The 144,179-nt window shown below is 36.1% G+C and overlaps 7 protein-coding genes across 23 annotated transcripts in view; 5 read left to right on the top strand and 2 right to left on the bottom strand.

Moving 5' to 3' along the window:
- Positions 1-13,165, top strand: part of LOC125651597 (monocarboxylate transporter 6-like) — a 17,403-nt gene extending 4,238 nt beyond the window's left edge. Inside the window, exons 2-8 of one of the 11 annotated variants that reach the window (XM_048880254.2) lie at positions 3,940-4,067; positions 5,027-5,126; positions 6,683-6,918; positions 9,615-9,758; positions 10,691-11,458; positions 11,847-11,897; positions 12,209-13,165. In XM_048880254.2, the coding sequence (XP_048736211.2) occupies positions 6,750-6,918; positions 9,615-9,758; positions 10,691-11,458; positions 11,847-11,897; positions 12,209-12,432 (1,356 nt within the window). In that variant the 5' untranslated portion in view covers positions 3,940-4,067; positions 5,027-5,126; positions 6,683-6,749 and the 3' untranslated portion in view covers positions 12,433-13,165. Of the gene's footprint in view, positions 1-2,120; positions 2,404-3,939; positions 4,068-5,026; positions 5,127-6,682; positions 6,919-9,614; positions 9,759-10,690; positions 11,459-11,846; positions 11,898-12,208 lie in introns of those variants that run through there. The other 10 variants (XM_056165493.1, XM_056165490.1, XM_048880255.2 and 7 more) reach the window with 10 other exon arrangements.
- A 3,670-nt stretch (positions 13,166-16,835) lies between these two features.
- Positions 16,836-24,282, bottom strand: LOC125652306 (uncharacterized). The gene is made up of 2 exons (XM_048881380.2): positions 23,851-24,282; positions 16,836-18,596 (listed from the first exon to the last, which is right to left on the bottom strand). Exons 1-2 carry the CDS (start codon positions 23,852-23,854, stop codon positions 17,113-17,115), a joined length of 1,488 nt encoding a protein of 495 aa, XP_048737337.2. The 5' UTR covers positions 23,855-24,282; the 3' UTR covers positions 16,836-17,112.
- Positions 24,283-29,714: 5,432 nt separating this feature from the next.
- LOC125651521 (obscurin-like) lies at positions 29,715-94,784 on the top strand. 6 transcript variants are annotated; one of them, XM_048880151.2, is made up of 8 exons: positions 29,715-30,135; positions 58,531-59,030; positions 90,321-90,442; positions 91,772-91,988; positions 92,700-92,741; positions 93,342-93,629; positions 94,220-94,258; positions 94,608-94,784. In XM_048880151.2, exons 2-8 carry the CDS (start codon positions 58,922-58,924, stop codon positions 94,712-94,714), a joined length of 924 nt encoding a protein of 307 aa, XP_048736108.1. In that variant the 5' UTR covers positions 29,715-30,135; positions 58,531-58,921; the 3' UTR covers positions 94,715-94,784. The 6 variants fall into 6 exon arrangements, with proteins under 6 accessions (XP_048736108.1, XP_048736107.1, XP_048736109.1 ...); XM_048880150.2 differs by having other exon boundaries at positions 29,944-30,153; XM_048880152.2 differs by lacking the exon at positions 58,531-59,030 and having other exon boundaries at positions 29,944-30,153.
- Positions 94,785-111,093: 16,309 nt separating this feature from the next.
- LOC125650762 (programmed cell death protein 7-like) lies at positions 111,094-123,084 on the top strand. The gene is made up of 9 exons (XM_048879285.2): positions 111,094-111,927; positions 114,942-115,085; positions 115,185-115,274; positions 116,048-116,179; positions 118,055-118,193; positions 118,981-119,093; positions 119,188-119,311; positions 122,302-122,389; positions 122,881-123,084. The coding sequence occupies exons 1-9, from the start codon at positions 111,118-111,120 to the stop codon at positions 123,002-123,004; spliced, it is 1,764 nt and encodes a 587-aa protein (XP_048735242.2). The 5' UTR covers positions 111,094-111,117; the 3' UTR covers positions 123,005-123,084.
- Positions 122,220-130,066, bottom strand: LOC125650763 (uncharacterized). The gene is made up of 6 exons (XM_048879286.2): positions 129,541-130,066; positions 128,596-128,776; positions 127,455-127,637; positions 126,833-127,093; positions 124,602-124,858; positions 122,220-123,980 (listed from the first exon to the last, which is right to left on the bottom strand). The coding sequence occupies exons 1-6, from the start codon at positions 129,689-129,691 to the stop codon at positions 123,295-123,297; spliced, it is 1,719 nt and encodes a 572-aa protein (XP_048735243.2). The 5' UTR covers positions 129,692-130,066; the 3' UTR covers positions 122,220-123,294.
- Positions 130,067-136,720: 6,654 nt separating this feature from the next.
- Positions 136,721-141,384, top strand: LOC125651027 (sporozoite surface protein 2-like). The gene is made up of 3 exons (XM_056166158.1): positions 136,721-136,737; positions 136,920-136,998; positions 140,473-141,384. Exons 1-3 carry the CDS (start codon positions 136,721-136,723, stop codon positions 141,382-141,384), a joined length of 1,008 nt encoding a protein of 335 aa, XP_056022133.1.
- Positions 141,385-143,755: 2,371 nt separating this feature from the next.
- Positions 143,756-144,179, top strand: part of LOC125651531 (gliomedin-like) — a 19,671-nt gene continuing 19,247 nt past the window's right edge. The window contains exon 1 of one of the 2 annotated variants that reach the window (XM_048880171.2): positions 143,756-144,101. In XM_048880171.2, coding sequence (XP_048736128.2) covers positions 143,820-144,101 — 282 coding nt within the window. In that variant the 5' untranslated portion in view covers positions 143,756-143,819. The remainder of the gene's footprint in view (positions 144,102-144,179) is intronic. The other variant, XM_048880172.2, reaches the window with a different exon arrangement.

Genomic DNA, 144,179 nt, shown 5'->3' with positions numbered 1-144,179 from the left:
TAACAGGCGACCGCTACTTCATTTAAAGGTAAATATGCTCTAATTATATACATGTATTAGATTCTAGTAAGTAAGTAAATTTTATTTAAAGTCGGCACTGTGTACAATACAGAATAAATAACATGATCTCTACAGAGCTCTTAAACTGACTATCACATACAAAATAAAAATGCTAAATATCACAGAACATATACTCATACTATATAAATAGATATTTTCAAAAGTTAAGAATTAAATACAAATCTAACAAAAGCATTTGCCTATAAAATCTAAGCACTAAATTTAAACCACAGCAATTGTTAAGAAGCACTATTAACTGTTATAACTGAAAAGACAAAGAAGATGATAATAATAATATAAAATAAAAATAAATAGCAGTTTACATTCCCTATAACCACAATGATAATAATAAAAATAATTGCTAAAAGCAAAACAATGATTAAGTTACGAACTATGCAAAAAAGGTTACGAAAAAAGAAGAAGAAGAAACAATAAAAAGAAAATAGAACTTTCCAACAAAATTTGCAGATGAAAGCAAGGTTTGACATTTACTTTTTTGAGCACTAGACCAGTCGGGCTACTTCAAATGATTTTTGCTAGACCTGACCTTAAATCCACTAGCCCCGACCAACTTTCCAGAGACTGATAGTTCTCCATATCTAAATGTACTTAATTCAAATGACAAACATTAAGTTTGCATGAACTAAAACGTACTTAATTGTCTAAAAAAAAAAAACGCTTTAGTCTCGTCATTCAATTCAATGCTTTCATTTTCAAACACATTTTCTGTTTCTTTAAATTCTACCCGGCACGGAAATTCTCTAGTCCGTTTAAAATGAAATGACCTCAACCGTTTTTAAAATTTCTATTTCATAAGCCCTGCTTTGTTTCTTCCCAACCTTTTACTTTTTTTTCTCTTGGGACATCTTTTCTTGAGGACGAGAAGTCGTATTTGAATATAGAGACATTCCCGCACGTATGTCAACACCGAAAAATGGTTGTTTCAATTGACCATGATCTTTTCAAACACTTTCTTCCCGAAACGAATCGAGAGCTGACCATGTGACAGTTTTATTACATTGTAGCATACAACGTATTATTTTCAAGCAATTATATCTAACTACCCTTTAGCGCTTTAGATATGACCTGTCATAATTAATTTAGTTTAATACTATAGGTCTTTATTCCTATATCCACAGTCGATGTCAAAACTTGCAGACGCCATCGTCTTCTTTCCGAGCACGTGTGAAGAAGGCACGCACAATGCATACACCATACAAATAAGACCAACGGAAGATGTCCGAGAAATGGTGTTTATATCTTTCAGCTGATTCGAGTTCTGTTTATGGCCAGTTTTCAAATCGAGGCAGACAACTGACAAACAAGTGGATGGTACAGGGGTCTTAACAGTCTTGTTTAAAGTCAGCATTTCGCATATTCTATGGTCGTTATAACGATCTAGTTCGTCAATACAACCTATCATTGGGTCAAATGCTGTCTGATGTGTTTCACACCGATTGTTAGACCGTTCTTGGCACACTGATTATGACTACGGATAACTCCGTTTACCTGATCAGGATATAGGGTTCACGGCGGGTGTGACCGGTCGACAGGGGATGTTTACTCCTCCTAGCCACCTGATCCCACATCTGGTATAGCCAGGGGTCTGTGTTTGTCCAGCTCTCTGTTTTGTGTTGCTTGTAGCTATAGGAGTTATGAGATTGATTTTGTTCGTTATCTTCGCCTTTCATTAATCAAGAATGAACCATGGCACGAGGGGGACTCGAACTCACGACCTCCCGGTTACAAAGCGAACGCTGAGCGAACCACTGAGTTACCACGACAATGATTATGCGTGCTTTACACATTAAGAACATTATCGTTTTTCGAGTTTGCTGTTATAAAGTCGCACAAATGTTCAGGATATAAAATTATAATGCTTGTGTATTATTAGTATAAATATGGCGACAGAGATGTATGCACGGGAAAATGTTGATATGTAATGTACTAACCTAACATTTATATAAAAAAAAATACACGGTAATAACTCAACAGTACAATTATTCTAAAAATTGGCGGTCGCCAGTTTCAAATATGAATTATTCAACCTGACATTGATCGACTTCCGTAGTTTTCGGATTATGGAGTGTAGCAAATTCATTAATAAAATATGTTCAAACCAACAATGCACCGATTAGAAAATAGATTAAAATCATAATGGAATTCCATCCATTTATGAATGTGGTGTACCAATCTTAGTGATGCGATAGTATTCCAATGGGCCGTTTCCACATGTGGATATAAACATTAATCAATATGTCGACAAAAATCTGCTTTAGAAATGGAAGGCCATGTTGAAAAGGATGTTACGTATGTGACGCGGTTGTAGGAGGTGATAATCAGGTGTGATTTCAATTCTGTTTTTCTCAGGAACTAAGTACTGTGCATGTTGTGATCTGTTCGGTCCTATGACGCGGTTGTAGGAGGTGATTACCCGGTGTGATTATATTTCTGTTTTTCTCAGGTGGTAGTATCAAGAATTCACCTGTATTGTCATTATAAATGACCTTCACTTTTTCTGTCATAATGCAATACGGATACCTGTAAAACAAAGTCTTCACAAAAATTACTATTGATAAAAAAATCTGATTCATTTGATGGATAAATTGAGAATGTAAATAAGTGGTGGGGCTTATGTTTATCTTAATTCGTTGAAATATGCTCGTTTTTATTCAATTTAAACCTACTTTTAAGGTTGCAAATAAAATGAACAAAAATTATATACAATGCAGACCTGGTTACGTACATTCAAGCTTTACATGAAGACATATCTCTCGATACTACTTAATAATATATGCAGAATGAGTATTTTCTGTCTGTCATCACACTTACACTGGAGATGAATGGGTATTTTTGTCTATCATGACAATTACACTGGTGATGAATGGGTATTTTCTGTCATCACACTTACACTGGAGAATGGGTATTTTTTGTCTGTCATCACACTTACACTGGAGATGAATGGGCATTTCAAATGTAAACGAAAAATCCCCAAATCATACTCTTAACTTGTCTTTATATTTTCCCTTCGCGTTCTCTGTCACCAAGCATCTTCAACATTTTCATCTTACGGGCATCCTGTTGGGTTTGGGATTCATACAATGTAGACATTTCTCAAACGCAGTACTTTACGGTTCCTGTGGGGATCCGGGCTAGAATAGGTCCTCAGTACCCCTTACATGTTGTAAGATGCGACTAAATGCCTCGGTCCTTCGGATGAGACCGCAGATACCGAGGCTTCGTGTCATAGCAGGTGTGTCACGATAAAGATCCCTCCCTGCTCAAAGGTCGTAAGCGCCGAGCATGGGTGTAAATTTTGCAGCCCTTCATCGGCAATAGTGACGTCTCCATATGAGTGAAATATTCTCGAGAGGGATGTTTGACAATATACAATCACACAGTACTTTGATATTAATAATTTCATGAAACACAAACCTGCTTATATTATTTGTAAATTTAAACTAAAAATTAAGGTCATTATTAAAATGGATGACATCTTTCAGAGAGCCAGATGACATTTGATAGGCACTTTCGTCTACAAAGTACGGAATTCTACTTTATTCTGTATACATGTATGTTAAAAGTATATCTCTAGTTAAATCGATAGCATACAACTCTATACGTTTACGGACACTTGATACAAAAATGGATGCATGGGTCTATATATATATATCTGAATTTGGTTGTAAGAAGTACAAAAGTGATTTATATATTGAAAATTAGTGAAATATATAATGTTTACTACTATATTAACTACCTCATTTTGGTATGGGTCATTCATATCAGCATTTCGCAAATTCTATGGTAGTAGCTATCGAATTTATCAATACAACATGCAATGGGTCAATCGCTGTCTGACTTGTTTCATACCAATTTTAGGTTGCTCTTTACACACTGATTTTGGCTACGGATTACTCTGTTTACCTGATCAAGATATAGGGCTCACAGCGGATATGACGGGAAAACAGGGGATGCTTACTCCTCCTAGGCACCTGATCCCACCTCTGGTATGTTCAGGGGTCCATGTTTGCTCTACTCTTAATTTTGTGTTTTTATAGGAGTTATGAGATCGATCACTTTTCTTTTTTTATCTTTTCATCAAAGTGGGTACTAAATAAGCTTTTCCTTCAGGCGAGTTAAATTATCAGGTATTCCTTCCCCCGTTTTATTTTGAGTGTTTGTCTTTTTTTCGAGGTGATTACGGATTATCGTTTGTAAAGCATCAGGTTATGTTTGGTATTACATATTAAAAGTTTTTCTTTGAATTTCTATTTTTGAAATATTGATCAATGTTTTTTTTTTCCATTTGTTATAAATATGGAAAGGTCTATGTATCATGGTTATAAAAAGACATTCTAGAAAACACTGATTGATTGTTTTACGTCCCGTGGAGAATTTTTCACTCATACTGCGATGTCACCAGCTGTAGGCGAAGTACTACTTTAGACACGTGCTTAGCGCTCAGGGCCGTAGCAGTGAGGGTTCTTTTTCTTGCCAACGGCTATCGCGACGCGGGACATCCGTTTTAAAGTTCTTATCCGAAAGACCCGTGATTTTCACTTCTAAATGTCAAGCGTTTGGCGAGGGAGCAATCACTACCTATTTTAACGTCTTAGGTTTGACGCGGCCATGGCAAAAGTGGGGCTCGAATTCAAGACCTCCCGGTTACGAAGGGAGCGATCTACCACAACCGTATAACTAGAAAAGAAGCAAAAATGACGTCAAAATGCGATGTAGATGGAAGCTAAGTATAAATTTTCCTCACAGTCCCCGAAGAACGCTAGGATGTGAAGTGCGATTTTTCCGTATAAGTTAAACGAATCATATGCCGTTGGTCAGTCTGCGTTGTTGTCGTTGTTTTTATTGGAAGGACGCGGTATGGGTGACCTTAAAGTCGTGCGCTAACATATAACATATGTATAAAGTGTGAGTGTATTGCATATCCTCTCCTCATTATCTTAAACAGATTCCCGTGTACAGTGGAAGAACGTCTCTGAACGCTAATTGGAACTAGTTGAATGGCGAAGCGTGTCTGTTTCAAATGTTAACATTTTTCTCTCTTCTAGGTAAGTTTCATTGCATTGCCAGTATTCTTATTTTGTACATTAACAATGTTAGATATGGTTCAGGATATCACGTTATTGACAAGGTTGTTGGTTGTAAGCAATTAACCTGAGGTCAATCCAAATGAAAGACCCGAGAATAAAACCATTTGCTTTGTAACCGGGAGGTCGTGAGTTCGAGCCCCGCTTATGCCACAGGCGCATCAAACATAGGTAGTGATTGCACCTTTGCCAATCGTTCGGCATTTAGAAATGAGAATCATGGGTCTTTTGGGTATGACCTTAAAAACGGAGGTCTTATGTCGCGACAGGCCTTAACAGGTTAAAGATACCCTCATTGGTACGTACAGCCATGAGTCTTTAGTATAAATCTAAAGTGGAAATTCACCGTCTCAGTATGAGTGAAATATTCTCACCTTCTTGTTGATGACGTCTCAGTAGGAGTGAAATATTCTCACCTTCTTGTTGATGACGTCTCAGTAGGAGTGAAATATTCTCACCTTCTTGTTGATGACGTCTCAGTAGGAGTGAAATATTCTCACCTTCTTGTTGATGACGTCTCAGTAGGAGTGAAATATTCTCGAAGGGACGTAATACGAACATGTAATCGAGATAATTATTTTGAACAATTTGTGGTCTTGGAAAGTCCTTGATTGAAAATCATATCACATGTTTAGGTTACGACATTATGATATCAATCCAAGCAGAAGAAAGGTTTTATGCTCTGTGACCTTGATCTTTGTACTATGACCTTGATACCCGGTACTGTAGATTCCTTACTTCGCGAGTACTTAATTTGGCGAAATGACTCATATATGCCAAATCACTTGAATATGAATTTGCGTGTCGTCTGTTACTCAAGAGTTCTTGCATGCATTTTAGCGACAGAAAATTAAAAGCGAGTAATTTTATTTCGCGAGTGATGCTGTTCGCGAAATTAAGCGATTTTAAATTCCCCGCGTATATTTAGGAATCTACAGTAGTGAAAAATGTTGTCAGTGGCGTACTACATGTGTAAGAATACCAAATCATCCCAAGCAATGAAGGAAGCGGTATCACCGACACAGGGTGGAAGCAGTATCACCGACACAGGGTTTTGTGATAGACAGATGGACAAACATGCGCATATAATGACAAAACCACACTTCATTGATTAAACAAGAAAATTTTGATATAAGTATTCTAAGCTATTTCTAGGGAAACACACTGGAATTGTAATGTGACATCTTCTAATTTTATTTATATTCAAAATTTGAAACGGGTTTTCTCGTTATGTACAAACGTTGTTAGGGATGAGCCCTATTGGAGGTTTCTCGTTACATACAAACTTTGCTAGGAATGAGTCCCATTGGGGTAATTTTTTGTTATGTACAAACTTTGCTAGGAACGAGTCCCATTGGGGTAATTTCTCGTTTTGTACAAAGTTTGCTAGAAATGAGTTTCTTGTTATGTACAAACTTTGCTAGGGATTGGTCCCGTTGGGGTAATTTCTCGTTATGTACAAACTTTGAGAACATGCTACGGTAGTTATAAACCATTATACTTTCCATATTACACAGCACAGGTATGTGGAGCAAAACGACTGAATAAGGAGGACGCAGGACACCATTCCAAACTAAGCAGAAAATGCGCAGAACAACTGTACTGCTGGCGGCGTCCATGAACAGTTTTCTTGGAGGGAGTCTCGGCTATTCCGCAGGAATCATCCATCTTGGATTACTAGAAAAATACAAAGAGTCTCCTGTAGCTGTCTCTTGGGCAGGTGCTCTGTTTTCAAGTTTTCTTTGTTTAGCTGGTAAGAAAATTTGTTTTTCATATTTGATAAGTTTTACCCGTAATCAGAATAACAAATTGCAACCTATCCCCTTCAGGAGGGAAATTTTATTAGCTTTCTAATATTGTTTTTGAAAAAAGAAAAATGCAGTGGACTGTCCGTAAACTTTAACTTCTCATGAATCAAAGGCCTAGGGCCAAAGTTAATTTCAACCAAACTTGCTGTAAAGCATCCTTGGGTATGGGGCAAATAAAAGTATCATCCTTATCAGAGGAGATGATTAACAAGTAGTCAAAATATGGTGGTATCCTTTAAACATCTTCTCCAGAACCACATGACCAGAAAAAGTATATATGGAAATTCAATATTGTTCAAATCATGACCCCTAAGTAGGATGGGTCACAATAGGGGATAAGAATTTACACGGAGGTATATAGGAAATAATTTGAATATCTTCTTTCAAGAACAGAAGGGCCATGATTAGTTATATTAATATGCAAGCATCCTCAGGTAGTGTAGATTCAAGTTTGTTCACATCATGGCTCCGATAGGTAGGTTGGGACGACAATAGGGGGACGAAGTTATATATAGGAATTTATAGGGAACACTCTTTGAATCTTTCGGTCAATAGTAACAGTGGCATGATTAGTCATATTAGTATGAAAACATTCAGATTCAAGTTTGTTCTGATCATGGCCTCCGTGGTCTAGTGGTTAGAGCTTCGCGCTCAAAATCACACGGCCTCTCACCTCTGTCGGCGCGGGTTCGAATCCCGCTCCCGCCGGTAAGTGAGAAAGTTTCCCAGTTTACTTTCGGTAGGTCGGTGGTCTCTTCCCAGGTACAGTGTGTCAGTGTTCTCTCTTCCACCAATTAAAAACTGGGCGCCACCATATAACTGAAAAAATGCTGAGTATGGCGGAAAGCATCAATCAATCAATCTAATCATGGCCTTGACGTGTAGAAAGAGGCCTGAGTAGGGGTTTTACATGGTAATCAACGGGGGCAATGTTTAAGACCAGCAGGACCATAATTAGTCAAATCTTCATCAGATAGTAAGTGTAGTTTTCAGTTTATTCAAATCAAATCATGACCCCGGAGGGAAGGATGGGGACACAATAGGGGATCAAAATTTTAAGACAGTATATGAGGAAATTTGTTTAAATATTCTCCTGATTCAGTTTTATTTAATCAATATTTTACCAATAGTTGAGCATTAGCCTAATTAAGTAACAGGAACAGCGGACCAAAAATAGATTCATGAATCTTATTCTCACAATCCTTTATAAACTTTACATTATATGTTACTTACAAATTGAGTTTGTCCGCGATTGTGTCATACCTTTGCCTTTTGATACTTCCCCTAAACGACCCAAACAACGCAAACGTAGCCTCAATTTAACTTCTTGAACAATAAGAGCGACATCCTCTTCATAATGTCGCCGATTCTTTTCGTTGTTCAGGATAAATTGCCAAGTCGATGAACAATAACATAGCAGACAATAAAAATTTTATTTACCTGTTACCAAGCATATGTTTCTTACCCTTTGATTGTATATTGTTTAACGTCCCTCTCACAAAGGAGCTCCATTAGGCTTCTTCAAACATTGAAAAAAAATCCGCGAAAACGTTCTTGCGAGAGAAAATTCTCAATTCAACTCTTGAGAATTACTCAGCTAAGAATATTCTCAAATCGATTTATGACGGCCGATTTGAGAATATTCTTAGCTGAGTAATTCTTAAGAGTTGAGTTCAGAATTTGTTTGAGAATTCTCAAAGTTTTATGACGGCGGGGCCTAGTCAAATTTCAAGCATTCCCAGGTACTACAGATTGAAATATCTTCAAATCATGACCCGGGGAGGGGGACTCAATAGGGGATTGAAAATTGACATTGGAATGAAAAAAATCTTTGAAAATTTTCTTATCACAACCACTGGCCATGATTAGTCATATTCATATGCAAGCATTCCGATGTAGTCTTCAATAGGGATTCAAAGTTTTACAAGAAATAAAAAGAATTAAGAAAACCAGGACTACACTAAATCATGTTGTTATACACACATTCTTAACTTGGTTGAATTTAATATTTTCATGGACTCTGGGGTTAAGTTGGAGCTAAAATTAGGGATCAAATTTGAGAAAATCCATGAATATAAAAGACACTACTTTGGAATTAAAAAAAAATATCTTCCACTCCATAACCGCGAATCCATGTTAGTAATATTAATATAGAAGTATCCCCATATTGTGTGGATTCAAGTTTGGTAAACATAACCCCATAGGCTTAGGTTGGGATCATGATATGAGGTCAATGTCTACCATGGGATGAAAAAAGGGTAAAACTCCTCTGAAGAACAACAGGGTCAAGGTGACTCAAGTAAGCGTTGTGGCCTAATGGCCTCTTGTTTAAATGAAAATTGCAGTTTTGTATAACTTTCCGCATCCATAGATCGCATTGGTTGAAGAACATATTTTATACTGTTGTTTTAAATGTAGGTTTTGAATCAAATGAAATGACACGAAGCTAATCGAAAATGTTATCAATTTTGTTTGTCATACATGTACAAGGATTGAAGTTTGCAAAAATACATTTAAAGTATCGATTACCTCATATGAATATTCACGTATTTCATATCTACATATATGTCTTTTCAGTTTTACCATATCCTCAACCACATTACACCATAATCCATTAATTGTTTTTCACTCTACATTATAGGTCCCATTTCCAGTGCGGTTATAAATGCCACGTCCTGTCAGAAGGCCATCTTCCTTGGTTCTTTTCTTAGCTCTGTCGGATTTCTGATTTCAAGTTTCGTGTCCGACATAGAGCTTGTAATTTTAAGCTATGGGATTATTGCAGGTATTGTGATACATAATGGTAATGTGTCTTATGAAAACAGGATATAAACAGATAAATTGAAAAAGAAAGTTGATATGAACAAGTCAAGATAACGAATTGTGATCAATGAAAAGTGAAAATTACGAACAGGGATCAATCTAATAAATCCCATAAAGAATGCGAAATTAAGAGTAGAGAAAAATATGTACTCCTGGACACATCAAAGGAATTAGTATCCCCTGCCGACCAGTCACATCCGTCTTGAGCCCTATATCTTAATAAGGTTAACGGAGTAATCTATAGTCAGATCCGCTATGTAAATATCGGCCTAGCAACTGGCATGAAACACATCAGACAGCATTTGGCCTAACAAGAGGTGATATTTGCAAATAAAATTATAATGACCATTGAATTTACCAAATGCTGACTTCAAACGGGACTATTGGAAACCCAGTAACTCACATCAATTTATTTGACAGTAGGTTACCTCAATTTAAAAATCATACACAGAAAACGCTCTCTCATATCGATATATATATATATATATATATATATATATATATATATGCAGATGATAATGTGAATTGCTACATACATTTATATGCGAAGTTGACGATGGAGAAGCTGGGGTCATCTTATAATGCTGAGTAGTTAGATTGCCTTTAACATCTATGTTAGATAAAATATTTAAGTATGAAACAGATGTGGAAGACTCTGTTGGGTCTTTTTATTTTGAATTCACTAGAATATACTGAATTGATATATGAATGATAAATTATACTGTATGTAGGAAGTGAACTTATAATGATGTGATGGAGGTGATTAACCAAAACGTCACAAATATCGTAGCAAGTCATTCAAATCAATACATGTTGTGAATTAGTACATAAAAGTATTTCGCTTCTTACTTTTATATTTCTGCTTTTTTTCCAGCAATAATTTTATCGTTGTAGGTATTGGACAGTCTCTTATGTATGCGGGCAGTGTTGTGGTCACGGGTTTTTATTTCCACGACAATCCAAGTGTTGCTACGGGCGTAGTGGCGGCGGGGGCTGGAATCGGCGTGACGGTATATCCTATCTTCACAGAATTTCTGATGGCGACCTATGGGATTAATGGTACTTTTCTTCTCTTGTCGGCAGTGAGTCTGCAGACTTGTGTGTTTACTATGTGCATAAAAACACACACGCTAGAGAAGAAAAGAAGAGATGTGTCGAACACAATCTCAGACAGAGTGAAACTGATCCTACGAGAACTTCGAAAAATTACCTCAAACGGAGCCTACTGTTGTTTTTGTGTGAGCATTTTTTGTTGGAGCGCTAGTATCAACACATCCGTGTTATTTTTACCGCAGTATTATGTGAGCACAGGTTCAACACCACTGCAAGCCGCGCTTTTCATGTCTGTTTATGGAATCACAGGGTGTCTATCTCGAATTCTTACCGGTCTAGCTGCTTCAGACATTAATGTAGATGGTAAAATATTGTACATGGGATCTTACTTGATACTGGGGCTATTTACAATATTTCTACCACTGCTCGGAACTACCTTTTCCGGAAAGATGTTATATTCCGTTATACTTGGTATATATTCTAGCGGTGTGTGGTCACTTCTGACACCGATAACTATAGAAATCATTGATATAAAATCATTATCCACAGCTTTTGGTATTGAATTGCTCACGAGTGGAATAGGATTTTTATCTGGTCCAATTATTGGAGGTAATGCCATTTTATATCTACTCGTGGGTATGTTGTAAATTCCTAAATATACGCGAGGAATTTAATATCGCGTAATTTCGCGAGAAGCATCACTCGCGAATTAAAATTACTCGCTTTTGTTTTAACATTGCTAAAATACATGTAAAGACTCTTGATCAACAGAGCACTCGCGAATTTACGTTCTCGCGATTTGACGCACACGAGACATTTTGCTATATTAAGTACTTGCGTAAAATAAGGAAACTACGGTATGCGAGGATGTGAAATACATAATATAAATGTAACTGATATTTTGAATCAATGTATCATAGATACACTCCATGTAATTTAGTTGCATGTTATTCGTAAACGCGATAATCTTGATACTACATGTATTTTTGTGCTGTAGACGGTGTACAAAGAGGAAGTGGGAGCTTTTCACTTGTTTTCATCACATCCGGTACGTAAAATAATGGGTTTTTGTTTTGTTTTTTTGTTTTTTTTTAAAACGTGTTAAAGACTATGGTGAATATTCGATGTATACGACTGCTTTTTTTAACACTCTCATATAAATGGCATAATTCATTAATTGTATATATGATACATGCGCGTCTTTTCTTACACAAGGACTAATATTTCTGATACATGCGCGTTTTTTTCTCACACAAGGACCAATGTTTCTGATACATGTGCGTTTTTTCTTACACAAAGACTAATATTTCTAATACATGCGTGTCTTTCGCACATAAGGACTAATATTTCTGTTTTTAGGGGTTCTTTACATTATGGCCGGAGTATTTGAAGTTATGATGATATTGAAAATGAAAAAGTCGGATTTTCACAAGGAGAGACGGGATAAAATTAGGATTGTTAAAGTAGCCGATAAAGATACACATGAACAAGGAAGAAAAGAAAATCAAGCTCCGACACAAGATGATGATTCTGAAATGTGTACAAACATTGAGCGCAGGGGTCTTACAGAGGACCAAGATTGAAAAGAAGGAACTAGGATAAGGGATCTCATTCTGAGATATCTGCATGGACACAAATCTAGAGTATCATTCATAATGGAGCGACATATCTATATTAAGTTGCTTATTTTTCAAGCTTAATAGATCGGCATACTCCACGGCTTACTTTTTCCCTGGTTGACAAAACTTTCCTACAATTTGTTGACGAGTCGTAAAGGCTTTTGTTACATGTATATTGAAAGTCATCAGAGTAAAAAAAAATAATTGCGTTTACGGTTTTTCACTTTGATTGTCAATGACATTAGTATTACACAAGTTAATCTTTTATTTACGAACGTATGTTTTGTAGATGATAAGCTCATCATAGCAGTATGGATGTTAACACATACAATGCTGTATGGGGGGGGGGGATAAATCGCTGTGGAAATTTTCGCTATCTTTGCGTTCTAGACAAATCCACGAATCTAAGAATCCGTGAATATTTTTATCTTCATTATTCTTTAATACACAATGTGTTTAAAAAAGGGGAGGGGGCTTATAGTGATTCGAAACCGTGAATTTATGAAACCGCGAATGTGTCTAAAATGAAAAATATACGCGAAAATTACAACTTGTGAAATTATTTCCCTATACACTACATTTGGGAATCTAGCCAAATCTTATGTCATAAGGTTGAACGTCTGTTCTGGTTTTGTCAAAACTGTAATGGATGTGTTTAATCGTTATGTTCTGAAAATAAAATGAATGAACAAGTGCTTATGATGCAAACAAGGTACACCAAATCGTTGTTGGAAGAGCCATACTGAATGGAATAAAGTCCCGTGGGGATCCGGGTTAGAATAAATCCTCAGTTACAGTACTCCTTGCTTGTCCTAAGCGGTGACTAAATGGGGCGGTTCCTCGGATGAGATCGTAAATTCCGAGGCTTCGTGTCACAGCAGGTGTGGCACTATAAAAATCCCTCCCTGCTCAAAGGCCGTAAGTGCCGACACTGTCTACGTTGATGTTACCATATCCATTGTCATGATAATAATCCTCCTCATCATCGTTGTCACCACAATCATCATCACTGACATAATGCACGGTCAGATATCCGCTGTGACAATGTACCCTTCTGTCTTGCCTGACGGTTCTGTTGGGAATGCCCCAGCCGCTATTGTTCGAACCCTTTTGCAGAGAATTTTCGGTAAATCCTTGAGAGTGTATTCGATATGGCATACCTGTGGCAAACTTCCGCCAGAGTACGTTTGGTCACAAATATATACTGTAGATGATGTAAAGAGGCCTCGAGGAGACGACGGGGAGTTGGATACCCGTGGTTGTTACAGATGCCTCCTTCTCTGAGTTTCGTCTCTTTTGTGGGAAGTGTGAGACTGATCACCGTGTGTTAGCTTCACTTCTTCATCCTTTGATCCGGTCATGCTTCGTGTTGTTCATCAAACTGATATATGTATTTTGACCGCCCCTTTTAGTCGCCTCTTATTAAAAGCAAGCGGTATTGAGGACCTATTATAACCTGGATCTTTGGAGTTCTGGCAATTTGATGTCCTTCTAAAAAGACCGGTAAAACTATTATCCCATGTGACACAAGTGTTGCACGTACAAAACTACTATTAATCAAACGTCCTAAGAGTAGATCAAGTCATACGTGTGCATCGAAGTAACCTATGATTTAACCTGTAAGGATGACAAAACTACCGATTTTGTTTTTTGTTTTGGGGTTATTTTTGGATGATATTGGTAATTATGTATTGCAGTTGTAGTTTTTGTCATGAGTTTTTGATTGAATATTGGCCGATTTTGATCAAGGACAAATATTATCGATGAAAGGAAATTTAAAGACAAAAACTCATTCTTACAGACAGAAGGACAGTATTGTTGAAAACAATTCATTCCGTGTTTATTAAAACAAATTACCCACTTATTGAAAAATTGCATATTAAGATTTCACCTCGTAGATTTTATACATGTATATATATACGTGTATATAAGTTTGAATTGACAAAGGATCAATTCAGGATAGTTAACACGGGATAAACAATATTTTGGAAAAAAGTCAATGTTATATCAAGCTTTTTTTTTTTTTTTTGACTTATTTTCTGTAGTACATATATTTGAATTTTTCATTTCGAACCTATGATTTATTATCTACAATGTTGAAATTAACCCTCAAATGTGGCCTAAACGAAATTTTCCCCATTTAAGCAAATATTTTGACATGCATTAAGGCTTTGAAATCTTTCATGATAGGTCTTCTCATAGATATTTTTTAAAGAACAATTTACAGAGTATATTTAGGGGCCTTGGGGTCGAAATTCACAAAAAACCAACTGAAAAGTAGAGGAACTGTGTTTGAAAACATGGTTTATATTTACACGGGTATAACTTCATTATGCTTAGAATAGTTTATTCAGCTACACAGTGGTGACTGTATACAGAGGTTCCTTTTTGTCGTAGTTCAAATCCACCTCACACAATACTTATACGACCGCCGCGGTGGTCTAGAGGTAGAGCGTTCGCTCCGCAGGCGGAAGACAGGGGTTCGTATCCCGGCCGCGACAGACTCTTAAAAGTCGTTAAAACAGGTAGTGACAGTTCCATCGCCAAATGCTCGGAATCGGGTGTGAATGTCACGGGTCCTCGGAGATGACCTTCAGAACGGATGTCCCGTGTCACAGAAAGTGTGGCACGCTAAAAACCCCTCATTGCTCAAAGACCGTAAGCGCCGAGCATAGGCCTAAATTTGAAGCCCAAATCAATAACATTAAAACCTATGACTTTTCAACACTACACGACCATTCCTCATGATAAATTAAAGACTAGACTTGTTTGACATCATAAACAGTTGCTTCTTCAACAAAAACGGAAATATTCATATCTAGTGATCAGTCATTCAAAAACTTACTTTGTTAAACACCACTCTGATTCCACGTTCAAGTACTCTGAAGTTGAAATAAAAAATATGCTAGAGTTCCTCATTGACAATATCTTCGTGATCTTTGGTGATCAGGTCTTCCAACAGTCTGTTGGAGTTCCCATGAGCACGAATTGTGCTCCTTTTTTAGCTGACCTGTTTCTATATTCATATGAAGCAGAATTTATTCAAAAACTTCTACGCGAGAAGAAAAAATCTCTCGCTGTGGCCTTCAATTCGACATTTAGATATATCGATGACGTTTTGTCTATTAACAATAATAGCTCTCATTCATATGTCGATTTGATATATTCATGTGAGCTCGAAATAAAGGACACCACAGAGTCGTCTACTTTTGCTTCGTACTTTGATATTTTATTGAAAGTAAACGTTCACGGCAAACTGCCGACTCAACTGTATGACAAACGGGATGATTTCAGCTTCTCCATTGTCAACTTCCTATATTTATGTAGCAATATTCCATTATCACCTGCATATGGTGTTTATATTTCTCAACTGATTCGATACGCAAGAGCTTGTACTGCGTATGATCAGTTTTTAAATCGAGGCAAGCTATTGATTAACAAGTTGGTGGTGCAGGGGTTTCAACAGTCTCGATTAAAGTGAGCATTTTGCGAATTCTTTGGTCGTTATAACGATCTACATATAGTTTACCAGTACAACCTATTATTGGGTCAAATGCTGTCTGGCGTTTTTCATACCAATTGTTAGACTGTCTTTTACACATTGGTTTTGACTACGAATTACTCCGTTTACCTGATCAATATATAGGGTTCACGGCGGGTGTGACCGGTCAACAGGAGATGCTTACTCCTCCTAGACACCTGATCCCACCTCTGGTATGTACAGAGGTCCGTGTTTGCGCAACTCTTAATAGGAAATATGAGATTGATCACCGTTTTTTATCTGATTTCTTACGTTTGCGTTGGAAGCACGCCAGAAAATTATGATAAATTCTATCCTATTGAACATATACAACTGTCAATGACGTGTTTAACACAAATTTAGGAGAAACGGGATTATAATGTTTTTGCCTTTCAATTGATTCGATAGCAAGTTCTGCAAATGATACATTTTTAAATCGAGACGGGCAACTGACAAAGAAGTTGATGTTACGGGGATTTCAACAGTCTCGTTTACAGTCAGTATTTCGTGAACTGGTCGTTATTCTGATTTTGTAAATACAGACTATCATTGGGTCAAATGCTGTCTGATGTGTTTCATAACAATTGATATTTCTCTCTTGATTACGTATTACTCTGTTTACCAGATATAGGACTCACGGCTGGTGTAACCAGTCAACAGGGTATATACACCTCTCCTAGGGACTTGATTCCACCTCTGGTATATCCAGGGGTCCGTATGTTTTACATTGTAATTTTGTCTCTTATAGGATTTATGAGATTGATCACTGTTTGTTATCCTTACTACTTTTCATACTTCAGGGATAAAATACACGTTCGTCCATTAGACAATAAAAACAATGAAAGTGTTACCAGTAACCAATTTACTAAATAAAACAACAGGACAATAGCAATAGTTATTTCTTAATTATTTCAAAAATGATGCTTTTAATATTAGAAATCACATTTCGTCAAACAGCAATAATTGTGTGAAAGTAATCTTGCGCTTGTATGGTCTTTCATGCCAGTGTATCTCTGTGCGCAAATTACTGATATATAATGTACAGGTTCAAGATTTCATCAGGACTTTTGAAAGTTGGTCAAAATCTTGTTGCAAAATTGCAATGGAATTTAATTGTTAGTGTCTCATCGTTTTTGAAACAACAAAAATCTCAGTTTAATATTATGATATTCCTCCATTTTTTCGACGTATTCAACGAACAATTCATCGGAACATAGGGATAGATTTTTATCAGCAAGATCTGAACTTGAGAGAGTTCCCTGAAAAACCTCCCGAAGAGCACTAGATTTATACCGTTCAAGTATGTAGTATGTAGTCCTTTTCATGTATTCGCATTTATCAATGACTCCCATCCATTGATCCTGACCTAAATTAGACGTCTCAACGATAGTCGCCTTGATATATTTAATGATAGTATGCCACAGTTTTACCCAACATAGAGCAAATGTAAAAGTAAGCTCAGCATGTGTGGGGAATCTCGTTTTAAATTCCGGCCAGGCAAAGCACGGCACTTCCAAGATGTATCCCCAAGTGTTCTGGGACCTGGCGAAAAATGTTGGCATTTTCATGTTATATAGTGAAGAGGACAGATAGTCTAAAACATCATGGATACACGGGACATGGAGTTTGGAATCTAAGCATTTGTTTTTGCCGTAAACGTGAAACAGGAAAGCAGTTTTTAGCACATAGGAAGAAACATTCATGCACTTTCTTGATAAGTCATTTTCTCCTATCAGAAGAGATTTCAGAATTTTATATGTTTCCTTATGATGATCATCCATTTTTACCATCAGTTCAAGTTCCATGGCTGCAAATGATATGAACATACATGTTGGCGCAGGGAAATGATCGATATGGCACGATTTAGTAATAATATGACAACCACGCTGAAAAAGCAAGTCTTTAAATTCAGAGGGAAAATCAGAACAAGACACAACTTCATCTGGATTGGGATGCTCTATTGCCATCATTAAATCAACTCCAATGACTGTGTTTTCTATAGGAACAAGAGGGTTTTTTACTGTATAATTTGGGTCCACCTCTGGGATGTAAAAGTTTTTTTCGTAGTTGAAATACAACTTTTGCTTTAGATGCAAAGGGTTTAAATCTGCTGCTATTTTTCCTGACTGTTTCTCTACAATGTATGTCTTGGCCTTCAGGGTCTCTGCTATCTTCCTCCAAAAGTCCAAAACAAATAATTCACGGTTTCCAAAATAATTAGTATATAAATGACTAGTGGTATGACAGTGAAGCAAATACGTTTGAAAACTTTCATTTGAAGACTGTAGTTGAACTTTTTTATACCATTGACTGCATCCATTATGAAGTAATACTGCATCTGGTGAAGAAAGTGTTTTTAAAACTACCATGTAGTCAAACTCGTTCAAACAGCCTATCTTGGTTCCTTCATAAAAACTGCCGGATGGTAATATTTTGGAAAACTGAAATTCGGGGTTAGTTTGACCTACTGCGTGTAGAATTTCTTCGACAATGTCATGAACTCCTGATTCAATATCCCTTTTCTCGTCACTTTTCTCTTTCATTATACATCGTGTACGAAAGACATGTCGTAAAAAAGCACGCTGCATAGACGTACTGCCAGTGGACTCTGAAAGAAAAAAATGTATGCAGATCAAATAATAATTTGATAATTAATTAACATTGCTATGGTCGTTATAATGATTTAGTTTGCCAATTAAACCTATCATTGAGTCAGGTGCTATCTGATGTGTTTCATATCGATTGTTAGGCTGTTCTTGGCACACTATTTTGACCACGGATTTTTCCGTTTGCTTGATTGGGACATAAGGCCTAAGGCGGATGTGACAGGTCGACAGGGGATGCTTACTCCTCCTAGGCACCTGATCCCATCTCTGGTATGTCCAGGGATCCGTGTTTGTACAACTTTTTATTTTATATTCCTTATATGAGCTATGAGATTGATCACTGTTCGTTATTTTCACCTTTTAAATACAGCAATGATACGATGCTCCGTAATTGCCATACATTTTAATCCTAGTGTGTAGAAACAAAGGCCTAAAGGGCCTGAGAGTCGACTCGTACTTCATTGTCAACTGGAGTAGGTTATCTTCAAGGAGCAAGATAGTGGTAATTAAGTATGAAGAACATCGTGTGTGTACATTGTGTGTGTGTGTGTGTGTGCGTGTGTGGATGCTTCTTTTAGCAGGATTTACTGTACTGACTCTCGGTGTATATTTCTAGAGTTTATTCAGCAACTAGACGTAAAAAGCTACTATCAAAACAAAAAAGAAAACAAGAAATGTTTCTCAAACCTATATCCACCATGATGCGAAATTGAAAAGGGTTATACATATGAATCATTTAATTGATAATAGTGCCAGGGTTAGGGTTAGTGTTAGTCAATTCAAGATATTAAATGGACAATATCTTATGTCCAGAGTAGATTGAGCATGTGACTTAGGATGTACCAGTGTACCAAGATTGGTGTCAATCAAGCAACTGATTCTTGAAATATAGGAGACAATATATTACTATGTCCAGTTTGACCTTTGGCCAAGTGAACCTAAAATTAATACGGGTCATTTACTCCTTAGGATTTACCAGCATACCAATTTTGATGTCTATCAAGCAAAGGGTTCTCAAGATATTGAGCGGGCAGTATATTCCTATGTACAGTTTGACCCTTGACCTTGGACCGTGTGACCTCAAAATCAATAGGAATAATCCACTCCTTATGATGTACCAGGCAGTGTTCCAAGTTTGATGTCTGTCAAGCAAAGCATTCTCAAGATAATGAGTGGACAGTATATTCCTATGTCCAATTTGCCCCTTGACCTTTAACCACGTGACCTCAAAATCAATAGGAGTTTTCTACTCTTAAGGATGTGCCAGTGTTCCAAGTGTGATGTCTGTTGAGCAAAAGGTAATTAAGATATTGAATGAAGTATATTCTTATGTCCAGAGTGGATTCACCCTTGACCTTTTAACCTTAAAATCAATTGGGGTCCTCTTCTACTCATAACCAACCAACATATATGGAATATCATTACCATCAAGTGAATGATTCTCAAGATATTGAGCGAACATGTGGTCAACCGATCGATAAGTGCAAGTAATCCTTTCTTCTTTAAATGGGGGCATAAGTAATTGTTCACAGAATCTTAAATATAGTCTCACGAACTTAGAAATATGGCTAAATTGGTTTCCGTACTTCGCAAAACGTAGATATTGACATTCTCTCGCCAGAGGGCGCGTTATCGCAAGCTTCATAGTGCGAGTAGCACGTGGAACTTTGGGTAGAGAATGTATAGTGCGAGTAGCACACGGAACTCTGGATAGAGAATGTATAGTGCGAGTACCACACGGGACTCTGGGTAGGGGATGTATAGTGCGAGTACCACACGGGACTCTGGGTAGGGAATGTATAGTGCGAGTCGCGCACGGAACTCTGGGTAGGGAATGTATAGTGCGAGTAGCGCACGGAACTCTGGGTAGAGAATGAAATACTGACTGTTACAATGACAATAATGGGCTTCCATACGTTTACCCTTAAAAAATACAATCGAAATAATGCATGATTATATTCATTACACCCGTATTTAACTCAATATGATACGCATATTGCTTACATCCTGTAATCAATTATCATGAAACAGCGAATTAAAAATCATCATCGTGCATTTTTTTTTTAAAACTGCCATGATATTATGATACCGTGACAAGCATCTTTCTCTCTGTGGCTTTCTGCACGATTTCCATGGGTCTGGGAATATGCGATTACTTTTAACTTTCCATTTGCAGTAAACGACTGCTGTACTTTATCCATCTAAGTACGACAAAATTTCAGAGTGTATGGTTGAGTTCTTCATTTAGTACCGATCGATCAAATTATTGGCTTTGATAATTATGATGTTTATAATTACCAATGAGGCCGTTATATTGCACCTTTTGTATGGTATTTTTCGCAGCTAAATTACAATACATTGAACACTCGTTCGTTAAATTTTGAAGTTTAAACAAAGAAATTATCGAGTCTGTTAAAACTTTATTGTTACAAAATCTCATTATTCGGTGAAGTTTGCTGCTCCGTAGTATGTATGTGGACAAGAATGCCGCTTCGTCAGAATTGTACACACGAACTGTGCTATTTACAGACTGGACGTGTGTTAACTGTCTCACCTGTAGTAGTAGATTCCCGCAGAAATAGTCACATGAATCAGGCTTTTGCACACTGTCGATGAGGCCTCGACAGGGAGTATAAATCGGTCGTAACAGACCCATATCATTTTCAAATATTTACCATGTTTTTTCAACCGCAGAAAGCGAAATAATTACTTTCTTTACTATGAAATATTTGTTTCATGTTTACGGATTTATCTATTATTTGCAGTTGATATATTTATACACACGTTCAATAAACAAGTACAATTGCCTGTGACACTTAATTTGCTTACATGTACACCATGTATCCATGCGCACTATATATAGTTTCTTTATACGTTTTGAAGGGACTCATTTTAATTACATTGTTATAAAAATTCAACATATGGTATGTGTTCAAAACAATGAAGCTGTTCAAAAAAGGAAATCAAATTTTTGAAGATCTTTATGCGCGGGATTTATTTGCTCTCAGTGTAAGAATAAACAGAAAAGTTTGTGATCCGCTAAAGATCCGCATCGCCGTTGACATTTACTCAGGATAATTAGGAGAAGTATGAATAAATTGTCCAATTGTATGTCGATCATTTCTGTCCGTACATGTACAAGTATGTTAGGTCTTCGTGATTTAACCTACACACTACGTACGTCATCTTCGTCACAGTTGTACTCCCTGGAAAAGACCCCAATCATTAGGCAAGCCAGATTCAGCCCAATTCTAGCAACGTAGTTGACTTTTGAAGCTCCCTGGAAAGTTAGCATTGCCCCAATATTTGTGGCGGAACTGAGGAGTTGGTAATGGTATGTAATGACAGTTTCTGCTCCAAAACTTGGGTGTCTCCCCCACCTGCTTCTAAAGCAGGGAGCAGTTTACAGGACTAAAGTCTTAACAAGTTAAAACAAAGTTAATCTGCTATAATGGGGTCACCACCGGGGACGGTTGGGGCCACATCCACCTCGAGGGGATGCTGTAGGCTGGTGCATGTTATTGGCTTGTGTATATACCCCACATGATAATTTCCAAACCAGGTACATGTAGCAGTACAGGAGACAGGGTGAGAAGGGCGGGTATCCATACCTTCTTAGATTGTTGGCGTTCGTTCAGGTCTGGACATTGAATGTGTGTCCCTTAAAAGTTAAATTTAAACTTGCACACTGGGCCACTCTCAAGTTACCCCACAAAAATCATTATACGGTCGATATCTGTCCATTTATGTGTCTCCCCAATGTACCATATACGTGTGTATATCATATATGTATATAAATTGGTAAATGTATACTCGTGTCCTATTATGCAATTGCAATTAATTATTGACGTATCTAGTTATATCAAATATCCACTATTCAATAATTGATCGAAGACTATGAAAAATGTCATTGACATCATGAAACAAGAGGCCCATGGGCCACATCGCTCACCTGAGTCACCTTGGCCCATATCTGAAGACTTTCCATATATATTTGCATGTAAAACCTTAGTCCCTATTATGGCCCAAACTACCCTTTGCAAACTTGAATCTACACTATGTCAGAAAGCTTTCATGTAAATGTCAACTTCTTTGGCCCAATGGTTCTTGAGAAGAAGATTTTTAAAGCTTTTTCCTATATTTGTATGTAAAACTTTGACCCCCCCCCCCACTTGTGGCCCCATACTACCCCCCGGGGGCCATGATTTGAACAAACTTGAATCTGCACTATGTCAGAAAGTTTTCTTGTAAATATCAGCTTTTCTGACTCAGTGGTTATTGAGAAAAAGATTTTAACTAATTTATATATTTGTATGTAAAACTTGATGGCCCCATCCTATCCCCGTGGGCCATGATTTGAACAAACTTGAATCTGCATTATGTCAAGTTTTCATGTAAAAATCAGCTTTTCTGGCTCAGTTGTTCTTGAGAAGAAGATTTTTCCTATATATTTGTATGTAAAACTTTGATCCCCTATTGTGGCCCCATCCAACCCCAGGGGCCCATGATTTGAACAAACTTGAATCTGCATTATGTCAGGAAGCTTTCATGTAAATCTCAGCTTTTCTGGCTTAGTGGTTCTTGAGAAGAAGATTTTAAAAGTTTTTCCCTATATATTTGTATGTAAAACTTTGATCCCCCCTTGTGGCCCCATCCAACCCCCGGGGGCCATGATTTGAACAAACTTGAATCTGCACTATGTCAGAAAGTTTTCATGTAAAAATCAGCTTTTCTGACTCAGTGGTACTTGAGAAGAAGATTTTTAAATAACCCCACCCTATTTTTGCATTTTTGTGATTATCTCCCCTTTGAAAGGGACATGGCCCTTCATTTGAACAAACTTGAAAGCCCTTCACCCAAGGATGCTTTTGGCCATGTTTGGTTGAAATTGGCCCAGTGGTTCTGGAGAAGAAGTCGAAAATGTAAAAAGTTTAACAGACAGATGGACAGACAGACAGACGACGGACAAAAAGCGATCAGAAAAGCTCACTTGAACCTTCGGTTCAGGTGAGCTAAAAAAAACCAGTAATTGGATCACCTCCCATTCTTACTTCACATGCACCATGGTCAAGCGGTCCAGAATTTCGAAGTTACCATAATGAGTCATATAAAAAAAAATTGCGTTTCTATATTCAATATTATAAATCATGCAGTTTTGATTGACAAGTTTCATAACCTCTCTTACAGAAACACACGTATAAGGATATATATTGGTGTGATAAATCGTAACATGTTTTCTACCTTAAATGTACGTACCCATTTTCTAGTAATCTTCACGGTCGTCGGTATAGTTAAATATTACTTCCTCTTTCGTTTTATACATGCAAACAACAATGGAATAGTACAATTTTTGTCGTAAAATCTATAAGCTATACCGGTCATCAATTCTGGTCCTTCACAAGTTTACGCGTGCTTGTCTATGTAATGTCAGGAGCAAATTGACAGTATACTCACTTTTAAGCGAGTGAAATTATATTCCCCTTATCGCTCGGTTTTCTGATACAATATGAGAATAGCAGAGTCTTTGATATTGGAAGTTCCCACTCTCTCTCACACACACGTGTGCACACAGACAGTCCCTGTGTTCGGTCATGACCCTTAACCAGTGACATACAAGTCACAACAATATCCCGAGTTCCCTTTTTTGATACAGAATAGGGGGATAACAATAACTAAGTAAAATTTGCTGTCCTAAAAGTAATGGGAAGTAATTGTCGTAAATCGTCAGTCTCAGCTTGTCGGCAACTTGTTAATGCCGTATCACTATTTATATCTAATTTTCCCACTCCATTTATTAGCTACGAGTAATTACCTTCCTGTTGGGGCGGTGCGTTAATGTTCATACTGACTTATTTTCAAAGTATCGCTTTTATGTCTTTTCTCTAGTTTATTTTTAGCCACGTGAGTGTTTCATAGTGCAACGACTTCGATCGATATATCAATAAATGTACAATGTATGTTGCTTCTTATCCGATTATTGTACATTAAAAAAATTGTAACAGTTGAATTGTGAAGTTGAATTTGATTAGTCAGAAGATTAAACTATTCCATCAATGAGTGACATGAAAAGCTGAAGGTAACGAAGAGTGATCAATCTACCCATGGATATACCAGAGGTGGGATCAGGCGCCGAGGAGGAGTATACATGCCCTGTCGACCGGTTACACACGCCGCAAGCCATTTTTTATCGATCGGGTAAACGGAGTAATCTGAAGTCAAAATTGGTATGTAAAGAACGGCTTCAATCGGTATATAGTCAAAAAATTGGTTGTTGATTTACAATGTATCGTTGTGCTTGGTTTGTGCGAATAAAATAAACTTTAAGCTTTATAGTAATTGGATCACCCCCTCCCCTTACTCGTCCTTCACATGGCCGAACATCGGTGAGATTGGTTTGCCACAAAATATGATATAACTAGCAAAGTACTTTTGAAATATCATAAAAAGGTCTGAAAATTTAGCAACACATTCCATAATAATTTCTTGGTTTTGTATGGTTCTATCGTAGACAGCCAACTTAAGTAAGTATGGTTTTTGCAATCTGTTGAAACTCAAATGCCTGCTTCTTTTGCATACCGTCATGATGGTTCTTCAATATTTGATAAAGCAATTTAGCTTATTCAATTCCAATTGATACGCATGGGTGGATTTACGATTTCAATTTGGAGGGGTATGGAGAGAAATATGAGAGACAAGTGGTCTGTTGATCGCATTTAGGTCCCCAGTTTCCCCTAATGGGAGCCACTTTTAGACCCCCAGTTCCCCCTAATGGGGGCCACGTCCCGTATTTAACTGTATCTGAAATCGTTTCTGGAAAAAAAAAATTGGAATAATGTTTTTTCCATTGAAATAGAATTTTCATGTACACATTCTGCGATCTAATTTCAATATAAACAATGTTTTAAAAATTTTGTTTTTAAACTACAATCATGTTTGAAATCGCTTTTAACTGTCTGTGCCTAGCCTCTTTTTTCATAAAAAGACTTGGGTGACGTCCATATTTTTTTTAAAAAATATGTTTTCTCAGAACTTCCTCGATATACATGTTGTTGCACTTGTATCTTCTGAGAAACACCTGCTGATTTGAAAATAATTTATTTTAACCTCTTTTGCAATTTTAATTGAAAACATTCAATATTGAAACCTAAAAATGATTCATACATTTATGATTTATTTGGAAACTCTTAAATGATAGTATTGATGCTTTTCTTTCACGTGAGTATTCAAATTAATTGTTTCTTGATATTGTTTTCATTTTTAAATAAAATATTTTATATTACAATTTCCTTGTGTTTCTTTGGGAATAGATTAGAATATTTAAAATTTTCGCGGCCGATTTGATGCGTAGCATCAACATTATCTTGTGGATTATAGAAATTATTCTCCACAGATATGAGCATAAATTCTTCATTTGCCATGCATATTAAGATTGTCTTAGCTATGTAATTAAGAGGTTGATAAATGACCACATACATAAAGAGGGGTCGTTCGGACACAAATGTAATTACCATTTCTCATAGAGAGAAGAGATTGAATCAACAGGGTACATAAAAAGAGGACAATGGATTAACAAAACATGAGAGAACTAAAGAGGTTCTCAAGGAGTTTGACTTATTCACATATGATGAATATGTATATACAAGTGTCTTAAATATGGTAACGTCAATTGTGTTACCCTTCGTTATCAGCGAGTTCCATAGAAATGGTTTATCCATGGCTTTCTTCAAATCGAGTTTGTCTTTCGCCAGTAATTTCGCCGTATCGCCACGGATGACAGATGTTGATTCAAGAATTTACCAAAAGCACAGTGTTCACATAGCTTTCTAAGTTCAGCGACATACTTATAGGTTCCTGATTAGCCTGATGTCTTGGTAAAATCTTAATCTTTCATACGAAGCATGATCGGCCATCTTTATTTACATCTACAGTGCAAGACCTATCAAAAATATTTAAAGACACGAGTTTTCATTGAACAACCAAAAAATGGTATACATTTTGAAATTTCCAAATTATTTCGGCTCCAATGTTAGAAAAATCAAATGTTATAGTTTTCTGAAAGGTACGTGGAGGTTCTAGTTTGTTGGATCTATTTCAATCAGAAAGCTTGGGGTTACCCAATCAAATAATAACAGACATGATTCATAGACTGAACTCTCCTCTAATATATTTCTAAGACATTTCAATCCCCCACATTTAAAATCTTGAACACTGAAGATGACTTTTTGTGTTTGGAATGTAAAACAAATTTCACAAACTGTAAACTGCATAAACAATTTAAAAATCTTTTAAGATAAAGTAACAAACACCATTACATCCAAAGGCGAAGAAAACGAGCAATGATCAATCTCATAACACCTATAAAGGTGAAGATAACGAACAGTGATCAATCTCATAACTCCTATAAAGGTGAAGATAACGAGCAGTGATCAATCTCATAACTCCTATAAAGGTGAAGATAACGACCAGTGATCAATCTCATAACTCCTATAAAAGTGAAGATAACGAACAATGATCATTCTCATAACTCTTATAGAGGTGAAGATAACGAGCAGTGATCAATCTCATAACTCCTATAAAGGTGAAGATAACGAGCAGTGATCAATACCATAACTCCTATATGGAATACAAAATTAAGAGTTGGGTAAACACGGACCCCTTGACATACCAGAGGTGGACTCAATTGTCTAGGAGGAGTAAGCATCCCCTGTCGAGCGGTCACACCCGCCGTGAGCCATACATCTCGATCAGCGAAACGAAGTAATCCGCAATCAAAATAAGTGTGTAAAGAACGGCCTAACAATCGGTATGAAACACGTCAGACAGCATTTGACCCAATGACATATAATACAAGTACGCAATGTACATGTATAACCCACATATAATCATCTATTGTAAAGTTAATAACGCGGAGAAGCTGCACACTATTGCAGGAATTCTAGAAAGAAAAAAAACTATCGTGTCTGTGAGAAATTTCAAAATACATGGATACTTTTATAGTTGTGGTAGACAGAGCAATACGAATAACTAATAGTTTATATCAAATTCAGATAATGTTCAAAGTTGTAAACATTTTCTTTCATATTACGAACGTCTCCTGTACTTCCGGGATTCTTAAGAAATAAATTTCATTTATAAAATACATGAGGTATGAACTGCGAGGCTTCACCTTAACGCGCTTTATGAAGTATACCGGCGTGAAGACTGCAGTTCATACCTTCGTGCATTTTCAAAACTGATTTTTTTCCCCTTCAATTTACGTTCTACTTTCATTTCAGTCTGAATTTCCAGCTGTTAAAATAAACAAGTCACATTATATTAGCAAGATGCAAACGTACACTGTTTACAACTGCAGCGCATAATTATATGAGGAAATGGCTATTATTACAATTTGTAAATATATCAAAGGCAAAAAATAAAAATTGAAAATGCTTTCTTTGTTATTCTATCGGGTGATGAAGGTAGCAAGCATTGCAGAAAAAATCATAACCCTAGCGGGTTATACAATTTTCCCCTGCAATGACCCAATTTGTAAATATATCAAAGGCAAAAAAATTGAAAATGTAAAATTTAGTATTGACTATTCTTAATTCACCCGATAAAACAACAAAAGAAACACATCTTATTGCTTGTATTGATATTGTTATGCATTTTATAAAACTACAAACCAGATTTAAGTACTGAAATATTCTATAGTTGACCCATTCGTTACTTTAAACAGAACCAATACAACCTTTGACCTTGATGACGCCCCGTATTTGGTAATGATTACGGGGACAGGTGGTTTGAAACAAAGATGGATCGAACTAGTTCGCAACAAACATGTATTCATGATCGAGGATGAAAATATTCAGTAAATTTTCCAGCTGACTCTTTTCACGGTGTCCTTGTAGATTATAAAAGTATACCACAATCTTACCCAAAAGAAATTTATTTTGGCGAATTAAAGCTGAATCGGTTGAAAGAAGGTGCTTCTAAAATATGACCCCAAGTGTCCATATCTCTTGAAAAAATGCATGTTGATTTTATAGAATTTAGAAGATAAAAAACGTAGAATATTCGTGAGACCCTATGTGAGTTTCCGAGAATCTATGCATTTATCCTTTCCGTATAGACATGGAATAAAACAGACTGATTCTAATGAACATTGGAACTATTTAGAATTACCTCTTGGAAGCAGCAAGAACAGTTACTCATGGAGCTTATTTCCTAGGTAATTTGTAATCATTGCCCTACTAATTGCCCCCCAAAATAATGCATTTATATTGTGCAATATTGTTTTTATTGAAATTATTGAATCGCATGACAATGTAATTTACATTTAAGTGGAAAACACGCGTATAATTCACTGGTGTTTCAATCTATAGAGCTAGTTCAATCTGATGTGAGTTTGTGTTCAACCGAGCATATCTAAAAGAGTACTACCACGCTTTGCGTTAGTCGTTCTTATTCTGTATTGGATGCTGGAGTGAGAAATAGGTATATTAAGTGCTGTTCCTCGTACGAACCATGCAAAGGGTGGCACATCGACCGTCAGGGATTTAGTTGATACTTTCATATACTTTACCCCTATATATACCAACTTTATATGTGAATGAGGAATAGGTATATATGAAAATGGGGAAATTAAAAAAATATTTGGAAGGCATTCTTTCACCAGATGGCGCGTTACGCAAGCTTCACATACACCTGCCAACGCTTGGAATCACGTGACAATATAATCACATGATATAAACAATCACTCTTGTTTCCTTTCCCTTTAAAATCTCTGGCAACAGGCGATACATAAGGCTCTTTTCATAGACCACTGACACTTTAATAAGTACATATTTACCATTTAGTTGTTTGTCTCTTATTTTACAAGTTTTATCGTAATTTTACAGCCTTTCTTATTTTTGATTCCATGTTTACATTTAAATCTCCACCACGTGCATGTCCTACTTTCATACGCATATTACGAAGTAGTTCCAAATTTAGGATCAGAAAACAGAGATTTTAAACAATTTACAGTAAGTTAATTGCACCAAAAACATTTTATAATATGACTAAATATTTAGTCCAAAACTTAAATGTTGGATATTAGAAACTTTTACAAGATTTCTGTAAAAAGCCGTTGACAGAGGAACTCTGGGTAGAGAATGATTTGCAAGGAATAGTTATTTTGAGACTGTTGAAAGACTTTAAAACAAAGACCAAGACTCCATCATGGTAGAACGAGTATTACGTTAGATTTTATGTGCTGACGTTTACAGAAATGAGCAGAGTCGTCACGAAGGAATCTGACAACTACAGACACACAGACAAGTGGATTTCATACAATTAGTCAGTTATGTACAAATATACAGTAAACAGGCTGTACTCTGATCGAAAACAGCTGATCGGCACAAGCTATTATTGTGTCGCGCTGTTGTGTAATGGAATGACAGCGTGCTTACTGTAGGAGTATTAACGGAGTTTCTTTGTTTTGTGTGTGTGTACTGACTTTCTCAACAAACGGAATATATTCGACAAGTGCACATCTTCATTCCATTGCAGTTGGTCAAGGTAGACATATGTCCACGTGTAAGGCATTTTTTTTCGAGGAACATGGTCTGTGTCTTGTGTATGTTTATGCATCTACATTTGCATGTCTTTGATATACATTCCTGTAGCTAATAATTAGATGATTTCTCCGCATTTGTATCATACACTAGATATACTGAAATGCACGTGCAAGCATGTAAAAAGGCTTTTTTCTTCAAATGCCACTCATCTGTAAACCACGTGGTTTAAAATCACTTACAGCCACCGTACTGTCTGAGGTTCCCATAGGATGTTACATGTGGAATCACCACGGTTGTTGCAGAGATCACAGAAATGCCGCGTCCATTATTCTCCAATAAATACCGATTAATCAATAGATTATCAGAACAGTGGTAATTTTAAAATAAATATACTAGTTTGAAATGCAATACTTATTGAGATCATATCGGTGTCATGTACTGTATTTGACCTGAATAAACGTCTTGTGTTGCTTTAAAACAGCTATTGAGATCGGTAGAGCTATTTCATGGCTTTTCCTCAATCGTGTAAAGCTTTCTTTTTACATGTTCACTCCTTGTTTTGCTAATGCAACAATGAAATCAATAACTGATAATTTTATTTCACTATGATAAATATTAATCAATATTTACATTTCCGATATTTTTGCCTTTGATATCTTTACAAATTGTAACGGTAGCCATTTCAGTCAGCTGTAAACGGTGCGTGCACGAATCTTCCTGCAAAAAGCATCGCAGTTCATACAATGAAACATTTAAAACAAAAATATTTCATTCTTTAAATGTATGTTTCAAACAAATTTAAGAATGACTGAAGGATATTTGGTATTCGTCGTCTGCATTCCGAGATCGATACACGTGTAAACAAATATGTCGATGCTCGGACAAGTTGACCCTCTTCCACGTGCGTGTAGTTTTATTGGACTATGCATTCAGAGCAGAACAGATAATGCATTGATATGATCCGTCAACATCAAAAAGATCTTTTTCAAATAGAAGACCCAACAATGTCACCATTTTCATTAATAGCAAAAACATGTATTCTTGCATGACGTCACGAAATGACATAATTCCTAGCTGCGTAAGGAAAAGTTCTAAGCCGTAGTAAAATAGAAACGAGTTGCTATCCTTTCAAACAGGACAGCAATACGTGGACTTTAGGCATGAGTTTCTAACAGAAACTTAATATTCTACGTTGAAATAAAAATGTGCTTTGTAACAGATTTTTATTTTTAAAAAGTTTGAAACATGCAAACATTTTATTTTAAGTCTTATTGCAGAGCTGTAATCTGGTAGATTGAAGACCCCAAAATGGCAAAAATAACTAATTTTTGCTAATGATATTCAACTGAAGAGGGAAGGGGTTGCACCCCACCCCTTAACCTTCCCTCTAGATCCACCACTAAGATAATCTCGGTCTTGAAATGTTGTTTGAAATATGAAAGTTTCGGGTTTTATATTTCAAAACAACATTTCTCAACCTCGGAGGTTACTCCGCAACATTCACGAAATAAAACACGCTTACTTATATAAAGTGTCAATAACTTTAAACTTTAACCGGTTTAGGAAGTACAATTTCTTGCGACCCTCACCATTCCACCTTGTCATTTCTGTTCCCTCTAAACCGTAGGAGACACGAAACCCTCAGTAATGAATTAGTTTGCATATGTCACTCGAGGACTCATATAGCAGATATCGTCCCCGAAAGTCTTTGCATTCCTCGTTTAAGTTCATGACTTTTACATCGTTAGTTATAGAGGCATGAGCCACTTTCATTAAACCATACGATCTTTGATATTAAAATTAGGTCCACGATATCAAGAAATGAGATTTTGCACACGTTGTAAGGTATTTTAGTACCTTTTGAGATATGATAATTGTATTTTCACTCTGATGGATCGTTTAAACTGATATTCCTCGATTTGATGACTGAGTGATAAGTAAAACACTCACTTTCAGTATAACATCAGTACAGCTGAGTTGTAGAAATGAATTTTTTTTTATTGAAGTCATGCAATTCTTTTAAATGTGAAGATCAACGGCGAGGATCATACTATTTCTAGGTCGTATCCAAACAAAATAAAACTGAAATCACACACATTTATATCTGCCCTCAATTTGTAATTTCAGCAATTTTAGTGAAGCGTCATGTTTTATGAAATTAATGAATACTTATAATGACATTTATTTTTTCTCTCACAAGCCCACGCTTTGCAATAACTTTTGTAACTGTGAAGCGATAATGATTAAATTCGTCTTGTCGATATAATACCACTCAAAAATATATTCACATTTGAATATGTATGGTAACGTTTTTGATAATAGGGCTTGTAAGATTAAGTATCTCAACTCAATAAACATGAAAACGGTTAATCTGCTGTGTTAAAACGGAATATTTTGATTTACTATAGTTTAATTCTGATTGCGCTCAAGTGAAACCGGCCTGATTTTATCCCCGTTGCCAACTCTCTGTAACATGTCAGCCGTATGCGTTATACACGTGAATATATGTCTTGTTTTATGAATACATCTGTGAATGCAGCCGGCTCGACTCCATTATTGTAGCATTCAATTAATAGATATTAAGGAAGGTGGCTCCTTAGCTTTTGAGCACAACTGCGCAGGATGCTAAAACTGTTTCATTCATGAAACAATAACCCGGGGTTTGCGACGATGACTCAAAGCATAACTACCCAGTACTAAATGGTGCATCATCAGGTGCAGTGAGAGTAACCTTCTTAGTACTTTTTATTTTGGTTATCTTGTAATTGATGATATAGTGTTCGGGATGACACAGATACATATTTCACAGGGCCGTAAATTACATGGAGGCGGAGGAGGCAGCTGCCTCCTCCAACTTTTGAGCCAAAAAAAATTAAAATTTAAAGTTCATTAGAATTTATGTTGTTTTCAATAACTAAGAACATGATACCTCCCTTAAAAAGCATTCCAAATCTTTCTTTTAGAATGAGTTAGTCAAGTAACATCTTAGAAGGCCCTAGAATCAAGGATTTTGCACGAAACGTGTTCAGTGTGCACAAAATGTGCTCAGCGTCTGGGGGCCGCCCAGGCCCCCAGACCCCCGCCTAATTTCCTGCCTCCTCCAAATTGAAGGTTAATTTACGGCCCTGATTTCATTCATTCACTTATTATTATACATGTTGCATTAATTTCACTGTTAGCTGAAAGTTCAAGTGAGTTTTTCTGATCACTCGTTGTCCATCTGTCTGTAAACTTTTCACATTTTCGACTTCTTTTCCAGAACCACTGGACCAATTTTAACCAAACTTAGGGACCGGTCAATATTCATTGGGGGGGAGGGGGGGGGACCGGTGCAAAATGCAATAGGACACCTATTTATTTTGACTTACATACTGATGAGACTCCAACGTTTTTATTTTCAACACTGATAGGACAGCTGTACTTTTTTTTTGCAAAAGTATCAATTATCAATGAACAAGAAATATTATAAAGTATTTCAAACTATTAATTCAACAATCTTACAAGCAATGATACTGAACTGTATGCATGCTTTATTTCATGTCCAAGTTGAACATACTAGAGATAATTTTTTTTTTTTTTTTTTTTTTTTTTTTTTTTTTACACATTTTTAATAATTTGATAGTTTGCCATAACAAACTATCTTTGGGTCAAATGCTGTCTGAATCGTTCTTGGCAAACTGATTTTGACTACGGATTACTCCATTAACCTGATCAAGATATAGGGATCACGGAGGGTGTGACCGGTCGACAGGGGATGCGTACTCATCCTAGGCACCCGGTCCTACCTCTGGTATATCCAGGGGTCCGTGTTTGCCCAACTCTATATTTTGTATTGCTTATAGGAGTTATGAGATTGATCACTGTTCGTTATCTTCACCTTTGATAGAGAATACTGAGATGTGAAAGATACTTGTAAGTACACGAGACAACAATTCAGTAAGACAGTAATTAAGAAATATGCAAAATGTAGCACTTTAGATAACAATTTAACAAAAAGAAGGAAAAATAATAAGATGAAAATAATGAGATTTGTAACTTCACTAGACTAAATACCGAACAAACATGACAAAGTAAACAAAAGTTTCTCAAATTTTAAGTGATAACTCCAGAGATTTATAAGATGAGGTAAAAATGTTGTTTAACCATACATACATACACACACACACACACACACACATATATATATATAAAGCACGGAAATAGCAATGAACTCTTAAATGAACATAACTGCCCTAAGTGAAGATATATTTAATATAAAGGACAGAAAATTCCACTTCCGCCCCTACCCGGGGTTGAACTCACGACCTGCGGAACCAAATCTCCTAGCAGCATGTAACTGGTGCACTAGACCGCTCGACCATCTAGGCAAGTCTATAAAACTTGCTTTCGATGACGATAGAATTCTCGCCACGCTGTCACACGCTCATTGAGAATGGAAATGGGATACAGTTATTTAACGTACATTTAAGAGGATCAGCAGGGCCGTAAATTAACCTTCAATTTGGAGGAGGCAGGAAATTAGGCGGGGGTCTCGGGGGGCACATTTTGTGCACATTGAACACGTTTCGTGCAAAATCCTTGATTCTAGGGCCTTCTAAGATGTTACTTGACTAACTCATTCTAAAAGAAAGATTTGGAATGCTTTTTAAGGGAGGTATCATGTTCTTAGTTATTGAAAACAACATAAATTCTAATGAACTTTAAATTTTAATTTTTTTTGGCTCAAAAGTTGGAGGAGGCAGCTGCCTCCTCCGCCTCCATGTAATTTACGGCCCTGATCAGCAACTTTTTTTTCCGCATTTTTAGAAGATAGGACATAGGGAATATGGAATGCATCGGTCCCAACCCCCCAATAAATATTGACCGGTCCCTTAGCAAAAAGCATCCTTATGTGAATGGGATTTAAGATTCTGCAAATGAAGGACAATACCCTTCTCCAAGGGTAGATAAACACGAAAATGCAAAAATAGGGTGGGGTTATTTAAAAATCTTCCCAAGAACCACTGGACCAGGAAAGTTGAAATTTACATGTACATGAAAGCTTCCTGACAAAGGATATAGGAGTATAAAAATAGAAGGTATATTGGATGAAACAGAAACTGTAATATGCAAATTTAGAATTTTTGATTAATCAATCCTTCCGCCACAAAATATAGCCCCCGTCAAACCCTTTCAAAATTTGAATTGACAAAAATGTTCAACTGGATAGGGTTCAGTGATTTTTAATGTCTATTTATGTTTGCACCAATGGGGTCCGTATTGAACCACTACATGTAAATACTTAGTTGTAGCATCCTGCGCAGTTACTGTGCTCAAAAGCTCAGGAGCTAACTTCCTTAAAGGAACCACCAAGGTTCAACCACCTAGGCTATACATGTACATTTGTATGTATTACCTTATCTTAATTCTAATGGCTGAAAACCCGCTATAGAAAACGTTTAAACTTTCCACTTTCATGGATGTTGAACGAATGACTAATGCGTCACATGTACTTTCGCTTGGATATTAATCAATGGCTATATATCTTAATTAGTGCATTTTGAAAAAGTAGAATAAGAATTTAAACTGCAACAAATGAGCAATAACGAAAACAAAGAAAAATAACTCATGCACACTTTTATGGACGCTGAAAACGCTTTAAAACAATATATCCTTTTCACAGGTTTAGCATAAAATACGTTATGGCCAAAATCAAAGATGGTGACCCCCTGCACGGCACTCCAGGGGAGTATGTTGTAACTTAGTTTTATCAAGGTTCAACCACTTAGGCTATTTGTATGAACTATATGTATGAAGTAAATTAGAATTACCTTACCTTAATTCTAATGGCTGAAAACCCATTTGAGAAAACGTGCGCGTTTCTTTCCACTTTCAATGATGCCGAACGAATGACGAATGCGTCACATGTACGTTCGCTTGGATATTAACATATATAACACTATATGTATATTTAGTGCACTTTTTCACTACAATAAGAATTTAAACTGCAACAAATGGGCAATAACGAAAGCAAAGAAAGGTAACTCGTGGTTATCACGCACACTTTTATGGACGCTGAAAACGCTTTACATACTTTCATTTAAAACGATATCCTTTTTCACAATTTTAGCATAAAATCCGTAATGACCAACATGAAAGATTGTGACCCCCTGCACGGCACTCTAGGATGTCGTAACATAGTTGGAGTGACTCGTAAGCAAATGTTGCATTCTGTCAGTTGTTAAAATTACAAAGTTCTGTCTTTATTCTGTCTAGGTTTATAGATCCTCAAATACGCGACAAGCTCAGGAGTTTGATAGATATCCACACTCTTCAAAATTGAGCCTGTATAGGTTCCGCTTAACAGACACACACACAGTCTAGAAAAAAACTAAATAGACGGTAATAGAAGAATAGGAAGAAAACGGGGTGAAGCAAGTTGCTGTCTTCTAAAAAAGGACTGAATTACGTGGACCAGAGCTATGCAATAAAAATGTTTCAAAAATATTGAAACATGCAAATATTTCATCATAAGTCTAATGTAGAACTACATGATATAAGCCTACTGAATATGAACTATTTGTAGCTTTGACCTTTAACCTCTGAGGTATGAGTCATCCTTGTATCTGATCTGGACCTTAAAGTCAGATTCCACAGGGGATACACTCTAGTCTAGAAAGCAAAGTTCGACATTCATACCTTAATCCATTATTGAAAATCTGGTAGTAAAAAAAAACCTGAATCCAATGATATAAATCTGGCGACAAAATATCTCAATCTAATGATATAAATTTGGCAACAAAATACCTTAATCCAATGATATAAATCTGGCAACAAAATACCTTAATCCAATCATATAAATCTGGCGACAAAATACCCCAATCTAATGATATAAATTTGGCAACAAAATACCTTAATCCAATGATATAAATCTGGCAACAAAATATTGATGCTCATAAGCTTGGATGTAGTTTTCCATTTCAGTAACTCCGTGCAACTTTACAAATAATGTCCATTTTAAGATATAAATCCTTCGTTTGACCACAGGAACCAGTAATTTTGCCTGTAATCATTCTAAGAAATTCCTATCGAAATCTTCGGTTATAAATCAGTGACCGCAATTATGAGATAAGCGACTATTAATCGGCATGTAATATGGTTCTATTGAAGCCAAAGAGTTTGCACGTTATTAAGACTAGATGGGATTTCTTGGCATGGTCATGATCCCTGTGTATTCAGCTAAAACAATGTAATTAACATATTTTGACCTCAAACTTATTTGGTTATTTTTTTATTGCACACCATATCTTTCCACAGTCTTGACGTCAAAATGATTATATTGGCAAAAACAGAGACTGTGACCCCCTTGGCTTGATCCCCAAGGATGAATATAACATATTTGGAATGGATCGTAAGCGAAAGTTGTTTTTTTTCAATTACAGACAAACATACAATCCCTCACATACACACATGTACATCATGGCTGGAAGTTATGACAACAGAATATTGATTGATTATTACAAATATGTATTTTCAAATAAATATTTCCAGTTTGACCATCTTGTTTTGAATGCATCCGTTTCGTTGTTTTATACATTTTTTCTTCAAATTCAAATCTCGTTTTCAAGCAATTCTGAAATACGTGTATTAAATTTTCATTTGGAATATTACTGTAATTGCATCAGATTTGAGGCTTTTTCTAGATGTTTCGAATATCCATTTCTCTAAAAAGGACCATAATGGGCAAACTTTTGGGCAATAAAAGAAACTACACAGTTGTTTCAGCTTCCACTTGACATAGAGAACATAAATTATTATCTCTAATTTTTGACAGAAATAAATATTTATTTGTGCCTAGGATTCTATGAATAAGTTTAGAATTTAACCATATTAACTTTGTATCTTTTGTAATTAAAAAAATATTTTCATGAATCCAATCAAACTATTCCTTTAACTTGATTTCTTTAGTCCACTTGCATTCATATTTTGGTTTATTGTACATACTTGAAGACACAAATATGTCACATGAAAGGCAAAGATAACGAACTGTGATCAATCCCATAACTCCTATAAGCAATACAAAACAGAGAGTTGGGCAAACACGGACCCCTGGATATACCAGAGGTGGGATCAGGTGCATAGGAGGAGTAAGCATCCCCTGTCGACTGGTCACACTTGCCGTGAATCCTATATCTTGATCAAATAAACGGAATTATCCGTGGTCAAAATCAGTGTGCCAAGAACGGCCTAACAAACTGCATGAAACACGTCAGACAGCATTTGACCCAATGACATATACTGCCTTAGAACCTTTCTTATTCAATATTTTCTTAAAATCTGGCAGAAAACGTCTTGCAGTGGAGTTTGAAGGGGGGGGGGGAATAAGAGAGAATTTTTCAATAATATATTTAAAACACATAAAACTACCATTACCATCAAACAATCTACAATAGTAAACCCCTTTTCATCCAAAGATTTTGAAAAAAAATACCCATTTTGGATCATGATTTCATTGTTATACCATAAATGTTCCACTAAAATACCGCATAAGTTTGTCTTGCATGATATGATATTTAGAAAATCTGACAATATATTTAGAACTTCTTTCCAAAGCCTATTACATGTATTAGTATTCTTTGCTTTAACGTCAGAGTATTTTGGTCCAAAGTGAGATAGATGGACAATATTACAGTGTGTGATTTCAGTGAACAGTGGAATCCAACCAGAGTCTGTATGAAATACTCTTCTAAACCATGTTAGTTTTAAAAAATCGATAAAGAGCTCAATATTCGTCATTCTAAGACCGTCATCCTCTTTTGAAAGTTGCATTGCAATTGCTGTCAACATAAGCAACATTTGTCGTCATCAGAGAGTTCAGTCGCGTATCCCAACTTATTTCAAGTTCAGGTCTACACCTAGTATTTCCTACAAATAAACTTCTATTATTGCAGCAAAACTTTTTCATTATAAACAAACTTTGCAGTGCCTAGATATAGACCATCTTATACTTAATCCACCTACGTGTTCTTGTTCTCCATATCTTCTTTCAACTGTAGTCCAGCTGAACATGTCATTACTGGTGATGTTGATAGAGTCCAGCTGAACATGTCATTACTGGTAATGTTGATATAGTCCAGCTGAACATGTCATTACTGGTGATGTTGATAGAGTTGTAAATGAGGACTTAACATCACTTATTCCTGAAGGTTCTTAATACAGAGAACATCGGTCTTTCAATTGGCGAAAGAACTTCATCTCTATTATGAATTCTGTCAAAGATTATACCAGACAATGGGCTAAATACTTGGTACATTGTCAGAATAGATTAAAAGTATAAGAGGAATATCAAAATCCCGCATTTGAAATATTAAAACAAAAGTACGTACCATCTATCTTTCTGTATTTAGTAAACCAGAATTGATCAAAGAATACTGGTATTAGATATGTTACATGAGGATTATTTTTTAGTTCCAGCTGACAAAGCTAGTAACTACATTGTCTTTGGTTGTAAGGCTCACTATTACAACTGTATTTAGAACGAACTTGGCATTACTTCCACTTTTGATAATCGTACGGTACTTAAACTCCAACTGCCTTTTCAAAAGATGAAATTCTTCAAAACCATGTTTCAATTTTAGACACATTTAATACCCCAGTCAATGAGTCGAATGAATAGGAGTTACCGTACCTACATGATACTGGATTCCTAAACTATATAAAACTCTTACAAAGATACATTGTTGGATCCAATAAGTGTTCTATCAAGCCCCCATCTTTGTTTCTCACGAAAATATTAACAAATGTAAAGAAGAAACTTCAAACCTACGGTACGACTACATATGCCAGAAGTGGTGTTAATCAAATGTGCATTCTAAAGAACTCTAAAGAACTTCTAGTTAACTTAAAATTGCAAAACTTTTCTCAAATCAACAACATCAGAACGTATGACTTTACACGACCATTACGCACGATAAATAAAAGAATTGATTATTTGACATCATACACAGTTAAAGCAACTGTCTATGATGTCAAACAATAAAAATGGAAAATGGAAATATTCATATTTAGTGATCAGTCTTAAAAAAAATACTTTGTTAAACAACACTCTGATTCCATTTGCTAGGCCGTTCTTGGTACACTGATTTTGACTACGGATAACTCCGTTTACCCGATCAAGATATAGGGCTCATGGCGGGTGTGATCGGTCGACAGGGGATGCTTACTCCTCCTAGGCACCTGATCCCACCTCTAGTACATGTATGTCCAGTAGTCCGTGTTTGCCCAACTCTCTATTTTGTATTTCTTACAGGCGTTATGAGATTGATCACTGTTCGTTATCTTTGCCTTCCTGTATATACTCAGGTGCATGTTGTAAATTGTAGAACTATGGGAATAGTAAACGTGGAGTTCATTTAGCCGAAAATCTTGTCATCGCGTATTTAATAATCCCAACGCGTAATTTCATTTATTCTACACATTACGAGACGCTTTTACTTGTAAGAATAATTCAGCGATATGAGTCTTTGGTAATTAATTGAACTTGTGTTTGAATTTGTCACTAAGGATTTATAGGTGAGAATTATCAAATGGCGTAGAAATATACAAATGTAATTGGCTCCTTGGTTGATATCTTTATATAACATTTGAATACTAGTATAATGTTTGTAACCGAAATAGATTGTAACACAATCAGAAAATATTAGATACCAACACTGCCGAAACTGGCATCTTTGACGAGAGATGCTTGCGGAAAAAAGAGTTGATAAAAGCGTTTGATCAAAACGCTAAAATGACTGAAATATTTCTTATTTATGTAAGAAATGTTATGTTGGAAGATAATTCTGGTATTTTGTTTTAAATTTTTCAAACCTTACTTTAATTGTAATGATTAATCCAACTCGTAGATAGACTGAAACATAGTACACGTCACGTTTCGTATTGCAGTTAGATTCTGTACAGAATAGACAATGATGACTGTATTTTCACGAGGTGTGATTGACAGAAACAGCGTTAGAATTCATCCCAGAGCCAAAAACATAAAGATACATAGAGAAGAGATGTCTGGAGTTTTTCTTCTGACACATGTTAAAAAGTGTTATCGCTGCTTTATGTGGATAGACACCATCAGAGTTGGTTGCTACGTATACATCAACGTAACTATGACGTCACAGTCGTACGTTACACTATGAAACGTAAACTTTCAAATTCATCTAAGATAATGTACATCTAAGGTATTGTACCACTATCAATTTCCACTTACATGTTATGTATTAGAATGAATAAGACGTTAATGATACCAAAACTGAATCTGTGGTGAAAATACAAATAAAATATTATTCAGGGATTCGGTTCTGGTCTTTTAACACTCATCCACGGGCGCGCTCCCGGCGGAGAAATACATCGATTTGATGCAATTCTTGAGCCGATCCACGTCCGAGTCTTCTTACCGGTTGCGGAAAAGGACGAGCGCGTGATCCGATTGTGGACCGGAGGCCACTCTCACAACTTCAGGGGACTTGAGGCCAATCTCACAACGTCAGGGGACCTGGGGCCAATCTCACAACGTCAGTGGACCACATACCAATCTCACAACGTCAGGGGACCTGAGGCCAATCTCACAACGTCAGGGGGCTTGAGGCCAATCTCACAACGTCAGGGGACTTGAGGCCAATCTCACAACGTCAGGGGACCGGATTCCAATCTCACAACGTCAGGGGACCTGACCTCTCCCTTATACAAAATATATTACGTTATAAATCTGGAAACAAAAACCATATTCCAGTTATATAAATCTGGTAACAATCAAGCTTGACTGTCACTTCGAATTTCAAACCCTCATTGCAACTTCACAAATGATGTCCATTTTAAGTTTTGAACAACAATGTACTGCTTCCTTTTTTGAGGGTTGCTGGGGTTAATATGTTGTCGTGTAACTATAAGTAAGTAAATAAATTAGACCACATAACATTACTGAATAAAATACTCCATTAATCGGATTTATTCAGAATGCTAAAAACTGTTTTCGCAAACTGTATAGAACATTTCTTAAATTCTCTTGACAATTGTTTATTAAATAATGCTGAATCCAAGAACACGCGTGTACAGTCAAAATTCATAGATAACGGTCGTGTCATTTAGCTCCGGTGCAATCGGAACATCGATATGCCTTTTCCACCAAGTCGAGAAGAAACGGAAAAGACCGACCGATGTTCCGATTGGCTCCGGTGAAAACGCACAATTGTGCATGCTCAACCTGACTTTTCCCCATAGCATCTGGTTCAACGTGGCTTTATAATTTTTCTGAGTGGACCTCGGGGTCCACGCAATAATGTGCTTCCTAAAGAGTTGACAATAACCACAAAACTCAGATGTGATAGTCTTTAGAAACAACGAGTATAAAGAACAAACTTCCACCAGAGTTCGTTTGCTCACAAACCAAACTCTTCCACTTAGGCATTATGGGATAGCGATTTCTTAGGCCGCGTATACTGTGACGTCACTGTAGAATGACGAAAAAACATAACGTCAAACGTAAACAACTTTCAAAACAAGAACGTAAACATCAAGTTCATTACTTTACACAATAATCTGAACAGAGTCTCCCTACTTTTTAATGATCTTTTGATCATTTTATGTTTAAAATAAAAGCCATACTTTTATATTAATGCTCTTAATATCAATATCTTCAAACCGTTAACTGCGAACTACTTCTTTAGTGTTATTTGCCTGCGTGATAATCGCGGACTCACAATATACAAATCTGTATATTGTGGTGCGTCACATAGGAGAGGTCTATTCGTAGGTGACGTAATGAGGCCTCGGCGGGGAGTTTGGTATAAAGAATAATATGATTTTTAACGACGCGGAGTAACATTGTCTTCGCAACGAAATGGAAACGGAAGAATTAAATACATTGTGGCGTCAATCCTAAGACATCATATGGCGCTTATTTAAACACTGTACGATATAAAGAACGTTGATAAAGTCAAATGAATCAATCAAATTGCGTTTAACTATTGAAATTAATATATAGATACTAGTATTACATATTGTCATTGGTAAATCATTGCTTTACAATGTATTTTCTGCGCATGGCTTATACTATAAAAATTTGACGATGGAGAAGCTGAAATCATCCCGTTTGTCATACAGTTGAGTTGTCAGTTTGCCGTTAACATCTGTTCAATAAAATATGCAAGTATGAAGCAGATGTGGAAGACTCTGTGGGGTCTTTCGATATTTCCCGAATTGACATATCAATGAAAATGATTATTGTTTTAGATAAAACGTCGTCAGTATATCTAAATGTCGAGTTGAAAGCCACAACAAGGTATTTCTTCTTCTCATGTAGAAGTTTTTTTAAAAATAAATTATTCCTTGTAAGAATAAAATATGAGGTCAGCTAATAAACGAGGCTCGCACAAAAGACTGTAGGAAGTACTGATAATCAAATACTATGTAGATATTGTCAATGAGGAACTTCATCATCTTTTTATTATCAACTTCAGAGTATTTTTAAAATTCATTGTATATATACTAACATGGGATTTTAAAAGATATTAATGTGGATTTAGGCACAGTTATATGTTAATCTTTCTATGAAACCGTTAAATCAATGTAGTATCTATGCCCCCGTTATAAATTGTCAGGGTATGTAATGTTTTCGTTGCGCCATTCGGTTGGAATTGTTTCGATGTTTTCTTTGCTTTGTTGTCAGGTACTGTTAACATTTTCACCATGTAAGTTGTATACACTATTTATATAGAAATTGATGAAGTGTAGATACAAAGTCCCCTTTTGAGCTATCTTTAGTTAAGACCCCTGGGTTTTGCAGTATTCATCAATTACAATTTTTCGGACTTTTTAAGATGTCACCCATGTCACTATATCTTACCTGCGCACACAGAAGATGTATTGCTATCTCTTGTGCTTCTTCGTACATGTTAACCTTGTCAGATTTTGATGATAACATGGTGACCAATATTATACAGATATAGGGTTTGTTGCTGCAGCGATTTTACAAAAAGGTCCAAACTTCTACATAGGCCTATATATAATTATAATTTATCTTTTCAGTTCTTCCTTTCTCCTGTTTTGCATCCTTCAAACAGTCCGTATCAATATCCTCTGTGGTGAGAGATTCAGACTCCGTCGCGAGGCTATATACATGTGTATGTGTGTGTGTGTATACATATATATATATATATATATATATATATATATATATATATATATATGAAATTGTATTAAGTCTTTAATCGTTTAGCAGAGTGGATGCATATTTATGCTCAGGACAAACGGAATGATTTCAACTTCTCCATCGTCAGTTTCCCATATTTATGTAGTAATATTCCATTGTAACCTGCAAATGGTGTTTATATCACTTAGCTAATTCGATACGCAAGAGCTTGTTCTGCGTATGATCAGTTTTCAAATCGAGGCAAGCTACTGACAAACAAGTTGATGGTGCAAAGGTTTCAACAGTCTCGATTGAAGTCAGCATTTCGCAAATTATATGGTTGTTATAACAATATAATTCGTCATTACAACCTATCATTGGGTCAAATGCTGTGTGACATGTTTCATACCGATTGTTAGGCCGTTCTTGGCACACTGATTTTGACTACAGATAACTCCGTTTATACCTGATCAGGATATAGGGCTCACGGCCGGTGTGACAGGTTGACAGGGGATGCTTACTCCTCCTACGCACCTGATCTCACCTCTGGTGCGTCCAGGGTTCCGTGTTTGCCCAACTATCTATTTGTATTGTTTATAGGAGTTATGAGATTGATCACTGTTCGTTATATTTACCTTTAGGCCAGGCGTTAGTTTCCAGGGTAGAATCATGTTCAAATTAAAAGTAAGAAAGGGAAAGCTGAAATGAAGCTGGAATGTTCAAATGACCGATATATTTCTGTTTTATTTCGGAAGTAACATGCTTTACATATTTTGTGTCTTCGTGAAGGTTTTATTACCGGTCGCGGTAGCTCTGTGGTAAGCGTTCTCTTCGTAATCGGAGGTTGTGAGTTCGAGCCCCGCTCGTGCCACGGCCACGACATACTTAAAAAGTGATTGCTCCTTCGCCAAACGTTTGGCATTTAGAAGAATCATGGGTCTATGGGATATGGCCTTTAAAACGGGGGTCCCGTGTCGCGGCAGGCGTTGGCACGACAAAGAACCCTCACAGCTTATGACGTCTAAGTATGAGTGAAAAATTCTCGACGGGACGCAAAAACAAACAATAGTTAATCAATCAATCAGTAGTTGTATAGGTATTAATAAAGAATATATCGAGGAGAAAGCAGAAATTGACTTCTATCTCTGTAAAGTACTTAAGTAAAAGTGTCAACAAAATAGACAATGATGTATTACATTAATCAGATGTAGCTCAGCAGGTTTTCAGATTGTCTGATCGATAGACACCACGTCAGAATCTATCACAATGCCATAAGATGAAAATACAGAGAAGGGGTTCTTTTCCCCTTTTCATCGTAGAACAGATTCATACGAATTTATATATAGGTATGAGTTTGCAAAATCTATACTCGGTAATCCTACCATCAACTTTAAAAGCTTAGAAACGATTTTCTGAATTAAATTAAGAACTTTTTAGCATAGATTTTTGAAAATCCATGGGATAATTGATATGCGGAAAGAGATTCATATTATGTTAGCCTTTCAGAATATTACAGGCTTTTAACAGTAATGAGCCTGAACGTGTCATAATGCATTCCATTTTAACACATTAACAGCTTTAAAGGTAACGTAGAGGTCTTTATTGCCGAAAACATCCGGCTCACTTTGTGTGGATTGGATACGAAATCCAGAGATATTCAATTAATCATACCTTTGGGTGAACTTACTGTTTTCAATTTTCTTCTTATATAATAATGAAGACATGGTATTTAAAAAGGAAATACCGAGTAAGCAAAAAATCTTAATATTACCTACAGATAGTAGGATTTATTTCCATCCCAATACTGAAGAGTCCAAATGACTGTCGAATTTTAAATGAGAACTATTAAACTGATTTGAAAGAGAAAATTGAAATTAAAAGATCTATTTTTTCCCAATGAATCTTAGGGCGCGCTTGATTTATGTAAACCAACCACAAAATGTACATTTTTCCGTAATCAAGTGTAAAGGTGTACAAGTTTTGGTGTACACCGCCTACAGGGCATTTGTTGATAAATGCACTGAAAATTTTAATATATATTTCTCTGCATATTTTGTTAATTTTAAAGTATAAATAGAAGGATAATTCCAGTGTATTATTTTTTTTTATCATTTACAGGAGTTCAAAATGTGTTCAAAGAATAAATGAATACTATTGATATTTCATACAACCATAAAAATATAAGTCTGGCGCCAAAAAAATTATGGCGTATAACTTGTTATTTTTTAAAAATGCACATAAAAATACATTTAAAAAAAAGAATCTTCAGTTCTAAACAATGGAGGATATATATACTAGCAATTATTATTATTATTATTTTTTTTTGGTACTATATTTGCATCAGAATCGTTCACACAGAAACATAAAACAAGAGATCCATATTGAATATACTACACTACACCAAATAAGGTGTAAATCGACTACACCAAGTGTACACCGGTGTATATAAATCAACCGTTCCCTTACTTCCAATCCCTTTCCTTTGAATTTATTCTATTTACAATTTTGTAAACAATAATACGACTTTCCGGAATGAAGTTACCTTAAAATTCTGTGTAATAGTATTTTAAATGAGTTGTTGCATCTTTCTGTGCTTCTACAACCCCTACGTCCAACATTGTGGGCTATAATCACTCACCTGCTTCATATTTCGTTGTCAGTCATACAGGTTAATTGCAACGACTTTCAATAAATCTTTATCAATGCGTGATCTTATTTTTCTTTGCTATATCTAGTATTCTTTTTTTAAATCAATATAAGACAGCACTATGTTTTAAGTGACTAACTTAAAAGTAAACTAGCTTTGCTTGATCATTGGATACAACGATTTTCTTAACAGCAGTCAAATCCCTTGTCTATCATCTTTGTCAACACCACTTGAACCGGGGAAATGGTAAGATTCATATGTGTGTAATTTAATTAGTGATTCGGAAGGCAGGATAGAGTAAGACCTTAACACCTCATAAAATCAATTAACACATTTCCAGACTAGAAGAAAATGTTCAGACCAAAACCGTTTACACTACAGATAAGTCAAATGTCATGCTTTAGCACAAAAGCAAAGGTGTAGTACCAGTATTCCAACTTTTAGTCAAGGTTTGGCCGATTGGTATGCCTGAACTTCAACAGTCTGAAAAGTGGCACGTGACTGAAATTAACAGACGTTACATATGCACGTGTTGTACTTTGTTAAGGCGTACCGTTCGTTTCAATTATGCTCTGTCTTGTCCTTAAACTTAGTTACACTCTTCTGCTGTCGTAAAATAACCATTATTCACCTCTTTACGATAGTTTTCAATTCTGAACATCTGCTTCTTTGTCAATATTTTTAAAATTTTTATTAACTTTAGTTATATTATAGGGAAAGACCCAAACTCAGTATAGGTCTCTAAGACAATTGTTCAAATACATAACACTTTTGCTTTCAAGATAATCGCTGTTTTTCAAGTGATTGAAATGAAGTTAGATTTACGGTGTCTAATCTGAATACACACAAGCTTTAAAAACTGCACATTAATAATCTATGGGTATTTATGTGCCATCTGATAAAGAAAAAAATTATTAAACATCCAAAAAATCATATAAAATGATTTACGAAATGATGAAAAAGAAAAGGATTTTTTTCAAAATATACCACTCCACTCAAACCTGATAAACTCACAACTTCATATTAAAAGTTCTATATGACCAAACGACGGAAGTACAGAAATTCTCGAGAGAAAATGGAAATCGTTTCATTTAGAAATTGGCGTGAACAGAATTTCCATAGGTTCAGTGCACTTAGTGGTGACTTTTGACAGTATTGAATTCTACAATTCCGATTAATACAGCATTACAAAGTCTAACAATGACGACACCTTATTAATATATCTGGTGCCTGTTGCAGTGTTAGCATAATGAAATGTAGCCATCGGAATAGTTTTTTCTTTATTTGTGATTTCTATATAAGACATTGGTTGCCTGATTAGAACCAATTTATGCCACCTGCGCCTGTTCTTCGATATTGATAAGAATCCTTAATGTCGAAGACACAACACATAACTTCTCATTACTGGCTTCAAGGGACCCTAACAATTCGCTGGTTGTACGGGACCTAGTGCAGATTAAAAATCGGTGTTTCTTTGCCTTGTGTCCAATTCATTTTCATTACAGATGTATCTGTAATATTGATTAACATCCAGTTTGCAAGTCATGGAAATTTTAGAATAAAACGTCAAAGCTCTGTAAAAAGAAAAATACAAAAGAGAGAGTTCGGCTTTGAATTACATGTACTTGAGTCATTCTTTCCTCAACTACCACATCTATCTAGTTTTTATTTTTTAAACGTAATATTTTTGTTACATCCCTAGTGGGTCCTAAGTAGATTAGAATAGCCAGTCGGGATACCAATCCAATATGAACGTCGAGACCACGTCCAAAATTATCGTCGCTGATAATGACGAGATTCTTGATTAATGATTTCATTCCTTGATTTAGAACTTTACGAAGTTTTACGATTGATTGCCTCCCCTGCTAACCCAGAAATATCACGTGCAGCGATTGGGGTACGCCTACACTATACAAATTAATTCTTAGTAAATGCTATGCACGCCAAAAGTCAATTACTCGTTCTTTTAATTATTAATAAAAATTATTGAATAATGATGAATAAAAGGAATTAAAGGCCTATTCTATTTTGGGCTATTTTATAATTGTACATTAGGTCGGAAACTGTTCTGTATAGAGAAGTAGACAGGTATAGCCTATATCCACTTCTTTTCGTAAACTTTAGAAAACGAGGAAAACCGAACAGGTGACGCTTTACGCTTCGACCAACGTTTCTATTCATCTGCTTGGATTTACGTAATGGGCAAGTTATTTCCTAGCTTTAACATTAACGCATGCATCTGTCATGAGGAAATCAACACTTACTCGCTGTTAATTCATTTCACATGTTCTCATACAATGTTCCTTGGTATGGAGACAGTAAAGAGAGATCATCTTTTAATCAAAACCTTACAATGTTGGTGATATATTAGAATAAGAAAATGTTCATGTTCATCAGTTCATTCAGAAGACAAACAATCTACCAATAAATAAAGGTCAAACAGAGCTGTAGAGTCACATCCAACTTATTGTTATCGACAATTCTCATCTTTGAATTTTATTACTTTGCAAAGCTATCTAGCTACTTCTCTTTGTCTCATGGTTCTGACTGACATATACATGTACCGGTGGCGGTAGCTCAGTGGTAGAGCGTTCGCTTCGTAACCGGGAGCTAGGTCTTGAGTTCGAGTACCGCTCGTGCCATGGCCGCGTCAAACCTAAGACATACATGTAAACATACATATATGTAGGTATCTATTGTCCCTTCACCAAACGCTCGGCATTTAGAAGTGAGAATCACGGGTTTTTCGGATGTGACCTTAAAAACTGCTGTCCCTTGTTGCGACAGGCGTTGGTGAACCCTCACTGCTACGACCCTGAGTGCTAAGGAGTCTAAATGTGTGGTACTTCACCTGCAGCTGGTGACGTATCAATATGAGTGAAACATTCTCAACGAGACGTAAAACAAATAATCAATCAAGCTGTTTCTGTCATATATACTACTCAAAATTTGATAAGGATCATAGATATTTTTCTGTTTAAAAAATTAATAACTGCATAACTGGCAATATTGTGTCCAAGTGAAATCAAAAACGACTTCAACAAACTTGCACGTGCATTTCATGTCATGAGAAATGCGTTTCTCATCACAGTTTATGCTTTTGCTACCATTGCACGATTTTCACTCAGGCATCGGTGTCTGATTCTTTCTAAAATTTCAAACTCACTTGAGTGTTTACACTACGTTTATCAACACAATCCCCCCTCAACGTGTAAGGCGTCACCTGACGACAGAACAACTGGGCAGATGTATTGGAATGCTTGACGCTGGCTATTCACAACGTGACGTTGCAAATGCACCAAACGTCAGCCAGAGCGTTGTAAACAGGGCCTGGAACCGACAGCAAACTTTTGGTACAGCAGCACACCGACATGGGGGTGGTCGTCAGAGGTCGACAACCCAACGCCAAGACCATTTTGTGGCTCTTCAGGCACGACGTCATCCCTTCTGGACAGCAACAAGCCTACGTAACGACCTCCTGAACGCCTCGGGGGTGAATGTGTCCACTCAGACGATACGGAATTGGCTTCACAATGCAGGTCTCAACTCGAGAAGGGCATGTGTTCGAGTCCTTCTGACTGTTCGACACCGGCGGGAGCGATTGGACTGGGCTGAAGATCATGTCACTTGGACACAGAACGATTGGGTTCAAGTTCTGTTCACCGATGAGTCCAGGTATTGTTTGGACTTTACAGACAGGAGACACCAAGTGTGGCAACGACAACGTGAACGTTTCCACGATGCCAACATCAGTGAACATGACCGTTATGGTGGTGGTTCCATCATGGTCTGGGGTGGAATCAGCAGGGATGGAAAAACAGATCTTCATGTCCTGGAGAGAGGAACAATGACGGGGGTGCGGTACCGGGATGAGATCCTCGATGTTTATGTCAGATCCTACGCTGGTGCTGTTGGCCCTGAGTTCATCCTGATGGATCATAACGCCCGTCCTCATCGCGCCAGGATGGTGGAGCAGTACCTTCAGCAGGAGACAATTGTCCGTATGGACTGGCCAGCGCGCTCGCCGGACTTGAACCCGATTGAGCATGTATGGAACATGCTACAGGTTGCCCTTTCACGCCGTAGAGCACAACCCACGACTTTGGCAGAGCTCGGAAACGCCCTCGTGGAAGAGTGGAACAACCTTCCCATTGGAAACATCCGGGTGCTTATTGACAGCATGGCTCGACGTTGTTAAGCCGTCATTGATGCAAGGGGAGGCCATACCCGGTATTGACACTTCATCGACTAAGTGTAATGATGGACTATCCCCAAAAACTGTAATTCTTTCTCTGGTTTGCTGTTAACTTTTTGTAATGAAATGCCTTTTGGTGTTGTTATCAGATTTCAAGCATTCCGTATTGATAAAAGTTCATGCCGTTCATGAATTTTCATTCATAACCTGAGTAAACACGTTTCTGAGACAAATGTATGTCTTTTGTTATTTTAGTGGTAAATTACACACATATAACCTAGTGATCCTTATCAAATTTTGAGTAGTATATACATTAGAACCATTTAGATTTAGTATTCCTTGCGTGAGACATTACATACTTGTTCCGGGACAGCTGTTCGATGTAAAAATAGAACCGGATTTACTTAACATATGTTTAATATCTAGGCACTGTTCATTGACATCATAGACAATTGCTCCTTCAACAAAACTGAAGATAGACATATTCATATCTAGTGATCCATTATTCAAAAAATGAATTTGTTAAACAACACTCTGATCTGTTGGAATTCCCATGGGCACGAAATTTGCTCATTGGTTAGCTGACCTCTTTTCATATTCATATGAGGCAGAATTTATACATGAGAAGAAAATCTCTTGCTGTGATCTTCAACTCGACATTTAAATATATCGACGGTGTTAACTATTATCTATTCACAACATATGTCGATTCGATATATCCCAATGAACTAGAAATAAAAGACACCACAAAGTCTTCCACATATACTCCGTACTTAAATATTGTAGATGTTAACGGCAAACTAGCAACTCAACTTTATGACAAAACGGATGACTTCAACTTATCCGTAGCCAACTTCCCACATGTATGTAGCAACATTCCATTATCACCAGCATTTGGTGTTTATGCCCCTCAACTGATTTGATACGCAAGAGCTTGTTCTGCGTATGATCAGTTTTTAAATCGAGACTACTGACAAATGAGTTAATGTTACAGGAATTTCAACAGTCGTTTAAAGTCAACATTTCGCAAATTGTATGGTCGTTATAACGATCTAGTTTGCCAATACAACCTATCATTGGGTCAAATGCTAACTGACATGTTTCATACCAATTTTTCGGTCGTTTTTACACACTGATTTTTACTGTGGAATGCTCCGTTTACCTGATCAAGATATAGGGCTCACAGCGGATGCTTACTCCTCCTAGGCACCTGATCCCACTTCTGGTATATCCAGGAGTCCGTGTTTGCCCATCTTTTAATTTTGTATTCCTTGTAGGAGTTATGACATTGATCACTGTTCGTCATCTTCAATACTACAACTTTCCTTTTCAGTAGTGGTTCAGGAGTGTATGATAAAAGGTTGTAATTTGCAAGTTTATTTGTTGTGTTTTCCTCAAAGAAACGTGACAGTTACGGGTCTCAGGAGAAATGATTGCGGTAAAGTTGCCAATTTAGAAATATTTTTGTTTTTGGTTGAAAATTTAAATGTCATTACTGATATATATATAGCAATACATGTATTTACATTTTAAATATTTTAGCCTTTGATATCTCTACAAATTGTAGTATTAGCCATTCTATCATAAATGCGTTGCAGTAGTAAACAATGCGCGTATGAATACAGATAGATATAGTACATATATAAATAGATATAGTACATATATTTTAACAGCTGTGGATTTCAAGAGAAATGTAAATATAAGAAATAAACTTCATTTTTGAAAATACACAAGGGTATGAATTGCGACGCTGCTTCACGCTGGTTTGTAAACCTACAACGCCCCTGAAAAGTATGTCGGCATGAAGCGCCGCAGTTCATATCCTCATGAATTTTCAAAAGTGAAATTTACCTTTCAAATGTGTAATTGGAGAAAATTTAAGACCGGAAATCGAATTCAATATACAGGCAAAGACATTGTGTGTGCGATGTTCATAAAATTTACAAAGAAAGAACAATGTTGTCGACTGCATGTTCTGGTCAGTATTCTGTCAGTGATGTTGTCGGCTGCATGTTCTGGTCAGTATTCTGTCAGTGATGTTGTCGACTGCATGTTCTGGTCAGTATTCTGTCAGTGATGTTGTCGACTGCATGTTCTGGTCAGTATTCTGTCAGTGATGTTGTCGACTGCATGTTCTGGTCAGTATTCTGTCAGTGATGTTGTCGACTGCATGTTCTGGTCAGTATTCTGTCAGCGATGTTGTCGGCAGCATGTTCTGGTCAGTATTTTGTCAGTGAATATGAACTCTTTAGATAAATTGTAGATACTTTTGTGGAACATAGATGGAGATTTTATTTTACTAACATTGCAATGCTAGTATGCAATAGGTTGGGAAACAAAATTATTGGCATGAGGCAGTTTTACGTTCCCCTTCTACTGAGAGCCGCAATTAACACAACTAAATATCGTAAATGTGAAACATAACTGTCCTTGATCGACAGAGTGTATAATTTTTGGCATGTGGTCGTACAGTACAGACAGACTGACAGCATTATCTCGCATTTTGAGTTCATGAGTTGAATATTCCGACAATTTAGATTTTTGTTGTGATTGCATGTTAACATAAATAATGATTTATCTTCCATGTCAGCATAGCCTGTTAGACACAGATTGGCAGAGGTGTGCTCACACAAACTACAAGAAAAAAATAATAAAATTATTCTATTTATATACCATACATTATCGGGAATATGAAATTTTATTTAACTACCCCCTTCTCCCCAAATCATATTTTACGAGTATAATATCTAAGGGAAATGTTGGGTTTTTGTTCAATAAATTGTTTATTATACCGAATCCAGTCATTTTCAAAATATTTCCTGTTGCAACAGAAATTAGGACTTGGATGTGCTGATTTGAGTATATTGTCATTTGATGTGGCATCACAATTCTTATTTGATATACCTCTGACGATTTGTATTCAGTAAAGAAAGAGATGGGGATGCTAGCTAAAATATACTTCTATGGGTTACGCAGAGTTGGAATAAGATATTTATGCCAGGGAAATATGATACATTGTATTTATGTTCACCATGCACATGATAGAATAAGCCCATCAGATTAATTATTTCATAGAATCTAACATGTACGAGATATCATACAATTACATGTTAAATAATTTACGATAGAACTACATTCGATGAAACGATGAAAAGAATGAACTTCGTATTTTCCTGGAATAAAAAAACCCACTCTCCTTCCCTCTGCGGAATCTCTTTAGCATACTACGTGTAGTCTTTACCGTTGAATACGTAGTAAACAGGCATGTGACCTTACGTCACAATGCATAGTTTGTTTGTATCATAGGGAATAGAAATAATGGAAGCATGGGGGTAATTGCGTAATCGGCCTCACCAACCACCCATGCTTTCATTAGTCATATTTTCATCTATCCCTCATAATACACACAATCTAGATATCTACTCCTCATATCTATATATTGTCATTCAACTTGGTTTTTAAAAACCCCATACATGTATGTTTAGGCTTTACCATCAAGTTCATTTGTCACTTGCACATCACAATGCTTTTATATAATTTTTTTTAAGATAAGAATTGGTAACGAAACTAAAAAGGATTTACACCTGGCTACAAAATAAAAATGCGTCTGACCACAAACAATACGTAAATAAGACATTCAAGCATGGTGTCAAACGGTTTGCAAGTACTATCATTCATATGCTTGTGTTTTGTTTGTTTAACGTCCATTCGAAAAAATTGTATTCAGATGGACTTTAGGTGAAGTGTCATAAATCCTGACTTATGGTGCTCAAGGCACTTCCGCTATTAAGGTCATACCGAAAGATGTCATACTTTATTTCCTCCCTTAGGAGATTATGAAGAAAATACATTTACATCAATATAATTACAAATACATGTACATACAAAGAAAGAAAGAAAAGAGAAAAACACATTATGTACACAATATAAACAAAAATAGAAAAGAATAGGATATTCTTAGTTGTACACCTCAACAGATGAGTACATATGGTAGCAGATGTCCCTTTTAAAGCCAAAGCATATTTAATATAGATATATTTACTGCAGTGAGCATCTGTAGTATAGGGCTGAAGTGCTGCGCACCAATTTAAAGTTCAGCAGACGGAATGATGTGGCGTCCATCTTATTTAAAGGTGTAGATATTTGGCCACCAAGAAGAACAAGGTACCATTCATATTCCGAGAGCCCACAGAGTTCTGCACACAGTTCGACACTGAAGTTATTAGCGATGGCGTTCCACCACTGTTCTCGTATGCTGGCGGTACTTAGACACAAACAAGACGAGTGACAGAAAACATCCATGAACGAATTACCACATAAATGACAGAAATGAACAAGGCCATTTACATGCATACCTGTATATATTTTGCATATGAATTTGCAAAGTTCAATGTTACCTAATTTCCAAATTGTGGCAGGTTTTATATCTGAAAATATTTGTCTGAATAAATGGAAATCCGGACTGTTCATCCTCAATTGCCGCTGGTCTTGGTGATACAATGATACGGTATTTCTGGATATCCTTTTCCAGGATAACTTATCTGGGAAGAATCCGTTGTCAAGCCATGTACTTATATAATTGGTAAGATTGTATGTTTGCAAGGTTTGAATGATATCTGGAATAAAACCATATTGGACTTCTGAAAGGTTTTGCCAGTAAGAAAATAATCGAGTCAAGAATATTTTCTTTGGTAGAGTGTTTATGTCCATTCGACAGAGCCTTCCTAAGAACAGTAGTTTTCTTGTATCTATTTCTGCGCTGATGGGCAATACATCAAAAAGTGACTCACATATATCGGATCTGCATAATTTTGGTAAATTTAGAGATTTTTTGCACACAAAATGTTGAAAAATACAAAGGTTTTGGCGGTCTGAACAGGTCATATTATTCCAGAGTTCGCATCCATAAAGTACTGTAGGCATAACGATTGTTTTATATAAATGAGATACAGTCATTGGGTTGAGAAAATGGGATCCTATGTCAGATAGTGCAAAAAAGGATTTTCTGCCCTTTTCGCAGGTTCTTCCTATTCTTTCAGAAAGTTGGAATTTGTGATGAATCACGATACCTAGGTGGTTATAGGATTCTTCACATGGAATCGATGATTGTCCCAGATGCCAAGGAAAGTTGTTATCCATTTTACTCCTCTTACCACGGAATTTCACTACGCACGATTTTGACGCATTGAAGGAAAATCGCCATTTATTCGAATATGCGTATGCAATATCTAACAAGTTTTGGAGGGCCATTGGAGATAATCCAATGCAGGATATATCATCTGCCAATGAGGGACAGCTGCTCATAACATTAAGGATACCTGTATTAGGACTACTTAGCTCTAATTCATCAACAAGATCGTTAATATAAACAAGATATAAAAATGTAGACAAAACACCACCTTGTCTTACACCTTGATCAACAGAGAACCATCTAGATTGAGTTTGATTTACAACAATAGAGCTAGATGTTCCTTTATGACAGTTATTAATCAGTGACCAGGTTTTACCTTTTATTCCAAGTTTGTAAAGCTTTAACATGAGGCCATCCCTCCAAACAGTATCAAAAGCCTTACTGCTATCCAAAAAGCTAACATAGACATTGTTGCCTTGTTCTATATTATGAAAAATTGTGTCTTGTAAATTAAACGACGCGGTTAAACAACCTAGATATTTATGAAAACCTTGTTGTTGAGCATTTGGGAAATGTTTTGATACAAGAGTTGAGTTTGAGATACGAGATAGATAGGACTTTAGGTGAAGTGTCATAAATCCTGACTTATGGTGCTCAAGGCACTTCCGCTATTAAGGTCATACCGAAAGATGTCATGCGCATGACAAAGAATTAGTCACTACCTACCTCATAGATTTGATGTGGCACCGGGATTGAGAATTAGTCACTACCTACGTCATAAATTTAACGTAGCACCGGAATTGAGAATTGAACTCGGTCCTCAAGTTTGCGCTGCGACCGACCTATGACCACTGGGTCACCGGATTGTTACTTGATATTGAGCATTTAAAAGGTTTAAGTCTTTTTTTGCGGTCTAATGTAATATTTCTATTATATTAGATGATATCAGTAAGTCATTCAGCGAATGGCTAAATGAAGAGACTGTATCAATCTTCATTCTCGGTTCATACGCCTCTCTACCACAGAACTACAGAAATTTATAAAAGACTGATAACGTAACTCTGTCTAAATTATTGTACTTCTTAACAATTTTTATATTAAAATACATCCAGAGATCCAAGGAGTCATTCAATGAAGACTATCACTTGGTATAGCATAAGAATTTATTGAGTGATACTTGAGGCTGATCCTGGGATTAATTGGAGTTTTACATAAAGTGCTCTTCTTTTAATCATTACCAAAATTCTTGCGCGAATCTTAGCTAGCCAAAGATAACGTTGTATTCCACATCAGATTTTTAATACATGTATTTATCGCATATACGTGTAGAGCTATATGTCTTGTAGATGACACTTTCAAGTGGCTATTTGGCACTTACGAGTCTTTCATGAATTTCAGAAATGAGGAATCGCTGTTCTCATCCTAAGTAAGAGAGTAACCACTGGAACTTAACAAGAAATAAAGTGGATACAGCTACCCACATATCATTAAAAAACTTTTAATATTTGATAGCAATTGAACGATATAGATAAAAGCGTGTTTGCTCTTTACATGCCTTATCGCTTTATTTCTGTCTACTTATACAGCATTTCCAAATGTTTAATCTTCTCTCCCGTGATCAGTGATTTTACAAAACCAACAGCGTGATATCGAAACAATAGGATAAAAGCGAAAAAGTTAATAAATTATGCAGGTAGATGTGATTATGTATCAATTGCTAGTGTTTGATGCCACAGCTCCCCTGGCACTGAGATACAAGATATAAAAAAAAGTTTTCGTTATGAGAATAGAAACTCCACGAAGACGATACTGAGTGAATTATCGGCTGAGTTTTCCAGCACATGGCTATTTCCTGCAACGTTCTTTCATTCAAAGGTTTGGCTTCCATTGCAACGTAACAGAATATAGATGGAGTATTTTTCATAGTATGGGTTATAGCGTTTTGGGTGGAAAGTGGTCCCAGTGTCAGTCTAGTTATTAGTGTAATTAATGTGAACAGTGCATCCTTTACCTTTGATCACTGACGTTGTTACAAGCGATGATCCATAATGCGCACGGTCTCCAATGCTGCAGAAGTTTCCAATGAAAGAGCGTAATAAATTCATTGGAAATTGGATTTTTCAATTGGCAGTATTTCTAATGTCATTAGCGATATCTGCTTTTTAGCGTTGAAATATGAGCAGAAGTTGTCAGTTGAGGTACAAACACATTCAGAGAAGGACATAAAATTTTAAAACACTCGTTGTCTGTTGATTGAAATTTCAGACATCTACAACCAACCTGATACCTAAATTAGACGGTGCCAATCAAGAATCCGTTTATTGGAGACTTCCCAAAGAGAGGCAAATTAGAGTGAGAGAACAACTGCCGAGGAAGGGCGATAATTCCCAGTTTTTATGACCTGGGTTTTAGACCCTTGTGACAGAGCCTGTGTTAAACTGATTGAATTTCTAACCTAGCTGTGTTTGGGGATAAAATACTAATTTGCAAATCCTCAACACAGTATCGCATCGTATTGATGTTCTGTAACTCAGCCTACGACAGGAAGTGCGAGTTCGTTGTTGTGTTTCAAGAACTGGACTATTTCGACTATGTTCATTGACTGAAATTAAAGACATTTACAAGGTGAACTCTATGATATCAAACATTGGACAGGATGAATTTTCGTAGATGTCTCCGAAAATGTTTGAATTTTGTTTTGTGTACAATTCATTCCAAGGATTTAGAGTGGATTTTTCTGATTTCCTTCCTTGTCTCCATTCCAGGTGAGTTTTTCTATATAATCAAAAAGAAGACAACCTATAGGAAACTTATTTTTATAATCTCATTTTCTTTAGGATTTGAAATATATAGGTTGCTTTTTAAAGCTCTGTGAAAGAAATATATTTAGCTTTAAGCCAATCTAATTTATCCCGGTTATCTTATCACAACATAAGCGTCCTAGTGTTGATTAATGATAAAGGTTTATTTTATCATAACCCACAGACCCAACTAGATTGTATTTAGTACTTGTGACGATGAAATATTGAATAATAACTAAATTTAGCTTTAATGTTCAAGCAATTTCATGAATAATGAAAGAATATTAAAGAAATAAAAACCCAATCAACTTGTACAATTCAAGATAAATTACGCTCGCTAATATTATATCTTCTCCGTTTTTTTTTTCTTTGCTAAATTAAGAAGAGAGCGGTCCGAACCTATTCACAAAGCTTAATGGTGTTCATCCAAAACCTCGACCCAAACGTACAAAAACTCTTTCGTGACACGAACATGGATGTTGAATATGGGAGGTAATAATTTGATTCCGTAATTCTTTTAGACTCCTAAGTAATCAATAATAAGGATCTAATCCCTACTTGCCCCCATTATAGACAGATCTAGAGGAAGGTCAGGCGTGCTTTAGGAAGTTAGTAATCGCAGAATTGTTCAATTTATGATTTCTTTTGCCGGTCTGAGTCCTCGGACAATGTCAGAAGTTAATGTCCCGTAAAATACAGCTACAATCAATAGGAGGAATAGGGGTTACGGCCAGAGATCGGCCGGGAATATCTAGACCAACCAGGAATGCCTCAAAAATGATATATGGCTTAAGCCTTCTTTTTAGAAAAAATATCCTTCTTATACATGTAAGTTTGGTATATGCAATGTAGATCAATCAATGATCTGAGTGTTGCAATTATAACAGTCTGAAGACGATTACTTTCAGCATTGTTACGTTATGGGAAAATATTTGTGAACGTCACGAAATTTTTTTTTTTTAAAAAGTGATCATGAAAAGCATCCATAAATAGTTATTGAGATAATGTTAAAGGTATTAATTTTTGCCTGAATCAACATTCCGTTTACTTTTTTAAAGAACAGCTTTATAAATAAATCTTTTGCGATACTCCATTCCACATCACACGATTAATAGGTCGATGTATGTAGAAATATCCATAGGACGAACGATACTCACTAATATAGAGACTACTTGACATAAATCAGATGAATGCATTGCAACAGTTAAGCACTCCCCCCGTTAATGGCACGCAATTTTGACATCTATATTAATGTATACATATTAACGCTGATTGATAAACGTTCATTAGTACTCATATCTTAGATATTTTTTTTTTTATCTTTTTGATATAAAGTTGTATCTATTTTTGCTAAGTGATGTTTTCAGTTTGTACACTAGGGATCGTGTTTCTTTTAGTTTCGTTTTCTTCGCCATAGTCGGACGGCGTTAAGTGATCCCTTGTTGATAGAGCAATAACGTGAAAACGCTGATCAAATTCATGTCTGGACGCCTAAACTGTCATTCTACAACCACGTTAATTTGCCTAGATACAGTTGTTAAATCATGGATCCTTGGTAGCGAAATAGACAAATTCAGAATAATCTCGAGTTAAAAGTCTCAAGAATTCAACAAATTATATGTATGAGAAAAATTAAGGGGTTGTGCCATTTTCAACAAAAATTGCGGAAGATATTTGGGAAGAACATTTTTGATTATGTATTACTATGTATAGAGATAAATCGGGTAGCTTAGTTCGAGTCCCGTTTGCACCAAACCTAAGACGTAAACATAGGTAGTGATTGCTACTTAGCCAAACATTCGGCATTTAGAAGCGAGAGTCACGGGTTTTTTCGGATGTGACCTTAAAAATAGGTCTCGTTGGCGTTGGCGCGTTAAAGAACCCCAGAGCGCTAAGCATAGTTCTTTGTGATAATTCACCTACAGCTGATGACGGGAAGTTTTAACTCGTATAGAATCATCACCAGCTGTAGGTGAAGTACCACAAATGCATGGTGCTCAGGGCCGCAGCAGTGAGCATTCTTTATCGTGCCAACGCCTACCGTGACACTTCCGCTTTTAAGTATTTATCCGAAAGACTCTTGTATTATTTCACTTTCATCACCTGACTCTCGGAGAATGAACAGTCACTACGTACGTTAAACGTGTTCGATCAAATTCGGCGCCGGGATCAAACTCGGGCCTCCCAGTTGCCAAGGAAACGACCTGACCACTAGGCTTCCACAACCGGTAACGTACCAGTACATTAAATAACCATGTGTGAAAGGTAAACAAGTATGTGCTAAACATCTTCTTGCTTAAACATCATTCCTTAATTATATGAATAGAAATGTCTCGGCGATTGCAAAATATTAGATTTGTGACCTTTCTATGACCTCTGTGAATGCTGTAAATTATTTTAGCACACTCTGTCGATATGGAGTCATTTCATATTGGGGGCCATAACAAGCCCTTAACCTAAATCGTTTTTGAATTTTAAAAGAACATCTAATCTCTAGTTCACCGAGAAAACCGAAAAGTCACTCTCCTTCCCGAGGTATGACAAAAACCCCAAATCCTATATTTAAAGAGATGCTCTCTCGATACCACAGACACGGAACAGAACACTCCAAGTAGATAATTGCCCAGCGGGAGGATGAAGTAGTGATTGGAAGAAAGATATATATGGATTCATATTTATTTAGAGAGATATGCAACCACAATATAGTTGATAACTGCAGGGCCGGTATCATACAATGTTCGACTCTACATGTCCCCAATATAAACGGGAACCAGCGTCAGTCCGAATTTACACAGGGTCGGGCTGATAAGTACTTTATATTTTCATGAAAATACTTTGTAAGCAATGCAAAAAAACCTACTAAATTCATTCCGAATAATCATTCTTTAATAATAAGAAAAATATAACAAGATAAAACTAAATTACATAGGAACTGCATAAGTCGATTTCATGTCGTAGGACTCGATATGTCTCACAATTAATCCAATTCTGAAGTCTTTGTTCATCATGATGCGACATTTACAAAATAAAACTATCTACTCCTTAATTCTTTGCCATTATCACATCGTATGCTCTCCCAATTTACAGAATTACGTCGACATACTTCAAAACTGTCGCCTGTTCTCAACTGAAAGTATAAAATATGTCGCTATTTTCACAACATCAACTCGCATGACATGAAATCGAGCTTGTGAAACAGGACTCAAACGCTTCATATATTACATAGAAATGATTTTAGTAGTTTTTGCACTGACTGCAGGGTGTTATCGACTCTGGGTATTTTATCAGACATAGGTACATGTAAATTCGGGTTGACGCTAGTTCCCTATTCTCGCCAGAAAAATGGCGGTCACGTGAAGCCCAACAATGCACGCGTATGATACCGACCCCTGTGTGAAGAACATGGGAAATTCGATATAAAATGTCCGGTAATTATATGTAAGCGTTAAACGCTGTTTAAATTAGCGTACATAATGAAGATTAAATACCAATATAAAGAAAGAGGCGATCGGCTCTACCATAAGCCGCGTCGGCCATTGAATGCAGGGTTCAACTTCCCGTCCGATCCTATCTCTTGCTAGAATGTGGGAATTAATCCCAATTAATCCTAATCAAGGCTCAGGCTACCAGATCTCACAAGACTAGGTAATCGATAGGTTCCTTACGTTAATGGTTTCTTAAAGTATTTTTGTGCACGCGTTATATATTCTATACCAAAAAAGAAAGAGACAGACAGTGTTAAGTTGTAGAGGGGTTTTGAAATAGATAATAATCAACATGTGTTATCTGATTTCCTGTTATAAAACTATTGTCAGATGAAATCCGGGGTATCGAAAATCGGTCAATCATTTCATAGAATAATACGTATTCGGTGTTAATGGGTTATACAGAGTGAAAATACATTTAACGTCCACGTTTATTTAGACTAGATAAACCATTCAACAAGTAAACACAACCACTTTAAATTGTCAATAAACTATTACTTGCTCTGCTGTTCCGTGGAGAGAAACACTTCCTACCAAAGACTATAGTGATTTGACTGTATCTGGAATCGTACAGAACATCAAACATTTTCGTTGGACAATGGGCATACTCTTGGATTGAAATCTTCCACTGACCGAAGGACAATGATCTACCACAAAGATAACCATTTTATCCGCTAAAATAAAGATCCCGCCAACATGCTTTTGTTTCTGGAACGACGGAAATGTTACTCTCTGAACATTATTGATTTCAGTGTCTATAAAACAGCTAATATATATTGTTCTAATTCATTCCTCGTGATATATCCTCTTACAATTCTAAGGAGTGTCTTGTCGAGATGAAGAGTAAATTTGCGATCTTTCTTTTTAATATTGGCTCTTTTTTTGGTTTTATTATGTATGTCTGTTTGATGCTTTCTACATCTTGACTTTTAACTGTGATGCGATGTGGTTTAATTACAATATTTATAGTCATTTGTTGACGAAACTCTTCAGATGGAAATCATTTGAGTTTCGAGCATCTAGATAATCTTTGACATTAAGTAACAATCTACCTTTCAATGGCATCTTATAGGAGCATTAAACTCCTTGATTTGTAATTTTTTGTCGGAGATGGTTATTTTGATATTGTGAAACCTTTCACATTTCTCGCTGTGTACGGTTTTCTCAGAGTTCTGCTAAAGCCCCACATGCACGTATATATACAGACAGACGAATTTATTTTCCTAGAATACTGCTGATTTACAATGAGGAATATTTTTATTTTGCTGTTTTGTTTTTGAAATATTTGATTTTTTAAGAAGATTTAAGTTGTAATTTTAATTATTTGTCCTGGGATTTATTGAACGTATTTCAAAACTTATTCTTTCAATGGCAATACGTAACTAATGAGTAATCCTTATTATTATTGCTATTCGTTATACACGTATTCTGTTGAATATGAAATTTGTGTATACTTGTAACTATTTTGAATGATTTTCCGGGCATAACATAAAGACATTACATTGTATATTAGATTTCATTTTCATTAGATGATACAGATCATAAAACCATTGGAACATTCTCTGTCCCTTGATATATTTGTTATCTGTACAATAACACTTGTCAAAAGATATCATTTTGAATTCGGATATGTTACATGGTTTCTCCATAGGATATATACGAGATTAAAAACTGTTGATTATCTTCACTCTTTCGTATGAATCATATATTTTGAATTCATTTGTCGTTAAGTCGAATGCTGTCTGACGTGTTTCCTACCTATTGTTAGGGTGTTCTTTATATACTAATTTTGACTACGGATTACTCCGTTTACCTGATCAAGGTGTAGGTTTCACGGCGGGTGTGAACATTCAATAGGGGAATCCGATGCTTACTTCTAAGTATCTGATCTCACCTCCGATGTTTCCAGGCGTCCGTATTTGCCCTACACTTAATTTTGTATTCTTTATAGGATTTATGAGATTTATCACTGTTCATAATCGTCACATTTTCACAACTACTAGAGCCATAAATACCCGTTTATGTCATCGAAACTGCAATAAAAAGGCTGTATAAAGGACAGTTTGATGATACTTCAGGAAATATTAAAACCTGCTATATCAATCCACGCATTTATGCTCCAAAACATCAATTTGATGAAGGTCAGAGTTTACTCGAGGTTGAAAGGGGGCATATTTTACATTTTCTTTAGAACAGAGTTCACCTAGAGAGCTCATTGCATAGATTCTATCATAGAGACAAGTCGTTTGATTGACAGACAACAAAAGATACAGACATTTTCAGAAATATATCCCAGAGGTAATTTCTGAAGCGTAAGAACCTTTGGAAATCGTATACACCGAAGGAAGTGTAATTAATGCATTAGAGAATTGGCACCAAACTTAACACAATATTCTTCCGGGGAAATTATATCTACGATAAATGGCGTCCTGAAGAGATCTCATTCCATCTCTTTAACGGGATGCATGTTTTTATCTTCATCTTCAGGACAATAGTACACAGAGAAGTTAAAAAGGAGTTATCGTATTGGTCGCGTGTGGTACGAGAAATCCACGTCTGACTTCTATAGTTCCCTGCTGAAAGTGTGCTCAAGGCACGAGATTATCATCAGACAAAGAGGCTTTCCAACTGAACTTGACAGTACCTACCTAAATAGAGACAAAAATGGAGAGATATATTTTGTAATGTGCAGTGTACAGGATAGTTCCCTGTGTTTATAATGTTGCCAAGCATGAATACTGTAGGTCATTTTCCATGGAAGAGACAGGATAATTGTTTAATTCAATTTTTGCTAGAGCAGCAGAACATGATCCGAGGCGTAGGAAAATGTAAACAGAACCCGTGTTCTAGGATAAATATAATGCTGACAGGCCCAATCAAAACATACTATTTTAATTTAGTGAACTACGCAGTATTAAAGTTTTTATCATTATAGTAAATCAAAAGTATTAAAGTTTACATCATTATAGTAAATCAAAAGTATTAAAGTTTACATCGTTATAGTAAATCAAAAGTATTAAAGTTTACATCATTATAGTAAATCAAGGTATTAAAGTTTACATCATTATAGTAAATCAAAAGTATTAAAGTTTACATCATTATAGTAAATCAAGGTATTAAAGCTTTCATCATTATAGTAAATCAAAAGTATTAAAGTTTACATCATTATAGTAAATCAAGGTATTAAAGCTTTCATCATTATAGTAAATCAAAAGTATTAAAGTTTACATCATTATAGTAAATCAAGGTATTAAAGTTTACATCATTATAGTAAATCAAGGTATTAAAGTTTACATCATTATAGTAAATCAAAAGTATTAAAGTTCACATTATTATAGTAAATCAAGGTATTAAAATTTACATCATTATAGTAAATCAAGGTATTAAAGTTTACATCATTATAGTAAATCAAGGTATTAAAGTTTTCATTATGAAAAACTTGAAATGATAAATCATATCACGTAATATTCGTTTATCGTACATACCATACCTAGGATATTACTTTACAAATATGATATTGTCATTGTTCTTATATTTTTCATTTTAGCAAAACATTCCTTTCGATAGTATGTGATAGAAACCACTTTTTGTATTTTATCCCCACACACTGTAGATGCACTCTTGTCCACTTAGGCAGTAAATGCATCTCCTACACAGAACAGCTCTTAACTCGAAATTTCCGAATTGACATATTCTTTCCATTTCGTACAAAACCATGAAGGTAATGTTTGTGTATCCAAACACTTTCAAGCATGAATAAGTGTGCCGGAAGCGATAAATACACCATGCTTTTCTGACAAGCCATTTGATTATTGTAGACAATCATTATGGGTATAACTGCACATCCACACAGCTTTATGTGTGTCGTGTTGGTGAAGTAACTTTGGACATTCACTTCCGTTTAGTATCTCTTGGAAACAATCTGTATTACACTTAGGGTTTTGGCCAAGATCATGGATGTTGGACACGTTTGTCCGTCGTTTGTATTACAGATAACGCGTGATGCAATGAATTGTATAGAGTATATTGCACTCTTAGTGTAGAACAGCTCGTCTTACATTAATGTGTAGGTCTCCAATGAACAAGGGGAGATAACGAACAGTGATCAATCTCATAAATCCCATAAAGGATAACAAATAAGAAAAAGGGAAACACTGACCCATGGACATACCTAAGGTGGGATTCGATGTCTAGGAGGAGTAAGCATACCCTTTCGACCGGTCACACCCGCCGTGAGCCTTACATCTTGATCAGAAAACAGAGTAATCCCTGGTCCTCTGTATCCCCTACGTTGGGTGTTGGTTTTAATTGTTTATGTTGAAGTTAGGTATTTCGAATGGTCTCTATAGTATATTGGTTTTGTGCAGTATAACTCCCCGAGGCCTAAAGCAGGTCCTCACTTGTACGTCCAAAGTAAACATAAACTATAGTTTACTATATCTAGTATCATAGTTTTTACTATATATTGAATAAAAAATATCAATGTTGTACTGTTAATGAACATTTTACATCTACTCTAAGATAAGATATAACAAAATATCACCAAGCTTATTCAAATCACCAACTCTATTTTACTCAGAAAAGTCAAAGTGTCAAGGACTTCTTTTAAATAGTGTATAAACTTATCAGTATATACTTATCATTTATTTCTTTAACTAACTATAGTATCAAAACTTTATAGAAACTTTTTTTTTTAAATCAAAGTTATTCTTGAAGTAAACGATGGGTTACAATAGTATTTTTGGATGGGTACTTCTAATGGTGGACCGATATTTTAGAGTACCTATTTGTTTTCGGTCTTTGTACAGTATGTATATTTGTTATATTTAACAATCTAGCAGGAGTACAAAACGATGAGCAATACGCACTGACTTCATATCTTAATTATCTAATAACCATATCATGTAATACATAATAATGTACAGATGCAGTGAATCAGATATTCATTTGTTGTTAATTCACTAATCTCAAACGTCAAACCAACAGGTAAGCCAGTGTGAACAGATCGGTTCTCGGTTGGATGTAAGTTACAGTGCAAAGCTCTCGTGCAATCTTCAAAAAATCAGCAAATTCGGGGCTGTGAAATAACAACTGTCGTTTGCTTTTCATCAATTAGCCTTCCCTGAGGAAATTTCATTGAACAGACCACAGATGTCTGACACCGGTAGGAATACGCACTGTATTATCAGGAACCGGTCCTGATTAACGCCAGTTATATGCATATCAATTACGGAAGCCATGCATTTAATGGAAAATGAGAAAATATGTATTTCTAGGAATTAGATAAATATTAATTTTAGTGTAGTGACTTTAGTTAATTTGATACATATAGAACTTTTTAATTTGCTATTGCATATTATAATTAAGGAAAAGGTTTAATGTTGTATGCACTACTGGAGTGTGGACTGATGGCTTCACAGTGCTGCCAATGCAAAACTTCTCGTGGGATATCAAATTCCATTTATTTCACGGATATGAAAATTCCACAATTTTTTTAATGTTTAAACAATATCTATTCAATAATTTGATGAGATTGGGCTTGGGATTTACATGTATATAAAACAAGAGGCCCAAAGGCCTTATCGGTCACCTGAATACTAGTGAAAAAGTATCACTACTTCCATGGGCTATGGAATCTAGAAAAAATTTCCTGCTCTGAATATCTAAGCTAAATTCTAATGTTCAGTAACAGTATAAAACAAGATGTGTTCTTAAAACTTCACTGCCCTCAAAAGTGCATACACTGATGAAAGGCTTTAAATAATAGGTGTATTAAATCAAAACACAAAAATATATGACTTATTTGGACTCATCCTAAAGTCATAATCCTGGGTTGTGAAATTCACCATTTTTTGTACATCGTTTTCTGCTATTCATAAGTATGCATTTAGATTTTATACAGTATCAGCAAACTTACACATAAATACTATATACTAAGTTTGGCCCCACCCTGGGGTCAAAACCCTTACTCTGGGGAAAATCAAATTTACAATTTTGGTAAAAGACTACCCGCTCTATCCATTTAGTTTCAATTTAGTATCAAAAACACTAAAGAAAATGTTATTTAAGTGTTTTACACATAAACACTATATAACAAGGTTGGCCCCGCTCTGGGGTCCGAAACCCAACTCCGGGGATCATGAAATTTACAATTTTGGTAGAGGCCTTCCTGCTCTACATCACTATGATTTAGTTTTTCTTACATATGTGTTGTTCTTGAGAAGAAGATTTTTGAAAATTGGTAATTTTGGGGCAGTTTTTGCCCTGCTCCTAAGGCCCCATGGGTGCAGGAATCCTGAAATTTACAATTTATGTTCCCTTTGTTCCAAATATGTTTCATACCAAATTTGAAAAGAATTGGAATGATATCTATCAAGAAGAAGTTAAAAATGTCTATTGTTAACACATCTAATAACTGACCATTTTGGTCCCACCCTGATACCAAAGCCCCTACCCCTGGAATAATCAAATTTACCATTTGGTAAAGGACTACCTGTTCTTTCTAAATATCTATTTACTATCAATTTATTATCGATAGCATTAAAGAAGATGTAAATTAAGTGTTTTACACATAAACACTATATAACAAGTTTGGCCCCGCCCTGGGGTCAGAACTCCTACCCTGCGGATCATGAAATTTACAATTTTGGTAGAGGCCTTCCTGCTCTACATCACTAAGCATTTTGTTTTTCTTACATGTGTGTGGTTCTTGAGAAGAAGATTTTTGAAAATTGGTCAATTTTTGGACAGTTTTTGCCCCGCCCCTAAGGCCCCAGAGGAGCTGGAGTCCTGAAATTTACAATTTATGCTCCCCCCCCCCCCTTGTCCCAATGATGCTTCATACCAAATTGGAAAAGAATTGGACCGGTGGTTATTAAGAAGAAGTTAAAAATGTTCAATTGTTAACGCACGACGGACGACGACGGACGAAAACCAATTGCAATAGGTAACTCAGGTGACCTTAAAAAAAAAAGGATGAACAACTTTATAAACATTTGCACATGGTACAACTCAGAGTATTATACAAGTTTAAATTTAAACTCGGAATAACTTTTTACCCAGGAGTTACAAACATGAAGTTACAAAAATGATGAAAAATATTAGCTAGAATACGTCTGGACGAAATCTTTTTTTTTTTAAAGTTTGAAACCACAAAATTCAAGCCGCACCCAAAATTCTTTTTTCCAATTTGTTATATATTGTCTATTTTCTATTTTAAACAATGTACAGAATTTGACTAAGCATTCCAAGGTTTGAAGGTGTGCTTCAATGTGTAGCTAGCCATTCAATGTGTAGCTAGCCAATCAATGTGTAGCTAGCCATTCAATATGTAGCTAGCCAATGCTTTCAATTGCGTTAACGTTCATAAAATTACTATCACGAAACGCAGATATTTCCGAGGCTGTAATGGCTATATAAGAGAGGGAGGATAGGAAAATGAGAAACGGGTGTATCATATTTGCTCTTGATTCCATGTTTATCAAATCATGTAGGTACGTTTGGTTTATATCAATAGATCTCAGAATAGCTTATTAATGCTTTGATCTGTATTTATTTTACTGTTAATTACATCCAGATTTTCCCTAACTGTAGTTTATGATATTGGTCTACCAAAAAATTCGATTGCTAAATGTAGCGTAAATATTAATGGTCACGAAATCATGGTGCATTGTATATGTGTATATATGTTTCTGCGTGAAGGTAATTACTATAGTATTTGAAATGTTAATCTTTCGCCAACACCCTCAGTGTGAGGTTTTCTGTCCTGAGTTTTTTTCCCCAGTTGATTTCATTGATATTGCTCTTGTCAAATGATTCAATGCGGTAGTTTACATATACATGTCAAGGTATACAAGACAGCGAAAATAAGCTCATTGGATTTACTAATACACAAATTATGTTATTTTAAAGCGATCATATTGTTTTCTTTCCCTGATGCATAATCGATACCTTCAGAACAAGAGAATATATATAGAATATACAGTATAAGATATACTAAATATTGAAGTTTGTGTTTCGTTTCAGTTATTCTCAGATATATAGAAGAGCGAAGGTAGAGTTTTGATTTAATTTCGAGAATATCACACTACTTTTCAGACTGATAGATAAATTAGGTTCTGTGTCTGTTACTGAAACTCATGTTGAAGTCATGGACAGGCTTTTAATACTTGACAGATTTTCACGCGTCCGCCATTAAAATCCGAAAACGAGGCTGGCCTGACAACGGCATGCCTGGAGACAAAGTATGATGGCGCCCACAATAGTCGCTCAGCGTGGGCGCGATCTCTGACAACTGTGTCAGAGATGAACGATGTCATCACCACTACGTGGGTCAGTCGTTCGTAGCACAGGCACCTGAAGTACAACAAATTCGTACTCTGTGACTTCCTTTAAGGCTGCCAGTGGAAGAGAAGAAGCCCTGTCCGATCAATGCACGCAGAAATGTGACAAATAAAGGGATGAAATGGGTTTTGAGTTGAAGAGACTTGTAGTATGACATCTCCCTGACCTGCCGCTCGCCACAATTCCCTAGGTTACGATGTAATTACTTGAAAAATGTGCTCCGAAACGGGGACCCGCCATTTGTTTACATTTTGTTTCATACCTTGTGTATTTTATATACCGGAGAAGGCCAATCTCTAAAGCTTACGAAAAGCGTGAAACGAGTACATAAATCGAGAGAGGAATGAAATAGACAGGGAATCCACATATTTCAGAGAAATCGCCGCAAAAAAAATCAAGGGGGGGGGGGGAGGTAATATCCATACTTCAGGTGACTGTGGCTCCCAGGTCCTACAGAATCACTTTAGAAAGGAAAAACGAAATCCATAAATATATATCGCTGTGGGTTTGTATATCTTGAATTTATCTCCATAGATTTGGAGATTATATTTCCCATAAAAGCTTTGGCATTCTGCAGCTCTTCTTTTTTCGTTGTTGTTGAATATCTTACGAAACCCCATTGACCTCATTTTCACACATATGTAGCTGATAAATAAATTTTCGCGTTATAACGCAAAACTTTCGCGAATAAAGGCGTAACTTTTGCGTGATGATGCGAAATATTCTATCTAAATATAATGATAAAATATTGTGTAGAACAGGGAACCGTGATTAGTACAATTAACGATAGGTGACTTTTATGCAATTAAAAGTAGCCTTAAAGTAATAAAAACCAACTATATTTTTACACGCTAAGATGCCAATATTTTACACACGCATATTTCAGAATATTTGGCAAATACGTTAATGCGTAATGGCCAAAACAGAAATTGTGACCCCCTGTGCTGGTCCCCAGGGGAGGCTACCATAGCATATTTGGTATACATGTAGTACGGAAGGGAAAGTTGCCTCCTATCGTCTGTTAAAATTACAAACGTCTGCTTTCATTCTGTCTGATTTACACGACAAGCACAGGAATTTTCCGAATTTACATGTACCCTCCGACATAGGACCGGTATATAGGTTCCGCTTTATAGGCACACACACACTCCATGCGTCTAAAAAGGAGAAAACTTAATAGAAGGTGACAAGAGAAAAAGGAAGGACGGAAGGTGGAAAAATTTACATTTCATAAGCAAAAACAGTCTTTCGCACATTTTTTGTTGTTGTAGTGACCCCTGCGCCGTGACCTTAAGAGGTCAGGGGACCGATCCCGGTGTTCATCATGTAGGATATTAAACATACTTTTCCTTGATCCAGAGTGGGCATTGATACAGTGATTGATTCGTTTTAAGGATTTTGTTCACCCCCCCCCCCCTTTTTTTTTAGCGAAACATTCTTCAAAATCTCCGGCCGTCGAAAGGATATAAAATTAATTGGCTGGGTCAAAATTAATAAAAACAAACCATTACTTTTGACTTACAAACGTACAAATAAATACATGGTTGATGTTTACACATACTGATCCCAGCCAATACATATTTACCACTATTATCTGAGAGGCGGCAGTATGAGATTGTTGTTTCGTATATGTATTGCTTATGATGGATTTTTTAAAAATAATATGTTCTTTTCAATGCACTGTTGTGTAGATATATATTGAAACATGTTTGTTTGTCATGTTTGTATTGAAAATTGAACCGAAATTGTGCAGTGGGCAGTCTAATAGAATGCCTATTTCAATTGTTCACACCTTTATGCATCCCGAATCATCGACTATTTCTGAAATGAATCGTCATTACACTTTGGTCTGACAACTGTAACTGTCATCTATACAAATGGTTATTTCTAACTGTAGTCTTTAAGACGTACATACATGTACATATACACGTCTAGATTTTGCGAAGCCCCGCATACCATTTCAATGGCGAAACTTGATGGTGTACTTGAGGGATCAGTAAAGAATATACCCATTTCTCTGGTAATGGCTGATTTGTTCATTTCTCTAATAAAATGTGACTGACGTGTCCATTTAACAGATGTGTTCATTTCTGCAGTAGAATATGAATAATTTGGTCATTTCTGCAATCATAGTTGATTTGTTCATTTTTGTTGTAAGTCATGTGACTCATTTGTTCATTTCTTTAATGAAATATTATGCAATAATTGTTTTATTATATGATTAAGTGATTAAAAAACCCTTCAAGATTGTTCTTTGCTTTAATTGGAAGTTTCAACGACCTATTTTTGGTCCTATGTGGAAAAAATAATTCCTTATGTTCACCTGGAAGGTCTATTTTTGGTCCTATGTGGAAAAAATAATTCCTTATTGTTCACCCGGAAGGTCACGTGCAGGTAAACATAATTCTACATTGTTGGATCTCAGCCAATTAGAGAGCTAGGAATTATTCAATCATATAATAAGACTGATTTATGCATTTCTTTAATGAATATGACTGATTTGTCCATTTCTTTAGTGAAATATGTCCGATTTGCTCTTAAGTTTAGTGAAATATGACTGATTTATGCATTTCTTTTGTGAAATATGACTAATGTGTTAACTTCATTAGTGAAATATGACTGATTTGTTCATTTCTTTAGTGTAATATGACTGATTAGTTCATTTCATTAGTAGAATATGACTGATTTGTTTTATTTATATAGTAGAATATGACTGATTTCTTTCTTCCATTCAGTCTGCAGGATATCACCCTGTCTCATCATTATTGCAAGTTTGCTGCCACTTTTCACAATTATTAGTTATTTTTGAAGACGTACCAAATAAACAAAGATAATGAAACCATTCGGATGCGCGGTTCCTAGTCTGGATGCTCTCTGTATTAATTTATATTGATAGATTTTCTATGAGTCAAGGAAATTATCGAGAAACAGTGGAGAAGATCTTGTGAGAACAGACAGTAATCGTTTATTAGTGTGTTATAATAAAAATTTACTTGTTTAATATTTCATCATTATAGTAGTTCAATATAACATTTTTACCAGAGATACGTTTGGATATTTATTCACCGTCATAGAAAGAAAACAACACTCTCGTGCTTAGTGTCGCTGTATTCATTGTGCTCAAGTATAATTGCAAGCGAGCACCTGGACTCTTGCAAATATATTGCAGGTAGTCTATGTAATGTGTGTACCTCATTCTCGTTCTAGTGATGCCTGGCGCAGTCATTCTCCATTGTGATAATCTCCATCTTCCACATGTACATTTCACGTGGGGGTTCCGGGTAAGAATAGGTCCTTAGTACCCCTTGCTTGTCTTAAGAGGTGACTAAATGGGACGGTCTTTAGGATGCGACCGCAAAAACCAAGGCTCCGTTTCACAGCAAGTGTGGTACGATAAAGACCCCTCCCCGTTTGAAGGCCGTAAGCACCGAGTCTATATAGGTCTAAATTTTGCAGCCCTTCACCGGCAATGGTGACATCTTCTTCTCGGACGGAACGTTAAACAATATACACTCAATCAATCCACATGTACATAATAGATCACCGACATGCTGCTATTCTTTATACCCCCCTTCTATTTTCTTCCATTTGACAGTGTTGTTGTTTTTGTTTTGTTTTTTGCTATTCTTTATACCCCCATCTATTTTGTTGTTGTTCCTTTTGACAGTGCGTTTACCGCTTGGTCTAAGTATTCGTTTCGCGATGATAAAATTCCAATGACTCTAAAATAAAGAGCGCAGTCAGTCACACCTGTTTTTCATTTACGGGTGTGAAACAGGTGTGAAATGTTGCTTTCATGGCACGAATGTACATTTTATACTTATTGGAACCTGATTGTAATCACTTCTTTCTTTCCCAATTACGACCAAAATTATGGTGAAGTACGAGCGGAGCCGACTCTGGCTAATCGATAGAATTGTTAGGTTTAAGCTGACTTAGAGGTTTTGAAATCACTATTTGTATTATAACAAGTGCTTGATTTGTTGACGTGTAAAAAAGATTATTTTGCATTGAATTTTCCTACGATAAGTATTTATGCTAAGGGCTACGTTATATCACATACTTAACATAGTATTTCTAGTTAACCAGATACGTGTAAGTGAAAGTTCGGGGAGAGAATTGCAGATTCACCACGATTGATAAATATCTGATATTAATATATATTTCGTATACTTTAATTGATGTGATTTCTTGCAGTGTATATGGTTGGGAAAAAGAAACGTTTGTTTGATATATTTGTTACAAATCGACTTCGAAAAAAAGAGAAATTAAAAGTGCATGCACAGCGTCCTATTGCAATTATCTACACTCGTTGAACGTTTATGACGGGGTTCTATAAAATCGAACCATGATAACATATTAGGACAGTATTTCTGCCTTGTAAGTGTACATGGGGGAGCTTAGATTATTCTATTATACATCAGAGCCAGACATGGTGTAACGTAAATTCATCGACCTAAATATCATTTCTCGAAAAATACCAATCACATGTACTATATCGGTCTGAAATTCAACGATACCCTGTGTCTTCTGTATTCATTCATAACCCAAGAATATATATTGTAGAGGACAGTATAAGAGGGAACTTATACTGCGTCGCTACAAAGCTAGCTTTTCTAGTGGTGTGGTAGAGTCTCTCTCTCTCTCTCTCTCTCTCTCTCTCTCTCTCTCTCTCTCTCTCTCTCTCTCACGTACATTTCTGTAAGTTAAAGAATGGCGAGCTTGATCAGCACTTGGGTGACCGCTACACGCTACAATATGATAGCTGCGCTTTCAACCCCACTCCACCCCTTTCCGTTTACTTTCGCATTTCAGCAATCATGAATAACATTTCTGAACAATGAAAGAAAAATGCAAAAAAGGTAGTACACTTTAAAGAAAAATTCTAACATGTCAACAGACTTAGTTATTATTTAAGAAATAATGATCACGTTTTCGTGTATGTTGCAGGATAACCTCCGAGGTCGAGAAATGTAGTTTTGAAATATAAAAGCCGAGCCTTATATATTTCAAACAACATTCCGATACCAAGGATGTTATTCTACTACGGCTCAGAAATATATAGCTAAGAATTAGGTCACGATAAAGATCCCTCCCTGCTCAAAGACCGTAAGTGCCGAGCATAGGCCTAAATTTTGCAGCCCTTCACTGGCAATGATGTCATCTCCATATGTGTGGAAAATTCTCGAGAGAGAGACGTTAAACAATATACAATCAATCAATCAATCTGTGCATCGCCATGTTTAAAGTGCATCGCTTTCGGAATGCAGACGATTGGTTTATACTGAATGACAAATGTTCTTCAGTCATTTATAGAAAAAAATTACAACATACATGTGTATTGATTGACTTTATTGTTACATTAGCAAAATACGAAGTGCAAGCGAAATGAGTATCAATTTTCTCATAATTAGATATTACGTATGAGGGTATATGGCAGAATAATGACCGCGGCATTCCTATGATCTTTACAATAACCGTGGTAGAATTAAGAATGCGGTATATTTTGAAAAATATAAAACCCATACATATAGACTAAACAGAAGACCGCCTGAGTCTGTTGTGAAAAATCACTTTGTTTTAGTTATACTTGTATTTCACTTGATAGATGAGATAGTAGTCATCTTTAAAACTACACTGTAAGTTTGAAGGAAGTTTACATTCCCAATACCATTCTCTCTTACTATACCATTTCATTGGCGGATCCAGAAATTTCAGACCAGGATGATTTATTGTTTGTTTGTTTTACGCCTTGTTGATTTTTTTCACTCATATTGAGACGTCACCAGCTGTAGGTGAAGTACCACAAATTTAGACCTATGCTTAGCGCCCAGGGCCATAACGTACCAACGCCTGCCCCGACACGGTTATAACTAAAGGACCCTTGATTCTCACTTCCAAATACCCAGCGTTTTGCGAAGGAGCAATCACTACCGATTTTAATGTCTTAGGTTTGACGTGGTGACTCAAACTCTCGACCTCCCGGTTACAAGGCGAGCGCTCTACCATTGGGCTACCGTGACCGGGTTGCAGTAAAAGGTTGGGCTTCCAGTGGGCGTAGCTTCCAGTAGCTACTCGTACATAGTTCTAACAAAATAAGACGATTTCTAAAAATATAGAATTATCGACAGATAAAAGAATATTTAACTAAAAACATGTCTGTGAGAGCGAAATATTCTCCACTGCATCCTACGGGAAGTTTGAAGGACAAGTTCAGACTCGCCGTTACCGAATACTGCAATCTGTGGATTGTACACTCATTGTTTCACAAGAGAGATGGAAGGAATGAGACTATAATATAAATCCATCTTTAACTAATGGGTTTGCTGTATTGAACATATTTATCGACAAAACTTCAAAAGGATTAAGCACAAGTTCAAAAGTTAAATGGACCTCTTCCAATACAATTGTTTATAAGGTTGCCATACAACATGAGTAGGACTATATAAATATTGCATGTAGTTGAGGGTAATATTGAAAATTTTCACTCCGAGAAAACCATTGTCAACCGAGGCGTAGCCGAGGATGACAATGGTTTCTCGAGGGGTGAAAATTTTCAATGTTACCCTCAACTACATGCAATATTTGTTTTATTATACTGAATGTTATATAAACAACAAAGCAGAAAGACTTACGTCTGTTGACATTTGATATTTCGTATACTGATACGGGTATTTGTGTTTATTACAAACGCTCAAACGACGTAGTCTAACAATCTACGGCGAACCGTACGCGCATAAATTTCACACATATGATAATTTTTTATAATGTCAACCGTTGTCAAGTACTGTTTCTCGTTGCTAGATACTATCACCCTGGAGGGCGTGATTTCTGTTCTCAGATGGTAACAATATGTTTTTTTCAAATACTTCTCGACCAATCATATTCGAGTATTTTACAAGAAAGTATAATAAAATTAAATGCAATAAAGGAATATAATTTTGTTCACGAAATATACAAGTAGTATAGTTATATATTGTACTTTCATTTAATGAACATCGTATTTCTTGATTTTAGGCAAACAAGAACATAATTTGTTCCTCTCTATCTATCATGGTTTCTTATCTTTGTGTTTTTACGGGAAGTTTGCTGACTACTCTCTCAGGACAGACCTCTGTTCGTCTACAGCGATGACCTACAGTTACTAGTAAATCTATCTCAGATTTATATCGGTAGCGTAAAGTTTGCACTGATGTCGGAATTGGTCGATACCCACTTCTCAGTTCCGTCAAATTGAATAAATAAATGGTAATGAAATATTGTTTCAAGGTTCCTGTCGAAATACAGCACATCATCATGACGTCAGAATACAGTGAATTTACCAAAGTTAACGTTTGTTTAAGTGCTGTACACTGTATCATTAAAGTTGTGGTAAACAAAACTTTAAAATTACAAAACATGTTAGAGCTATATCACGACAGACCTCATGGAACTAATGCTTCCTGCAAACGTTAGTGTCTTGAAATCAAATTGCATAAAACTAATTTCTAACCTTCGAGGTTAAGGAAAACATTCTATTTTTGCACAAAACAAACGCTATCTTCTTCAGAAGTTTACAATGTTTTCAGAACGTTATAGATCAAATTACTTAGCATAATTCAAATTCTGACAATCTAGAATTAGATAATCGATCCCCTCACCTACGATCGCTACTGAAGTGGATCGTTGAGGAGCGGGAAAATGGTGACGATAACGATAATATGTAATGTTTCGTGACATTACTTGTTTGTACAAAATGCTTGGGGCATATAACCAGGTTTGCTTTAGAGTTGGTATGTTTTGATAGTTCCTGGTTGAGGTGAGATATTTGTAAAGTTAGCTCCTATGTACGACAGAAGGTTGTCTATATGGATATTACTAAGTTTCTGTAGCAAAGGAAGGGAGACAAAATCTTTGGATCAATCAGATATTGGACTCGAGACCCTTGCGATACTAGTGATAGGTGATTTAGCCACTAAGCTAACCAAGCTGATAAAAAGTTATGGTAATTTACTACAATAAGAATTGAACCGATTTAGGAAATCATAAAAGAGTTTTTCATATTGAAGGAATGCAATAATAATATCAGTAAAAATGTCAGAAACACCGCGTTTAACCTTAACACGATTGAATGCTTCTCGAACGGACGTAAAACAATAAAAAAGGAAGCAATTAACTAAAATTTTAGAATCAATCCTATTTAAACGGCATTGCGAAATTAGTGATGTAGTGTATGACGTCAAGACATAGTCTGAAGGCTGGCCAAGGGAACGCAAAGGACAAAAAAAAAATTAATTAAGATTCAGCCTTAACAATTTATATAGATCTGTGTTAGATACGTATTAGATGAGGCCAATAGCAATCTTCCCCAGATTCGAAATACAGGTGACCCAACACGAGGCGGAGTACCATTCTATAATGTATCGCTGTAGAGTACTAGTTCGAGAAACTAGTACTGGGGTGATTTCTTAAAGACAGGGTACAATTATGATTAGTCGAGCTATCAAACATTCATTTTCATTGTATACAGGTTCTTTTCACTAAAGTACGATAATTCAGGATCACCTCCCCCCCCCCTCCTTCAAGGAGCCGTCATCCTTACACTTGAATATTACTGAAATTTACATAGCAAAATTTTGATTAATCTATATTAATGGAAAGTGAGATGAATTAATTGACAGGCAAATTTTAAATTCTGTTCTATGTTTAAGAATCGTTTTAGGTTATTTTAATATCTACACTTCCAATTTTTTTGCCTTCCATATCTTTACCAATGGAAATGATTGCCATTTTCTCATGAATGTGAACAATGTGCATATGAATCTTTATAGATATAGTTCGACGAATTTAACGGTCAGGAATTTCGACAGAAATGAAAGTAAAATGTAAATATGAAAAATAAATTTCATTTTTGAAAAATACAAGAGGGTATGAATTGCAACGCTTCACGCCAGCATACTTTCACATTAAGTGCTAATCCGCTTCATGAAGTTTGCTGGCATATAGCGTTGCATTTCATGCCTTCATGTATTTTTCAAAAATGTTTATTTTTTATACATGTATGTATTTTTCTTCCTTACTTTTCTGAAATACGTGTATGCAATATAAAGCGGACGCTGTGCAATTGACAATTAAGGAGGGTGACCTGCCGTTGTCATACACGTATAATGCTCTTCGTTTTGGACAGCCATAACTAATTCACTTACTTTTTAATATGTTCATTAACGATTAATCTAATTTGGTCGATGAAAAACTCCCCAATTATATACCTTATTTAATATTTACAGTTTTAAAAGCCATGGAGGCTAATTTCTAATAACCCTGATACTATGCTTTTCTGCGTGAAGACCATCGATGTACCAATCTTTACGAGTAGATAGTGATTACGAAGCAATAGAAAGATAAATTTTATATGCTCAACCTTCTATTTGAATGCTTGACAAGCCAACAAATCTTCATTCCCTTAAATGATTTACATCTGAATATGGTAGTGCTCGTGAAGCCCGTGGCGAAACAAATGAGATTTTGGCGTTCATAGTGGCTCAAACCGTACTGCGAGCCATAGGATTGGTTCAGTAGTCGCGTTGGTGCAAAGTAATACAATTTTATTCAAGAGAGGTGAGTATCGTGTTTCACCTCCATTCACGCTGTTTGGTGGATGCTTTTGCTTTTGCAAGCCTTTCATGGTCTACATGAAAATACACTCAGGTTATTAGTTTCCTTGTTTAGGGTATCTGCCAGCATATCTTCGCTTGAAACAACAATCTTTTCTGGTATATACTGAGGTTAGACACAGAATTGTGGTTTACTTTGTTATGCTTATCATGTTACAGAGACAAAATGTACTATGAACAGAGGAAATGTGGGGAGACATTAACTATTCTGTTAGAATTGACACATTCATTAGGGTGGTTTTGTCCCTTAAGAACAAAGGTTTTTATAAGTAAGGAGCTGGTCTTTGGTGCTGCAAGTGAAATACTTCAATGGTTAATGTTTACTGTTTTGATAAAGTTAATATTGTATTGATAGAGTTGAGGTAGTGTTAATAGAGTTGACGTTGTATTGTTGGAGTTGACGTATTGATAGAGTTGACGTTGTATTGTTAGAGTTGAGCTTGTGCAAATGGAGTTGAAGGTTGTTCGTTGCTGTTTTACGGCTCGTCGAGAATTTTTCAATCATATTGAGACGTCACCAGTTGTAGGAATTTAGGCCTATGCTCAGCGCTTACGGTAGTAGCAGTGAGGGTTCTTTAACGTGCCAACGTCTTTCGTGAAACGGAACCTGTGTTTTTCAGGTCATATCCGTAAGACCCGTAAGTTGAGATTATATTGATATAGTTGAGGTGGTATTGATAGAGTTCATATTGTATTGATAGATTTTCATATTGTATTGATAGAGTTAAGATGGTATTGATATAGTTGAGGTGGTATTGATAGAGTTGAGGTTGTATTAGTGGAGTTGAGGTTGTATTGATAGAGTTGAGGTGGTATTGATAGAGTTGAGGTGGTATTGATAGAGTTGAGGTTGTGTTGATAAAGTTGACATTATGTTGATATAGTTGAGGTCATATTGATAGATATGAGCTGCTAACACTTTTTAAGTGATGTAACACTTTAAAAGGACAAGAGTATACAATATACAACAGCTAAGTAATATATTAGCCTTAGTTTAAAAGATAATGAAAGACGAAGTATATCAATACATGTACAAAGACAGATATCTGGTGTACTATTGGTGTTTTACGTCACCGTGTTTTAAATTTTTCTATTAAGAATTCCGGTAAAAAGGGATTAAGTTTAGGCCTAAGGTCGATGAAAAGTCATATCAAGGAGCAACTACTCTCATCTGTTATGGGTCAAATATCGATGTGGATTTAACAAGTTTTCTTAAGGCTGTTTCTCTCATTTCTCCTCTTTATCTGGATTTTCTTTGATATAGATATTTTGTCAATATACATTCATGCACGACCTTAGGTCTAATCAGGTTCGATGATGAGTTTGTCTGCAAAATCAATTTCTTGGTAATGAAAATTATATTTTGCCCATTTCACTTTTCCATGCTATAACCACAATGCGGTTACTATATATTTTATTTTTTCATCAAAACAGAAGAAAATGATATCAGATTCATCATTTTGTTTATTGTCTGGGGGGAAAATCGTCAGGTTCATTCCATAAGATAAAGAAAGACCTTCACAATGAGTTGATTACTGTTAAAAGTCGATAGACTCTTCTATCATTAGGGAAAAAATCCAGATCTTGTGTTTTGTTATTTTGAGATTTTTCAAGACCTTGCTATCAACTAGTCATGTACGCTGAGATAACGTCTGATAAAGTGCTCCTGGTAATTGGCACATTTTATGCGAATTCTGACAGAGGAAACATTATGGGATGTTTACAGCTAGTTTTTATAGTTTAATGATTGAACTAAATCGATATATAATTTCAACTTTTCCTGTTAATTCCTGTAATCATACCATGATTAACAACTTAAAGCCCATGGCAATTCTTTAGGCTGAACATGCTTCAATTATCATCACTTGAGACTTTTACAAGTTAAAAATCAAACGTAGGCCACTTGACACTACGTCTTTACAGCAGATATTACCATCAAGAGATTGGACTGAAAATTGAGATGTGATCGCAAATGAACGCATGCCAATGAATGTAGATTGACAAAATGATCATTTAGGAACAAACTTTCTGACGTGAAAAAAGATTTAAACGAAACACATGTCAACTGTACTAGTCGTCAAACGTATCGATACACTGAAGAAAAAGAAAAAGGTTTTTTTTCTTACAGGAAAAGAGTTATTAGTTTTGTTACAAATCAGCTGACTCATTCTTCTATTCTGACAGCATGTCAGCGAAGAACATTTCTTTCTAAAATTAATTCATTATTAAACAATTGCTTGATCTAGTTTGCTTTCCTATAACGATGTAGCGTTCACACATGCGAACTGTCCTTTGACGATAATGAAGACCCCGGTGGTTACTTACTGACTGGATGTCATAAGCACATAGGAATATGGAACTCTCACTTTAAAGTGAAGGGCCCACTACAAGGATTCGTTTCACTGAAATAGCATCTTACATACATCTAAACGATTTACAACAGAAATGAGTGACACTGTATTGATCACAGCAATATTTCAATGCAGTTTTATTTTCGCTAATTGAATAGTGACAACTCTTAACCGAATTGAATAGACTTTTGCACAATAGCAAACTAGATGACATTGATACCAACACAATGAAAGCGATAGCTAGCATGAATCGAGGAAGTGTAAAGTACTGAACAGTGTGCACTTGTTTAGATTTACCAGCCGCTAGTGTACTGAAGAAATACCTATAAAAATTTCATTCAATCACTGTTCAAAGTATTCAACCCTATTGAAGAATAGGCTTTTTTAAATTAGCATTGTCCATTGTACAAATAGAAAGTAAATGTATCATAATATACTTTTGAAGGTAATATGTACAATGGATATATAATCACTCATACCAACCATTCATACTCCACTCATAAACTGAAGAATAGATTTAGTTTTACATTACATTCTGTATAATTTCGGCGTTCTCTATTAGAATGGTCTGACATAGATATAAATTTGAAGCAAGGATTTTTCTCTCTTTCTCCTTTCTTTTTTATTTAAATCATATTTCATTATGTAATAAATCTCAAAGACATCTCGAATTAACAAAACTTAGGTTACTGAAGGAAATGTCTTTTTTCTAATGAATTTAAGCTGCTGGAATTCCTTTAGCCTTGGATAATTATAGCAATGCTTTCTAAAAAAAAAAAAAAAAAAAAAAAAAAAAAAAAAAAAAAGGACGCAAAGATACTAAACAATCTTGTAAAATGCATTTTTGTTAGAACAACTACAAAGCTACAAAAATAGAAATGTGGTGAAATTAATGTATTCCTTTCTTTGAGTTTTCTGAAATTTCGTTTTGATGATTACTAGCAGACTAAGCAATATCATCAGCAGGAAGCGTTTCTATTTATCGTCTTTTGTTTTAAATAGTGGGGTTGTATCAATGACACCACGTATAAGTGTTTTTGGCAGTGTACTTAAATGACCTATGTAATTAAGTAATTATAGATTACACCCATACGCCTCCGTGTTCCCACTGGAGTAGAAATGTTCCAAAAGCACCAAATAAAGAAGTAACACAAAATTAACAACAGAACGTATCAGACTTTTTCTTCTTTTTTTTTTTTTATGTCGGATGGAGATTTTTTACGCCAATTTGGCACCGAGTGCTCTTTCCCTCCCTGTCCAATTAGTTGGCATCCGAGCTGTATCATCAGTCAGCAAACGCGCTCTTAGTATAGGTTTGAATTCATTAGATATAGACAATGCAAGGAAATTACTTGTAAACCTTGCTTGTATCTGGACACCGGAGATTAAGTTACGTCGATAAAAGGAGAAAATGATTTGCAGTTACATGCTGAACGAAGATACGATAAAGTTTGATTTTCAAATTCGACAGGAAAATCTCTGACAGTATCATTTCATTTTGTCAGCTGAGAAAAAGAAAACAAGATTGACAATTTAATGAGGCACTTCAATGAGTGTTGCTGAATACTGCAAGATTTCATTTGAATATCCAGCTTACAATATTTAATATACAGAAAGGTAGCATGTAACTGAAACACAATTTTGAATACATGTATTTACTTCAACAATATTTATCTATTTTTCATCCAGTTGTAATGATTTAATTCATATGTTTATAAACATGTATTCCCCACGAGACCTGTGGTTGGTATTAAATAAAATATTTTGTATAGCCAGAGACTACGGTCCCAATAAGAAATGTCTTTCAGTTTATGAAAGTATATGATATGTATACCGCGAGTCTCTTTACACAGACAGATTGAACGGAACGCGTTAGGTGTGAAGATGGTTGAGATATTTCATCACATATACTTTCAAAAACTAAAAGGATTTCTTGTACTTACATTTTCATTATTTTAATTGCATTTAATATTGATTAAAATGAGAATGGTATTCATACGCAGTGATAAGCTTACAGTTGTGATTCCTTAACCTTTATGTTCTTCACGTTAGTCAGCCGTACCGAGGAGACTTTGCTTTGTTTTTGCTTGATGGAGGCAAAATTCAACACCAATAAAAACAGAACACGGAAGTATTCATATCGTGTGATCAGTCATCCACAGATTTACTTGTTAAACACTATTCTGATAGTATGTACAAGTATTTTGGAGTTAATAATGCTGTTTGACGTGTTTCATACCGATTGTTAGACCATTCATCTGGTGCATCAAAATTGGTACCGTATAAGTTTTACATTGTTAAGCCGTTCTTGGCACACTGATTTTGACTATGGATAACTCCGTTTACCGGATCAAAATATTGGACTCAGGGCAGGTGTTACCGGTCTACAGGGGATGCTTACTCCTCCATGGCACCCGATCCCACCTCTGGTATATCCAGGGGTCCGTGTTTGCCCAACCATCTACATGTATTTTGTATTGCTTATAGGAGTTATGAGATTGATCACTGTTCGTTATATTCACCTTTCCTTGCAAAGATACCGAAGTTCCTCATTTAATGACATTTAGATATATCGATGACGTTTTATCTATTAAAAATAATAATTTTCATCCATATGTCGATTCGATATATCCCTGTGAACTCGAAATAAAATATAACCAGAGTCTTCCTTATCTGCTTCATACTTAGATATTTCATCGAACATAGATGTTAACGGCAACTAAACAACTCAACGTTAAACCAAGCCGTATGACTTCACCTTCCCCATCGTCAACGTCCCATATCTATGTAGCGGTATTTCAGTATCACCTGCACATGGTGTTCAGGTCTCTCAACTGAATCGATACACGGGAGCATATTCTGTCTATTATCCATTTTTAAATCGTGACAGGCTCTTACCAATAAGATGATGTCACAGGGGTCCGTGTTTGCCCAGCTATCTATTTTGTATTGCTTGTAGGAGTTATGAGTTTGATCACCGTTCCATTCAACTACCAACTTGTCGGAGGTATTCGTTTAGTAAGATGTTTATGTTTGTCTATAACACGATTTGAATTTCTAATCATCTGATATGGTTTCTGAATTACCAAAGTTTGCAGTCTGGAATAAAAGCTTAGCTATTTGACAGTTTGACTTTTTTTTTTAAAAATAAATTTTCATAGAGTTTTATTTTTTCTATATCAGGAATCAGATGTCAATTTTTGAATAGTTGTTTAAATTCTGAACAACAAAACGCTGTTTTCAGTTGAACATATAGCAATGTTTTTCGTGTATGCCATTAGCAAGAAGCTGCAAGTAAACCAAAAGAAACATCAATATTCTAAGTACAGTCACAAATATAATTGTAAAATGAAAGGAAAATATAAGGCAGGTTGGCGTCCGTTCATACATTGAGCATTCATTTATAATTAATTCATGTACGCGAAAAACCCCGATTTTGAGCTCATAATCAAAAAGTTAGGTTCAATAAAATGAAAGGAAAAATATAATTATCAGTCAGGTGTTGAAAGGGAAAAATAGAAATATCTTAGCAGACTTAGTAGCTAATCTTACAACAAAAATAAAATGATGTGCAATATATGCAATGTTTCTTTTGCATTGCACCATGGCAGTGAGTCTCTGCTTGCATCTACAATTTGAGGGAGTAAGTGGTTTCGATGAAAACTACTTATAAATTAGTTTTGCCGGTGAGACGGTAATATTGTAAGTGAGAATCCGAAATTTTCCTGAATATGGACTCTCGTTTGGCAGTAGGCGTTTACACGATGATCCCCGTCTACGCAGACCCCTGCAGATGAAGCCAATTTCTTGTCATCTCATACTGATGACAAATCTCTCCCTGCTTAACTTAAGATAACAAAGGAGCTCCAGATCCATCCATCTTTCTTTGATGTTTTCAGTCAAGAAGTTTGTGTTAGACTTAATATGAAATATTATATGTTGTTGCTGTAAAATTCAAATGTGGAGGCCCCTGTCAAAACTTCCCACTCCACTTCTCCATTGATAACAGAAAATTGTTTACTAATACGCATCATACTTAAATTCTGCTTCTAATATCACAATGCATGAATAATTAATTTTAATTCAACAACTGCCAAACTTTTCTAGAGCTGATGTTTGTAATATTTTCAATGATTGTGCATCTGTCCCCATAAAAAAGGAATCATTTCTCATTACTTTTTTTAGATTAACTACGAAGATCATGAATATGATTTTAGGAAACTGTCGAAGATTATGGTGTAATGAAACATTATGAAACACTATTTTTTGTTTAATTTTACAATCTGTTTTGGATGCACCATCAATATGATAGTCCATATAAAATTGGAATATCACATAACTATACAGCTGAATAATCTAAGACTGAAGACAAATTTCATATGAACTGTAAAAACTTAAAGAGGGCATCGAGAAACACATCACTTAACAAAGAAAATTTACAGGAAATTAGACAGTATCAGTTAACATGGAGCTTATTTTTTATTTATATCCAATCGGAAAATTTTATGTGATTGTGACTATTAAATTACCCTTCCCGTCGGTGATATATTGAGCTCAATAATCAAATGCAGCCAATTACTTCAGCAATTGTCCTTCTCAATTCTGATCTCATCCAACGTCTGTTTTGACAGATGTTTGCTGAAATTCTTTGGTATCAGAACTTGACCATCTTAGCCCTTTTCAAAGCAAGAATCGTTTATGTTATCATTAAATCAGCAACAGCAGTAACGTCTTTGTTCGACACACTTAAATCCTCCTATAAAATGATTAATTTTATATCTTTATGATATGAATATTTTGTCATCCAGCACACGTTGCAAAAGAATGAAGATTGTTCTGCATGTAAATCGATCAGAGTCAATTTGTTCTTTAGTGTTTTTTATTTGGGAATCTTTCTTGAGCAGGTGCGCAATTCCTTTTCATTATGACTTTCGGTCAAGAATTTCTGTACATTTATATTTGTCTTCCAGACAAACTTTGTGAGAAACATAACAGCTGCTAAAGCTGACCAGATCGAAATTAAGCACAAATAAACACATAATGTAACCAATCTGTCTGAAAATGGATTATGTCGAAATCCCGTTTTCTTAGGAATCGAACTTTGCTCAAGTTCCCCAGGTCATCACGCACTGCGCGCATGGATATTTTGTAAAGGACTTCGATGTGGGCTCCTTTTCATCGTCTTTTTATTCATAATAACGCATGTCCCTGAAAATATTCTCAAAATATGACATCATTCTATATTCAAAAGGTAAAATTTAAAACATAGAGAGCTGATTTTAAATTATAAGCACAATATACATGTACATGTAAACAGATAAGTTCATTTTTACAAAATGATAGGAAAATATATATTTATATTCATAGCAGTTTTTTTTTCTTCCTTTCATATTTCTAAACGAGCATTGCACGCTATTGCATTTAGTAATTCTTCAACTAATGTTAACTGCAAATTTAGTAGAAATGAATAAATATTTAATCTAAAAACAACAACAACAAAAACAAACAAATGATTTTTTTTTAAAAACAAATAAAAAGAAAGACCCCCCCCCCCCAAAAAAAAAACAACCACAAAAACAGCGGCATTATTTGATATATACCGTATTTTAATTTTTTTTTTCTTTGGATGTTTGAAATACTCCCATGAGTGCCTTTTCTACCTTGATTTAAAATTGATTTTTTTTCTGACCTTCCCACGAAATGTCTCCTTTTAAAGAAAGATACAGATTTCCAAATGACAATGTAATAACTCTTGTTTTCATTTCCTGAATCGGTCTGTATCCGGATCTTAATTGACAGAAAGACCTCCTGAAAATGGTGTGTGGTATTGCACCAGACAATACCAGGGAAGATGGTCCTCTCCTCTATCATTGAAGTTATTTTTGCAAACGTTATCACCACAGCAAAAATCAAAGCATGATTTAAAACACCTGCTTCAATCGGAAATTCCAATACTAGCTAAAACATATTTAGCACAGGAGGGGAAATATTTCTTGAAATTTGAATTGTAGGTACTCAAGAAAAGTACGCGATTTTTTTTCACTATCAAAGCGCCAGTTCATTCCTAACCTCCTGTAAAAGAGCATTGTAGCCTCGTGGATGGATCCCTGTTGTCGTACGCTGGCACTTAGATGTACATTGTATCAGTTGTTGATTTTCTTGCAGTATATGCTTCTTATTTCATCGTTGATTTCTTTTTAATAAAAACATTATAGATCCATTATTTACTCTGTCTGAGATCCCTGCTAGTTTGTAATTTCTTCAGATAACAAGAGTGTTTCTTACGAAAGGCATCAGAAGTAGAAATTAGAATCGGGTTCAATGGATCACGCAGTTAATTCTTTCACGTCGTAGGCAACGTTCTTCCTCTTGCATATTTTTTCTCTTTCCGATGTTTTGCATAACTGCAAACAAATATAGCCACGATAATTGAAAACAAAACTATTTTGAAAGATACAAGGCATTTTTAATTCTTATGATTTTAGCTTTTCAATTTCTGTAATTACCGTTCCAAGCAGAAATTGCGATTCGGAACTTCAAAGGTGTAAACACCGCAAGAAAGTTTTCCAGATACAATTAAAATGATTCTTTAATTGTGCACCTTGTAGTTTTACTATTTGTGTAAAAAAAACAAAAAAACGATCATGTGATATACAAGCAAAGTTTTGGTTTTGTTTGTTTGCATGTTGATTTATGATCCATTCGAAAAACAATTTTGTGTATATAAACCTGTCCAGCTGTAGGTGAAATGCTACGGATTTTGATCTATGCATTACGCTCAAGGCCATACTAATAAAAGGTTGCTATCTGCCAACACCATAAGATATATTAGGTTATATCCAAAAGATTTGTGGATTTTTTAAATGCCGGGTGCTTGTTAAAGGAACAGTCACTACGTATGTTAAATGTCTACGGTTTGATGCGGTGTCAGGGTCGAGAATCGAACAGGGGACCCCTTATCGCGAAACGAGCGGCCTGACCACTCGATTATCGCGACCGGTTATGTTGGGGATATTGGTATTTGTCTGCCTGAATATTCAACTGGATTAGAATTTGGGGACTTGAACAAATGTTTTGTTAAGAAATATGTAGTTTTGAGTTACTCATAGTCTGCTAGGATTAGATCCATTGAATATTATGTGACATAGAGTACTCCTTCACACTTATCACACAAACTACTATATCCATATAGTCAAATTCATTGCCATTAATGAAGACGCTAACTTCAGGCTGCAGCACTAAATTAATTGTGTTCAAGGCGAAAAAAAAAACCGTCAATGTTTTTCTGGCAGTCTCTCATTCTTCAACAGGCTTCCTACAGCTTCCTTGTGGAGCTGGCATATGAAGACTGTTGTGGTTTGCTTACCCCTAGTAAATTATCTGACACCAAACACGACACTGATTCATCTGTTTTCTCCTCAGGTATGTCTTTGTGTCAGCATCACCAATCGACAGAATTCATGGACATCCAGTTCAATTTCACCTACACCGCAGGCGATCTGGCGACATTGTACTGTAGGATAAAAGACTTGGGCACCAAAGTGGTAAGCTCTGGTTAATCGATATACTGGAGGATTGATATACTTCGTCCTCTGTACATATACTAGTATACTGCCAACCAAATCCTGGTTTGTTGAACTTCACAATATGCTGACTTTAAATAATTTTAACCGGGCACTGTACCACGTCTTCTCTATCCGTGTGTATTCATACCAAGTTTCATGAAAAGTAATATTTGGTAATTCAATGGAATTTAGAGACGTGTTAGAAAAATAACAGAGGACATTCGGATTATATTACCTGCTGTCAAATCTTTATAATGCTAGAATATATTATTTTATTACTTTTAAAACATTGGAATATTGTAAGAAACACCTTTCTTTTCTGTTTGTTATTATATTCGAAGAAAAAGCTCAAAAGATTCCCTGATGTGAATCATCATCATTTGCAAAATATACTTTTTTCACATAACATGAATTCAATCCATTACAGATTTCTGATGCTAACATGTTAGTCGGTTGGTCTCCTTGTTTACATGTACGGTACCCTTACACAGAACATGCATTAAAATTTCAATCATTGGAAAATTTCAATTATCGTTGTTACGCAATTTTTGAGAACCGAAATGGCTAGAGTACTGAAAATAATTGAGCACATATTGAATGTGAATATTAAAAACTCAAGTACGTAAATGTATGTTTAGTGCTGATATAAAGGCTTTGCTTGATGGATTCTAAATTCGCGTCCCTAGACGGTGTTTAGGCGCCTAATATTCTGGAAAAGGTTAAGGATGCTCAGTACCAGTGGGGACAGAGTCAAATGTCAAATTGAGATAACGGGAAAACTGTATTTCTGGAAACATTATGACTGGATATGCAGTGCTGCTTGTGGGGGATTTTTTTCTGAGAAAAAACAACATTATCGGAAAAGGGAGCATATTTAAAATTTATTTTCAAAAGAAAAAATATACACATACTAAGAACTGATTGACTTGTGGAGTAATGTTTCTAGCTGTACACCTTTCACAGCGGTTCTTACAAAGAAACACCTTACACCAGACTTTCTTAGGAAAGCACTGTGTTAAAGCTCAGCTAGAAGATGAAATCCTCCGCACAAAGGCAGTCATTACTCGAGGGGGAGTTAAGTTACTTTGATATATACAGTGTACATGTAGCTGTTTTGATATCTACAGTGTACATGTAGCTGTTTTGATATATACAGTGTACATGTAGCTGTTTTGATATCTACAGTGTACATGTAGCTGTTTTGATATCTACAGTGTACATGTAGCTGTTTTGATATCTACAGTGTACATGTAGCTGTTTGATATGATACATAAATGAACCATACATTATATCCAATATATTTCATAGGTAGTATGGCGGAGAACCTCGCAGCCACATCCCATTTCCGTTGGACTGGACATTTATGTTCCAGACGACAGATATCACGTGCAACATATTCCATATCGAGGCAGCTGGAATTTGATGATAAAGAACGTGAATTTGAATGACGCGGGTGTGTATGAATGCCAAATAAGTGCCAAAGAAAGAGCGGGCTCCCGGCGACTTGTTCTCCTAAACGTCCTTGGTAAGTTCTTCTCGAGTCTGCTTTTTCTCAAATGAAGCAGCAGATGAATTTCTTTTTGAAATTGATGGGTTATTGGATTGTGCAATTTATATGATGTATGTATCAAATGCATCATTTTGAAGTTTTCGACATTACTATGTCAAGTAGAAATTTTGCCACATGTGATCTTAGAGTACAAACAGAATATTTAAACTCAGATTTATATATACGTTCTAAATGAAATAATCTAATTTTAAGTAGATATTGAGAATGTGATTTAACGGCACTGAGTATGTCATTTATCAATTTTCAATTCACATTGGTAAGCATCTAGATATCAAAAATGAAAAAAAGTATCTAAGTATTGTTATGGTGTGTTGATTTTCCTGACGGACCTAACTTTCGTCTGAAAGGACCCAACACCGTGATTACAAGGCATCCGTCACGAAACAGACAGACATTAATCTTTCTGTGTTTGTACTGTCTTTGAACTGGTGCTCTTTTCATTCATCATTTACTGTATCAGGCACTAATCAATCGATCAGATAAACGTGTTATTGTGTCGCTTCCCCAGGGAATTCCGCCTCACGTTCATTTGATGGCCGGTGTCATGACGAACTGTATTTTCCCGTCCTACTGGACGGTATGAAAATTACTTTGCATAATTAAATTTCATTGGCTAATTTAAAAAAAAATAATGACATCCAAGTTCTGTTGGTTCTTTTATTGCAGAGCCACCATCGACAACGACTCAGAAAACGATATCACCGCCAGGTAATGCGTCATTAAAAAGAACAGGATCTTAAACATAGCATATTTTCACGCTGGAGAATAAAACATTTTCTGTTTATTCTGATATATATACTTGATAAGTAATATTGGTTTTACAGAATAGCCCTAAACATTAGGAAAGCTTGATCTTGATTATCAGAATGTCTTGATATAAACAGGAAATGATTACTCGCTATGATGATGGACAAAGTGAATTAATCTCCTTTATTCCATACATGAAATTATTGATCCAATTTGAAAATAAAGGAAATCGATGTGACTGGCCACATCAAAGACAATTATCTTGTTAATTATATTCATTGCATGATTTATGTATAGTAGATGTAATTCAAATTCAAATATGATTTGCACATGCCTATGTGTGATTCATACCAAAATGATAAATGTGTTATTTGTTTCCAAATGCTCATCTTATCTATTTCTACATCAATAATTTTTTTTATATAAAAATGATTATTGTACAATTTTAAACGTATTCAATTTTAGAAATTACTGTGATTATCAATATTTTGTTTTTCGGTGTCTAGAAACAGTGGAATGACGTAGATGTTGTGATTTTTTCCTTTATTTTCACTATTGCAGACATATACATTACGACTAGCTCCAACTTTGTTGAAGTCGGTCGTACAATTACGGTGATATGCAATGCCACAGCCATAGATTTCCCAACGGGAGACATTGACTGGTTCATAGATGGTCATAAAGTCAGAGAAAATTCGCGGACTACAATTACAAAATATTCCTCATTTGTAGAAAAAGTGATAATTAGTAAACTGACTATTACGCACGCGCAACTAGAGGATGCCGGGACTTATGTTTGTCGGACTTCCGAGTCCCAGATCACCAACACAAAAATTCATGTTCTCAGTGGTAAGCATAGTATTTTGTAATGTTCAGTACTAGTTTTGCTTTAAATGTGGGAGTGTGTTTGTCACAATTTGAATATGGTGTACCCCTTCCTTTCACTAATCATTTTCACTTTACCAAAGCATTTCAACAGTGGTGCAGATGATTGCTTCTCTAATTTTTTCTTCAAAACGGCATGTAAAATAGAAGTTCAACAAACCTATTTCAATCAAGTATAATAAAGTAATACTATCTATAAAACACTATGATAAACATTGGGATTGCACTCGCATCTCAAATCAAAGCGCGCTTATATTTTTGTAATGACTGCATTTACATTTCACTAAACACTGAGTGGTTCTGTAGTAGGTGTGAAATTTCCCTGGTACTGACCTCTTCCTCCACTACAGGGTACACCCCATGTCTGATTTGTGTCGACGTGTTTTGCTATATTCAGTTCTCGTTATGCTTGATAAGTACATTTGTAGATATATTAGATCCCACTCCGTTGTTGTAATTGTGAGTGATACTAACGAAATAGAAACATAGATCTTTTAACACATTGACTTTCATTTTCATCAGATTTTTCATGTTTTATCTAACTTTTATTCCAGCAAGGTCTATAAATGCCAAGCGAGGAACAGATAGTGAAGGTAAGGCGATGTTTCTCTTTCAGGTATATAGCCCTAACTATAGAAATATAAAGTATTTAAGTAAATAATGTGTTTGTTTGAGAATGGTTTGATACGAGACGCAGAAAGCAGAAGGAAGAGGAAAAAAAAGGGTAGACTAGTACCAAGGAATTTCACTATTTTGCTAATTTGCTTTTACCTTACACCTTACACTAAGTCATATTTCCTTCTTTTTTTTTTTGCTTAAATACCCATATGACGTAAAACAATAAATCGTGTAATTCAACTCAAATTGCTTGCTAACTCAGGCAAGTGTTATTAGGAATATTAACAGTATAATACATATAATCATATTTCTTCTATTACATAGAACGATTTGCCAAGAGATCATCTGGATCATCACCGTTTACGTCACTTCCGGGACTTTTGTACCTGTTACCCTTTGTTGTTATCCACTATAATTGCTGTCGGACATAGTCGTTACTTGTTTTCAATGAATTGATTTTTCTATGCATTACATTGTTATTAAATATATTTTTATAAACTGTTTTTGTATTTATGTTCTGTTATACAGTTATACAGTTATTTGGCAGCAATTCATCCACGAAACTTGCATGGACAGATAGAACAGGAGTTCATTACTATCACGACTAAACAAAATGATTATTTGGCCTTTTCAGTCAAGTTGGCTTATTATGAACAGTCTCCGTTTGTATCTCTCCTTCGTAATCTGTTAGGCATAAATTTCCAAATTGAAATGAAAAGAAATATATGTACTACAAATGAAATTAGTTGTCCATATTACAATTAGATATAACCATAGTATATAACTGATAAATTATGCGATAAGAATACATTATACTATGAAAGGTGAAGATAACGAACAGTTATCAATAACGCGATGGGCAAACACGGACCCTGGACACAACAGAGGTGGGATCAGGTGCCCAGGAGGAGTAAGCATCCCCCGTCGACCGCTCACACCCGTCGTGAGCCCCATGTCCCGATCAGGCAAACGGAGTAACCCGTAGTCAAAATCAGTGTACCATGAACGGCCTAACAATCACATCAATAACACCATAATTACATTAACGGCAAACTAACAACTCAATTTTATGACAAACGGTATGATTTCAGCTTCTCCGTCGTCAATTTACATTATTGATGTTTTCCTAGCATAGTTTTAATATTATCTGTCTTAATGCTATTGTAATTTCCTTTTACTACTTTTATAACATGCTGTATAACATGCAAGAGCTTGTTCTGGGTATAGTCAGTTTTTAAATCGAGGTAAGCTACTGACAAACAAGTTGATGGTACAGGGATTTCAACAGTCTCGATTGAAGTCAGCATTTCGCAAATTCTATGGTCGTTATAACGATCTAGTTCGTCAATACAACCTCGCATTGGGTCAAATGCTGTCCGACGTGTTTCATACCGTTTGTTAAGCCGTTCTTGGCACACTGATTTTGACAGCGGATAACTCCGTTTACCTGATCAGGATATGGGGCTCACGGCGGGTGTGACCGGTCAACAGGGGATGCTTACTCCTCCTAGGCACCTGATCCCACCTCTGGTGTGTCCAGGGGTCCGTGTTTGCCCAACTATCTATTTTGTATTGCTTGTAGGAGTTATGAGATTTATCACTGTTCGTTATCTTCACCTTGCATGCTGCATCATTTTTACTGTGTGTAGCGCTTTAGGGTTGTTATTTATAGTCATATAAGGCGCTATATAAAATATAGATAAATACTATTATTACTATTATTACAACTCCTATAAGGAATACAAAATAAAGATTTGGGCAAACTAGATGCAAACTCGAAACCCTGGACACACCAGATATGGGATCAGGTGCCCAGAAGGGGCAAGCATCCCCCGTCGACAGGCCACACCCGCCGTGAGCCCATTGTCCCGATCAGGCAAACGGAGGAATGTAAACAATTTCACAGGCAGGCATAGTTGAGGCCTGATTATGGCGTAGCATTATCAAAAGGTGAAAATAACGAATAGTGATCAATCCCGTAACTCCTATAAAGAATACAAAATTAAGAGTAGGTTAAACACAGATCTCTGGACCCACCAGAGGAGGGATTAGATGCCTAGGAGGAGTAAGCATCCCCTAGTCAAGATCTGTGTACAAAGAACGACCTCAGTTGGTAGAAACATGTCAAGCAGCATTTTACCCAATGACATGTATTTCGTCAGTAACTATTGCAGGAGGCCCTTTGTCTGTTTGCAAGGTTTACAAGCCCCTATCTTTGCTCCTCACGACAATATTAAGAGCTGTGAAGGAGACACGCCAAAAGTACTGTGCGACTACATATGCTAGAAGTGGTGTAAATCAAATGTGGATTCTTAAAAAAAGAACGTTTAGTATACATGTACTTGAAATCACAAAACTTTTATCAGATCAACAACATCAAAACCTATGATTTTCAACACTTTACACGACCATTCCTCATGATGAATTAAAAACTAGACCTTTTGACACTATAGACAGTTGCTTCTTCAACAAAAAAGGAAAAGGCAAATATTCCTATCTAGTGATCAGTCATCCAAAAAATCATTTTGTAAAACGCCACTCTGATTCCACGCACAAGTACTCTAAAGTTGAAATAAAAAAATATGCTGGAGTTTCTTCGTGGTCTTTGGTGATCAGGTCTTCCAACAGTCTGTTGGAATCCCCATTGACATGAATTGTGCTCCTTTATAAGCTAACCTGTTTTTGTATTTTTAAGAAGCAATATTTATTCAAAAACTTCTACGTGAGAAACAATCTCTTGCTGTGGCCTTCAATTCAACATTTAGATCTATCGACATCATAGACAGTTGCTTCTTCTTATCTATTAACAATAATAACTTTCATTCATATGTCGATTCGATATATCCCTGTGAACTTGAAATAAAAGACACCACAGAGTCGTCCAGTTCTGCTTCGTACTTAGATATTTTATTCAAAGTAGATATTCACGGCAAACTAACAACTCAACTTTATGATAAAAGGGATGATATCAGCTTCTCCATCGTCAACTTTCCATATTTATGTAGTAATATTCCATTATCACCTGCATATGGTGTTTATATCTCTCAACTGAGTCGATACGCAAGAGCTTATTCTGCATATGGTCAGTTTTTAAATCAAAGCAGGCTACTGACCAACAAGTTGATGGTGCAGGTGTTCCAAAAGCCTCGTTTAAAGTCAGCATTTTGCAAATTCAATGGTTCTTATAACAATCTAGTTTGCCAATACAACCTATCATTGGGTCAAATGCTGTCTGACGTGTTTCATACCGATTGTTAGGCCGTTCTTGGCACACTGATTTTGACTACGGATAACTCCGCTTACCTGATAAAGATATAGGGCTCACGGCGGGTGTGACCGGTCGTTATATCCAGGAGTCCGTGTTTGCCCAACTCTCTATTTTGTAATGTTTATAGGAGTTATGAGATTGATCACTGTTCCTTGTAGGATCCAGTAAGTGTTCTACCAATTCCCCATCATTTCTACTCAGAAAATTATTAACTGCTCTGAAGGGGAAACTTCAGACGTGTTGTACCACAACATGTGAAAAGTGGTGTAAATCAAGTGTAGAATTCCGAAATTTCAAAGAAATTTTAGCATATTTGAAATCACAAAACTTTCCTATAAAGGGGCTTCCGTGGCCGTGTGGTTAGAGCATCGGGCTGTCACCTCTGTCGGCGCGGGTTCGAATCCCGCTCGCGCCGGTAAGCGAGAAAATTTCCCAGTTTACTTTCGGAAGGTCGGTGGTCTTTTCCCAGGTACATTGTATCTGGGTTCTCTCTTCCAACAATAAAAAACTGGGCGTCACCATATAAGTTGTGGACTGTGGCGGAAAACATCAATCAATCAATCAACGTACGACTTTTCAACACTTTCATCATCATCATCCTTACGATAAATTAAAGACTAAGCTTTTTGACATCATAAACAGATACTTCTTCAATACAAATGGAACTCTGAAATATTATTATCCTATGATCAATCATTTAAAAAATTACTTTGTTACACATGATTCTGATTTTACGCATCAGTAACCTGGAGTTAATATCAAAAAGTTGTTTGAGTTCCTCATTGACAATATTTATACAGTCTTTGGAGATCAGGTCTTCCAACAGTCTGTTGGAATTTCAATGAGCATAAATTGTGTTCCTTTATTAGATTACCTGTTTTTGTATTCTTACGAGGCAAAATTTATTCAAAAGCTTGTACATGAGAAGAATTTTTTCTCTGTGTCCTTCAACTCGAAATTTACATGTAGCTACATCCATATTTCTATAGTGCTCGCGACGGATGTGACCGGTCTACAGGGGATGTTTACTTCTCCTACTCACGTGATCCCACCTCTGGTATGTCCAGGGGTCCGTGTTTACCCAACTCTCTATCTTACATTGGCAATAGGAGTTATGAGATCGTCCACTGTACGTCATCTTCACATTTCATCCATCATCTTTCATATACATGTATTAATAATATTCATTGTCAATCATATATCGATTTCACGTGCATATAGTGTTTATGTCTCTCAATTGATGCGCTAAGACATATTCAGCGTATGATCGTTTTTCAATTTGAGACAACCTCTTATAAATAAGTTGATGTTACATGAATTCTAAGTCTTTTTTAAATTCAGAATTTCGCTAATTATATGGTCGTTATAATGATCTTATTTGCATATACAGCAAGTCCTTAGGTCAAATTCTGTCTGACGCGTTTCATACAAGTAGCAGTTGTTGGACCGTTCTTTACATACTGACATTTGACTGTTTACCAGACCCCGATAGAGGGCTCACGGGGTTAATGACTGGTCAACAAGGGATTCTTACTCCTTCAAGTTACCTGCTCCCACTTGATGCCACCCGATCCCACCGCTGACTTCCATCACCATCGTTATCTTAACCTTTTTACATAATACGTACTTAAATCAAATATCATTGGTATAAGAAATTACCGTTATAAATCTGTACTTGAGAGTACTGGAAGATACTCTGTTCATCGTTAACGTTTCACACTTTCGACTTCTTCTCCAGAATCACTGGATTTTTTTTTATATGAAACTTGGTAGGAGTGATGTACTTAAGGTCCCCTAAAATAGGTAGTGCCATCAGGTAAAATAGTGGATCAAAGAGAGCGCCCTTCTTTAAAGGGACATGGACACAAGGTATTTGTAATAGTCAATCAATACTTTGAATGTCAGTTGTTGAGTTACAAGTTAGATACAGCGCTCACAATTCTTTGGTATGTAAACAAGGTCATTGTGAACATTAAAAATGGAAAAATAAAAAATATTTTTTTTCGAGCTCAAATCGTGTCTATGCCCCTTTAACAAACTTCTTCAGACCGGTTGCTTAAATCGACAGACCGAATGCATCTAGAAGAGTGTGTTGATAAGTGTTGTTGAAATGAACAACAGTGACCAATCTTATAAATACGTGTACTATAAAGAATATGAATTTGAAAAGGGCAAACACGGACCCCTAGACATACTAAAGGTGGGATCAGGTACTTTGGAGGAGTAAACATCCACAGTTGACCGGTCACATCCGCCGTGAGAACTATACATGTATATTGATCAGGTAAACAGAGTAATCCATAGTCAAAACCATTATGTAAAGAACGGTCTAACAATTCGTATGAAACACGTCAGACAGCATTCGACTCAGTCACTGTGATAGCTTGTATATGCAAATTAAAGCATTATAACGACAATGAAATGTGCGAAATATTGACCTTAAATGAGACTGTTAAAACCCCTGTGACATCAATATGTGGGGGTCAGAATGAGTCGAAAACAAAAATACAAGAACATATGTATCACATAGGTGTGATTATGCAATCTGACCCCCTACAACACATAATAAAAAATCGAAATAGAGCTGCCTGAAATCAAATAAGGTGGGTTTTACAAATAAAACAGGCCAGCTTACACATATCAAAGTAGCACAACAAAGGAGGATGTAAAGGGTGGAGGTGGGTATCAAAGTAATTTCCTTTGTGTACACACGTACTTGAGCAGTCTTTGCACTCCAAGCAACAAAGAGGAATGACCAAAGCGTCCTAACGGAGCGCTGTGATTGGTCATCCATGTAATAGGCTAAGTACGGGGCCCTAAAACAAAACATTACATCATGATCGGAAATTTCCACCCACGACAGCGACGATAAGAAACATACCAATATGAGGCATCCCAAAAAGGGGGGCCTCAAACAGAAAATTTTCCATACCCAATATCCACTAAACGTGAAAGAAACAAATTTAACATGTTATACAAAACATATATATTTACCATATTTTACTTATCCGAAATATACACAATAGAACATACAGAATTAACACGTTACATAAAAGTCATTATCTACCATAATTACATATTTATGTTCCTTAGTTAATATGACTTGCCAAGTAGCCTTTGCTTGTTACTTGATAAAGGCAGTGAAAACAGGACAGTGATGTCAATTGAAAAAATGTCATTTATTTTGAAAATGACGAAGTTATATAACAGAATAGCTAGTGGGGTCAGAATGAGTCGAAAACAAAAATACAAGAACATATGTATCACATAGGTATGATTATGCAATCTGACCCCCTACAACACATAATAAAATATCGAAATAGAGCTGCCTGCAATCAAATAAGGTGGGTTTTACAAATAAAACAGGCCACAATCCAATTGCAAATTGGATCCGACCCCCACTAGCTATTCTGTTATATAAATTCGTCATTTTCAAAATAAATGACATTTTTTCAATTGTAAAAATGTAAACTCGGGTGATATATTGCAATCAGTTGTCGTCCGTCGTCGTCCGTTAACAATTGAACATTTTCAACTTCTTCTTGATAACTACCAGTCCAATTCTTTTCATATTGGGTATGAAGCATCTTTGGGACAATTGTAAAATTGTAAATTTCAGGATTCCTGCATCCCTGGGGCTTATGGGGCGGGGCAAAAACTGCCCAAAATTGACAAATTTTCAAAAATCTTCTTCTCAAGAACCACACACGTGTAACAAAAACTAAATGCATGGTGATGTGGAGCAGGAAGGCCTCAACCAAAATTGTAAATTTCATGATCCCCGGGGTAGGGGTTCTGACCCCCAGGGCGGGGCCAAACTTGGTATATAGTGTTTACGTGTAAAACACTTAAAATAACACCTTCTTTAGTGCTGTTGATACTATATTGAAACTAAATAAATATTCAGAAAGAGCAGGTAGTCCTTTACCAAAATTGTAAATTTGATGATCCCAGGATTACGGGTTTAGGTATCAGGGTGGGACCTAAATGGTCAGTTATTAAATGTGTGAACAATAGACATTTTTAACTTCTTGATAACTATCATTCTAATTCTTTTCATATTGGGTATGAAGCATTTTTGGAACAAGGGGGACATAAATTGTAAATTTCAGGATTCCTGCACCGCTGGGGCCTTAGGGGCGGGGCAAAAACTGCCCAAAATTGACCAATTTTCAAGAACCGCACACATGTAAGAAAAACTAAATATGGTGATGGGGAGCAGGAAGGCCTCTACCAAAATTATAAATTTCATGATCCCCGGGGTAGGGGTTCTGACCCCAGAGTGGGGCCAAACTTCGTATATAGTATTCATGTGTAAGTTTGCTGATACTATATAAAATGTAAATGCATACTTAGGAATAGCGGAAAAGAATGTACAAAAAATGGTGAATTTCAATCAAAACCCAGGGTTATGACTTTAGGATGAGTCCAAAGTAGTCATATCTTTTCATGTTTTAATGTTAATACAACTATTATTTAAAGCCTTTCATCAGTGTATGCACTTTTGAAGGCAGTGAAGTTTTAAGAACACATCTTCTTTTATACTGTTGCTGAACATTAGGATTTAGCTTAGATATTCAGAACAGGAATTTTTTTTCTAGATTTCATAGCCCATGGAAGTAGTGATACTTTTTCACTAGTATTCAGGTGACAGATAAGGCCTGTGGGCCTCTTGTTTAAAATACATTTTGTGGACATAGTCATTTCAATGCAAAATAGTTCATTCATTCTTTCTCTTTGGGCTGATTATGATGCACTAATTGGGTTTATTTTAATTATTTGTAGGCAGATAATTGCATTGGTGAAAGAAGTTTTGCTGAATTTCATTTTTTGTAATTTTTTAAGAATGAAAAAAGAAAGAATGGAGTAGTTCATTGTTTCTTCAGGATTTGCATCGAAATAATTTATCGTTCCCTGCAAGTCTTGTTCTTATTATCTATTTATTTTTGGATATAAATCAACAGAGTGCAGCGCAGGTTGTAAGTTGTTCACAATGGCTAACGATCAGAGTGTTGTGGGTTCGAATCCCACAGGGACAATTTTTATTTTTCATTACTCTCTTTTTAATAAAAAGTTCTGAATCTGGCATAACGGGGAAGCTGATTATTGATCTAATTAATCTTGCTGAGGGTGAATTAAAGTATGATAGTCAGGTGAATGACATAGTCCCATAAGGACCCATCGTTTATAAGGGTACTATTAGTATTAGTTTGTTCTTGTCATACTTCCTACCTAAAGCAGTTTTGTAAATTTGTGTGGGAGTGGAATGAGGTTAATTTACGAACCTAATTTGAGTCAGAATTTATCACGTCAAGAAAACCATTTTTATAATCATTATAAAGGGTTTCATGATGTGATAAATTCATTATACGATTTCTTCCTGCCATACGTCTTATTCAAATTAGGTGTGTTATATTGCATTGCATGTTCTTAAACAGAGAAAGAAAATAAGAAAGCTACCGAAGTGCCACCACGCAATAGACACACTGCGACTTTATTGGATGAAAACTAGTTTAAGATGTCATAAAAATCTTCTAACAGTGTGCAAAACATGCGACATGAATTCTTATGAAAGTACACAAAAAATGCACCATTGCGGGGATACATAATAATGCCGCCATCCGTGTGATGTTTTGTGTGTAACGTATTTATCACACTTCTATACATTCTAAATGACACGTTTTTCTACATCGTAGCAAACCAAGGTTTTGAGTCCACACACCCTCCCTCGGGTGATGATGGAGAGAATCGATTAGAAGCTCCCGTGGGTAACCGACGATGGTTTTTCTACAGATATTGGTCAAACGTATTGTTTATGGTGCAAGTGTAAGGAAACCGGTATGGATTTTCAAGGTCATAGGTCAGAAAAGGATAAGATTATCGTTCATAGTCTATCAACAAAAAATCTCTTTCACAACATTATCTGGCACTGATTTTGACACAGTGAACATGCTTTGTCTTCTCCGCCCTTTTCTTTATACGTCAACTTTCGAGCCCTGTTCAGTCGATCCCTTGGGATCACACAAGCTGAGGTGTCTTGCTTAGTGCGAATGCTTCATTAATTGCCTTCTTTTTGTGTGTTTCAAGGTCAAAGTTACAGAATGGAATAAGTTAATAACATTATTATTACATTATAAACACTGTAGGGGGCATATTTATCAGCCAAACTTGCTTATAGCTTACAAAATAAGGTAAATTCCTATCGTATCATCGGTCAAAAGTCAAGGTCACAAATGATGACGTACCCGTTTTATTCATTGATTGAATATTGTTTAACGTCACTCTCGAGAATATTTCACTCATATGGAGACGTCACCACTGCCGGTGAAGGGCTGTAAAATTTAGGCCTATGCTCAGCGCTTATGGCCGTTGAGCAGGGAGGGATCTTTATCGTGCCACATCTGTTGTGACACGGGACCTCGGTGTTTGCTGCCTCCTCCGAAGGACCGTCCAATTTAGTCGCCTCTTACGACAAGCAAGGAGTACTGAGGATTTATTCTAACCCGGATCCCCGCGGGATATAGAGCATCCTGTACTATAGTTACATTCGAACGAAGTAGTAATAAAAATGGGCAAATACCGGTTACATTTTAAAGGAAAAGGGGAAAACTAAGGCATTTTCTGAATTTTCATAGGAAAAGTGTATGCTATTTATAGAAACGGCCCATTTGCTCGGAAATGAGTTCGGGTTCAGTGTAGTAATTACTACAGGCACTCGACGTTTTAAATATCTATAAAATGTCTTCCTATAAACAAACTATTCACAGTTTGTTTATAGGAAGACAATCCTTTTTATCAATATATAAATTAAAACCTCGAGTGTCTGTGGTTGTAGTATCATACATGTACGTGTAGGGAAAAAATCTTATAAAGGATACAAGATATCTCATAAACTTTAGAAAATATCTTATAACTTTTATAAGACATCTTATAAAATCTATGAGATATCTTCAAAGGGGAATAAGTGTAAAAGCGAAGTGCCATGCATATGTAATTTAGGAGAGAATATTACATGGTAAAATCCATATCCATGTCATATCAGCTCGAGTGACCTCATATCAACCCTCGCGTTGATAAAGTGGCAACCCTAGCTCGTGGTTACAATGAAGGATGTAGTTTACTGCGGATCGTGGTGTGTCGTTAAAATGTACAAATATGACCTATTGAAGCATAGGGACCCTATATATTTTTGTGGCATTTTATTAGTGCTTAGAATGAGCTTCCGAATATTGGTGAGTATTTTTTCTCAAATCAATATTTTAAAATAATGAATGGACCAAGGCTTGTATTGAGTTCTATGGAAAATTAATTTCCCTCAGTTTTTCGAAGAGTTGCCCAAATTCTCGTTATAACTGGGTCTCGGGAGATTTGAGACAAGCAGTAAATGTAATACGGCCGAAAGACGAAGATTCCGGATAGCATTTATCATTCTTTCTCTCTCAATACTTAGATAATTCTAAAAATGCCATTAAATTTTTTTGAATAAACAAGATTACCAGTTTTACCATACATGTGCGTGAAATATAATCAATGTATATGACCTAATATTCATTTTCATTGCATTAGGTTTTGATTTTGCATTGTTTATTGTTTTTGTTTGCTTGTTTGTCTAGGAACGATCTGTTTTATGTCCCTTCGAGAACTTTTCAGTCATATTGAGACGTCACCAGTTGTAGGAGAAATACCTCAAATTTAGACCTATATAGTATATAAAAAATGTGTTGAAAAAACGGAATGTAAAACAAACAGAAACGATTTATTTCATTTTTCTGCTAGGTTAAGATGGCACGAAGACGCCGTCCTACTTGCCAGACATAAAAATCATCAAGTCGGTATGGACATATGTATATATACGAGCTTAGTTTTCTCAGAAACATATATAATAGAGATTTGCAACTTTCAAGCTCTATGATCAGATGTTCACTTGTTAGTACAATGTATTTTTAAAAGTGTACAGACTTACTTTAATGCAGCTGTCAATTAATTTTAAATGTTATTAACTTTCCTGTACATGCTTGAAAATATTCGCATGTAAAAGAAGAAGTAAGAAGACCAATTTTAAAAAAGAAAATTTATATAGTGAGAATTTAACCCATAAATACATTTGCCGCTCGTGATGGAACTCCAGCGCATGCGTATCATATTCGATTTAAATAGTGTAGTAGAAAAATGAAGAAGCATGTTCAATCCAAATGCAGAAAAACATACAATTCCTACATATGAAACATGCTAACTGATGATCATCCCAACAACCCAAAACGATTCTACGGATTTATCAAGAGTAGACGCACAGAATTTTCAGGTGTAGCACCATTACGGAAGGAAGGTATACTTCACAGTGACACCGGAAGTAAAGCTAACATACTGAATGACCAATTTACCTCAGTATTCACAACAGAGAATGAAGACCATATACCAACCAAAGGAGATAGTCCATACCTCACAGTACCAGACATCTCAGTACACCATGAAGGAGTCTACAAACTGCTCCGGAATATTAACCCACATAAAGCCACTGGACCAGACTGCATTCCAGGCAGACTTTTAAAAGAACTATCAAAGGAAATTACACCTATCCTGACTACCATATTCAACGCCTCAATACATCAAAGTAGAATACCAGAACAGTGGAAAGAAGCACACATCACACCCTTATTCAAAAAGGGGGACAGAGGGAAGGCTTCCAACCAATCTGATACCGCGCTGTGCGCTATTTTTTAATCAGATTGGCTTCCAGCTATCACCCTGTCTCGTTGACGTCAATTTGTGCAAAATCATGGAGCATATAATACACAGTAACATCATATCACATCTTGAAAAGAATAACATTTTGTCCACGTACCAACTCGGATTTAGAAAGAAGAGATCATGTCAGTCACAGCGAATTATCACTATCAAAGAGCTAGCAGATGCACTCAACTCCGGAGAACAAATGGGCTGCATCCTACTAGACTTCTCCAAGGCATTTGATAAAGTGCCTCACCAACGCCTGCTAAACAAATACCAATACTACGTAATCCGATGAAACACACTTAATTGGATTGCCAGCTTCCTACAAGGCAGAACACAATAGGTACTTCTGGATGGGAAGAAGTCAGAAACATCTTAAGTCACCTCAGGCGTGCCCCAAGGAACTGTGATGGGGCCGCTACTCTTCCTGATATACATTAATGACTTACCTGAATTAGTATCACCAAGAGCCAGATTATTCGCAGACGACTGCCTACTGTACAGAAAGATCAGTACAACAGATGATGCAAGACTACTCCAAGAAGATCTAGACAATCTGCAAAAATGGGAAGACACTTGGCTGATGCAATTCAACCCAGACAATTGTGAGATACTGAGAGTTACCAACAAGAGAAAACCCATCATTACTGACTACACCATCCATGGAAAACCACTAGCTACAGTAAAATCAGCAAAGTATTTAGGTCTTAACATCAGCAACAACCTATCATGGAACACCCACATATAGGAACAGTAATTCAGAAGTCAAACAGCATCAATGCATTCCTTAGAAGAAACATCAACACATGTCCTAGTAAGATCAAGGAACAATGCTACATCACCCTAGCGAGACCAGTGATGTAATATGTATCAGTGATCTGGGACCCAGTGACACAGTCAAATATCAACAGACTAGAAATGGTGGAAAGAAGAGCTGCACGTTTTGTCACTGGAGACTACAGAACCACCAGTAGTGTGACCAGTATGATGAAACGATTGTAATGGGAGACGTTACAACAACGAAGACATACAGCAAAAGTCATCATGCTATACAGGATCATACACCAACTCATAGAGATACCAACAACTCATCTCATTCCTAGAGTGGCCACAGTAACAACCTGTGGACATGACATCTGTTTCCTCGTACCCTACTCTAGGACAAAGGGCCACCAGCAGTCATTCTTCCCATCTGCCATCCGTCTTTGGAATGACCTACCAACAACAGCTAACACCGCTTCCACACTGGGTGGATTCAAAGACAGCCTCCAGATGACCGCCCTTCCATGATACCAAAATGTTTTAGCTGTACATACTACCATACCAGCTATGGCTTTTAACCGCACCTGCACCTGGTGTAAATATTTACTGTACAGTTTGCTAGCACGGTGGTTCCCACGGGCATTTGTAAATAGTCATCTGCGACAATACACCAGAGGTGGTATGCAGATTATTGGAAGAAGAAGAAGCCCAGTATATAAATGAATCACATCTCAACTTTTCATGCCCCTCCCCCCACAAAGCGGTCGGAGCATATAGTTTTACCCTTGTCCGTCCTTCTGTCCTTACGCAACACCCAGTTTTCCAGACTTATTTTTTCTAAATGCCTTGAGATATTGAATTGATTTTTTTTGTAGGCCGGTGTATATTCATGAGTTACAGATCGAGTTTGAGTTTTGATCCGGTTTGTTGATTTTTGATGGAGTTGTGCTCTCTAACTTACAAACTTTGATTTATTTTGGGTGTAACATACACTCTGAATACCACATTCAATGCTATATACTTCAATGGGTTTCCTACATTTGACTTCACTGCAGGCGGGGACATGAATTCGTGTCGTACCGACACATCTAGTTTTTCCCCTTTGTTGTCAAACGCGGTCTTGCTTGTCGTAAGAGGCGACTAAATGGGATGGGCCTTTGGATGAGACCGTAAAAATCGAAGCTCCGTGTCACAGCAGGTGTGGCACGATACAGATCCCTCCCTACTCAAAGGTCGTAAGCGCCGGGTAAAGGCCTAAATTTTACAGCCCTTCACCGGCATTGGTGACGTCTGCACATGAGTGAAAAATCCTCAAGAGGTACATTGTACGTTAAACAATACACATAACACAACATAAATATGTACACGCGATAATTTAAATGTTTTACAAGATGAACAAAATTTGTCGAAAGCTGCATCAGCTTTTAAGTTTATTTCATCCCTATCATAAATTAGAATCGAAAATCAAGTTTTTGCGATGATTTCATTACGCAAATATACTAATAGTCTAAAATGGCAACTCCAGTGTAAATATTTGATGAAATCTTGCTAATTTGGTTCACTTTAGGTAATGTGTTGCCTTTAATTTGAATCTACACTTTAAATTTACTTTGAAGTGGTATATCTTATGAAAATATCCTATTTCAAATGTTTTGATAATTATGTTGATAGAATTTAGAAGGTTGGAGCAAGATATGCTTTATTCAAATCGGTGCATTTTCACCGAAGTACTGCGCGCTGCGAGATGTACTAAACTTGGGAAAGTTGTTGTATGATTTATTAAATGTTATCTAATTTAACAGATAATTGTTATTTGTGCCTCTGGTTTTCTATAATTTCTTACAGTATTTTACATAATTAACTTCCTAACACCTGCTTAAGATTATGATTTTGAGAAAATATTTGATACTAAACTTCAATGGATATTATTATATTGCATTGTTTTCAAAACATTAATCATGTTTAAAAACTATATTTTTGAGTTTGATGGTATGAAATTTAGATTACAAATGGCTTCAAACGAACATTTTGAAAAGAAAAAAATATTTTTGAATGAAAAATGTTATACTAAATATGTTTACCTTTCCGGCAATTTTGTTCACTCTCTTCGAGAAACGTGCAAGTGTTTTATAAGTTCGAAATCATACCGGACTAAAATGGCGGAAACGTTTAAAGCTGTATTCAATAGAGAAGACAATGATCCGATGTTTACAAAGATACACGTGAAAATTCAATTTACATGTACATCTCCATTTTAATTATCGATGGTCCAAAATATGCTGCTTTTGTGTAACAAAGCAAATCATGATGGCATTGCTAACTATTTCTATGGTGTTCTCCGTGTCATCGCTTTAGTAATATATATAAGCCATTACAAAAACAATTTCTGCGAAGGTTATTACAGGGCAGACTTATATTTTCTTCCACCCTGGAGAACTATTTGAATCTTATTAGGTAGGCAAATTGAATAAGATTTATACCAGACGGATGGTCGACCCGACACAACAGTAGCTTCGTTTTATATGATGCAGCTTCCCAGTGTTACAAACGCTCAATTATTTATTACTTAAGTTCATCCGAACCCAATTTTCTCATAAACAACACAATTTTTACTACGTTTTGATAAAATTATCCTCGTTTTCGTTATTGAGTTGTAGAATTAATATAAACTAGGAAGATAACAGTGATATATGTTTAGGTTGTGGTTGAAATACTGGTCATCATATGGCTTGGCTTTTGATTATGATTAAGGACTGTCTTTGTGTAGAACGCGGTTATGCATTGTCTTAAATGTGGGGAAACAGGTTAACTATTTATATATCAGTTGCGGATATGTAACATTGAAACAGTGAGTGAAATTGTTGTTGGTTGGAACATTATTGTTAAGCGATGCCGAGTGTTTAATCAGAATGATAAATCGGTTCTTCTCTGTTTTGAGATTGAAATTGATTTGAATCCCCCATGTTTTGTGATTGGATAGCATTGCCAAGAGGATAGAAGACACACAAAGAGTCGGATAAAATTATATCCAATTAAAATCATGGGAAATTATTTCCTCGCACTTTCCAAAAATCTTTTATTGATTTAACTGTGCATCCGCTTCGGCGTATTGGGTTCCAGGGGGCCTTCCAAAGTTCATACCATTCAATAGATTACAAAACAAATACATGTATATACATACACACAATAAAACATCTCAGATCAAGTCTAGGAGTGCAATATGAATATATATTAAACACAGTCCAGAGTACTAATATAATACATGAAAATAAACTGTCTCTCCTAGTGGAGAACTTTTAAAGGTTCGGGACGGATGCAGTTAATGAGCTTCTCCACTTGGTAAGGATGGAGACGATCTCACCTTTAAAGGTAATTCATGCTAAAGGTGTACTCCTGTGTTCTGAAAAGAATTATCCAATGGTTTGTGCAGTGTCTCGGTATACAAAGAGTAATATTTGTACACACTATGATTAATCGGTCACAAAGATTTAGGCTGAACAAAACTTTTATCGAGAGCCCGACATACAAATTCGAGTGCTCGAAAGAAGAAACTAGAAATATTTTTGTTATCGTATCCATAATAAAACGATCTTCAAGTAATGCTGTAATAATTTTTTTTTTCAAACTTGAAAAGGCATTTTCAATGAAATTATATATTGAGAAAATAAAATGACTCACTTATGGCCAGGTACTGTAGCTTTGATATCAAAAAAGGAAGAAACCATCATCTACAGAATTCAAAGCTACCTATGCTATCAGAGAAATTTTTCATGTTCCTATAGGATATCATATTTCCAAATGATACACCGATGTGTGTGTGTATATATATATATATCAAAGATTTCAATTGAAAGCTACACTATAATTTTAAAATGATGGTATACCAGTTTAAGATTATATGGAGCTTTCCAATTTGGGATTTGTCTCCGAGGGGATGTAAGAAATAAAAGCTCTTATAGGATTCAAATATGTGTGACTGATTAGAATACATGCATTGCTTTTGATTATGATTTTCCCGTATAGGGAATCTCGATCACTTTCAAACACATCGGGATCGGGGTTCTTGTAGGAAAAATGGCTGCGCCCTTTCGAAACAAATTCCATCCTCAAGAACATGATCAAAATGCTACTTTCAGAGCCAGATATCATGTTTCAACTCATCGAAATCAACTTCCAGGTGGCGAGTTTAACAGCTGTTTTAGACCAAGGTTTCAAGATCAATTCGAGAGACCGAGAAATAGGTTTGAAAGTCCTCGGTGGCAGGGAAACAACATAGTACCTAATAGTTTTCAACATCCACCGCCAAATATAAGACAGAGGTTTATTCAAACAACTCCATCTACCAGCAATTCATATGGAGCGGAACAGCCTGGATTTGCACAGGGCACTGGTAATCTAGAAAACTCTCCACGTTTACCAGGCATGGGTAATGTTGCGATAAATCAGTACGGCACGGGGAATAACGGTAATAATGCAGGATTTCAGAACTTTGGTCCCCACAATAGTGAAATTCCAAACTTCCACAACCCAGCAATACAATCATCACAGCCGATTCCAACCCTGTCACATACTCTTCCACCCCCCAATTCCATGCAGTTTTCAGCACCTCCCCCACTTGCTGTTCCACCAATGCCACCTCGCCAATGTGCTGCTCATGCTCCATCAATGCCACCTCCCCAATGTGCTGTTCCATCAATGCCACCTCCCCCACGTGCTGCTCCACCACCTCCCACCTTTACACCAGATACCGGACCAAACTTCATACCAAAGAAAACAGTTGATGATGCCACTGCAGCTAAACAGTGTTTGGATGCCTGGCTCAGAAGGAGACAGAAAGGAAAAAGAGAACAAGATATAGCAGATCAACATGTGGAGAATGTATCGGTAAGTTAAATCGGGAACTGATTCTTAATTTAATCGAACACTGTACAAGGAGGGGTAGACTTTCAAGATACAGCATAGTGCCATAAATGAGTCAACTTTTATTTATTTTACTGTATAATTCATTGAATACAACCACTTTTCTAAATCATTTTCAAACACTTAAATTAAGATTCAATTTATAATAACTTTTACACCATTAACAGCACACATATCCGCAGTTTATGGTCTCAGAGTCTTTTTTCCCCCCTAAACAGCCATACATGATTGTAAGAACACCACACTCAAGGTTTCCATTCCACTCTTACTAAGGATTATACAGTATAAGGAAATGGAATGCTAAAAGTTGATGTTAAAGTTTCAACTTTTATTGATCATTTTTTTCTAATTGTTGGTAGAAGTTTTAAAAAATCATGAATGAAATTTATGTCAAGATGATTTGTAATAAATGTTCTAGGTTTCATAAAAGTTAGAACAGAAGTGAGTTTAAAATGATTATCTATTTTCAAAGGATATTTTTCAATGAGGCCAAAATGAAAATATTGTTTGTTTCCCCTCGCCCGACCGAGTCTGAAAATTCACACCGACCCATAAGTTTTTATTACGCCATTCTGGTGAAGTTTTTTTTTTTTAATTTTAAGAAAATTTCAAGGTCGTTTCTGGTGCAGATCAGTATTTTATAATGACAAAAATTTTCTATATCTTCTTTGGTTTCGATCCAAAATTAAAAAATAAGAATACGAATACAGGAGGTGTTCTGGTCCGAAATCTAGAAATTTCGCCGCCTCCAGCTGGAGGCGGCATTCTCTGGCTGATTTCAAATACTTACAAGCCGAATTCAATTTTAAGCTCATAACTAATCAATAAAACGATTCTTCTTGTACTTACTAATATCGATTTTATGGGTTCTTTCATCACATAAACAGTCTCTTGAAAACATTTTATCAAACTGTCGAGCTTTGTTTTGAGTCACGAGACTCGTTTGCTCAAATGGCAGTGAAAATTCGGTTGACTACAACTGTTGGTTTCTGTTTAATATCGAATTTTGGATTGATATTTTCTTTTAATCGATATTAATAAGTACAAGAATCATGATTGTTTTATTGATTAGTTACAAGTGAGTTTAACATTGAATTCGGCTCGCAATTCGGACTAGTGATCTGCAAGATCGAGATGGAAAAATGTTGTCTATACGAGGAGCGAGGAAACAAGAGAATTCGGGGCATCCAGTGTGCAAGTTGTGTTCTTCAGTAGGGGAAAGTGTTGATATTTCGGACGGATGCGATATTTTTGACAGTCAATCAGAAACATTCTCAATTTAACTTATTTCTGAACTAATGCTATATTTACAAACTGGAAAACACCTAATTATATGCACATGTGTAACTCAGCTCTGATTGGTTGATGTCAGCATCCATTTTGTTTGATCGGCAAAATCAAGTCCCGTTGAAACGTTTTCTGGTAAACTAGATCTACCGATATCATTTAAAAATATAATCAAAATCACTATCATATACAAATTAAGATAATGTGCAAAAAACAAAAGCATAAAATGTCAGTGAACCATAAATAAAAGACAGCAACCGAGTTTACCAATTTTATAACACCATGTGTCCAAAACTAACACCATTGTCCATAGTTGCAACATTCTCCCTAACTTTATTTAAGTGTTAGTATGTGGCATAAATAGCAGAGAAAATTCTGATGAAACCCAATGTTCGTCGAATCAACCAATATGTATACATGTAGTCCAGTGCCTAAGTTTAGTGGTTAGATAATGAGCATTTCCAAAATACATGAAGTACTGTCCGAAATATCGACACCTTCCCTAATTGCAAAACGTGGCAATCAAAGCAGAATTTACGCGAGAACTGACTATACAAGTTTGATGAGGAAACATGGATGATGTGCTTCACGACGTTTGGTATCGGGCATTGTTAATGGTTATGGGAATTTCATAATAAATAAAATTCTGCTAGCTAAAAAAAAAACAACTTTTTACCTACCTACCGACCTTCCTCTGAAATTTAGGGTCGGGAGAGGGGAAACAAACATATTTTTAAATGTGGCCTGAAATAGATAGCGTAAAACATGAAAGTTGACTCATTTACGCTGTAGTTATGAATGTCATGAGTGAAATATTATGTACAAATGTAAATCAATCACACATAGTTCTTAATGATAATAATGAGAGGGCATGTGTAGGATTAGAGCCTTCTGTCTTATCATATTTTTTGTATGAATAAAATATTCTTTGAATTAGATTAAATAATTCTCATTTTAGACCTTTAACTTGTCTGAGAAAACTATTACCTTTGGGGGAAAAAATGTGTATCATTTTGATGCAGTGTACTAGTCTCTGTCATGAATAAATTGATAAAATTCAGTGTCTGAATTACATAATGGGAAAATCCTGCTCATCAGTCTCTTTCAATACCCCCCCCCCTTCACTTCTTTGACATCTACAAAGGGATGTTTAAACAGTGAAACCCTTTTTGGTTACATTTCGGACATTTTATGAAATGTTTTCTATCACATGAGTTAATGACTTTTTAAACATGTTGATTGTGTTTATGATTAAAGGTACCACAAAAATATTTGCAAACATCAACTAATTTTCTGTTTACTTTGCTTTTGCAGTGGAACACAATAAAAATGTTTCTATCTGTATTTTGTATTTTATGGGATTTGTCTATTACATTTCTAAATTTCCCTGATGTTGACATATGACAGAGGTAGTTGCTCAGACCTCTATATACTTTTTCTTGCAACATGCATACAAGTTACAGAAATTATTACTCGTCAAAACATGGACGAGTGCTTAACGACATTCACTCATCCCGAGCATGCAATTTTTAACTCGTCCAAGACAAGCAGACAAGCACTTTTTTTCTGAACACTATATAATGAATTAAAAAGAAATTTAGTGACCTACACATGGAAATTATATTATAGAGGAAATTGTAATCTGAAATGAATCATTTCATTAAAAAATTATGTAATGATTTTGTGTATAGATTCACTCTACCCAGTCCAAGATGAGAACAATGATGTTGCTGATGGCACAGTTACAGCAAGAGACCAACGGATTGTCCGACCTGGAAACTTCAGCCCCCGATGAAGTGTGGAACAATCAGAAACAGAAAGTTGTGTCCCTTAAGGTAATGTTTTCTGAGAATAGAATTTGTCATTTCAATCAATGACCCTATTAAAATAAGAGTTTATTAAAAGATTTTTTTTTTTAATGTATTTATGAATAGGCAGAGCTTGAAAAATTACAACAAGAGCTGAGTGATAAGCAGACTGTGGATAAGGTGAATCATAAAGTACTGAAGCAGAGGAAGAAAAGGGTGAGATTTACGTGTATTTCTCCTTTTTATCAGATTTAGTAGCTTTTAAAGGGGGAAATATTGGAGCATCTATGAGGTGCATATGTGTATGTTATATTTATAGGCATTAGTCTTAGCAATCGTGTACACAATGGTGTACATGATGTGTCAACATAAACAAGTTTTGTAAAGTTTATCCGTGTTGACTTGTAATTGAATTTTGACACACTTTAAAGCAGATTGAAGATTAAGTGCTATCTATAACTGATATGAAAATGACACTTCTTTTTTTCAGTATGGTCAAATGAAGACTTGTTTTGAAATAATTGCACTATTGATTTCCTCATATCCTTTATCTCAGAGCAAAAATGTTTTGTATCCTTTCTAGTATTTGTTCTTCACACAAATGAAACATTGTTGATAATTATAGGATATGTTGTGTATATATGTGTTCTGTATATATATTGCTGGATAGAATGGATAACATTCCTCCATAAACAAGAAATTTATGCATCTGAATTACTTCATATTCAGAGCTGCATGAATGGAATCGTATTTGAATTAGTGTGGGATTTTGTTTGGTGTGAAATCATATTTAGTATGGAAATTTTGTGTTTAAAACAAAACAAAAAAGAAGCAACAAGAAATTCTATAAAATATTAGGGATTTAGGTTTACTTATCTCTCTGCAGAGATTGAATTTTTTAGATTTACTTTATCATATCAAAAACGGTACCTTTCCATGCATTTACTCTGTTTTAAAAATGACTGCAAAACAATTTTTCACTTTCACAGGAGAGGTTGAAAAGGAGAAGAAAAGAATTGTATGAAGAAAAACAAGCAACTGAAGAACATAGAAATAAGATGCATGCTGAAATTGATGCTTGGCAGGAGAAATTAAGAATGAAGGAACGCGAAGCTAAAGAGGTATGGTGTGGGTTGTCTTTCTTAATGTTCTACATTCCCTTTTCCATGTTTTTATCCCCTCACACAACTAGTTACAAAAGGGATATAGCATCGCTAATGTGCATGTGTGTTTCCATTTGTGTGTCAGCTTGTGGACAAGATTCAAGGAGAACCATAAAACTAACAATGATCACAGTTTGCATACTTCTTTGACATTAAATGATAAAGAACCTTATTGATATTCAAGGTCATTGATAAAATATTTCTCAGAATTTTGATTCATACAATGATAATTACAACTGACTTTATATGCAAGTTAACAATACAAAAGTTTGAATAAACGAGTTACATGTAACTATTGACTTGTGCTTCCGTTTGACTTGCAACTTTCGATCATACGAAAGTAATTTGATGAGCTAACTTTATGATTGTATTTTAGCATTTTATTTAATGTTCATGTACATAAATCTTTAGGCATTACATATTACATTCGGACTTGAATTGGAATGTGTCTAAACATTACACAAGTTAACTTTTGACTTCCATAATTTTGACAACACGTGTTTTAATGACTTTATTATAAAGTCCGTTAAATGTGATTTCCCCATCATTTTCTTTCAAAGGGCCAAAAATCTATACTCTCTTATGGTCTTCAGTTTCAGAGAAAGTGTGAATGGAATTCATGAACCACAAACAAATTTAGATATGTTAAACTGTATATTCTAATGTTGCAAAATGTGAAAATTGTTTTGGTTTTTTCCTGACACCCATGGTTTTTAGGCATAAAACTGTCACAGAGAGGGACATATTTTTTATGGAGGTTGTAATAAATTACTAACTTTGTAATACCATATTCCAAACTAATTTTGATCACATGAATTCTGATTCTTTGTTTCTGACAATCTTTACATAGAAATCACTAGAATTGACATTAATTGCAGAATGTACAGTTTTAGAGTTATCAGGTCTAGTCCTTCAGATTAATTTACAGACTATTTGGTACACTCGAGAATTGACACTAAAATGTTTAGATACTTATCTGTATACTGTGGTAAATTTTCATCAATCAACCAGTGCACCATAGTAAATGTGTGAGTAAGAATTCCGTACAGAAGAACAGCATGTACAGGGTTTAACATTTACTTTTTTGAGCACTAGACCAGTCGGGCTACTTCAAATGATATTTACTAGACCTGACCTTACATCCACTAGCCCTGACCACCTTTCCAGAAAAAAACCCCTGGGGATTTCTTCATATATAAATACCTAATTTAAATGAAGTTTGAAATAAAAAATATTTAATGGTCTCAAAAAAAATCTCAAGTCTTATAATTCAATTTGATGATTTTATTTTCAATTAAACGCATTTTCTGTTTCTTTAAATTCTACCCGGCACAGAAATTCTTTAGTCCAAGTGCTGAAATAAAATGACCTCAACCGTTTTTTTTTCTTTTCTATTTCATAAGCCCTGCTTTGTTTCTTCCCAACCTTTTCCTTTTTTTCTGTTCAACATCAAAAAGGAAAAATAATTCTTTCGAAAAATGTGAACCAGTCCCTTTAACATTCAAATTATTTGAATAAATGTCGTAAAACATCAATTTCGACGGTGACTAATATATTAGAACTGAAAATAAAGATTATGTCATCACTCGGTTCAAAATTGCTCGCAAACTCTAACAGGTATTGGGGGGGGGGGGGGGGGGGGGGGGGTTAAGAATAAAATATCTGATGATTTAAAGTAAAGTTTCTTGTTTATCTTTTCAACACGACCAGTCGGACTAGTTTATCGACATTTTACCCGACCTGACCTATCATTTAGTAGACTCGGTCGGTGGTACGTGCCTTAGTGTCAAACCCTGATGTATGTGAAATGAATGTAGAAAGTTGTGATTGCAGGCCAAAGAACTTAAGAAATCAGCAGATACCATATTGAATGAAGTCAGGAAAAAAATTAATGATGCGACAAAGACCATGGACTTGCTAAAGGGAATTCAAAAACTTCGAAAGCTTCGGAGTGACAGATTAAAACAACAAGGTTAGATATTAGTATTCCTCAAGAAAAGGAATTTATTTTGGATGTCATTGAAATTCTTGATGATTACACTTTACAAAATTACAATAATGCATTACGTTATGGTGCTGTCCGTCCGTCTCTCCATCTGTCCGGGATCATGTCTCCGGACATTTTTCCATAACAGATGCATGTACAGCATTGAAATTTGGTCACAATTTCTCCCTCATGAAGCGTAAGAGTGAGTTTGCATTTCAGCTGGATTGGTTTTGGAGCTAAAAGTAGGTAAAATTGTTTTCCCAAACTTTTTTTCATTATGGATACAGATATTGCCCTGAAATTTAGTCACAAGCTTCCTATTGGAGGAATACAAGTTCTGTTTGTATTTCAGTTGGATTGATGCACCTTGACCTACTTTAGGGTTAAAAGTAGGTCAAACAGTTTTCCAGATTTTTTTTGTTATGGATACATGTATTGCCCTGAAATGTAGTCACAACCTTCCTCTCGGAGAAGTACAGATTCACTTTGCATATCAGCTAAATTGGTTTATTGTGACCTACTTTAGGAGTAGGTCAAATAGTTTCCTGGACTTTTTCTCATTATAGATACAGATATTGTACTGAAATTTTGTCATCACTGTCAGACGGGCATATGATATACCGTTTTAATGGTACTCTTGTTGTGAATTTGTATGGGTGGTTACCATGTGTAATTGCTTTCTTTCCATTTGCATTTTGATAGTTTTCCACACGTTTATTCTTTCCTTAAGCGGCGAACATTAATTCTCTTAATTACCATCTTTTTATCTAAGGTGTTTATACAAACCCAGTCAGTGATGAAAAGTTTAAAGAGGTTATGGATGAACAGTTTGATACCATTAAAAAGCAAAAAGAAATTTACTTAGCAGAAGAAAAAGCCTTGCAGGTTTGGATGTTTTTTCTTTTTAATTGAAATATTTCATTTTTATCCTTTTCTCTTAAAAATTGTATCACTTCTGAAAATGTTTACTTATTTGTAGGTCATGCTAGAAACGGAACACGAAGTCAATAAGGAGAAGGAGAGAGAAGAACAAGAGAAAGCGAATCGACTCCTGGAAGAACGCAAAAACAAGAAAATACAGGAAATCATGTTTGGAAAACCTGGTAAAACATTTAACAATCCGGAAAAGTCAATCACTGTGGTGATATAGAATGACAACCATCTGACCATGATATTGAGAAGTAGAGTTGAAATCAAGAATGTTTTGACAAGAGAGATCGTTGCTCCCTGGATGTGTAGCTCAAGTCCAAATGAAACATCAGTATAAGTCTGATGAAAACAGACTCTTGACCCCAAAACTTAAAATGATTGAAAGATTAATATTATACAGTTATTGACTGGGTTCGAGGACAACAGCTGTTTTGTTTAACCCGAGAACGGGTCTGTTGCCCGAAGCCGTAGGCTTAGGGCAACCGATCCATTCAAGGGTCAAACAAAACAGCTGTTGTCCGAAGACCCAGTTAATAACTGTTTTGTTATACACCTTTATTTCTTAGGTTGTTTTTACTAGGTGCACATGGTTTGTTGACTTTAAACAGATCGACAGTGTGATTGTATACATTTATCACCGATTCCACTAGTTTAAAAGAAAACATACCCAATATCCTAATTGGTAATCATATTTTTTTTGTATCTGCTCTGCTTTTCATCTAATAAATTCCGTATTTCATCATCAGTCAAATCAGTGAACCTCGCAATTACGTAAACAAATCAACAGACCAAGAATCATGTGACTTAGTTATAACCGCTTTAACACGAATAAAATAAAAATAAGTAAACTTCATCTTAAACAATTGATTCTAGAAAATGATGAAGAAATATTTTTTATGCTCTTGCTGTCCCTACTTTGAAGAATTAATTGAATTTCATCTTCCGTTGCTGTCGCAAAATGTGCATCCGCCATTTCTCTTTATCCAAACGGCACAAAAAGATAACTCGAGTTAGCGCCATATGACGTCATCGGTCAACAGTCGATTTTAACAGTTCCCGGTCCAACAGTCGCCAGAACAGTCGAAATGCTGGACTTTTTAGCTCACCTGAGCCGAAGGCTCAAGTGAGCTTTGTCCGGCGTCCGTCTGTCTGTAAACTTTTCACATTTTCATCTTCTTCTCCAGAACCACTGGGCCAATTTCAACCAAACATGGCCAAAAGCATCCTTGGATGAAGGGCTTTCAAGTTTGTTCAAATGAAGGGCCATGTCCCTTTCAAAGGGGAGATAATCACAAAAATGCGAAAATAGGGTGGGGTCATTTAAAAATCTTCTTCTCAAGAACCACTGGGCCAGAAGAGCTGAAATTTACCTGAAAGCTTTCTGACATATTGCAAATTCAAGTTTGTTCAAATCATGGTCCCCCGTGGTAGGATGGGGCCACAAGGGGGGATCAAAGTTTTACATACAAATATATAGGGAAAAACTTTTAAAATCTTCTTCTCAAGAACCACTAAACCAGAATAGCTGAGATTTACATGAAAGCTTCCTGACATAATGCAGATTCAAGTTTGTTCAAATCATGGGCCCCTGGGGTTGGATGGGGCCACAATAGGGGATCAAAGTTTTACATACAAATATATAAGAAAAATCTTCCTTTTCAAGAACCACTGAGCCAGAAAAGCTGATTTTTACATGAAAACTTTCTGACATAGTGCAGATTCAAGTTTGTTCAAATCATGGCCCCCGGGGATAAGATGGGGCCCCAAGGGGGATCAAAGTTTTACATACAAATATATAGGGAAAAACTTTAAAAATCTTCTTCTCAAGAACCACTAAGCCAGAAAAGCTGAGATTTACATGAAAGCTTCCTGACATAATGCAGATTCAAGTTTGTACAAATCATGGGCCCCGGGGGTTGGATGGGGCCACAATGGGGATCAAAGTTTTACATACAAATATATAGGAAAAATCTTCTTCTCAAGAACCACTGAGCCAGAAAAGCTGATTTTTACATGAAAAGTTTCTGACATAGTGCAGATTCAAGTTTGTTCAAATCATGGCCCCCGGGGATAGGATGGGGCCACAAGGGGGATCAAAGTTTTACCTACAAATATATAGTTAAAATCTTTTTCTCAATAACCACTGAGTCAGAAAAGCTGATATTTACAAGAAAACTTTCTGACATAGTGCAGATTCAAGTTTGTTCAAATCATGGCCCCCGGGGGGTAGGATGGGGCCACAAGTGGGGGGGGGAGGGGGTCAAAATTTTACATACAAATATAGGAAAAAGCTTTAAAAATCTTCTTCTCAAGAACCATTGGGCCAAAGAAATTGACATTTACATGAAAGCTTTCTGACAGTGTAGATTCAAGTTTGCAAAGGGTAGTTTTTGCCATAATAGGGACTAAAGCTTTACATGCAAATATATATGGAAAGTCTTCTGATATGGGCCAAGGTGACTCAGGTGAGCGATGTGGCCCATGGGCCTCTTGTTTTGTAAGGAGTTATATAGGAAATGTTTTATAACAATTCATAATGGTATATTTAAGAAATTAAATTTCAGCTTTGGAAATATATGAGGGTATGAACTGTGGCACTTGATGACCGCTTACTTCAGTGCTTGAGTAAAGTATGCTGGGGTGAAGCATTGCAGTTAATGTATTTTCAAAAAGGAAATTTATTTCTTATATTGAATTTTGCTTTCATTTCTGTCGAAATTCTTCGTCATGAAAATAGACATACTTTATTTATCAAGATTCATATGCACATGTTCACAACTGCTGCACATTCATAAGGATATGGCTGTCATTAAAATTTGTGAAGATATCAAAGGCAAAAACATTTGGCATTTAAATATTGTGTATTGAAGAGATTAGACCATGAATTTCACCATTGTTATGTACACAGTTTCAATATATTTTACATCATTCCTTTCTCCAAAAAAAACCCACCAAAAAACAAAAAAGAAATCGAAGTGCATGCACAAAGTGATATTGATAAAGTGTTTCATGTGCAAAGACATCAATCATGCAAAATATATTATATGTACATTTTTAAAAAAAATGAACTAAAAACTCGAAGATTTTCTATATCTGTGTTTTTGCACAAAATACTTTAATAAACATTTTTATATAGATATATGCATGTACTATATATTTACAGAGAATTTCTCGGAAGGAGATCCCATGTTATCATTTTACCAGTATTATGATCAAGCCAATTACAGTTACGAGTCTTTTATACAAATCAGGTATGACGACACTCTAAACTAACAAAATAACAAAAAAAATTGAAACCTTTAATGTCCAAAGCAGAAACCATTGTTATGTATTATACAGAAAAGAAAAACACCAACGTTTAATAACAATCTTAAAGTGTGTGATGCAAAATGGCCACATTGTTTGCTCAAGGTGAAATGTGAAAGGAGACCCTACTATATCTTTGAGGTGATTTTCAAAAAATTTCAAGAAATTTACAGAATCATATGGATCATGAATTACTTTCCAATTGGGGAGAGGGGGGGGGGGGGGGGTCAGAATAAAAGATGGGGTGAATTAGCAATTACATCTTACATCCATGATATGCATAATGTATGGAATTTTATTTATGTAATGTTTCAATAAAGAAACTTGGTTTTTATGAAAAATAATTTCAAGTCCTGATTTTCTACATACATTTGAGAGTCTCTACCCCAATAATTTTCTGTACTACAGTAAATATCCTATACCTCTTCTTTAACAGACAGGAATGGGATAGATTTGCTGTGCCAGAAAATACGCCAGGAGGGAGCCGGATCCCTAGCCATTTTGTGACCCCAGAGGAACCTTCATCAGAAAAATGGTCTCATGTTTTAAAGGATACATAATACCCATGAAATTAGTTGATTTACTGTCCAATAAATGTGGACGTAAACTTCAGATTTATGAGTTAAAAAATTCTTCTGTAGTGTCCTTCTTATGCACACAAATAACTAATGTTCCAATTCATTCACAAAAACTCTTTGTCAAAAAATGAAAAATCTCACTTAGAATGAATTTAAAGCCTTCAGAGATTTGAAATTTTACACTCTCTCACAATGGACATTGAGTGGTACTATCACCAGTTTAAGTACTTGAATGTTAAAAGGGAACTATAGCATTGCAAATGACTTTGTAGTTAAGAATAGATATTGACAAGGATGAGCAAAATACTGCAAAGTACAGATAATTCCGTTCTGTACAAATTTAGTATGGTTGCTGATGAAGATATGGATGATAAAGTTGAACTTAATAAAACTTGTTTTCTGAAGTCATAAGTCTCCATTACTTTTGAAAATTTGATTTCCACTTTGTTGTATCTACCCGAGATTTCCTCACTAAATATAACAGCTATTGACCCTAATTCATGACCAAGAACACGATATGTATCATCCTTCAACCTCAGTTTGAACTGCAAATTCTTAATGTCATAGAGAGTGCCTTTGATTATATTCCCCCACATCAAATACAGAGATGCATTATTCTCTTCCACGACAACCTCCCCATACAAAATGTGACTAAAAGTCCCCGTAAAATTCACGGTTTCTCCCACATATTTGTCGACTACATTTTGATCTGGTGGTGGGCTGCGATAGGCTCTCTGCCAAGGTTCAGGGTAGGAACAGATAGTTGACTTGTTCAGCCATGGTGTATGACCTTCAAGGATGTCCTTGATGTAGTAAGCTAGAGGATAGAGATCCATAGTGAGTATTATGGGATACAGGCCATTCTGGGTCAGAGCGATTCCTGTCCGTTTGGTTGGGTTTGTAACCACCACACTGGAGTAAGAGAAGAGGGATCCACCATGAAAGAAGTCGATGTTTCCTGAAATTCGTGATAAACTGATATTTTAAATCATAGCTATAGCTGCACATAACTTAGTCCTGCTGTAGGCTGGATTCATTTAAATGTAGTACATGTATTGCGGATTGTGATGAGCTGGTTGTAGAAGAAATAGTTAACAGATTTAAAGTAATGTGCAGAAGACTAAGACTTCTGATCACTTACTCTTGCTTTATGTGTAGTAATCTCACTGTTTGGGAAACATTTCGGGCCTAGCAAGACAATGTTGTGAGCATGCTATCTACCGACCTCTTACAACATGTACACCACTAAGTATTCTTTTGCAAATGCTTGCTTGACCAAGAAAGACTTGAACTGAATTATGTAAAGTCTAAAGATAAAGTTACTATCATTCCTGAAATAGCGTGTCTTTTGAGAACAATGTGAAAATTCCACTCGTTAACTGTTATATCACTTACGGATGGGGTGAGGTGGGGGTGGTGGTGTTTAATCACATTCTTTTGAAGTAGTTTGTCACTGAGAATAAAACGTAACTGTTTCATTGAAATCTATCGGAAGCCTCGATCCAGCGAAGTGACACGCTGTAAGAAAGATAGTATTTTTCTAATACAAAGGGAAATGGATGCTTATTGTAATACTGACCCCTGTAGAATCTTCCAAACCATCCAAAACCATACCACGATGTGATGGAAGGCTCGGGAAATTGTTCAAACAAGCCAAAACTTAGCTGGGTCAGAAAGTCCATTGTCACCTGTGGATAAATCATTTCGACGAAAGTCAAACTACCGACCAGGCTCTGATAAGAGGGCGTTTTACCGTAACTGTTCAGGAAATGCAGCCACTTGGTGATGTCCGATGGGGATAGGCATAGTCCGCCTGCCGGTGAGAACGAACCCAGCCTACAACAAGATGTAGATTTAAGCTACTTATAACTACTGTCAGTCAGCAATTCTAATCCATTCGATAACTATCAAATCTAAATTTAGAATCGCATCCCTTGACTTGTATGATTACATCATTGTATGTGTATGAAGAGAGACTGCAGTTGATTCGTAGATAAACATAACTGCCCTAAGTATGTAAAGCACCGAAAAATTCGCTATAATTGGATACCCACATCTATCCCTAATTGGGGTTGAACTCGCGACCTGCGGAACGAATTCACTTAGCAGCGTGCGAGACCATCTTTAGATGGCGTTCTTACCACGCTTACACGGTTATTGGGAAAACATTGAAGAGGATCATACAAGGTACCCACTGCATTTGAAATGTTTTATAAATCAGAGATTGCAATGAACCTTAAGGAGGTATGCTACACCAGAGAAATTTGATATCATGGATGAAAAGTTGAGGATATGTACAACAATACATGTATATCGAAATTGAAAACTTTCAAATTTATTTAGTCAAAAAATGCAGTTTTAGTAGAATGCAATCTGCAAAAAATGTAAAAACCCCTGCTAAACTCGAACCCTCAATCTACAGTTCTGCAGTTGACGTGCTAACCTACTGAGCTACTCGGCTAGGCGAAGATCTTTAAATGAATAGGCAAATATTGCTGATATTTATATTTTTATCCATTTTTTGAAAGGAAGTCGGCCATTGTGACGATGTAGAGTACCTCCTTCTTTAACCACCCTTTGAGCGAAAAAATATTTAATGTAAAGCACAGTTTTAGTTTACTCAAGATAGTATATGATGGCACAGGAAATCAAATGCAATGCAAGTGTAGCGAACAGTGTACATGTGTAGGCAGCTACTGCCTCGCTAGTGAGCTAGTTTTCTTAGTCTTGATCACGCAAGTTGATCAAGTCTCTCTCAGTTAAGCAACAGCGAGCAGGTTCAGATCGATGTAGTTTACAAAATGGTGACAGCGGTGGAATTTTTGTGACGTGCATCGGTCTTGACACGTTCGCCGTTGCTTAATCTCGCGCGATCAAGAGAGAGACTCTTCCACGTCACTAGAAAAGATAGCTCACTAGTGAAGCAGTAAAATTCCCAATACATGTATACTGTTCAAGTTCATTTATTTTCACTCACACCATCCATCGGTGGTACATGCGGTACAATAAATAATAAAAGGTAATGGTAAGTCTACTACACTTCCCCTCGCTTAGGGAAGCTTCGTCCCCAATTTTAGCATGGATGCTCTTTGATTGTTTGGCACCTCTTCAGCAACGGCATCTGCCGTTCATAACGACAATCACTGGACGAAACCTCGTTCATACATAAAAATCCGAAGAGACTCTATCTGAAGCAGGCCTACCACCAAACACTGAGTCGCTACGCTTCCACCATTTTGTAACGTGCGGCGTTCTGAACACGCTCGCCGTTGCTTAACATCCGAAAAAGCTAGCTTACTAGCGAGGCAGTTGAAGTTCCCTATATATTGCCCGCTGTAACACATTCGTCATTATTTATAAGATAAAGAATCGTAATTCTTCATAGCGCGACCAGCAATATTCAAGTTTACTTGGTAAAGGGTGTCACAATGGAACGCCTGCGGTTCTCTACTCGTAATCCACGTGGTTTGGTTTATTCATGACATGTCATGAGTAGAGAGATGAGATCAGTTGTGGTATCTCCAACGATGGAGAGGTAAACCGATGCATGAACACTTGATGGGGCAGTTCTGAGACTAATATATTTCTCGTTACTGAAATATACCACAAGTGCGAGTTGCGGTTATTTTAAGACTCAAATGAAAACGTGATTAATTGAAAGTGTCGTTTAATGACACACAGATCGCCTTAAGATAACTAAAGAATCCATCTTGTTTTATTTTAGGTTATATTATAAAATCATGAATATGTGAACATCACATGACGTAATATATGCTCAGGCTATCTAGAACTATACAAACTCGTAATTACCGGTAGAATTTGGAGTCTCCTTTTCTAACTGTTCCGTTGATCATTTGATACGGTTTACTGGTAAGGTTCTGAGTGAAATCTAAGTTGTCTATCAACACGGCCGACGATATACCCAGTGGGTCAAGTATTTTCTCAGTTAGTAACTCGAAGTATGGCTTCTCTCCTAAGGTCTCGGCCGCCAGACCTGCCAAGCCGTACATCAGATTGTTGTAACTGAACTGACCGCGAAACTGACCCCTCTTTGGTAATAAGTGCAATCGTCTGCAAGGTAACAATTAAAGATTACTAAACATAATTTTGGAGAGACAAAAAAAAGAATGAAAAAATACAATTTTACAAAGAGTTTGACTAATACACACAGGAAATTAACACGAGGTACCATTTAGTAACAAACTGGTATCTTTTACAATGAAATCAGAACAAAGGGGCAAATTCTTACAACAAGTGTTTATTTTCACACAAAACCCCTGATCATTTGATATCATTGATAAAAGACGGTAAACGACAAAACAGCTCTAGCGGCTCTGTGTAACATATCATCTCCCAATTAATACGATGTTAACCAGGCATTTACAAAAAGTACACGTTAACATAAATATTTAGATTTCTGGATTGCTCTTACCCTAGCAGATTCTTTCCGTAATCCTCCGAGTATATCTGTGCCATCAACAAAGCGTCCACGGAGGCAACGCCAGAACGATGTGAGAGAAGGTCGGCTAGTGTGACCTGTGAACTTATGACAGGGTCAGAGGTCAGATTGAAGTCGTCACCAAATATCTCACGTAACGTTGTCGTCCATGATAAACTGAAAAGTTTACAGATGTCATCAAACGATAGATAGACCGAGTTCTTCGTTTATATGCATTCCCCACCCAGCATTGGATTGATCAAGTGCGTGGTCCTCCTTAACAAAGTAAACCATTTTCACTAGGAAAACTCACGGCTTTCATTCATTTCAACATATAAGGGTATCACGAAAGAGCGACTGTGCCACGTATATTTGACATTGCAGGGGTCGTGATCAAAAATTGTTTGAATAGCAGGTGCTATATAACTATATCATAATAAGCACCGTTACATTTTGCGTTTTACATGCAATGAAAATTTCATGGGTTTCATTGGATTAGGTTCTATCCATTAATGTATGTTGTTTTTTATATCATGTTATCGCTGAATCGAATGTTATTTGACTTGTTTTATACCAATTGTTAGACCGTTTTACATACTGATTTTGACTGTAGATTACTCCGTTTACCTAATCAAGATATAGGGCTCACGGCGGATGTGACCGGTCAACAGGGGATGCTTACTCCTAGGCACCTGACACACCTCTGTATGTCCAGGGGTCCGTGGTTGCTCTTTTCTTAATTTTGCATTCTTAATAGGATTTCTGGGATTGATCGCTGTTTGTTATCTTCACATGTTCATCAACAATTTCATCATGTTTATTATTAGTGTATCATTTGAGTTGTTCCTAGCAAAAAATACCCTTATCTTATCCAACAATGTCGTTTTAAAAACGCTATAATGAAATAATGTGACGTCATAAAGAAAGATCCATGATTACCAATCACCAATTAGTTGTCATCTTTGATTGCCTAATATATTTTAGAACAACAATCATATTACTCATATTTTGAGGGATTGTTTTCCATAGTTCATACTATAGCATTTAATGACTTAAGGCCCCTTATTGCTAGGAACGACTCAATTTTGTTATAAGCACTTTTGACGTCATTATTCATGGTTGTAATATTTCTCACGTTCCGCCCTGTTTGCTGTTCTCTGTAATAAGTATGCCCAAGAGGACGCTGGTGAAAGCTTTAGTCGTGGACCCGATGCACATCAAAGTGTTCTCTGTCATCGCCAGTTCATCCTCTACGTCCGCCATTCCATAACCTTTTGCAAAGGACTCGTCGTTTTTGACGATACTTAACCCCAGGCCTGTAAAACAAAGATATTTTGTCATTGATTGTCAATTTTTGATATTTTGTACAGTACACTTTTAACTTAAGATTTTGTAGAAAGAGATGCATTGTATTCTATATGTTTCTTAAATGATGTCATTTATTCTGAGAGACACGGCTTTCAGTCCTTAACAATGTATTTCAAGTACGCAACTTCTTGTGTGTCATGGAAAGACTAATTAAATCAAAACGGTTTTATATGGAAACCATTCTGATTACCGATATTACTACAAATCAGATTTTAACTTTAATATTGTAGATAGTAAGGTTCCATTTATACTGTACATCTGCCGTGAAACGCATTCAGCGAATGCGGCCAAATACTAGAATGCTCAATTGAATGATCACCGAAACGCTTACACAAATAATGTATAGAAAACGGGCGAAGCACGGAAGTTGGAGACCTGATATTGCAGATGTATATAATGAATGCATTGAAAGCAAATTCAAAATACATATGCATCCTCATATCTCTATTTTGATAGTTCAATATTGATGACGAATTTCCTACAGCGGTGGTTTTTCTGATATTTAAATAACATACATGTACGACTTCATTGCTATTGGCATCGACAAATTGTATCAATATACCCAAATTCATTACAACAATAGAAATTTCTCCACATGTTACTCATTCATATAAAATATCAAAGTAAATAATGGCTTGGTGTTGTTTCTCCTTTTTAAGCATTCCCAACATTTCTACTGACGCCGTTCTCTGCCAAAGATTGCAGGACCTACCTGGAATTTTTCTGCAGTTCATTAGCTCCTCAATCGCCTCATCAATAGCCGACTGTTCAGATTCCGTGAACACCTCACAATGAACTAAATACCGAGTTCCAAAAGTTGCAAGAGAAATAATCACAAGCTCCAAAAACCTGGCCAGATCCATCACCGTTTTTGATGGAGGTAATATACGAGTATGAGGGTTTGCTGTTGTTCTCACCGAGTATTTGAGGGCGGTCACATCCGATGGTGTTTTCCGTGTTAAGTATTATGACATCCTAGTCTCATCAACTACTATGATGAAGTTGAGCGTTTAATTTTTTTTTTATTTTTTTTTTTTAAAGTTTTGCAGTAAATTTTTTTAAAGTTATATTAAATGCCTTAGTAAACTTCACAAATCTAGACATGCATTTGGGATACATATAGAAACCTTTTATAGGGCCATGAAGCGTTAGTCAGCAAACATGCTGAGTAAGTATACTTGAGATCCTCAGATTTTATGTTTAATTTTATGGAATCATTAATTGTTACCGTGTTTAAAGTACAGGCTACCTCCATATAGTATTGGTTATACGAAGGCCGCAGACTGTATGGAATACAAGTCGGGGTAAATCGAGCAGTATTGGTTATACGAAGGCCGCAGACTGTATGGAATACAAGTCGGGGTAAATCGACAAGCACAGCTGATTAGATCTGGATAATGAAATGAGATGACGCAGCAACTTACATGTAACTTGTTCGCATGTTTCATTGCTTTGCAGCCTTTTTTGTGCGCCACCTTTTTGATATTATTAGTGGTTTTTAATGTATATTTAATGGGATCAATTTGTGTAATTTACATGTTCATTTGCTCGTTTGCAAACCTTATCTTTAATAAACGAATGTTTGTATTTTCAAAGTTGTCCCAGTCTATTTTGGTCTATTGCGTCATCTTGGTTTTTTGCGTCATTTGTTTGATCATGGTAATAAATGACATGTTCACTTAAACTGTTCTGTTATTTCATTAGATACTTCAATAATTATTCAGTAACAAAACCTGAGCTACAGAATTCCAGAGATTTTTCTCATATGGGTTTTCTATATCAAAATTGCTGAATATAAAATGATATTATATAAATTAATAGTGCAAGTAGTTAAGATTTTCACCCTGAAAAATTCATTGTCAACTGTATGGCGGTGGAAAGGGTAAAAAAGACGATAATGCAAAATGGACAATTATTTTTCAAAAACATACTGAAATAAAAAACAAACCAGCTTAAAATAAAATCAACAGACTCCGTTGCAAAACCAACGACCACCGATGCAAAACCAACAGTCATTAACTGAATTGACATTAGATGACATGCAAAAAAGACAGGATTGGTAGTGCATCGGTGATCGATGGTTTTGATTCAATGATCGTTGGTTTTGCATCGGCGATCGTTGGTTTTGCAACCGAATCTATTGATTTTGTATTTCAGCATGTTTTTGAAAAATGATTGTTCGTTTTGCATTAATGTCTTCTTTACCCTTTCCAGCGCCCATACAACCGAGGCGCGTCGAGTAGAATTGCAACAATATTTTCGTCCAAAAAATATCTTCCAATGAAATTAAAATAGAGATTTGAATTTTGATTTTACTGATTGGGTGAAAATATTCTACCAACTTTCTATACCATGCGCAAGTGATAATCTATGATTATTTTTTGTACATTGTGGGTTCTTTTAGTATGATTCCTTGGTATGTTTCGAACTGAATGTTAAATGATTACCAACTCGTGTGAATCAGTTCAGTGGTTAGACAGTTAACTTTATGACCGGAAGCTCATGGATCGAATCCCGCGCATACAATGGTAGCGTCTGACCGTGCAGTTTGACATTTAGAAATGAGAGTGGCGGGATTTTAGCTCACCTGAGCTGAAATCTCAAGTGAGCTTTTCTGATCACCGGTTGTCCGTCGTATGTCCGTCTGTAAACTTTTCATATTTTCAACGTATTCTCTAGAACCACTGGGCCAATTTCAACCAAACTTGGCAAAAAGCATCATTCGGTGAAGGGGATTCAAGTTTGTGCAAATGAAGGACCATGTGCCCTTCAAAGGGGAGATAATCACAAAAAAATCCAAAATTACGGTGGGGTCATTTAAAACTCTTCTTCTCAAGAACCACTGGGCCAGAGAGTCTGGAATTTAAAAAAGATTCTTGACATAGTGCAGATTCAAGTTTGTTAAATATATGATCCCCGGGGGTAGGATGGGGCCATAATAGGAGATTGAAATTTTAATGGGAATATATAGGGAAAAACTTTTAAAATCTTCTCAAGAACCACTGGGTCAGAACAGTCTACATTTACATGAAAGCTTCCTGACATAGTGCTGATTCAATCTTTTTTTTTAAATCCTGGCTCCCGGATGTATGGTAGGGCCACAATAGGGAAACAAAGTTTTACATATATACAAATATATAGGGGGAATCTTCTCAAGAACCACTAGGCCAGGGAAATTCAAATTTACATGGCAGCTCTCTAACATAGTGCAAATTTTAGTTTGTTACATGTAAAATTTTGGCATCCAGACATAGGTTTTGTCATCGTTGGATACCCACGGGTGATCTCGTTTTTTACTCATCATCCGTGGGTAAACTCGCCGAAATATCGTCGTAAAATATCCTAATCTGTTGATTATAGACTACCAATCAGAAAGTTTGAACTCTTCAATTATGAAAATATGTTTATTAGTTTGCTACTTATGCTAAATACCTTGACGCCCGTTAAAATTTGCATTTTGTTTAAAACGATTGAAGACTAGTCGAGTCGTACAGGTCACTTATATCACATACCAGTCAAAAATTATGTGGGAGTGCCTTTCTCAAACTGCGAAATGCACCGGTGAGTGGATTTATTTGCAATCTGTGCGTTAATACGGAAAAGTTTTTGTCATTGCTGAACATACATCGTAACATAAACTTTGATTCGTTAATATACCATCGCGACTCCGTGCAACAACCAATCAAATGACCCGCGCTTATTAATTACATACGATGATTTTTCGGCGAGTTTTCCCACGGGTGATGAGTAAAAGACGAGATCACCCCCATTCTCTACCCAGAGTTCCGTGCGTTACTCTCACTACACCTCTGTCAACGGCTTTTTACAGAAATCTTGTAAAAGTTTCTAATATCCAACATTTATGTTTTGGACTAAATGTTTAATCATATCATGAAATGCTTTTGGTGCAATTAAATTGTATAAAATTGCCGTTTTCTGATTCTAAATTTGGGACTACATGTACTTCGTAATATGCGTATGAATGTAGGACATTCACGTGGTGGAGATTTGAATGTAAACTTGGAATCGTTAGTGAGAAAGGCTGTTCAAAATACGATAAAACTTGTAAAATAAGAGACAAACACTTAAATGGTAAAAATGTACAAAGTGTCAGTGGGCTATGAAAAGAGTCTGATGTATCACCTGTTGCCAGAACTTTTAAAGGGAAAGGAAACGAGAATGATTGTTTATATCATGTGATTATATTATCATCTGATTCCAAGCGTTGGCAGAGGTGTAAGTGAAACTTGCGTAACGCACCCTCTGGTGAGAGCATGGAGATCACCCTTGGGTATTCGACGATGAGGTTTTGGCCACAATAGGGAATTAAACTTTTACGCACGAGTATATAAGGAAAATCTTTCAAATTCGACCTACTTTTTCAGAAAATGTAACATATTAACTGCTTTCAGAAGTATTCAAGATAGGGCTTTCATATTTTGTATATAGATTCTTTATGACAAGACGACCTTCAGAAACTACAAAAGGGATCGATATGAAACTTTCCAGGATGATAGTATAGGGTTTGTAGATGTGCATAACGGTAGTCATTTTGTCTGCACATGCATGCACGCGCACACACGTGCACTGCAATTTTGGTACAAAAAATGGAAAATCAGAATGTTAAAGGGATCGATATGAAACCTAAATAGGATGATAGTATATCATTTGTTTATATGAAAAATGATATTTATTTTGTCTGCACGCGCGTGCATGCGCATGCACGTGCATTACAAAATTTGTAGACTAACTTTGGAATCAGTCTAACTTTTTTGTTGTTCATTGAAATGGCTTGATATTCATATCATAGATAGATATTGAGACCCTTAACTGATTTGCATCGTCAAAATTACCAATCTGCACGCTCATGCACGTGAGCTTCTTTTTGATTGGACAAACTTCTTATACAGATATACAATTTTTTGTTTACTTTGTCAAAATAAGTCTACTAGATCTACTGTTCATTACGGTAGAGACGACCTCCTCTACATATACATGTTCAGCCATTTTAATCACGTGCACTTATTATGTCATACAAAAGGCAAAGGTCATATAAGGGAGTAAACAGTAGAGTCTTGTCTTTAACTTTACGAGATATCTCTAAAAGTTAAAGAGATATCTCTATTCCATTTTTTGAAAGAGATGTCTCTTTAACTTTAAGAGCTGTCTATTTTGCATCGGTAAAAAGAAATCTCTTTAACTTTAAGAGATATCTTTCAAAAGTTCAAGAGATACCTCTCAAAGTTAAAGAGATATCTCTCAAAGTTAAAGAGATATCTCTCAAAGTTAAAGAGATACCTCTCAAAGTTAGAGATATCTCTTTTTCGAATAAATAGTGAAACGACTTGTCATATCATTGTATTGTTCCGGATTCTTGCATGTAATTTTTATATTCCTAAAGAGTGATTTTAGTGGTAAATTTAATTCAACGTACGACTTATCTTATCGGGCTCACGGTGGGTGTGACCGGTCGGCAATTATATCTTATATATGTATGTTGGAAAATGCGGGACTGGGGAAAGCCCCCCCCCCCCTTCTACGAACCTGAATTGCATTAACACAACCGGTTACCATATTAGAATATTTACATTTCCAATTATGATTTTGCCTTTCATATCTTTCCCAACTGTAATGATTGCCAATGAATGCGATACAGTTGTGAATACTGTGCGTATGAATCTTGAATATAGTACGTACATCTGTTTTAACAGATGGGAATTCCGAGCGAAGTGAATGTGGAATATAAACACAAAAACTAAATTTCAGTTTTGAGAATGCATGCGGTATGAATTTTAATTCTTCACGCCGGCTTGAAGCATCGCAGTTCATACCTATTTCTTTCTTGAATAAACTCAGCGACAGCTTCAAGGAATTGATTGATTAGTTATAAAACATGGTTGAATTTCAACAAGACACAGAAAGTGCATCCCTAACGTCTACTGTACATGTATATAGATAAGAGACGTATCCTGGTAAGAGGCTATAATTTGAGTATAACCTGATCGGTGTCGCCTCGGCTTATAACGCCTCGATTTTTATATTTCAAACAACATTCTTCAAGTTATTCAGCAACAACCACTAAAACAAGAAATCATTTCTTTTTGTACTACATGTATATAGGAGTGAAAGAAATTGGGCACAAAGGACCGCGGGTTACCTAAAGAGAAAGATACATGTACTAAGAATGTGGAATTTGGAAACTACAAATGTGGAATTTGGACACTACGAAAGCGGAATTTGGACACTACGAACGCGGAATTTGGACACTACGAACGCGGAATTTGGACACTACGAAAGCGGAATTTGGACACTACGAAAGCGGAATTTGGACAATACGAACGCGGAATTTGGACACTACGAAAGCGGAAACGCGGAATTTGGACACTAAGAACAAAGTTACATGTATAAGCAACTTCAGACAAGAAATCAATCCTAATTATATTCAGGGAAGATATATTGCAAACAAATATCAAGGGAACATAATTAATAGATTCAATGGCGCTGTGCATATAACATAGTTATAAGAGGACATGCATAGCTTTTTGGTATACTATACGTTTAATTCTTGAAATACTTTTAATCTTAATAAGATATTGGTTATCAATAGGGCGGGTGTATGGTAAGCCCTTTTACTATTTATTCGTAAAATTAGATATCTCTTTAAATAAAAAAAAATATCTATTTACACTAGAGAGATATCTCTGTTGGTTGTAGAGATATCTCTGTAAATTAGAGAGATATCGCTTTACGCTAGGGAGATATCTCTTTAACCAAAAGAGGTATCTCTTTAAACAAGATATATCTCTTTCTCTTTGAGAGATATTTCTTAAAGCTAAAGAGATATCTCTCTAGCGTAAAGAGATATCTCTCTATAAATGTAAAAAGAGATATCTCTTTAAACTAGAGATATATCCCTTTAAATTTTCAAAAATAGATTTCTCTTTAACTTAACTCTTTAAATGTTTCCCCCGGTGATCATTATGACTTATCCCCGTTGCATCGCCATTGATATGATGTGACCATGTTTTTAACCAATCAAAATACTTTTAGTGTAAAAATGGCGGAAAAGGTTAAAGAGGTGGTTGGGGAAACATAATTTGGTATAACTGTAAATATAAATCCAGTCTAGCTCACATATTTTATCCATTTATTGTCTTTTTTTTTTTTTTTTTGTTACCTGTATACACTTCAAAATATCCCAGGATTGCAGCCATCATGGTAGGAGGGGAAATTCCTTAAGTATTCAAACTAATAAAAAATATTGAAAAGAGATATCTCTTTTTGAACGATTAAAGATATATCTCTTATACTTTGAAATATATCTCTCTAGGAATTCTTGGAGAGAAGAAAATCTCTCTCAAAATAAAAGAGCTATATCTCTAATTGAAAGAGATATCTCTCAAAGTGAAAAAGATATATCTCTAATTGAAAGAGATATTTCTTAAAGTAATTGAAAGATATATCACTCCAAGCGAAAGAGATATCTCTTTAAGTGTAAGGGATACTCTAAAATAAAAGCGATATCTTTCTAAGTGAAAGAGATATATCTCTGAGTGAAAGAGATATCTCTTTAAGTGAAAGAGATATATCTTTTTAGAGAGATATATCTCTTAAATTTAACAGATATCTCTCATTTTAAAGAAATACCTCTTTAAATAAGAGATATCTCTTTAATCTAAAGAGATATCTTATTTTTCGAATAGATAGTAAAAGGGCTTGCCATGCGGATGCTTGATATATATACATACGAGAATCCAGATTTATTCCCGCGGAGGGGGTGGGTGGGTGGGTCACTACATACAATTTCCCCCAATTTGCGGGAATAACACATAGTATTTACCTCTACCGAAAGTACATAAACTATAGGCAAACATATTTATTTTCATCTACCAATGTCGGATGTGGAGAGGTGTGTGTGTTCGGGTCCACTCTTCCTTAATATGGGCGTTTAACATTTAGCCACTCTAAACGATATAAGGATGCTGATTGGAAAAAAAACCCAATGGAAAACTTTGTAGTGTAATAAAGATCGCACACGGGCCTTGAAAAAAAATCTTAAAGTTTATCAATCCCATGTATTATTATTGACAGGTTTCAAGTCATCGGGTCGGATATACTTGGAAAGCAGACATGGGCAGTTCATATTTTTGTTCATGAGGAAAAATCAAAGGTTTGTAATTCTATTGTGTACATTACGATTCTTACAAAAATGACTTTGGATTTCTCAGCATTTACCCCCAGATTCCAAGTCTGACAATACAAGAATATTGCATTAAAAGAAGATTGTAGTTCTTCTGCAGATTCAGCTAATATTACAGTGTCGTCAGCATATAACAATAAATATAACTTAAAATATACTTCAATGTCTGAATCATCAAACACCAACTGTGCAATATTACAAACATCATTGAGGCCACTATATGAATGCGACATAAAATCAACCAGATCATTGAGAAATATGGAAAACAAAAGAGATGCATGATAGATTTTCACTGTATGTATGATAATGTAATGAGTTACCTTTCATTATCGCAGTCTATCAAGACGAAAATTTATCATTTATTATCTAAAAACGACAATTTCACAGTGCATACATGTATATATCCACGTTTTTAATATCACCGAACAGAAGGAAACCCGCGGTCTAGTGTACCATGACCCGCGGTCTTTTGTACCCAATTTCCTTCACCCGTTGTTATAAAAATGTAGATTACGAGTTATAAACCTCAGTATTTAATATATTATCTATTGTAGAGGTACATGTACATGAATGAAAACACAATCGGATCTTGCAAGATCATTCAATATCCACTTATAACACTCAAAATTTGGTTAGAACAAAGCAGGATTCTAGCTACGATGATTGTTCATAAGTCAGTATAGAGTTTCCCCTTGGGCGGAAAAACCGCCCTGGTATAGAATGTCACCCCTCCGGTTTCCGGATTTCATTTGTTATAGTTTAATGAAATAGATATGCGCTCATCAATATTACGATATTCATAAAACAAACGAATTTTTGTTGTTGAGATGTTGAAGTTGGGTTTACACGCTGAAAACTTTGAAATGCATATTGTAAATACAATATGCTTCCCAAAATACTTTAACAATGGTCAATATCATTAGGATTTTTCGTAAAATATCGACTATAAGATATACAATTAAAATATAGATGCACTGTATAAATAAAAGTAATTTAATTCTCAAGTTTATTTAAATTAGAAATTTTAAATTAAGAAAACATTAACTTCTTCCCAACTTCACTATTTCAGATGTTAGATACTGGTAAATAACAGCAAATACTTGAGATGTCTGAATGAATTTTGATATACCATTACACGATTTGAATAATTTCCTTTTTAAAAAACCCAAACAAACATAAGATGATGATTGTGATACACAAGACCCTGCTCAAAATTAAAAAATAATAAGAATTCCTGGGTCTAGATAAGCTAGAGAATTCTAGCATTAGAACTGGAAACAGATATATAGCTAAAATCTAAGAAGGGGGGGAAAGCGTACTGTCATTTACATTGTAGGGGGAAATTCTATACTGGGACGGTTTTTCCTATGGGGAAAAATTGGGCCCGGGTTAATTCTTCCTAGGGGGAAATTCTATGCCAGGCCCATCTTTCTGGGGGGGGGGGGGGGGGTGGAATGTCTATCCCGGGCCCGTTTTTCCGGGGGTAAAGTCTATGCGGGGGAAATTCTATGCTACAACACCGGTAGTGTCCGACCCGGTCTTATTTAAAAAAAAAAAGGAGCCTTCTGGGCTTTCGTAGCTCTAAATCAGTAGCTATACCACAAAGATATAAAGCAAGCATACTTGAGGTCGTAAAAAGTTCATGCTGAATTCTATTGAAGGTCTTTTTGACAATTTTATTTGCCTCTTTGTTGTATTAGTTTGAATACTCTGACCGTGCCTTAGCCTGTGTCGGGGAGCTTGAAAAAAATCACATGTTGTGTTTTAACACTTATAAATTATTCACTGTTTTTCATTGTAAGAAATACACTTTATACTATTTTAATTATGCTACGAAAAAGTACCAAAACTGTAGGTTTTTTCTTTCTTTCTTTATTTCTTGGCAAGAGCCAACTGACTCATCAGAGTAACGAATACAATACTAATCACAGGTAATTCAGAGAGAGAGAGAGAGAGAGAGAGAGAGAGAGAGAGAGAGAGAGAGAGAGAGAGAGAGAGAGAGAGAGAGAGAGAGAGAGTACAAAATAAACAAGTAATAATCAAACATTTACTAGACCAGATGTTGTTCAATCTAATTAGAATTATATCCTATGATCCGCTCATCTACTATCGCTACCTATGTGTAGCGATAGTAGATGAGCGGATCAAAGGATCTAACTTCATCTGTATTTTAGATGATCGCTGCTGGGGATTGCGCACGTCTGATAAATCCTATAGTGTGTGTACATGTACTGATCGGCACGTAAACACTTGTCACTCTCTAAATTATAATTTTTAGCATGTTAAAATCTTAAATTGTTAATGTCATGATTATATAAAAGTTTATAGCATTTTTGTTTGCGATTTTTCTAATTCAACATATATGCAAGTGTGTAGTAAACTTAAGATTTTGCAATTATTTAAAGGTACAGGGTGATATCATTTATGAGGAGATTAGATATGAATTGTATATAATGAACAATTATAGTAATGTCATCGGACACTTCAGAGCGGTATGTCGGGGGTCTTTGATTCCAGTTGGATGAAGATTCAAATCTGTGAATCTTTAAATTGCTGTTGTTATAATTTTAAGTTGTTACTGTATTTTTGTGTCAAATATCAAATTTATATCAAAGTTTTGTTGTTTGACTGTAGTTGTTTCATAGAAATTATCATTTTTTTTTGTTCAATAAAAAAGTGTTTTGTATTTTTTCACTAAGTCTGTAATACATAATAATACATACCCTTTACCATATCCCACCCTGTATCAACCCCAGAGACCAATATCAGTATATCAACCCCAGATACCAATATCAGCTTATCAACCCCAGACACCAATATCAGAATATCGACCCCAGACACCAAAATCAGTCTATCAACCCCACACACCAATATCAGAATATCAACCCCAGACACCAATATCAGCCTATGAACCCCACACACCAATATCAGAATATCAACCCCAGACACCAAAATCAGCCTATCAACCCCACACACCAATATCAGCCTATCAACCCCAGACACCAATATCAATATATCAACCCCAGACACCAATATCAGAATATCAACCCCAGACACCAATATCAGCCTATCAACCCCAGACACCAATATCAGAATATTAACCCCAAACTCCAATATCAGCCTATCAACCCCAGACACCAATATCAGCCTATCAACCCCAAACACCAATATCAGAATATCAACCCCAGACACCAATATCAGAATATCAACCCCAAACACTAATATCAGGCTATCAACCCCACACACCAATATCAGCCTATCAACCCCAGACACCAATATCAGCCTATCAACCCCAGACACCAATATCAGAATATTAACCCCAAACTCCAATATCAGCCTATCAACCCCAGACACCAATATCAGCCTATCAACCTCAAACACCAATATCAGAATATCAACCCCAGACACCAATATCAGCCTATCAACCCCAAACACTAATATCAGGCTATCAACCCCACACACCAATATCAGCCTATCAACCCCAGACACCAATATCAGAATATTAACCCCAAACTCCAATATCAGCCTATCAACCCCAGACACCAATATCAGCCTATCAACCTCAAACACCAATATCAGAATATCAACCCCAGACACCAATATCAGCTTATCAACCCCAGACACCAATATCAGCCTATCAACCCCATACACCAATATCAGCCTATCAACCCCACACACCAGTATCAGAATATCAACACCAGACATCAATATCAGCTTATCAACCCCAGACACCAATATCAGCCTATCAACCCCAGACACCAATATCAGAATATCAACCCCAAACACCTATACCAGCCTATCAACCCCACACACCAATATCAGAATATCAACCCCATACACCAATATCAGCCTATCAACCCCACACACCAGTATCAGAATATCAACACCAGACATCAATATCAGCTTATCAACCCCAGACACCAATATCAGCCTATCAACCCCAGACACCAATATCAGAATATCAACCCCAGACACCTATACCAGCCTATCAACCCCAGACACCAATATCAGCCTATCAACCCCACACACCAATATCAGCGTTTCAACTCCACACACCAATATCAGCCTATCAAACCTAGACACCAATATCAGAATATCAACCCCAGACACCAATATCAGAATATCAACCCCAGACACCAATATCAGAATATCAACACCAGACATCAATATCAGCCTATCAACCCCAGACACCAATATCAGCCTATCAACCCCACACACGAATATCATCCTATCAACCCCACACACCAATATCAGCCTATCAACTCCAGACATCAATATCAGCCTATCAACCCTAGACACCAATATCAGCCTATCAACCCCACACACCAATATCAATATATCAACCCCAGACATTAATATCAGTATATCAACCCCAGACACCAATATCAGCCTATCAACCCTAGACACCAATATCAGAATATCAACCCCAGACACCAATATCAGAATATCAACCCCAGACACCAATATCAATATATTAACCCCAGACACCAATATCAGCCTATCAACCCCAGATACCAATATCAGAATATTAACCCCAAACACCAATATCAGCCTATCAACCCTAAACACCAATATCAGCCTATCAACCCCAGACACCAATATCAGAATATCAACCCCAGACACCAATATCAATATATTAACCCCAGACACCAATATCAGCCTATCAACCCCAGACACCAATATCAGAATATCAACCCCAGACACCTATATCAGCCTATCAACCCCACACACCAATATCAATATATCAACCTCACACACCAATATCAATATATCAACACCAGACATCAATATCAGCCTATCAACCCCAGACACCAATATCAACCTATCAACCCCAGACATTAATATCAGCCTATCAACCCCACAGACCAATATCAGCCTATCAACCCCAAACACCAATATCAGAATATCAACCCCAGACACCAATATCAGCCTATTAACTCCAGACACCAATATCAGTCTATCAACCCCAGACACCAATATCAGAATATCAACCCCAGACACCAATATCAGAATATCAACCCCACACACCAATATCAGAATATCAACCCCAGACATCAATATCAGCCTATCAACCCCAGACATTAATATCAGCCTATCAACCCCAGAGACAAATATCAGCCAATCAACCCCAAATACCAATATCAGAATATCAACCCCAGACACCAATATCAACCCCAGACACCAATATCTGTATATCAACCCCAGACACCAATATCAGCCTATCAACCCCACACACCAATATCAGAATATCAACCCTACACACCAATATCAGCCTATCAACCCCAGACACCAATATCAGAATATTAACCCCAGACACCAATATCAGCCTATTAACCCCAAACACCAATATCAGCCTATCAACCCTAGACACCAATATCAGAATATCAACCCCAGACACCAATATCAGAATATCAACCCCAGACACCAATATCAGCCTATCAACCCCAGACACCAATATCAGCCTATCAACCCCACACACCAATATCAATATATCAACCCCAGACACCAATATCAGCCTATCAACCCCCAGACACCAATATCAGCCTATCAACCCCAGACACCAATATCAGCCTACATGTATCAACCCCAGACACCAATATCACCATATTAGTCTTTGGCCCTTGATCTGATATGAAAAGGGTACAAGGTACATTGTATATTCTCTCCCCCCCCCCCCCCTCTGTCTCTGTGAATCAACCCCTAGAACGTGTCCCAATTTTCTCCCTAGAAAACATGGCCAAAAACATGAAAATCAGAACTCTTCATACGCGGTCATGTACTTCATATTGATAGTACATGTTACGAAGCGATCGGTGCAAATAGACATTCGTTCAATCGACTATAAGAACATAAAGGATTTCGTCTTGGATAAGTGTTAGTGCGAGATTGTTTATATTTATAAAATGCATCTGCAATGTTTGCGAAGTAAAGCAAGTGGATTTAGATAAATAAAAACAACGAAGAGTACTGGGAATTGAAGGCGCATTTTAATGATTACGTAATTCTAAATGGTTCAGGCAGATCTCATGAAAATCAGTTTGATGATTTCGAAGTACTGGTACTAACTAATTTATTGGATATTCGACTGCACAAAAAATGAACTTTTGACATTAGGTAGCACCAATACATGACCAAAGTGCGTGGAAACATTTGGCTGTGAACGCCACTCCCACTCCATAATTATACATACATTATTCTGAACATATTAAGCAGTTAGAATGATCATTGAAAAACTTTATGATTACTATAACTCAGCTACGTAAAATCAGTCCACTGAATAACTTGCGAAAAATACGTTGAAGCACTATGGATGACCATGAATCTGAATATTACGGAGTTTGGTGCCATGATGTCTTTATCAATGCAATGGTCACTTGTTGCAGAACACATGTGACGTCATTATCCCACCTCTCATCCAACTCATTAAAAGCAATGGGGTTCCCCTGTTGGCTGTGAGAAGGGTGTTTTGAGTACAGAAGATTACTGGGGTCTTATCGGTAGATCTACCTCAATCCCACACTAATACCAGGGCGCTCATTATATACAGTAAATCACGCCTATGTTACAGACAAAATGATAAAATCATTTGATCAGCAAGATATACATTAACCTTTTAACAAGGACTTATTGCTTTTCTCCTGCATGTGCATTAGACAGACAATAGTTTATCTAAACCCATTAGAGAAATTCTGTTGAATGATTACGACTTGCTGTATATCTCGTTATTGGTTGACTAGTTATATTTCCGCCATCTGTATGAATAGAACATTTTTTGTGATGTGGTTTGTAAGATGGAGACACATAGAGTGCTTTTTCATCTTAGAATAATATACATTTTACTGTTTGTTTTGTCCGCCATCAGTATAGCTGCTCTGTGGATCTCCCTGGAGGCTTACACGGGTCTGAAACTGCTTCAGGAGGTCAAGTGGTCAAAGCTGCCTTACATCCATGGTGGAAATAACAGTGATGACGAAACACAGAGATCCAAAAGAAACAACCTGGAGCCGCCCGAAATGTTCCAAGATGTTGTATTCTCTGGGCTCTCGTCATCCGACAAATATGACTTTTCATCGGCAAGTAGAATTATCTTTAATTTCACTTGTACAGATTTCTGAAATACGTGAATATTTGTATTGAGGTTTGGGATTTAC

This window comes from Ostrea edulis, chromosome 5 (genome assembly GCF_947568905.1).
Source record: "Ostrea edulis chromosome 5, xbOstEdul1.1, whole genome shotgun sequence".
NCBI lineage: Eukaryota > Metazoa > Mollusca > Bivalvia > Ostreida > Ostreidae > Ostrea > Ostrea edulis.
This window is presented reverse-complemented; position numbering and strand designations above follow the sequence as displayed.

Coding starts and splice junctions, on each gene's coding strand:
- LOC125651521 (XM_048880151.2), top strand. CDS start 58,922: ATGAATTTTCGTAGATGTCTCCGAAAATGTTTGAATTTTGTTTTGTGT. Junction 90,443..91,771: donor AAGACTTGGGCACCAAAGTG/GTAAGCTCTGGT, acceptor TATATTTCATAG/GTAGTATGGCGGAGAACCTC. Junction 92,742..93,341: donor GAAAACGATATCACCGCCAG/GTAATGCGTCAT, acceptor TCACTATTGCAG/ACATATACATTACGACTAGC.
- LOC125650762 (XM_048879285.2), top strand. CDS start 111,118: ATGGCTGCGCCCTTTCGAAACAAATTCCATCCTCAAGAACATGATCAA. Junction 111,928..114,941: donor AACATGTGGAGAATGTATCG/GTAAGTTAAATC, acceptor TTTTGTGTATAG/ATTCACTCTACCCAGTCCAA. Junction 119,312..122,301: donor AATCATGTTTGGAAAACCTG/GTAAAACATTTA, acceptor ATATATTTACAG/AGAATTTCTCGGAAGGAGAT.
- LOC125650763 (XM_048879286.2), bottom strand. CDS start 129,691: ATGGATCTGGCCAGGTTTTTGGAGCTTGTGATTATTTCTCTTGCAACT. Junction 124,859..126,832: donor GGAGACTCCAAATTCTACCG/GTAATTACGAGT, acceptor ATCTTGTTGTAG/GCTGGGTTCGTTCTCACCGG. Junction 123,981..124,601: donor GTTTGGAAGATTCTACAGGG/GTCAGTATTACA, acceptor CACGAATTTCAG/GAAACATCGACTTCTTTCAT.
- LOC125651027 (XM_056166158.1), top strand. Junction 136,999..140,472: donor TTCATGAGGAAAAATCAAAG/GTTTGTAATTCT, acceptor CACTAATATCAG/GCTATCAACCCCACACACCA.